Below are 143,249 nucleotides of genomic sequence, written 5' to 3' on the forward strand. Positions count from 1 at the left end.
TGTGGTTGCAGCACCTAAAGACAAATATACTTGAAAAAAACGAGGGTGAATGCTCTGTGGCTTAAGTGATTACGGATCTTTCATCAGTGTGACCTGAGACTAGATGAAAGACTTATAAGTTCTGTGCATGCTGTTCAAATTAGAAAAGTTAAAAAAGCTAGAATAAATATATATTAAATGAAAAACACGATCACAATGATAAATATATATATACATAATACTAAAGAGGAGAAAAACAGGGACTGTAAAAAACGCTTGAGCCCTATCTCCAGACAAAGCTGGGCATACTTTACTACTATGTACTATCCATTTTGAAGCAGGTACAGTAAAATCAAAAAAGGATTATGCAGATACAGAGAGTTACCACTCTGCTGAATCTGGCATATGCATCTCATCACATATTTTATACTTTCATATCTCAAACACTGGCACAAACAGATTTTTCTTCCTTTCTGAGAAATACCCTTCCTTTCTCTGCTCCTTGTCTGCCTATATGTCATTTCTGTAAAAAAGCACTAAGAATGTCAAAATTGCGGAATGGGTCAAAACTTGAGCAGTACCTGCAAACCTCATGGAAACTGGGAGAAAACAGCATTTGATTTTTATTCAGAGTCCAATAGCTGTGATTTCAGCCACTGTTTTGAGTCAGTCAAACCAGGTCAGTCACTCAATGAGCAAAACTGTTGTCAAGTTTTGCCATGTAGGTGGTGGGCTCTATGTCCAACGAGTTGAGCATGGGATTGGAAGTCACAAGCCCTACAAAATGCTTATTCTATTTCAGGCTCATCATATGACAATGACCCAAGTCATCCAACTTCCCCATCTCTTCATTCTTTAAAATGTCACGGTTAATATTTACCCATGTGAGGGCTTAAAGATCTCTGGATAAAAACATGCAAAAGTGAAAATCGTCACTTAGTGAAAATAATGAATGACAGCACTAGTAACACTAGTAACTGTAGAGAAGTCCTCAGTGCTATGCTTTGCAAGAGACTAAAGCTGCCATTGGCAGCTACATTGTGCGTAACCTTTCTGTATTTAAACTCTATATTCGCCCTCAGTGATTCATCTGTCTACACAAGTGATAAAACACCAAAGGCCAAAAGTCTTGTTTTCAATCCTCTGTCTCCCTGGACAGTACTTTGCTTAACCTCTCTATGCTTCAATTTCTTCACCTGGAACTTTATCTGCATTTCTAAAGAACTCCACTGTCAACAAAATACAAACTGCTTAGTAATGTTTCCTATATTGCAGCAGGCTGAGACGTGTTTGCAACATGCCAGAGTCCCGTGAGTTAATTTTTCTAATGAGCTATTAAAAATACATGGAGAAGGCTGATTCTCTTTCTCCTGTTTTTTTGGTTTTGGTGTTTTTTGTTTGGTTGGTTGGGGTTTTTTTTTCCCTGAAGAGAATATTCTACAGCATTATTCAACCTGTCTTGTGTGAAAGATCAATGCATGTTATTTAGCTAGGCAGAGCGGAGAGGTGGTGTGTTCATCTCACTGCAGGTACAGAGATTAGTGTCACGCTGAGTGTTACGTACCAGTAACACTGCATTTGCCAGTAATCCAATATGCTGGACCTGCTCTTCCCCATTCCGGTATGCAAATATTTTCTGAAAAAAAGTGCAGTGTTAAAAGGTTCTGATGGGAAGCATTACAGAAGTATCAGCAACTACTTGGAGCATGGCACCTTTTCAAGTCTGTATCCTATTTTTTACGAGGTTAAAACGACAATGCAGCCAATGCGTGTAAGATCAGTGGTATTAGGCTTACTGTTTGCCTTGCACACTGACTAAGCAGGCTGGGATACATATCTGCCTCCGGCTTCGACCCTGCCAGCTGAAGAGGCTGTTCCCAGGTGCTCATCACCTGGGTGACTCATGCCAGTTAGTGGGAGCTCCCACCTGGAGATCTGCCAGCTGATCCAAGGGTTGGTAACACCCACCATGTGGGTGCTGATGAGCAGCTGCAGGCGCACTGGGGCGAGGAAGCCCTTGCTGAAGGCTGGAAAGGTCCCATACTCACAGCCTGTGGCCTGTTGCGTGATTATGCACGGGTGGGTGTCTGTGCTTGTCAAAACCTCCCGATGCTTATCCTTGAAGTGGATGAAAATTTAGAGATAGTCAAGCTCGAGTTAAGAGGAAGAGACAAGAAACCTCAGAGGTAAAGTTGTTGGGCCTGATATACGTAGCAGCAAATGCAAGTCAGTGTTACGCAGACAGACAGGCTCAATGTTCAAGCAGCTCCTTTTGGTCATAAAGTCTAGTAAACCTATGGCCAGAACATTTGAGCTTGGCTGCCTGAAGTTAAGCTCCTCTTTGTGGAATCACATAAACCATTGACCAAAAAAAAAAAAAAAAGTAAAGGCAGCTTCTATCAAAGTAAATGAAACCCATATCAAAGGTTGCCAATTCACTTTAGGGCTTAAGATGTTTAAAAAAATTTAGACTAATTGGAATACTACAAAGAGATTCACAGTGCAGTGAAAGACTGAACAGGTTTGAAAATAGCATCTGGAAGTGAAAAAAAGAAATTAATACTGCAGATGTTCGTGGCTTTTTCTTTCTGTGTCTGCCTGTGAAACAGCTGTGGGACGTTTTTTTGTCTTACAGTAATATTCTTTGTGGTGATCGTGTGCTGTGGGAAAAGCACTTTCCTGACATTTCTGACATGTTGGATGGTGGCAGGTGATGCTACCCAGTTGCCAGTTCAATGGGCATACAGTTACACTTCCTTCCCTTTCCCACAAATCTGGATTCACGTCCTTTTTTGAATCACAAGAAAATCTCTTAGATGTCAGTGTTTCCAAGTCCCCCATTTTTCACTGTGATTGGTAGCTCCTGCTGGGAAAGGAACCAGGGCTATAGTAATATCAGCTACTTACGTAGGATTCCACCAAGGTACAGTAGATGCCTGCAGTGCTTGCTCTGGCTCTTGCCATCCTAAGTTGTCTGTTTACAATGCATGTAATTACATGAATGAGGTTGGCAGATATGGAATATATATTGCTGCACAGTAATCTTAATCTAGTTATTAGAATGGGTGAAAGTTAACTTTGCATTTAATTTTTGGTTCTGCCACAGACTTCCCTCGGATGAGACACATTGTCTACCCTGTGGTTTAATTCCCACTTTTATAAAATAAAACTAATACTTCATATCTCTCTGGGATGATATTGGGCACAGTGCAAGGCAAGATAACACCAAGTAATTTCAAGAAAGCTGGTACGTCTTGTCTATCCAGCGCAATACAGAACCATGCAGGGCTACTAGCTGGAAGCCAAGATGCACAATCCATCCTTGACGAGCACTATGGAACATTACATCTATGTTACAAGTCTTCTTCCTGGTCCATAGCTAGACTGGACTGAACCAAGCCAGGAATCTCTTTCCCTAAGATTTTGTCTTTTTATATAAATATATATCTATCAGGAAAATAATGACCAGCTCTCTCAGGGTATGTTGACAATATGATCCTCTAAAGTAATTCCACATGTTTTAAACGCGAAGCTTCAGAAATAAGAAAAAAATTACCTGCAATTCAAAAAAGCCTCTACCTATCTGTAGGTTTCAGGCCCAAATTCCTTCAACGAAACATTAGACACTGCCTGATTCAGGTGACAGATTCACTGAGTTACCTCCAGGGTGCTTATTTGTCTCTTCTGACCAAAGAGGGTACTTTTGGTGACTATATGTCTAACTCAAATGCCAAACTTAAGAAAGGTAAATATTGAAAGCAATGGACCCAGATAACTGTGGCAAATACGTCCTAAAATTATAGATCACTAGAGAGAGAGCTCTGTTTAGAGTGTATGCTGTGCATTCTTCTGCCCAAGAAGCCTCTTACACTTTCTGAAAGAAAATCTCCTAGAAATAACACGGAATATTAAAGCAGTCGACAAAATGGCAAGAGATGTGGTGGTGTCACCAAGAGGAAAAGCGTTAAGACCTGCGAGTGTGAGCCTCCCTTTAGCAGGCCTCTGTTTTGAGATCCAATTCCTCTCCGAGAATCCAAGTTGCTGTTTTGAGTTAGCAGCCAGCTGAACCTCTCTCGAGCAAAAATTCCTCTCTTTGACTAATTTGCTCACTATTTACAGTATTTGGTGCCTTAACTCCAAGATTGCTGGAGGGCTTACAGGCTTAAAGAGATCTTTCTTTTAAGATAATGAACTACAATGGTGATGATGGGGGTTTTGTATGCACATAAAAGGCATTGAGATATCATGGTAGCAAACACCTCGTGGAACACTAGATGAAGAGATAAGGGAATGACCTGATAACTAGGTTAGATCAGCTATCATTTGTATTTTAGCACATCTGTTCAAGCGAGAAGCACAGGGAAACTTGTTCACGTTGTATCCTTGATAAAAAATGCCTAAATCCATTTCTGCTATTATCCTTCAAAAGGTAAAGTTTTGGAAGGAAAATCTGAGCGCCAGAGACAGCAGACAGTGTCTGCTTACACTATTCATTCCACAGCACGTACTCGCTCCTCACATTAGGCTGCCTTGTGACCAAAGGAGACCAGCAGACCAAATTCATGGCATCACTAAGAATCTTTATTTTTCTCATGAGCCTTTTTTTACCACTTTTGCCTCTTGTGCTTTCACCTCCTTCACCATACTAACAGTATTCAGTTCTGAGAAGACCAAACTCTGTGCAGTCACAGCACATTATTTTGAGTTCATAACAACAATAATGAATTCAACCTAGTTTTATGAAGACTCTAAGCTAGAGTTGCAAGGACTTACACTAATGGGGAGGGACACACGCACTCAGAGGAAGGCATAAAATGTGCTGCTTCTGCTCTCTGACTGCTTCAAGCTGAAATACCTGCAACATTTGCTCATAAAGTGACAAGAAGTCCGTTTGACTCGAACCAGTGTGCTGGAATTATAATGGAAGTTCAGGGCATCATTTATCAGCTGTTTTAACTAGAGGTCAGTGCATCTAAAGGATGCTGTAATTTTCCACTGCTTTCTACAAGGACAGGAATTACTTTTTTCTCAGTGCAGCCCTGCATCACTCTGTGATCCTGTGAGCGTAATCCCTTGGCACTAAAGCCTCTTATTGACAATGCAGTAAACCTGCTCCGTAAGCATCAGAAAAGGGAAATAAAAGATGTTACAAATTTGTGTTTGGCAAAATATGACACTGAAATCAATTAGATGTTTCCAGATCAATAGGGGCTTCAGTCAATAAACCTCCTGTCAGAACAATGTCTAGCAGACCTGTTGACAACATTAGAAAGCTCCTGATTTAAAATCTCTGTTGGAGTTGTTATTAAAGCTGTTATTCAGTTCCTTATCTATTTGCTGCCACTTGTAGACATCATTTGTGGGGGCAGCCTGAAGGTCTTGACTGAAAGTTTTGGCTGTTGCACACAAAACTTAATTACAAGGTCAGAAACAAGAACTTGTTTGTTGGGGATTTAAAGGAGGAAAATAAAAGCTTTTTTTTGAGATTTTGCTTCAGAGGACAGATGCTGTTAGGAGTGCCATCGCCTTTTGCATTTGGGGGCTATGTCATTCCTGCAGTCCAAGGCTTGAATTCCATCTTTGTTTAATTAACCCAAAGACAAATACTGCTGAAAATATTTGCAGAATTTGTGGAAGCTTCCTTCCGGACTCAGCCAAGTAATTTTAGGAACAGTTCAACCTGCTGCATCCTAAGGTCTTGATTCAGCAAGATTCAGCAAGCAGGAATTCATCCATTCAGCGTTGAATTCATTGCCAAACCGAAGTTCAGAAGCTATCAGTGAATCTAATTCCTGAAGGATGGAGGCACTGAATTACATTCATAAATCATCCTCCGCAGAGGACAATGAGGACCAGGACAGAATCAGAGGAAGAGAGCTCACAAATTCCAGTTACCATGTGGGCTGCTGAAGCCTCTGACCTTCCTGAAGGGCAAGAGGGAAAAGTTTCTGTGTGCCTCATAAATAACCTTCAGGCAAGACTAACATCTATCTATCCACCGCAGATGAAGAAACCCTCCAAACAGCAAGACTCCTCTAGGGAGATGAATTTTCACTGTCCAGCTACTGCTGAAGGTGCTTTGAAGTGCATTGGCCAACACAGGCCAACAGCAGTGATGTGCGTGTCTTCATTCTTTAAGAAAAATGGAAAGACATCCCTCCTGGCTTTATGTTGGGCACGTCCCAGTCTCTGTGTCAGTAGGACCTTGGTGTTACCCATTTGGGTAAGCCAGCATGTCATGCCTGCTCTGCCCTTATGCCTAGGTTGCCCACTGTTCCAGCAGAGTCTGTGTCTTTCTGTATCTCTCGCAGCCCGGCAGCAAGGCCCTGGTTTGGATGCTGGCATGGTGAAGGACCATCTGTTTACCTAGTGCTACTTTTACATGGAATGCAGTTATTTGGCAGAGTCAAACGCTTTACATCAGGTTACAAATCAAATCAGTTCTCTTTCTTCTTGCCAGTAAGCTGCAGTTCCTGTGATTTTGTGAGTTGGTTAAACTCTGTGACCAAAAAGCGGTAGCATGCCACTCAGAAGTGCAATATAAGACTATCAGACTGAAGGTACGGGCCCAAGGTCCATGTAGGTCAGTCTGGGTTACCAGCACCAGCTAACAGTGCACTGGTAAGGCAGAGGGCAAGAACACGCAACCACTTGGTGATATGCCCCCAAAACAGCCCTGACTCACAGGATTTGGTGGTCCAGGAACATTCCAGGTCAGACACACCACCTTTGTGGTCAAATCTTTTTTTTCTTTTTCCTATTGATTTGCCCAGCCAGTCTTGAACCCACCCATACTTTTGGTGTGCACACAACCTGGGGCAAGGAGTTCTATAACTTTTAATATTCCTTGTGTAGAGTCTCCCTTTCCTTTGTATTTTCAATGCCCAACTTCGACTTTATTTTCATTCATTTTGCTTTGAAAAATTGTTAATTTAGAAGTTCAGGAAAATTTGCCAAAATTTTAGCCTGAGGGAGAAAAGTAACACGAGTGGGTTTTTTTATTCTTCTCTTGTATCTACTTTCTAGCTATGCACTCCTAACCCACTGACTATACAAATTATTGACGCAAACGCTTGCAATTGATTGAGATTTTCACAATATCAGATGCTTTTCTGTCAGAGTCAGCTTTCGAATACGGGGATCTTTGGGTACCTTTTCCTTGCTTGTGTTCTCTCGCCTGTTTCTAACTGCTAAGGTGTTCGCTGCTATCCTTGGAGAGGAAAGTTCTCAAACACAACCCAAGGACACTCAGGCTTTTAAGCCGAACCCCGGGCTTCTGAGAACCCAGTTCATGACTCTGAAGCGCCGCGTGAAGTATAAATAATAAAAATTCGTCCCTTGGGAGGAATTCCTCCCTTCCACATTAAAAACGTCCGTGCTGTCAAGCGCCCGCCGCCGGGCCGGAGGACGAGGACGGGGAGTGGGCGAGGGCCCTGCCGGACGCGGTAGCCGGCAGGTGGGTACCGGACGGAGGGACACCGGGTTCCCGCGGCGGGGCGCGGCCGGGGTTGCGCGGCGCCGGGCCGGGCCGGGCCGGGCCGGGCGGCGCGGAACGGAGCCGGGCGGGCGGGGGGGGGGCGCCGCCGGGGAGCTGCCGGCGGAAGGCGCTGGGTGCCAGCCCGGAGCGGGGCGCCGGTCCCGCCCCGGCGCTATCCGGCCGGCGGGGAAGCCCGGCCGGCAGCCGCAGCCCTCCGCCCCCCGCGGGCAGCCGCAGCCCCCCGCACCGCCTCTCCCCCTCCTGGCGCGGAGACCTTTTTTTGGAGGCGGGGGGGGGGGGGGGGGGAGGGGCGTGGGGGTACGGGACCCGCGCCGTGGCGTGGGGGGAGCGTGGGCAGCGCCTCCTTCCGTGGGGCAGGGTTAGCCGGTGCCGGCAGGTCAATTAGGGCCGGAGTGGCCCCCCCGCTCCTCCCCTCCCTTCCCCCCCCCCCCTCCCCGCCGCGGCCCGTGCGTGCGCGCGCTGATTACAGTAATTTTGAGGGCGATGTTGCAACGGGGCAGAGTGTGCGGGGCGGCCCGTGCTGAACTTTATAACGCTCCTGCATGTCAGCCGCCCTCGATATTGCGTCCATAAAGGGGTCAGCGGGAGCGGCGGCCGGCCTCGCCGCTCTCGCCGCCTCCCTCCTGCCTCCGGGCCGCCCGGCCAGGAAAGGGAGTTATTTGGGATTACGGCGGCGGCCGGGAGCCCAGTCACAGCCTCAGCGCTGCCGCGCCGCGCCCGGGGTCTCGGCGGGGAGCGAGATGAGGGGCAAAGAGGAGAAGTCGTCGCTGAAAGGTGGGTTCAACCTCTCTGCCGGCGGGACGCCCCTGCCCTGGCAGGAAAACCGCTCTCCACGGGGGGAATAACCTCGCCGAGCAGCGGGGCCACCGCGCGGCCGGGGCACCGGGGGATACAGGGGGGTGCGTGCGGGGTACAGCCGGGACAGCGTTTGGCACGGAAAGGGGCCAGGTGGCTTGGCAAAGAGCAGAGGAGCCCTTGCAAAAAGACCGATGCAAAGCGGGGGCTAGGGCAGTGGTGTAACCGACCGGAGGGGGGACAGCGGGGGGGGGGCGCGATGGGGCTGCGCCGTGGGCACTTGAGGGCGGCGTGGGGGGCCGCGGCGGAGCGGGGAGGAGGGAAGTGGGTCGCAGCCCCTGGCAGGTGTGCAGAAGAGCCGGCGGAGGCTGTGCCGGCGCCTGCCTGGGGGCTGGGAGCCGCTGGCCTCTGCGCACAGCTGGCGGGAGGGCGGCGGGGTGGTAGCGCCGCCGCCACGTCGTAGAGCCCGGAGGGAGATGCCGGGGGAGCAGCGAGCGGGGGACGGGAACGCCGGTGACCCTCAAAACTGCGGGTCTCGAGTAGTTTTTAGCAGCAGCCCTCTGAAAGCAGTCCAGAGGGGGCAGAGGAAACTGGCCGCTCCTGTGGCAATCTGTCAAGGTTTTGGCGTTTTCGGTTTATTTTTTTGTGGGTTTGGGGCTTTTTTTTTTTTTCGGTCTTCGCTTCCATCAATGAGAGTGGCAGTTTTTGCAACAGAGTGAGAGGAAAGCAACAAGTGGGAGAAACTAGAGCCCCGCCAGCCGCAGCCGGCTTTTCCTTGCTTCTCCCGTCGCCCCTTCCTTCCCTGGCGCCAGCTCCCTCGCACTCCCCCGCACCGCGGCGGCGGGGCCGGGTAAGGCTCCCCCCGCCCCCCCCGGTAAGGATACTGGCGGCCCGGTGCAGAGACCAGCGGAGCCGGCAAGCATCCCGCTTTGCGGAGGCCTTTGCAGAGCATTTTAAGACCTGTGCCCACCTCGGGGGGGTTATCTCTCTGCTCCATCCGTCTTGCTGCTCAGGCTGAGATGCAGCCTTTGACGGCTGCTGTGCCGAGGTGTTTGCCATCACACACACACACACACACACCCCCCCCCGAGGCAGGCGACGCCGACAGCTTCCAAGGGCTGCCGCCCAGCGGCCGGCTGTGGTTCGCGGGGGGAGGCGGCAGCAGCAGCGGGTGTAGGGAGAAAAAAAAAAAGAAGGGGGGGGGGGGGAAGGGCTCCGTGCCGGGGGAGGACGGGGGCAGGTTGCAGCTGGAGCCGCTGGCTGCAGCCCAGCGCCTTTCGCTCAGGCAGCGAGGCGAAATACGCGCATGAATTAACGTCCCGTCGGGTGGAAAGTTCCACCCGCCTGTAGCGCACAGGAGCCCGGCACCCCCCCGGCCGCGCCGGCCTCCTGCGAGGGCTGCAAGGGGGGGATGCGGCCGGGGGGAGGATGAGGGGGAGGGAGGCCGTGATACGCTTCGCTGTGCCTGCTTGAGCCCCCCTCCCCCCCCAGCCCCGGGCGGGGGTCCCCGGGGCAGCATCGCTGCGCCCTGTGCTTGGTGCATGCACCAGCGCTCCTTTCGCGCCCCGGTGCGCCCGCAAGGAAGCGAGTGAGCAATTAAGGCCCGGGTACACGGTGTTCCCAAATGACCGTGTACAGTGGAAACAAAAACTGCGGACCGGGGATGATTTTTTTTTTTTTTCCTTCCCTTGCTGCACTTGTCCAGTTCTCGGTCATCTCCCCGCCTTTTCTAGAAGCAGATCTTTGCGCTCTCCTCCCAGGTTCAGGGGACTGGGATTTATTTTTTCCTTATTTCCCTTTTTATTAAAAAAAAAATAATCTAGGGATTTGGGTGGGGTTTTTTTTGTGTGTTGGGTTTTTTTTCCCTTTTCCCTTTCAGTAGCGTCCCAGCCGGGATCAGGGCAGTGCAGAGAAGAGACGTTTTGTTTGTTTTATTGAAAACCGGGCAGGAAATCTTGTTCTCCTGAGTCACCGCGTCCCCTTATCGCCGCGCACCCGGGGCGGCGGGACGGCGGCGGGGTCCGGGAGCGGACACGGGCTGCGGCGTCGCGGGGGGGACACGACGGCGGGACACACTTTAGGAAAGAGCTGCTCGTCTAGGACAGAGCAAGATTTCGACTTGATATTAAAAGAAGGGCCTGGAAGAGAAGCGGGGGAGGGGGGAAGAGCAGAGAGAGAGACGGGGCCGCTGTGCCAAAAAAAAAAAGGGGATTTGATGCGTTTGGTCGTGGATGCTCTGCACAGTGGGGATGCTGGGGGGGGAGCTCCCCGGGGGGTGCGCCTATGGTAGGGCAGTGGCGGTGACGCCAGCGGCCGCCTCCGAGGACGTCGAGGGCGGGGGGGGGGTGACGACGGGACGAGCGTCGCCGCCCCGCCCTCCCCCCCCCCAGTCCCGCCCATCACCGTCGCCACTTAAGCGCTGTCGGTTGTCTCGCCGAGGCAGTGCGGTGCTGGGAGCCGGTGGTATCGTACGGTCGTTATTTATCGTTGCCCCCCCAATTCGCTCCAAAATGACCGTGAAAGCAGCCGAGGCGTCTGGTCCTACTTTGACTTACTCGAAGATGAGGGGGATGGTGGCCATCCTCATCGGTGAGCGGCGGGGGGCTTCTTCGAGGATGCTCAGGGGGAAGGCTGTGATTTTTTTCTGGCAGGATGGCTTAACGATTTTATTTTTCTTTTCCGTGTCCTTTTACTTCATAGCTTTCATGAAGCAGAGAAGAATGGGACTAAACGACTTCATTCAGAAGATAGCCACCAACTCCTATGCATGCAAGCAGTAAGTATCAGAAAATTAGATCGAATTTCAGTCACAAATATCACTACGTATTGCAACATCTAGTAAAAAAAAATACGTTTGTTTACTGTAATGCCTCTGGCATGACTGTTACGGAAGAGTTAATTGATCTTGAGGTGTTACTCACTTGGCAACAATCTTTGTGAGCTGGGTTTGGGAGAACTAAGTCGGATGGGATTTCTAGTGACCCGTCCATATTTTGAACTGTACTTACAGTATAAATGTATTTCTCTGTATGATGAAATTTACTTTCTCTAGATTAATTTTACTCCTTTAGTCGAGTAGATTGTTTCAGTTGCTTTCTGTAATAGCCCAAACCAAAACTCTTCTTACATGATACATGCATGCCCTCTGGCGGAAAGATCTGCCTGATGCTTCTGGTAACTCTTCTAATCGTGCATGCTCTTATCCTTGCAGCCCAGAAGTTCAATCTATCTTGAAAATCTCCCAGCCTCAAGAGCCTGAACTTATGAATGCTAATCCTTCTCCTCCGGTAAGTAGATTTTACTCAGTGAAGCATTTTTAGAACATCAAATCAGCCAGTAATAGAAGTGTAGCAAAATTAGCATCATGAGTATTTTTTTAGTTCAGCTCATAGCACGCTGATGTAATTGGGAAAAAGAGTAATTGAAACTTTGTCTTTTCCCAACATAGAGAATAAATTAAAAAAAAAAGAACTTGATTAGTTGTTACTTCATTATGGAATATGACTAAGACCTCAGCAAGAACTTTTAAGTAAGCTACGGCTATTTTACTTTTCTTTGGCAGTACCTAATAGCTTAAGGTATCTGGTAGAGGTTTAATTAAATTTTTAGTGGTAAGAAGAGTCCTAATCTTCATTTTCAAGGTCACTTCACTTGTATTTTTAAAAAGATATTGTGGAGACTGTCACTACCAAACTGTTTTAATAAATGTGGTTTCTGTCTGTCTGTTTTTCTAGCCCAGTCCTTCACAGCAGATCAATCTTGGTCCATCATCCAACCCACATGCCAAACCATCAGACTTTCATTTCTTAAAAGTGATTGGGAAAGGCAGTTTTGGGAAGGTAAGCTTAACTTTTTTTTTTTTTGGTTGTAATTTATTTACTCTTCAACTCTTGTGTGTAATGCCTAAGGATCAGGTTTGTACTGGCTTCGGTAAATGATGGCCATTTAAACCAGACCCCAAGCATGTTCTGCTGCCCAGTGCCTGGCGTCCTCTGTAGCTTCAGGGAGAAGGAGTAGGGTGCAGCACCTGAAAGAGCCGTGAAAGAGCCGTAAAAGAGCCAGGGAATGAGATGCACTGGTGCTGGGAAGAATATGTACTTGGCTTTTGGAAGGCAAAGAAAATAGATGCAAAAACTTTGGGCTAGATTAATATACCAGAGTGGTAATAGCGCTAGGCATTTCCAGCAAAGGGCTTGCACATTGAACCAGAGGGATGCAGCAGTGCTCAGCAGTTAACATAGGGGCTTGTTTCCAGTTGTGTTTTCAAGTTGTTCTGTATTTCAGTATTGCTCAGTTCTGGGATTTTATCCTCTTTCAGGTTCTCCTTGCACGGCATAAGGCAGAAGAGCAGTTCTACGCTGTTAAGGTCTTGCAGAAAAAAGCAATCCTGAAGAAGAAGGAGGTAAGCTGCTTCTTCATGATACCATTGTAATGTCCATCAAAGATATTTTTACTGCTATTACTAAGCAAGTGTACTAAACATGGATGATTTCTTATGTTTTCAGGAGAAGCACATTATGTCAGAGCGCAATGTCCTGCTGAAAAATGTGAAACACCCCTTCCTGGTCGGGCTTCACTTTTCCTTCCAAACTGCAGACAAATTGTATTTTGTCCTAGACTACATCAATGGTGGAGAGGTAAGCAGTAAGAACCTGAAATAGTATTTCCTATCATGTGCTCAGTGGTAGGGTAGACCTTTTTCACCCTTCCTTTTAAATAAAAAAGAGTTGCAAGGGGAAGAGTCATGGGGGAAAAGTTACGAGACTGAATGTTTCCAGCCTGCCAAGTTTTGAACTACCAAAGGATCGTTAGGCCATTTCCTGCTATTGTTCTCCCTCGCTATATATGTTGAGTCTAATTAAGTGCATTGTTAACAGGCTTTGGCGCCGTTTACACAACTTTGTTCTCTCTCTGTCTCCTGTAGTTGTTCTACCATCTCCAGAGGGAGCGTTGCTTCCTGGAGCCGAGAGCCCGATTTTACGCTGCTGAAATTGCCAGTGCACTGGGCTACCTGCACTCCCTGAACATTGTTTATCGGTAAGCAGCCTTCCTCGGTTTGTCAGACTGAAAAAAACCCACCTGCTTTGTTGAATAAGCATTGAAAAGTTGATCTCAATATGAGGTCAGAATTGCCTTTAATATTTTTTCGTGACTTAGTAAAGCTCTGTAAACAACTGCACCTGAAATATTCTCACTGTAGCTCCTCTAACAAACGCTTGTCCTTTTTCATCTCTTCCTACAGCGACTTGAAGCCGGAGAATATCCTGCTCGACTCACAGGGGCACATTGTCTTGACTGACTTTGGACTCTGCAAAGAAAACATCGAGCACAATGGCACGACCTCCACCTTCTGCGGCACACCAGAGGTACGGCCAGCCCTCAGCCCGCCACTCAGAGCGGCAGCAAGTGCTGTCCTTGTCACGGAAAACTGACATCTCCCATGTATATTTACAGCTGGTTAGACAAGCAGGGGGTATTACGGGTCTTGTATTACAGGCTGCCAGTGAGGACGTGTAGGACACGTAGAGCTTATTGAGCAGGAGAGAACAGCTCTCAGGCCGTCTCCCTGTTTATAAAGAGCTTGCAGCTTTCCGGTAGCTTAGGTATTGCTGGGATTCAGTAAGCTGCTTTCATTCAAGAATGGGGAGGCTTTCCTAATTATAGAGATCCCTGTGGCTAACGCAGCTCTCTTCCTTCTCTTACACAGTATCTTGCTCCTGAAGTTCTTCATAAGCAGCCCTATGACCGGACTGTGGACTGGTGGTGCCTTGGAGCAGTCCTGTATGAGATGCTTTATGGCCTGGTAAGCACGAATCCTTCGTGGCAGATCAAACCAGCTTACTCATCCTTTCCCTGCGAGAAACTGCATGCCCGCTTGTCAGCCTCATTAACCCGGGTCTCTCCTTTGCCATTTCCACAGCCACCCTTTTACAGCAGGAACACGGCAGAAATGTACGACAACATCTTGAACAAACCCTTGCAGCTGAAGCCAAATATTACCAACTCGGCTAGACATCTCCTGGAAGGCCTCTTGCAGAAGGATAGGACAAAGAGGCTTGGCGCCAAGGAGGACTTTGTAAGTGCAAAATGCCAGGTGCCTGTAGGCAGCGCAGGGGGATGACTAGGCCATACTGATTACATTAGCTTGGGTCTGAATTAATCTATTTTTCTCTCTGTAACAGATGGAGATTAAGAATCACATCTTCTTCTCCCCAATTAACTGGGATGATCTCATTAACAAGAAGATTACACCCCCTTTTAACCCAAATGTGGTACGTATCATTTCTAATTATAGAACGTACAGAGAGTGTCTTTTCCCCCCTTGTCTTTGTGGGGTGCCCAGGAGCCGGGGGGAATTGGCTGGATGGCTGTGCTTGGGGAGCACAGCTTTCCCTTCCCCTGGGGCTGTCCACGCAAGGTTAAAAATGGGAGGTAGCTGACTTTTTGCTGATAGACAATCTAAATTTAGCTTTTTTTTTTGGCCTCTCACATGCTTCATTTGCATGGCTATTTTAAAATAATCCCCAGCATCCCTGTTTTACCAAAGGGGGAAGGTAAGGTGTAGAAAGCAAGTCGCTTCCCAAGGGCAGAGTTATATTTGGCTTGTCAGATACTAACATCTAAAGAGAGGGATCTGGTTGTGGAGGTTGTTCTCTTTCTGAGCATTTTAGAAACTAAATTTAATAACTAGCCCAGAGATCAAAGTCTTCCCCTGGAAACGGCTGCATGGCAGAGTGGCGTGTTTGCGTTTGGCTTGTGTTGCATGAGCTTAGTTGGATGGTAGCATATTAAATTGAATCATCTTGGTTTTAGTGAGACAATGTGCAGCAAGATACAAAAAAAAGGTCAAACTAAAACTGGCAAAGGCTGTTAAACAGTGGGCCCGAGGGGATAACACTGTGAGTCTCCACTCAAGGATGCTTGTCCCCATTTTGAATTGCACTGTGCGCTCACAAAAACGTTTGGGTCTAAATGTTGCATCTTTCCTTTTCTGCCCTTTCCACAGAGTGGCCCCAGTGACCTGCGACACTTTGATCCGGAGTTTACAGATGAGCCAGTCCCCAACTCCATCGGCCAGTCCCCGGACAGCATCCTTATCACCGCCAGCGTCAAAGAAGCTGCTGAGGCTTTTTTGGGCTTCTCGTATGCCCCACCCGTGGACTCTTTCTTGTGAACATTTTTCTGTCTTTCTTTTTTAATAATAATAACTATTATTATTTTTATTTTTGTTTGGCCTTCTGGTGGAACTGCCAGTTGACCAGTCATCTTGAAAGAGAATTTGCACATTTCCACCATGGCAGCTTTGCAGCCTTAATTTCAACTACACTGTTTGCTGGAAGCTTTTTTTGAAGAGCACATCACTCTCTAAATGAGCTTTACAGGCTTTTCATTTCCATTCGTTCTTCCCCCAAAGTGGTGCTGTCTCCTTGGGAAAGAAAAACAAGAGTGACTGCTGCCATAGACTGCTCCGGCAGATCGTAGGAGTAAGAACAAGCTGTTTTGAAATCGTGCTCCGAAAAGCCTTGCCTGAAGATCTAGCTGAACGTGATAACGATTTTATGAAATGTGCCTTTTTCTGATGAGATCTTGTGAGCTCCAAAGCTTTCCCTGTTGCAGAGTGTGTTTCTCAGTTCATTTATGTGGGTTTACTATGTGAACAAATGGTATGCGTGTGGTCTGCGTACTACAGATGGACGTAGTTTAAAGCATCAGTGTGACACTTGCAGGATACCACAATGTGGGGCATTGTTTGTTTCTTCCATATTTGGAAGATAAATTAAGTGTAATTTTGAAATTTCTTTTGTAAATCTATACAGTCAACTAAAATTATTGAAATGGGCTCACAATTACTTGTATCCAAATGCTTGAAGAAAGCATTGCTGCTATGAAAAAAGATTTCTATTTTTAGAAAGGGTTTTTATGGACCAAAATGCCCCAGCTGCAGTCGGTCAAAGCTGTTGGTTTCTTTTTTTTTTTCTTTTTTCTTTTTTTTTTCTTTTTTAGTTTAAAAGATGTCATCTGTAAAATGGGCATTATTTATGGTTTTGGGGTTTGGGGGTTTTTCATTCCTGATTGTATGTATTGTAAAAAAGGTCTGTACATTCAGTTGTAACTCTAGATGTATATTTAAACTTACAGACTTACTTGTAATGTATACCATCATTGTAATGTAATATAATTAACATGGTTATATGTATCATATTTTTTTGTGACCAAACCCATTGGTTTGCAGTAAAATCCTGAAAAATAACTTCCATAAACTCTGTCATGTTTTATTTTAAAACAAAGGTTTTCTCTCTGAAAAAGTTTTAGTTTTTTTAAAAAATAAAGAACAAGTGGTGCTGGTGGACAAGAAGCTCAACGTGAGCAGGCAATGCACACTCGCAGCCCAGAAAGCCAGCCACATCCCGGGCTGCATCAAAAGCAGCGTGGCTGGCAGGGCAAGGGAGGGGATTCTGCCCCTCTACTCTGCTCTGGTGAGACCCACCCTGTAGAACTGCATCCAGCTCTGGAGTCCTCAGCACAAGAAGGACATGGACCTGTTGGAATGGGTCCAGCAGAGGGCCATGAAGATGATCAGAGGGATGGAGCACCTATCGATGAGGACAGGCTGAGAGAGTTGGGGTTGTTCAGCCTGGAGAAGAGAAGGCTCCGAGGAGACCTTATAGCGCCCTTCCAGTCCCTAAAGGGGGCTACAGGAAGGATGGGGAGGGACTCTTCATCAGGGAGTGTAATGATAGGACACGGGGTAACGGTTTCAAGCTGAAAGAGGGTGGATTTAGGTTGAATATCAGGAAGGAGTTCTTTAAGGGTGGTGAGGCACTGGAACAGGTTGCCCAGGGAAGCTGTCAATGCCCCATCCCTGGAAGTGTTCAAGGCCAGGCTGGATGGGGCTTTGAGCAGTCTGGTCTGGTGGGAGGTGTCCCTGCCCACGGCAGGGAGATGGAACTAGATGATCTCTAAGGTCCCTTCCAACCCAAACTATTCTATGATTCTATGATTAAGTCTGAGCTGCCACTCAGCTAAGAAACCTGTGTAATTTTGCTAAGGTGTGTAATGGTTATTCCGTCAAACTGTACCCACGCAAGTCTTATCATGGAGACACCTTAGCAAAATACTTGGTTTTCCAGCTGTGGGTGTTGGAGTGGGTGTGTGTCAATGTGGGTGCCCCTACGTGGTACAAATGTTCACACCTCCTCAAAATGAGTTTCTCTACCTCTGGCAAAGTGAAGGTACTGCTCTCTGCTGTGGACGAAGCATAACTGCACTTGAAGAATTAAGTCCTTAAGTCCGTTGTATAACAAAAGCCTTGAGCTGTTTATCACTATGCTGTAGACATATGCTAAAAGCAGATTGTAGTGAGGCTGATGGAAACTCTCTACGTGGGAGTCCATCCTGGAGCACTGAACATTGCTGCTATGAGGTAGGGCAGTGTAATGCACCCTCAGTTTGCCAGTGTGCCAAAATCTGTATCGGGGAGGCGGATTTCACCAACTGATCATATGCTCATCTGGATGGGGTAAAACTGACTGTTCGTCTAAAACTGAGCTGTTAAATACAGGTTTTTATTACTGAGTATTACTGTGTGGCCTGCAAGCGGGACTTTCAGCCAAGAATTATTAAGATAACCACTTCTGGGGTGATCATACTCAATTTCTTCTGCACGGTGATGGCTGACTTCTTTCTATGAGGGACTGAGTGTCTGCACCTTACTTACAGCTCCCATTATCCACTGGTTACTGCAGTTGGTGGTCTCAGCAATTCTGAGAATCAAAATGAGCCGTTGCTGAGAAAAACCTGGACAGAGTCAACTGTTGCTCAGGCCACTGCGGTAACAGCAGTGTGAGCAAAGCTCTCATGGGGGTGATAGTTGTATTCATCATATTTCCGAGATAAAAGCATGCAGTAACTTTCCATCTTTTGTTATCCATTGGATGTAGGAGCAAAAAAACCAAGCCTGTATGGTTTCAGCTGTAAAGTGTGTCTGGGAGACCACACTCAGAGATGAAAATGCTAATTTATAGCAGCCAAGAAACCTCTCTCCTTTCAGATCATGTCAGTATACGAAAGAGATGCTGCCACCTCCCCCTCCAACCCCAACAACCCCCAAATTCACGCATTCAATAACTCTTTGAATAGTGTACTGACAGGTTTTGCAAAGTCTTACGGTGCTATGAGGTGCCTGAAGTATCTTTTGTGTTGAGGACTTGTAGGCTAGAGATGTTAAAATATATAGTGCTAATTTGCCCCTACAGAAAATCGAACTGTGCTTTTCAAGTGATAAAGTTCTGCAGTACGCTTTATCTTTGCCTCACATTTCCCAGGCATTAGCAAGGTGCTACGTGCAGATACGCAGGGAGAGAACTGCAGCCCTACAGTACCCAAACATTTAGTAGTATCTATCGTTTTCAAGAAAAAAAGCACTGGAGTCATTAATAATGAAGAAGTATGGAACTTTGGTGACTCAGAGGTGTACCTTGTGTGCCTTTCATCTTTGCCAAGATGTAGGTATTATTTTAATGGGTTACTTTCAAAAAGCAATGTCTGATTGTCATTTTAACTGTTCTACCGTGCATAGGCTCATTATGCGGCTGTTGCTTTGTGCAAAAGTCTGCAACTGCTAGCAATGAATATTCAACACAGGCTGCCTCAATTCTTTAGTGTAGAAAAGGTGAAAAAATTATCCATGTTTTTAATCTCACTGAATTTGATGTATTACAGTCATGCCTGAGGGGAAGGAGTCTATGGCAGTCAGCTGTTTTGGGGGTTGGTTTGTTTGTTTTACAGAATGCCCTGTCTGTAAGGTCTATATTCCCTTTAGAGAAAAGTCTCTGGACTGAGAAGCAAAGGGCTAGGACTCCTGAGATCCCAGCGGACACAGATGTTATGTGTTATTTCGACTAAGAGCTGAATTTATGGTTTAATTTCACCCATTTATAAAATGGAAATAATAATTCAAATTTTCTGCTGGTGGCAGTGTTGTAACTGCCACCAGCTGGGGTGGCTCCACTTAGCAGAATGGTCAACCCAATGAACCTTAAAACACTCCTTATATTGCATTTTGCATAGCGAACGTGCCTGGGCTCTCATACACCCTTTGGATGGAGTGCATTGATGATACGGACATAAACATTTTAATATGTAAATGCAGAAGTTTCACGTGGTTTAGTCTGTATTACTTATCTCTGTGTGCCATGAGCCATGTACCGTTTCACGAGCCTTAGGAAGATAAGTGAAGCTTCTTAGTGTGACAGTATTTTTCTTGGGCTCCCTCTATACTTAACCAGCAGTTACTTCTGTAAGACAGTCTGCATGTTAAGCAAGTTAATCAGGAGATGCCTGTTTCTCCCCCAAAAGGTTTTTAAAAAGTAGTCTATGCCCATCTTCTGTACGCTTCTCATAAAGAGCCTGTAGAAATTAATGAAGAAAACCACGATTTTTGTATGGCCGTGCACCTCCAGTGAAACAGTTTTACAAATAGCTGAAAAAAATGAGGGATATTGCTCAGAAAAGAGCTTTGGGTGGTGGTCCTAATTGGGCATCTTACCTGGGGTACCTAAAGGGTAGACGAGATAAATCCTGGCCCATATGTACTCTTCTAAGAAGTGAAGTGAAATATTCTACAACATTACTCTCCTGTTTAACAGGGCTAGAGTTACCCCAGCAGAGGTAGTAAGGTGGTTTCTGACTCTCCCCACATTTACAGTTTCTGCTATCAAGACCAACATATAAAGATCGGGATAAAATTTTCCATGCTGGCAGGAACTGTCTATGGAAAGTTTCCACAAAAACGCTTCCAAAACTACTTTCCAAAAAATGAGGTTTAAAAAAAAAAAAAAAAGCATGCTGTCCAAAAAAGAAACTTTAAACAGTTAATACAAATACGTACTGCATATATGTTTTGAATCAGAGACAATTTGGCCAGCAGATTGCTTTAGTGTCAGGTAAGGCTCTAAATACAAGTTCTCTCCTTTGAGAGACTGAAATCCAGTAGTTTGTGGCTTTCCTGTACTAGTACTGGCATTAGAGTAACAGTATATAATCACTACACATTTCTGTTTGGTCACCTGCAGTTGTGTGAAGTGAGTTTTCCAACTTTGGATGTTTGCAACCCCGGAGAGAGCAGGGGCCTGTTGTTTATTCAGGAGTTTCCTCCTGCTCCATTTGTTGGAGTGAAAGAAAAGGGGAGACCTCAAGCCTGGAGAACCTTGACAGTGAGGTGCCTTCTGCTGCGCTGCCAAAGAGCCTTTGCCCCCATGTCCAAGGGCTGGAGAAAGGGGTCAACACCCCCGCACGGTCGGTCTCTGCTCTTTGTACGTGGTACCACTGACCCAGCGCCGGGGGGGAAGCACTGTCCTACCCGAGGACCCGCCGGGACGCGGTCAGGAACCCCCTTGAGCCGTTTCCCCAGCAGTGCCCGCATCTGACTGTGGGAGACCTCCAAGGACAGTTGCCCACCGAGGGACCGCTGCCACCCCCGGGGGCGGCCGCGGCGGTGGGTGCCAGTCTGGACCGAGGGTGACACCCTGTGGTAACCTCCCTGCAGCGCTCAGCTTCTGCCGGGGAGAGCAAGGCGTTGGAGCGGCCATAGAAACTCCGGAATACGAGGGCGTTGGAGCTCGTGCATCTGGAAAATGATGTCCCCCTTCCACACCTGGAATGGCGATTGGTTTAAGTGAGGGGCAGGAACGATCTCATCGCTCCGGTTCCTCTTCCACGCAGACGTCACCTCCCGGTGGCAGAGGTTTTTTCTTTCCCAAAGCTGTTTTCCTTAATCAGCCCTGACAAACCCACCCTTCTGTCAGGTGCAGTCTCCTCTGTAACATCCCTCTCTGGATCCACCTGCCTTTGAGATGCACCCAGCTAACACAAGAGTTTCCTCCACTTTTTCTTTTTTTTTAGTGCACAGATCGTTGAGTAGTACAAAAAACACTGTTTACTTGCCGTCTCCCTCCCTGTCCTCTAGCAGGTCGGGATAAGCAGCACCAGATGAGCAGCAACAGGCAAGAACAACATTGCACCATGTCCTTCAGTCGTTGTTTATTTGGGAAAATTGAGGCGTTTAGGAAAAGGTCCACAGCCTCAGCCTCTTTATTCGGTAAGGGTCTATTCACTGAGTCAGCTCTCCCCACCGTGCAGGAGGATGTGAGGAACCCGGTACTCCGTGAACGGTCCCTCACACATTGATGAAGAGAAAATATCCCGCAGTTGAGGCCATCTCTTATGAATGTAATATATGAAGCACACAAATAAGTGGTTTATAGGATAAGGCCTAAGCCTTCTTAGACTTTATCCTTCTTTCTCGGTACCCGTAAACATCCTTCCTTCTGCACTTTAGAGTCTACACTTACGAGTGTTCTCTGGTGGCTTGATACTGAGGTTTTGTGTACTGGTATAGAAAACATCTGTATCTTTCCTTTTGTAAAAATGTAATCTTCATTATAGGATACTGGAGAGTGGAGTAGAGATGTAACACAGAGTCCTGTATGGCTTCAAAAATATATTGTCAGTCAGTCAGTCAGTTACCATTTTTGCTCTTCTCAGGGAAATCAACTCATTATTTCAGATAAATGCACACACTATTCTTGAGATACCTGTGCAACTAATGTCTCCTGAGGTACAAAGTATATGCCATACAGAGAAGTTTCCTGCTGAGAACTGTGCTCTATCAATTCAGTTGTATATGCTAAAAATAGCCTTTGTGTGGATTTGAACAGAAGTAATTTGTGCCATACAATGGCAGTTACTGACTGATTGTGCTGAGGTACGTTGAAATAAGAAATAGAGATGATATGTGGATATGCAGCTTTTCAGAATGGTCAAAATAACCCATTTGCTTCTTTTAAGCGATGACCACGCAACAAGCTATGGGACATGCTTTACTGACTAACGATAAAGAGAGTCTCAGATATGATTTATGTTTCCAGATTTGGGTCTGAAGTTTCTCTGCGCTTCAGGATCACTCAGCTTCAGAGTTGGGATAACATGCATAGCCCTGGCTAGATGCCATCCTTAAACTCAAGAAATAGAGGCTGGTGGTGTAGGTACAAGCAATTCCAGCCATCGGGTTGGTTATAAGTTAAAATTTACTGACGTATTTTGAATTATGAATTTGCAGACTTGGGACTAAACCTTGTAAGAATCACTTCTGCTTATTAAGACATTATCCAAGTACTATTTTATTCAGCCCTGTATATGGAATATCATCTCACTGAGATACGTTGAGCCACACCAGTAAACAGTCTACGGCTAAGTTAATTCAATCATATTGCTTTATAAATATGGGGTCAGACTTGAGCCAGCCAACGAGTCTCCCTTCACCAGTGACTTTACAGTTTACAGACAGGAAAAGGTACCCAGGGAGAGCAACTGATCTCACCTGTCTTAAACAGAGGTGGTGGGCCCTCTGGAGAGGATGTTTTCTTTCCGTTGCCTACAAAGGGAGTTTTCACTAACTGGTAAATGCAGTCAGTTAAAAGAGACTCTCACATACACACACACACACACACACCCCCCGCAAGTGATCATTCAACATGTGCATATTTTGCTCAACATAGCTATATATTTACCAGATCACATTATAGGCACATGGGATTGATATCAAAAGGATGTAGAGCTAACTGGAAATCATGCAGCTCGCTAGGGACTTGAAGTATTTTACCTTTGCAGATGCTGATAAGCCCTGCTAGCAATTAAAAACATTTAGCAAAGAAAAACTGTATTTGTTTAAAACATCACTGCAAGCCAGTAGAAGGCTTATCAGATGTGATGATTAACACACTTCCGAAGCATGGGTTTTTAAATTATGGTTTACACATGACTAGTGATATACTGCTCCTTATTTTGTGGTCACTAAAAAAATATTTCAGCATCTGAGAACAAGGAGAGAAGAAGAACAAGCAGCCTACAAAATGAAAAGTGCTGGAGAACAAGGAATATGAAAAGCAAGAAGAAAAAAAAATTTGTTTTATTTTTTCTAAAGCACCTATCACTTTGGCTATCTGCCCTGAAATATACATGATATATTAACAATTATTAACATGACATTGCATCTCTTGGCATGTTGCCATAATGCAAAATATTGTGACAGGTAATGGCAGAGAGCTGGAAATAGATAAGATACTGGGATACTCCATTAGAAAATCATTTGCAGAAGAGCAGCTCTTGTGTGAAATAGTGCCAAAACCTACAGAGAGTTATACTAAATCACGTAAACCTGTAAACCATTTTTTCATACAAGATGAGAGCATCATTAGTGGAGACATTCAGCTAGCATGAATCAGCCCAAACATTTGGTGAGGGCCTGTCACCATCTGGGTCAAAAATAATTCACCAGCTGTTCATGCTAAAATACCGTGGTTAGTCACTCTGAGCCAGGTTATAGAGCCTTCCAACACACAAACACACGCAGCGTCTTCACTCCAGTTCTCCCTTTGGCTTCAGTGGGACTATTTATGTGAATAAAAGTTAACGCTGGTGAGTACCTGGCCTACCACTGCATGTACTCTAGCTCTTGCTGATGCATTCAGATGAGCATTTTTCCATGTGATTTACTGTTTGCCCTCCCTTCACTCCAACTGTGCAACTTCTGTGGCAATGGACAGGCCAGACGTACAATGTTGGTTTCCATGTCACCTTGATTGGAACAGCCTGGTAAGAAAGAGGGGTAACAGAGCTTGTGAGTTCCCTCGCCTTAATGAGCCATTGCCCATCAGCTGAGGTACCCTCTGTCCCTGCTGGAGGCTGCAAAGTAAAACCTACAGGGTTAAGCTACCTAAGGCCAATTTTACTCCACAGCTGGGTTAGGCTAACAGTGATGATGGGTTTGCACAGACTACAGAGCCAAAATAGCAGTTCATTGAACCAAATCAGGAGGGTCCCATAACCCTCCTCCTTTCTGTCCTGCCCTGGGGCTGGCACAGAATAAGGGTCCAGCACAGAGATGGGGAGCTGTGAGGGGGGGCAGGACCTTGCCATTTTGGCAAAAGTGAGACTTTAATGTGGCTCAGTACTCTCATGCAGATGTCAGAGCTGTTGATGGTCACTCAGCTGGGCTGTGGAAAATCCATCCCTTTGAGTCCTGTGATTGTAACTGGAGGTTACAGGTGGTGACTCGAGGCTGCAGGTGGGTTGTTAGTTGTGGCCAACAGGACCTTCATTGTTGTTTAGCCTGTGTAGAACCCCCACGTATCGGGGCCCAGGGCTATGGACCACAACAGCAATGTTCCAGCACGCACTTGTGATGTTCATGAACCATGCAACATTTTCAAAAGGTTCCTATGTTTGGACTATAGTGTTCACATGAAGGGTCTGAGAGAAGCAGTGTCATCTTCCAGATAAGCATAAACTGAATCCAGATAATCTTCTCTTAAGTATGTTCATGCAGCTGGGTTTGTCTTCCTATTACGTAGTCAAGTCTCCAGCCACTCTGGAAACCCAGAAATGCTCAACTTAAGTGTCTGAATGCAGTTCAGCATTTTAACTTGATAAATTTGATAAATATAGTTTTCTAAAATTATTTTGGAAAGATCACTGGTTGTGAAGTAAGAAAAAACAGAGTGACCTTGATTCTCACCTTTCTTTCTGTCAGGTTGATGCTGGCACAGCACCGTTGACTCTACTGAAATTAGTCTGAGCTTCTGCTGTGCAATTAAAAAAAAACAACTGGTCCCACAACTGTTTTAAAATTACACGCAAGTTTTTATAGCGAGAATAATTTTTGACAATGTATCCTTACCTTTTTCTGCTGGGAACAGCTTTATGTCACAATTCTAAATGAGACAAATCCCAAATATCTACAAAGTGTGGGCAATTGCAAACAGGTTATTTGCATCTATCCTCTGGAATTTTATGGGTGCACATGAACAAAGCAGTGGATATTTTTTGCATGTGTAGCCAAGTATATGGTCTCTATTCAGTGCCTCCATTTCAGGTCTTTCATCTGTTGCAGCAAATACACCTTTATATTATCATGTCATCCTATAAGGCCTCTTCAAGTAAAAAAAATAAAAATGCTGCATGGGTCCCAGAATTGCCTTTTTGAATAGACCATTTAAAAACAGAGATCAATACCCTTCCCTGGATGAGAATTCCAGAACTCAATTTTCAGTGCTCTTGTACTCTTGGCACGGTGCTCATTGCTGATGGATGACACTTAGGTATACTGTATTAGTCTTACAGGCACATGCAGTACCCAAATCCATTACATGTGGAGACAAAATACACACTGCTCACGGTTTAAAATCCAGCAGCTATCTATGTAACCACGTATCAAAACCAGGATCTATTATTATATCTCTCTACTTATCCATCACTGAGTAGCAAATTGTAATTGCAATTTGGTTTCACAAAGATGACAACTGAAAACCCATCACCCTGGTTGCCCCTGACCCTCTCTGTTTGTCTGCCCCTTGTCACATCCCTGTCTCTGTGTCCCTGTCAGATTCAGACAAGAGTATTTTCCCTGTCACCAGGCAATCTCACATCTTCTCTTTTCCCACCATAGATGGCCCTTAGTTTCCTATACAAGACACTGAACTGCATCCTCAACAGCTTCCTTTCTGAGTGTTTTGGTTCAGGTTCTGTCCTGATCATGGCATAGCAAGTCCCAAACAGTCTGACACTATTTTTTAAAAATTGTAGACAACATCTGTAACAATATGCTGGCAGATCTAAAAAGCAGGGACTCACACGTCTCTGTGGTCATGCCAGCTTTTCCTGCATCAATCATCTACTTTTAATTTAAAGGAAAGATTTTCTCCTACCTGAGATTTTGAATTCATAGACTCACAAGACACTTGGTGCAGAATCATTAGGTTCCACGTTAGTCCTGGAGGCTGTAAATTCAAACAGAAGTTTATTCCTATTTGAAAGACTGCAAACTTCATTGTCTCAGTCCTTTTTAAACAGGAGTTTTCAAAAAGGGTAGAATTTAAAATAATTTAAAAAAAGGGGGGGGGGAAACATCTGCTGTTATTTATGTCAACATAAGCTACAGTAAGGCGAAAGAGCTGTACGGGTTTTCATAATTAAACCTGAACCAAAATTTGTCCATGATGGTTATTACTACTAAATAGGCGAGTCCTGCTACAGAACTGAAGAGCCTGGCAGTAATCTGTTCCCACGATGCTATCCGGTTTCATTTTTAGCTTTAAGCACAATGCTTTCCATTACCCTTCCTAAATTTAGACCGCCTGTCTTTACAGGTTTAGATTCTCCTCTTACGTTCACCGTAAATCGGGGAGTCTTTTGCAACCGCCCTAAATAAGGTGATGCGCTAATGCTAAATTACTTGCTGGCTAAGGATAAAAATACACTGATTACACCATCAGGATATAAAAAGGATGTTAAGACGCTTGTGAGTTCAAATGTGGTATTTCCAGGAAGCTTAGTTCTCTATAAACGTGCCTTTTTTTTTTTTTTTTAATTATTATTGAAATCCACACTCCGAAAAGGCAGCTGGAAAAGCGCCATTACTGAAATGAAGAGTCACTTCAGAAGCTGATTACATCAAATGCAAAACCTGCTCCCCTTCCCTCCTTTGAATATAGCATCGGCTCGCCAATATATTCCAGAGCTAGGATTATAGATCTTTCATGCTATAAATTCTTCATCAGAAAAGGATTTTAATTTGTTTTAAATATTTTGTACTGATTTCCCCAAAACAAGCTAATTAATGACATCTCCTTAATGACTTGAATGACAAGCTAATTAGTTAATTTACGCTCCGAATATGACAAAAGAGAATTTGTAGGCACGCAAACCCAAACTCTGATAGCAGGTGCATCTTGAAATTTGCAGAGGTATACTCTGATATTTTCTCATTCTACGTACACTACTTCTATCTGCAGCCTTTTGACCTCAGCAGCACCAAGAGCATAACAGGATAGGTTTCCTACCCTGCAGGTAAGTGACATAAGAGGCTCTTCCCATTTGGATTAATCCAAAGGCACACGACAAAAGTACCAGTTTGCTGTGATTATGGGTTTAAGAGGAGGCATGGGATGGCATCCCAGAAGTAAGAAATCCCATTTCCCAAACCGTAGCTCGAACCTGCGCCTGGGAGGACACACACCCTGCGGCCAGGGTGTGCCTGCATCAATGCACAGGCATCCTTGAACTGGATTTAAGGTACCTGTAGGCTGCTGTCCCAAAGGAGCTGATGTGAACATCCCCAGCCCTGTGCGGGGGGCTGCTAGCAGGGACCTTGACTGGTCAAACATATTATGTGCTTCTTAGCTAGGTTTGACAATCTCCACTCAATTCTGCTGCAGGAGCACCGTTAGCTTGATCGATGCTTATCCTAGTTAACTCTGACAGCAATAGCAAGCAAGACGTGACAGCCGGGCTTTCAGTCTAGTCTCAACAGACCCAGAGGGGACATGCGGTGCTCACGTCAGCTGTGAGCCTGTGCAGAAACCACACGTGCAACGTTCTTCACTACCGCTTGTTTTCAAGTTTGCCAGATTAAGTTTTGACCAAGTGCATTTCCCTGTCCTGTCATCACACCTTCTGGTGGCAACAGGCTTCCCACCTTTCCTGATACGTAAGAGAAAAGTGTCAGGTGGTATGCCACAGGTCATCTCTTGCCTCACTCAGTTCCCACCGTGGGAGGACAGCAGTGGCGCTTGACTACTACCACGGGCTATCGCTTCTCCCAGATCTTTCTTCTGTCTTTCTTCTTGATGATTTAGAATTACTGTATTAAGAGGATGGCGAATGATCAATCCCTGTTCACTCTCTCAGTGTCACTTGTGATTTATAAGACAGTCAGCTAGAGGTGAGCAAAAGAAATTACCAAGGGGGTGATCATCCACAATTTAGTGAAAGGCCAATTTTATTCCATCCCAGAGTCTTACTTAAGATTGTCCTGAACAAGAAAGGGCAAAAGTGATGTTGGCAAGGACCGAGAAGTGAACTGGAGGAGCATCACACTCTTCCTATACTACACAGACTTCGTTGCAGTGATAATGCTGCTGAGAGGCACTAGCTGTCATGGATTAAAGGCAACTGATGCTTGTGAAGTGCCATGAGGAATAAAATTGTTCACGTATATGGTGGATTAGCTGTTCCTTCCAAAAACGTGGTACATAGCGGAGCACTGGAAAGAGTCTGCTTCAGTTCCTGCTCCAGCCATCCCAAATGTCAGTGGCCCAGCGAAGCAGGTAGAGGTTTTGCTCTCTCTGATACCTCTAAACCACTACTTGCTGCCAGAAACATTTGGACGTTTTTCAAACACCTTCTCTAGGTGTCTGCCATGCTCCCTTCACAGCTGGGTCTTGCAAGGAGTGACATTTGTTGCAGTTTGGCAAGCACTCAGATTGCCCAGTGACAGTATAGCCAACACATTTGGTGTCCTGTCATGAATTGCTCACTGCCTGGCACCTGTCCTCTAACAGCAAGCAGCTGAACTGCCCCATAGCTGATGGGGACTGCGGTGGCTCCAAGTTTCATGCAGGTGGAAGGGCCCTTTGTCTCCTGACCTCCTTTGGTGGAGCACAGCCAAGGTGATGCCCACAGAGGGGTGAGGTTAGGAAGGCGAGTAGACCCAAAAGAGGACTGAAGAGCAAGGAGATAACTGGGGAAAGGCTTTGCAAAGAGTTGGGGGCAGAACATGGAAAAGGAGAATATCTGCAAAGGTGCATATGAACTCACTAAATGGTTTACATAAACCATCGCTCATGGAGCTGCACGATGTTTGGCAGCTGCATTTGCCATTGATATCAGGTGATTCATGAGCAATGCACAGCTTTCTGGGAAGAGACTCTTTTTGTTTCCCGTTGCCTGGCCCCTGACCCGGTCCATCAGCAAAGGTGAAGTTCCCGGTGGTGTGCTAGGGGCTGTCCACCACAGCTCCGGGCTATTGTGTGCCCTTATCTCCTGGAGCAGCAGGATGTGTGATGGCCCTACTCCCCTCTGGAAAAGCACACGGAGGCCTGCAATTGCATTATTCATGGAAAAATACAACTTTCCAGCAACGAAACCAAGATACATAGCCTATGGCTCTCTTACACAACCTGTTCCTTTTATAGGATGAGGTGTCAAGGCGAGGCCATGTTAAGACCTTGGGATAACAGGTTAAGTAAGGCTTCGACCTGACACTGCTGCAGCCACACAGAGAGCGAGAACTGCATGGTGCAGCTCTGGGGGCAGAAAAGTGAGCTGCAACGTTGCCATGGGGAAACATGGGGGCAGCTGTGGGAGGCCTCAGACTGCTGCAGGGAAAAGGCATTTTCGGTGCTCCCTTCCTGTTGTTCCGTGTGTGAGAGGCACGGGGCCCATTTAGCGACTGCTGCTGCCATCCCTGGCCCTGATTATTTATATATTGCATAGCATATCACAACAAATTTGATACGAGCCAGCTGCAACACCACTCGCAATGGAGATGAGACAACCACTTGCTGAGCACGGCCTCCACGGAAGAGGCAGGGTAACCGAGGGCACGGCACTGCAGCAGAAGCGGTGCCTGACTGAGTGCGTCCCTAACGAGTTAAGTTGCTGCTGCCATCCCAGACCAGATCCCCGCATGGCTGCAGTGACGAGGCAGCAGAAGTGCCACAGGCAGGGGCATCTGCCAGCACACTGGCAGACTTTGGAGTAGCCACAGGGCTAGTCGCAAATCCGGGTTAATGTATCTTGCCTCAAAACCTCCTCTAAGGTCCTCATTTACTGAGCTAGCCACAGGAAAGAAGGAGCACAGAATCTAATTTCAAATCCTTATTTTAATTTGCCCTCTTATTAGTGAACATTCCACTCTTTAATTGTGGCCTAACCACTTCAAAATATTCTCTCAGTGCGCTTCTTTTGGTATGATATAACTTTTCTAAGCTATGGTGTTTTTTATGGTGTGCACGCTCTAGTACAGAATTAAAGTGATGTTGTTTTCAGAAAAATGCTCAGCTCGCAAAGCAGAAATCTGTGTGAGAAGTTTCTCCAAAGTAGTTTGATACAAACAGCTATTCCAGAATGATTCATCCCATAGTAGAGTCCCAAGTGAACTTCTTGAACTGAAATTTTCCTGTTCTTTCCTGTCACCTTTTTGTAAAAATATCGTGCTAGTGACCTCTAGTGGAATAAAAATAGACAAATTTTATTCTTTTAAATTAGGTCCAAAAAATCCCTGTTAAAAGCAGTGGATTTTTCTCCTCAAAAACTGTATTAATCTGAACCCCATAAAACAGGAGCTTATTTTGCTTGTCTATGCTCAAGAAACACAAATCAACAATACAAAACCTGCTTCTGTGGGGTCATGGTGTCCTGGGTTGAGCGACACAGGACTAATTTCTCTTCTAATGCTGGGGAAAACTCCACTTTTGGAAGACTTTAGTGTCTGAATTCATGAAAATATTCACTTTATAGCCAGCTGGCTGTGTAGGATTCAAGGTCTCAGTGTTTTCAAGCCCTGCCAGGTGCAGGGATGGGGAGGAGCGAGGCCTGGGCATTTGATCCAGGCTGACCAACAGGATTATTTCATACCATGAAAATCACATTCTATATAAATTAGAAAGTTTGCTGCGTAGTTTCTCTCTCCCTTGATGGCAGCGGTCCAGAGGAACTTCTTGCCCCGGTGCCAGGCCCCTGCTGCCGTCCCTTTCTCCCGAAGCCGTAGTACTCGCAGTGTCTGACATTTACTGTCCACAGCTGGGAGTGCACAGCTCCCTACTGATAGAATTGGCTGAGTATAATTTTTGTATGTCTTACATTAGTATCAGGATTAATACCGGGTCTTTAGTATTATTGTTAATTATTTAGTCTTATCCTATTAAATCTATTTATATTTCTGCCCTCATGTTTCCTTGCTTTCCCTGATTCCCCTTTCCAGGTGGGGAGGGGTCATTGGGTGGTAGAATAATTGTCTAAATGACAATAAATGTTTATGGGTTTTCTCAAACCCTAACACATCGTTCCCATGGATTTCTGTCATGGTGAAGATTATGATATCATTATTACAATAAAGGAAGTACATGACATCTGTGTAGCACATTTACCCGTGGAGTCCGAGGGAAGGGGAAGAGCCAGTAACGGGTAATTCCCTCCCCACCTCTTCTGAATCCCACCCCAGGTCCGCTGCTGTTCATCCCTGTCACCAGAGGGTGGAGAACGTGAGGGCAGTTGGTCTCTTCTGAGGGACATCCTCAATAGGCACCCGGTAAGTGGCACTAGGTATTTATAAATTTGCCCCCTGCTTTGGGCTAGGTACCCTGTTTCTGGGTGCTTGTCATCTTACTAAACTTCAGCAGCTTTGGTTGAAATTAAGGAAAAAAAAATAAATTAAAAGAAGAGCTGTCTTCTTTTAATGAAGTGTGTCATTAAATGTCAATAGCTGCTGCCAGTACCCACGCCATAGATGGCCACAGGCAGGGCTCCTGATGACTAAATACATACTAACCCACTTAATATACTTAACTGAAGAGTTAGGGGTTGCTTTTTTCCCTTTACTCATAAACGTATGAGGCAATTTCAGCAGTTGCCCATGGCTATGAAAAAACGCTACTTGGCTGTAACTTTTTGAGGCATTTTGAGTACCGACTAATTGCTGTCATCTTTCCTTCTAGCTGAGCACCCTGTCCTGGGCTCTCTGGTTGCCTGCCCAGCTCCTTTTCATGTTTCCTGGACAGAATGGCAGCCTGGTACAACAGCCGGCTTCTCCGGTCCCTTTGCCCCGGCTTTGAAAACCTCGCTCCGGCCACAGCCGTTGTGATCAGCAGGTTCACTGCATTTAAGATCTGCAGCAAAACTCAGTGCAAAGAGTGTTCTCTCCACAAGCAATGCTAGGAGTAAAATCTGCTTTTGCCAGTGCTCAAAAATATATTTACTTTCAAAAACATTACTCCCCCATTCTGCCTCGTCCCAATCACTTGAAATTTAGCAAGGGTAACCTTTGTGCCAAGTATGTATGCCTTCCTGTTCCTGCGAAGCCCTGTCCAGGTTTGGTTCAATCAGGAGTTAGGACATGTACAGGCATGCTAGAGCTTAAAAGCTGAAGTCTCTAAAGGTGCTGTCTTCAGTGAGCGTATCCTTCCTTCCCAGCTCCTGGTGCCCGAGAGGCTGCACCTTGCCCTTCTCTCTCCTTGGGAGAAGAGCTCCCCCCATCCCCTCACCCATCCCAAGCAACTCTGGACTGAATGGGGCCCAAGAAGTGCCCCATCCTGGAGCCAGATGAAAGCTGAGCTCCAACCCCAGCCTGTGACACAGAGTTGCTACCTGATGCTGGGGAAGTCACTTACACCAGACTTTCCACAGTAGTTTGTTCATTTGTAGATGCCTTGTTTCTTAAATGCTTGGAAAATAATTATGATGGGAACTTTACTTAATTGTTTCAGTGGTGCCCAGTGACAGGACAAGAGGTAATGGGCACAAACTTGAGCATAGGAAGCTCCACCTAAACACCAGGAGGAATGTCTTTACTTTGAGGGTGGCAGAGCACTGGAACAGGCTGCCCAGAGAGGTGGTGGAGTCTCTGTCTCTGGAGACATTCAAAACCCGCCTGGACGCGTTCCTGTGCAACCTGCTCTAGGGGACCCTGCTCTGGCAGGGGGGTTGGACTAGATGATCTCCAAAGGTCCCTTCCAACCCCTACCATTCTGTGATTCTGTAATTATTTACAAATCACAGTTAAAATGTAAGAAAATCCACCATTGTTTCCAAAGTGGTCTGCCCTGCTTCTGCTTCTCTTTTGTGCTTTCTGCTCCATCACTCGTGTCATTACATATGCGTGTATTAAATTTGTGTGGGAGACCACAAACAACACCAGGCACATGGGAGGGCAGAAGACTAACACATTAGTGTAGTGAGTTGAAAAAATGTAGGAAATAATTCAGTTAGGAGGACCACAAAGGTCTATATTTAAGTAAGAATAATTGATTACCTAAAATTACAAAATGTGACCTGGCAGAAAAGGAACTGGGACTGTAGTGTACCTCAAGTTATTCATGAGCAGTAACATTGACACTGTTGTGAAGAAATGTGAGGATTACATCTGGGACATACAGGCAGAAAAGTAACACATAGGAGGTACAGAGAAATTTTTCTGCCTTACTCAGCACCCTTGAGACCTCTGCTGGCGTTTCGTGTCCCATTCTGGGCAGTGCTCCCCAAAGAGAGGTGTGAGCCAGTGAGGGCTCCGGGGGCCAGCAGCAGATACTCAGCATCTTCAAAGAGCGGAGGAATACACAGTTCTTCATGTCCCCTCATGACAAAGCAAGGAAAGATGGACTAGTTGTAGTACAGAGGGTTTAGTCTAAACACCAGTCTAACAACGAGCATAATTAAGCACTGGAAAAGAGCTGCCTCAGAAGACAGTGAATTCTATGTTTTTAGGTATTTTTAAGAACAGGTCAGACAGGAACAATTTTGCAATAGGGATACCCAGGGAAGACTGATATAGCTAACCTTTTTTTAGGGCAGGAAGGTGGATTAGATGGCCTACAGAGGATGCTGTCAGACTTATTTTTTCTCTTTGTATGATCTGAGATCCTGAAGCTTTTTTTTCAGCTGTGTTCAAGACTCCCAAGTGCAAATAAAGTCAACAGTAACTGCCTTTATATGTATTAAGACTTGTTTAATACTAAATGACAAGGACAGATCCTAGGTTTCTCAGACTGGGCATCCAAAGTTAAGGGATGTTTTTGGACTTAAAATGATACATCCCAGTTCTACAACCCCAATGCAGAGGTAATGCTATCCACTCATCTTATTGGCATGTTGTGAAGATGTATGAATTCAGGTTTATGAAATTTTTATAGATTACCTTACCATCTAGCAATTTATAGGGAAACTGTTAACGGTATCTCCATGACGGATTATCTACATGTCCAAGGCTGGAACAAACCAAACCAAATAAAAATGCTGACTAGCACTGTAGGTTGTAAGGGCAGCAGCAATGGCTGTGGTTTCGCAGTTTGAGCTCTGATGTAACACAGACCTCCAAATGATTATTAGCTAAACATTATCTGCTTTGTGTACTGAGCAAGGTGAGGGCGTGTGAAAGAACCTGTATGCAATAAGGATATTAAACAATGTATTGTGCATATGCACAAAAGAGCTGAGTTACAGAGGCACAAATACTCTCTTGTTTCCGGGATTTCCCAACTTCCACATAACTGCCTTTTGTAGTAGTGTTTCTAGGTGCCCTTGTGCATAAAATAAACCCATGCGGTATTCAAACATGAAGAACAAGATTCATCGAGACAAACCTGTCTTATCATCAGGAGACTCAGCCTAAACAGGAGAAGCTGTTTGATTCCTTTCCCTGCTCAATTAAGGGGACTAAAATGGGGGGCACAACACAAGCTGTGGTTGAGACAGCTGTGAGTTGCTCCCAACCTTCCTCTTCCCCAGGGCGGTGCAGCCCAGGCAGGAACCACGTCTGGGGGGACTCAGGGTGGCCGGGCTGGCCAGAGGTCTCTCCTCTCTGAACTCACGGCAACCTGCAGCGATCAAACCTCAATTCGATCCACCAGACACGTGGAAACAAAGCCGGAGGGATGGAATGACGCCGGAGGTCTCCGAAAGCATCCATGCCAAATCTGAGAGTGAATCACCGCTGTGCTGCTGCAGGAGCTCAGCACGGGGGAACACCATTGCAGCTGCGTCCCCCAGCCCTCACTGCTCTGTTTGCCACCAGCAGGGGTGTCACTCAGCAGGGAGGATTTCAGATGAACAAAGCCTGTGCTCAGGCCGTCCCTTCTCACTGGCAAATTGAAACTGGACTGTCAGAGGAGTACTGTAAAGGTGCTGCACATCTGAGCACAGTCCCTGGGGTATGTGCCCACCACTGCCCCATCCATGTCAACGGTGCAAGGGCTGCACTCTTCCAACTATCCTGTGGTCATAAGCCTGAAGGATTAAATCTCTTCTATCCATAAAATCGCTTCTGCTCCTCAATTTTAATGTCAGGTATGTTCAAGCTGAGGATGAAATGTTAAACGCTTCATATGCCTTTTGGAAAATCAAAATCAAATGACCAGCTTAGAAAACATGGCTTTTAAAACTAAAAAATGCTGTTACTTGCATTCATATCCTCATTCTTGAGTTTCTATGAATGAAGCTCAACTAACTCAGTTTTTTACAACTGAGAGATGGATCGTGTAGATGTGATAATCATGACTCCAGGAATTAGGCACTTTAACATGTTGCCTCTCATTTCAGCGGCACGTGTCCAAAAGTTTGAGAGCTGTCCCGAGTGTATTTGCTTTTAGAGTTTGCAAGGGAGCCAAGCCCTCAATGATAAATACGGATATGTTTGTCCAAATATGTTGTTTGCCACAAAAAACACTAAACCACAGGGAGAGCCGTTTAAAAGTCCGATGTCTTGCAGCGAACTGGGACTTTCTTCAGAAGGGAACAGAAGGTCTGAGTTTCCCTCCTCGCTGCTGTAGCTGCTCTGCCCCCTTGGGTGGGCTGCGGGAGAGGAGAAGACATGGTCAGAGAACTGAGAGTGAGAAAGCATGAGTGAGTATGTGGTGGTGGGGGGTGAAGGCACGTTCACTGAGTACAACTGACATTTCCGAGGTGCCCAACAGGAGAGGGCAGACATCCACTGCAGAAAGTAAAGGTGCAATTCAGGAGAGTCACCGACAGGGAAGAGGAGACATTTCTTCGGGCACTGGACTGGGTATTGGTCACTACCTAGGAAAGGTTAATATTTATGAGGGAAATGTTCGAGGTTCCCTGTCTCGGGGGAGGGAAGTTGAAGGCAGTGCCAAGACTCCTCACCAGCTTCCCCGAAAGTCAACGAAATTGGTGTGATCTTTCTGTAATGAGGATGGAGAAGGAAAACGGGTCTTTCACTTCCCGGAGAAGACGCCAGGAAGAGACTAGCAAGTTCTTTTACTCTCGTAAAAGTAGCTGCAACTAAGCAGCCACCCTAGTGCTACTCCAGAGTTTCTGATTACTTTTTGTGGTATGAAAATAACCTTCAGATGAGTCAGTAACTCCTGCCTATTTACTCCACGTGTGCGAAAAGCTTTCTCGTGTGCTATGTCCACTGTAGGAAAGTCCTTACCAAGAGGTAAACTTTATGACAGCTAACTACAAAACCGTGCTTTGCCCATGCTTCTTTGACAAGACTTGCTGAAGTTAAAAGCTGTATCAGAAGGCTAAAGCATTGTGTGGACCCTGTTCGCTGTGAACCCAATCTTGGTCATCCCTTCCTAGGGGACATTCCTGCTCAGAGGCAGCACGGTGGCTCTTCAGGCCCCTGTGCATCTCCCGCGCAGCGCACGCTGTACCACTGACAGCCCATTGGCCTTTGCCAATGCCTATTTCATCAGCGTGAATGAAAACAACTAATGCTTCAGTGATTAGTCTGAAACAGAGAGGTTTAAGCCAAACCGAGCGGCACGGAGCCTGAATCTGAATGAGAAGGGAGGGAGAAGGGTGTCTGCTGAATGGAGTTGCTCATAGGCTGGCAGCCCAAGCCGTCGAGAAGCCAAATGAGCGCACCAGGACTTTTGTAATCTTCAGAGAGGTCCAAGTCCTGAGGCCGACGTCTCTTGTTTCACAGAAGTAACTCAGCCAAGCAGCCGCGCTGGGATGGCAGGGATCTTGGTGACGGGTGGCAGCTGCCTTCTCGCAAGGCTGTGTCCGCCCATGCCAGCAGCAGGGAGGGAGGTGGCGTCAGCCCCCAGGCTGCAGTCCTCAGTGGCTCGGGGAAGTCCTTCCTAAAAATCACGCTGTTAAACTACACAGAAAGTTACAGGAGAGGGTTTGCTTCTACCCTGGAGATCACTAAATCAGCTTTGCCAGAGGTGATGTGTACCTTGGGCTTTTAAAAAAGCAAATAAAACTGCAAATGACTGAAGAGCAAACACCAGCTCCTGAACTGCAGCGGGCTGCAACCAGCACCAAGTGCTTTCAGAAGGTGTGTGGCAGGGGTCCGCTTTGAGGCCATGGTCCCACCAAGGGTTTCCTCCCCAGGGAGGTCCTCGGGACTCCACAGGCGCGCGCCCAGCTGATCCACGTCGGATAACAGCGCTGCTACTGCCCACACAGGCACAATCTCTCTTCAGGAGCTACATCAGACGGTGTGAGGGGCTGGAGAGCTGGCGGTCAAATGGCCTTCGCTCCCTCCTCTTTTTTTTTTTTTTTTTTTTATTTTTTTTTATAGCGGGTAGCAAACAGTTTCCTCCCCAGCCTCTCTGGCAGCAGAGTGCATACCTCCCCCATGGGGCTGGTGCGGTGGGGGAAGGAAACCTTGCTGGCTCCTCCCCGTTGAAGTGCTGCCAGTGTATTATTTCCCCTACCTGCATTTCCAAATTTTGGCGAGTAGAGAGACTGGGGCACCGACAGCTTCTGGCAAGGTACCGTCAGGGAGCTGGGGAAGAGGAAACTTGCCTTTCTGTTCAAGGGGAGAGATGGAGGCAGACGAAGCCCTGCTGCCTGCCCACAGCATGGCACCTCCTCCTGTTCTTCTCCTCCTCCCACCTGCTCTGCAAAATCCCCGCTGGGCATCTGCCAGAGGTGGCTACTGACCTTGAGCTACTTTGAACGCCCAGCTTGAGATTGTAAAAGGGACCGAATTTCCCCTGGAGACCTCCAAACATATACTGTCCACTGAGGACCATCTTTGTTACCTGTTAACGAACCCAGATGAGAGGTGTTCTGGGGAACAGATGACTCAAAGCAGGATCGTACGCTGCTTATTTCTTTGTGTCCGCCGGGTGAACACAAAATGATCTGTGCACTGGAGGCTGGTTTTTGTTTCCTGCTTGCCTGCAACGATCTGAAAATTTTGGTGGACTTTGGAAAGCTTACCCAGACATTTGGTATTAATGACTGCATGTAAAACGGCTTTCAGGTTGCCAACTGCGGTCAAAAACCAGCAAGAAGTCGAAGCACAGCATTAATGACATTTAGTTGTTTATTTTTGCAACAACAGGATTTTCAGGAGAAAACAAAACACTTTCTCAGTGGAAATAATTAAAACCATGAAAATGACTGCATTTCCTGTGTGACTGACATATTCCATGCAGGAGAAAATGCTCCCCAGCAACAAAAAAAAATATATTTCTGCAGCTCACATTTTTCTTAACAATGTACATCCCTTTCCTTAATTGGAACAGGCAAAGGGAATTTTAACAACACTGTTAACGTTTTTAACAATTCATCACATTAGGAAAGAGCAAAACCCTTTTTCCACTGAACAGTGACCTAAAGGGCTTCCATTTTTGGCACCTTGTTTGGAAATTCCTGAAAACCGCCTGATTTTAGGCAGTGGGTGACATTACTAACGGGCTGCTCCAGGCCCAGCCCTTGCCGTGGGACTGCGCACCAGCAGCCGCTGCACCACGTAGGTGACAGGGCGCTTATGGTGGAAGCAAAGTGAGAAATCAGGGCCACGCGCTCACTGTTCACCCCCGTCCATCTTTCTAAGGCATTTTCTCCAAGTTCAGGCTCAAGTTCAGCCCCTGCCAGTGAAGTAGCTGGTTGAAATGACTCCAATCACACCAAGCAGTGTCCTGGATACACTAATAAAGACATCTGAAATGTAGCTCTGATATACCTCTTACTGGTTCCTACTGTTTTTTCCCCACTGATTCCAGAAAGTTATATCAAAAACATAAAGAAATCAAGCCCATAAAAAATTCAGTTTGAGTAGAAAAACTGGTTTGCCATTTCCCACAAGATAACGAACTGGATAAAATTTGAGGCACTTTTACTGAACCTTCTGGCTTTCATTTATCACTGCCTCCTGATTTTATTTCAAGTGGACAACTTTCAAATGTATGGGGCTGCTGTTTCTATGGTTTGGTAAAAAAAGGTACATGTGAAATATCTGAAGCAAACAGGAAAGAACAGTGTGTGATGGCAAACCACACACATATTATTATTCAGTTACTATTACAAGTGGCCCTTCAGGTCACCCAGAAGCTAAAAAATCTTTCCTTTTATTTGATGGAAAGGCTATACTGCCATGAAAGTAAAAATCTGAAGTAAAATTCAGTTTTTATTGCATTTTCTGAGATCAATTCTTTTTGTATTGTACTTTCCAACCTTCCGTTCTTAACTTCAGTTTGATTTTCAACACATAACTCTTAAAGTTGCTGACCCTGGCCACGTTGTGTTTTTAAAGGGTACTTTTAAAGAAGATGCTAACAGAAAAACAGCAGGAATAAATAGCTGTGCAGTGAGTCAGTAGGTGTTTTTCAGGCCCTAGAGGGAGTTGTGAAGAGCAATGAGCTCTGGACTGTATCTATTACTTGTTCTATCAAAAGAGGTCAAGAACTTTTCCAAAAGACTTTTGTAGAGTCAGATAAAAATACATTGGTATAAATCAGTGCCTCTCAAAGAGTAAGAACAAAATGCAAAGAGAATGACATAGTAAGAAACCACAGAACTCAGAATGAAGAAACTTGTGTTCTCGTTTCTGTCATGTACTTGCTAAGTGACATCAGGCTATATTATTTATTTACTTAGTATTACCCACTTATTGATGTATTTAGAGTTTATTCATTTGCAAAAATGACACAACTGGCATAGCCTAAATATTGCGTTTATTGAATTTATCTTACACTTATAAAAAGCATCCTTGCAAAGCTACTCCTAAATTGCAATTCATTTGCTGCACAACAGTAATAACAATTATCTCCTCTATTCACAGTTCCTCGAGGATGGATCAATTCACTTTCTTGAGATAGCTTTCTCTGCCTTTTTTGTCTAGTTTTCATTGCTCTGTGACTGGAATTTTGGCACATTTTCCCCCTTGTGTGTGGGTGTCAATGCATCAAGACTAATGGGAAAGGATACTTGTGCTTTTTTAGATTGGTACTTTTTTCTGGAATAAATGGTACATTTTTCTCGGGGTTTTTACTCTGTTGCTTTCTTTTCTCTCCGTGTCTTTTTCCTTCCCTCGTCCTCCCAGCCTCACGCACATTGTCCTGTGCTAGCTATCTTATGAGCCTCTTCTGGAAATGGTGAACTATTAGTTCTGAGAGCAAAGCTTGGCGACTACAGATGCAGACAACATAACTTCAGCTGGTATGTCAAGAAAATCCTCTCCACAGTTTTGCTGCAAAGCTTTATTTCCATATTTTAGAATAAATTAATTGGGAGAGTTCTACTCTCTTCTTTCTGAGTCATAAAATCTACAGGGAAATAAGATGACCTTCTTTACTCCAACTCTGGTAAAAGTGGCCTAAGAAAACTGATTCAGAAAGCTCTTCAGCTCTTGATTCATTCCTGTTGGCTTAAGGACAACTTTCCTGTCTCTCCGCAGCCCCAAACTCGAGTGATGAGATTGCTGGAAACGCAGACAAATACAAACTATAACCAGAGAATTTAGCAGAATTGCCCACGCCAGCCTCACAGATTTTTCAGGCAGATTATTCAGCAATTTAATGTGAACATCTTATCTTACCTTATCTTCTTTTCCCAGCCTAACTGTGCATCTAATTATAAACTGTTTGGTCAGTTTTCAAAGCAAGGAATTGAAAAAGTATCAGAAAAGATGATTTCTTGCCAACTGCACTTGGACAAAGCCGGCAGGGGAATCTCATGACAGTGTTACACTCATACCCCTGGCTGGTCTCCTCACCCTCTCCCGCTTTTGGCTTTTTTATCTTTTCCATTCTTCTGCCTCCTGAGGCGCGTGACCCTCTGCCCGGCCTCACAGGGCACAGCTGCGGAGCTGGGGATCGTCCTCTTCGCAGCGACCATGAGTTGTTTGCCTGCCCTGCTGTTTGGGATTTCTTGCTTTCTGGAACAACTCTCCCAACCCCCCTGGTTTCAGGGGAACTCCCTTCCCAGGCAGCAGGGAGAGGGGCAGAGCGGGTGCAATCCTTTCCCACCCTGCAAACCCTCCGGCAGCCCCCCTGCCCCTGCTCTGACCCACACCTCTCGCTCTCGGGCACACGGCGTGAGCCAAGACCTTGTTTTAACAGCATAGGCGGGCCAGGCAGGGACAGGAAAAGAACAGCGAACTGAAAAGTAGCAAAGCACATTCCCTTTTTTCCCTCCTTATCCCGTGCATGTCTTGTATCAGAGTTTTGCTTGTTTATTTCTGTTCTGCTGGGAAACAGATACAGGGCCCTGGGACCAGGACCCCCTGGCCACCAGCAAGTGTTTCACAGTCGCTGCATTTCATGAGATCCCTTTACGATCGCCTTGGCTGCAGAACCAGCACAGGCTGTTTGCTTTCCCTCCCTCGGTTTGCTTTCATTGGCTGGAACCGACCTTTTTCCCCATTTCTTCCTTTTCTGGGATGCCAGTTAATGCCAGTTAACACCAATAACAAGGATGCCTCAGCTTTTCACCTACAGTTGTAAAAAGAGATTCTCGCACCTGCTGAGCTGTGGCTTTTCACTATCAGCCGGCTACTGATGATGCTGCAAAACATCCCTCATACCAATGCCATGCCAGGCAGCAGATCTCAGGACAAAATATTTCACTTTTTTTTTTACTTATGGAGTAATTTTTCTCCAAGACCTTATGTAAAGAAATATTTATCACCCTGAAACAGTGTTTTTGGCACGGGGTGTAACTTAGGGAGCAGGTCGAAGCTCCCTAGTACCTCTGCAGACTCTCAGCTCAGCATGGCAAGGGTGTACTGCCCTCTGGGTAGCCCAAAGGCAAGGCCTCAGAATAACAACGTCTTACTTTATTTTCTGTCTGGCCATTATGGTTTGTGCTGTGTAGTGGCTGCCTTACCATCTGTGAAAGCTAGGTACCTCCTGAGGTCACCACAGGGGACAAAGCTAAGCCATTGCTGTGTTGCAGCTGGCATAGATACTGTGAAATAAAGGCAGAACTAGGGAGGAAAAATGGGTTGTTTGGCCTTTATTTTCAGGAGAAGATTGCCCTGCTGGATTTCTGGGTAAACAAGTAGGTAAACATTTAAAAATCGGTCTAGGCTCTGGCTTCTGAGGGGAATGTAGGTAGCACTGAACTCCAGGTTTAAACACAGTTTTAAAAGAAATCCCACTGTTTGTCTAAATTTTTTTTTTCCTATTAAAAAAAAAGAATTAAATTCACTGGTATTTTCGCTTAACATTCATCACTTAAAATCTGTTCATCACAAGATTTGGGAAGTCAATGAAAAGCAGCCTTATCTTTTTATTACTTACTCCTGGCAGGTAGTATGCTTCTTGTTCAGGGGAAGGTGCAGTTCCTGACAAGCTTTTAAGTTCTCCCAAAGTATATAGGTGCCAGCAGCTGTACATAATCAGTATATTTAGTTGAAGGACTACATTTACAGGGAAGGTTTTGAACAGAAAGGGCTGCAGTTGCATTACACCTCTCACTTCTGTCAAAATTAGAAATACCTTACAGCTGATGAGTCCAACCCAGCTGGCAGCTGAAGAAGGACACTCTACAAGTGCGACGGGAGTGGAGATGCCTGCCCAGGCTGTCTTCATAGAGATTTGCAGAATCAGTTTTGGGTGGAACTGGGATAATGAAGGGACAAAGACGGTCTGCAAAAGTTCTTCACAAATGCAAGAAGAAGCGATGGATACTCCCAGTCCCACCCATGCTGTGCTGCAAGCTTGTCTTGATAATTTCACACAGCCATCCTTATTTCAGCAAAGCAGACTCCGGTCAGCCGGATGGCAAAAGCCAGGAGTAAAATTAAGTAGTCAGTTCTTGCATACTCATTACCTGAGATTTTCTACGTGAAACCTTCTGTAAGTTCATATGTACAAACTTAAAAATTGAGAATATCTGAATAACCCTGATGCAAAGAGAGCGTGAGATGGGGGAAGCCCATCATCTGTTCAGGCTGTTCAGGACACTTCACTTCCCACTGGGCATTCCCCCTTTAAATCACCCCCCGCTTCTGCCAGACCTCACCGAGAGCCTGGAGAGCCCCTCATCAATTCTCTGTGAAGCTGAACCTGCCCTTTAACCAAATGCTGAACTGAACTGCGTTTTCCTCTGGGCTCCTCAGCAGGCAGCGGGGTCGCTGCCCTGGGGCCAGCCCTCCCCAGGCAGCAGCTCTGGGCAGGAAGAGTGAACCCCAGAGCATCCTCCAGACTCGCACGTCTGGGGACATGCGAATGTCCATCCCTTACTGGATGCGGGGGAGGAAAGTTGCAACCAAGGACGAGAAGAAGGCTGAGATACTTAATGCCTTCTTTGCCTCCGTCTTCAATAGTCAGATCAGCTATCCCCAGGGTGTTCAGCCTCCTGAGCTGGAAGATAAGGATGGAGAGCAGAACAACCCACCCATAATCCAGGAGGAACTAGTCAATGATCTGCTTCTGCACCTAGATGCACATAAGTCTATGGGGCTGGATGGGATTCACCCAAGAGTACTCAGGGAGCTGGCGGGAGAGCTCACCAAGCCTCTCTCCATCATTTATCAACAGTCTTGGTCAACAGGGCAGGTGCCAGATGACTGGAGGGTGGCTAATATGATGCCCATCTACAGGAAGGGTCGGAAGGAGGATCCAGGGAACTACAGGCCTGTCAGCCTGACCTTGGTGCCAGGAAAGATCATGGAGAGGATGATCTTGAGTGAGCTCTCACGGCAAGTGCAGGGCGGCCAAGGGATCGGGGCCAGCCAGCATGGGTTTAGGAAAAGGAGCTCCTGCTTAACCAACCTGATCTCCTTCTATGACCACGTGACCCGCCTTCTGGATGCGGGGAAGGCTGTGGACATTGTCTATCTGGACTTTGGTAAGGCCTTTGACAGCGTCCCCCACAGCGTTCTCCTGGAGAAGCTGGCGAATCATGGCATAGACAAGTGTACTCTTTGCTGGGTTAAAAACTGGCTGGATGGCCGTGCCCAGAGAGTTGTGATTAATGGGGTGAAATCCTCTTGGCGGCCGGTCACCAGTGGTGTCCCTCAGGGCTCAGTTTTGGGGCCAGTTTTGTTTAATATCTTTATCAATGATCTGGATGAGGGGTTTGAGAGCACCCTCAGTAAGTTTGCAGATGACACCAAACTAGGTGGGAGTGTTGATCTGCTTGAGGGTAGGAAAGCTCTACAGAGGGACCTGGACAGGCTGGATCGATGGGCCAAGGCCAACTGTAAGAGGTTTAATAAGGCCAAGTGCCGGGTCCTGCATTTTGGTCACAATAACCCCAAGCAACGCTACAGGCTTGGGGAAGAGTGGCTGGAAAGCTGCCCGGCAGAAAAGGACCTGGGGGTGCTGGTGGACGGCCAGCTTAACATGAGCCAGCAGTGTGCCCAGGTGGCCAAGAAGGCCAACAGCATTCTGGCTTGTATCAGGAATAGCGTGGCCAGCAGGAGCAGGGAAGTGATCGTGCCTCTGTACTCGGCACTGGTGAGGCCTCACCTCGAGTCCTGTGTTCAGTTCTGGGCCCCTCTGTACAAGAGGGACATTGAAGTGCTGGAGCGTGTCCAGAGGAGAGCTACCAGGCTGGTGAGGGGTCTGGAGACCAGGTCATAGGACGAGAGGCTGAGGGAGCTGGGCATGTTTAGCTTGGAGAAGAGGAGGCTGAGGGGAGACCTCATTGCCCTCTACAACTACCTGAAAGGAGGTTGGAGAGAGGTGGGGGTTGGCCTCTTCTCCCAGGTGAATAATGACAGGACCAGAGGAAATGGTCTGAAGCTGCGGCAGGGGAGGTGTAGATTAGATATTAGGAAGAATTACTTTACTGAAAGAGTGGTCAGGCACTGGAACAGCCTGCCCAGGGAGGTGGTTGAGTCACCATCCCTAGAGGTGTTTAAGAAACGTCTAGATGTGGCACTTCAGGGCATGCTCTAATGACAGAGATTGTAGGGGTTTTTTTTTTGTGTGTGTATGGTTGGACTCGATGATCTCAAAGGTCCTTTCCAACCATGAAGATTCTATGATTCTATGACATGGCTTTGCTCCCTGCCTGCTGAGCTGCCGCGGGTGTCTTGGCAGTTCTCTGACTTCTCCAGGACCATTACATATAAAGGCAATCGGGAAGTGGGAACATGTCTGTGGCTATGAAGTTAGCTGAGTTTCCAGAGGTGGGGGCTGTTAAAGGAGGTTGGTTACACACCATGTTATAACAGAGAAATCCTGTCACAGCTCAGTTTAATCTTTGAAAAGGCTTCCTCTCCTTCCCCAGACTAAACATCAGAATGATTTATTTAAAAGTTGACATTACTTTTTGCACGTATCCCATGAGGAAACAACACCTCTCTGGCTGTGGCAAGAAATTGTTAACAGCCCTGATAGCATCCCGTACAGCCTGACAGGTGGAGATTTTACATGGAAAATATGTTACACATGAGAGCAGAGCCAGGCTGACTCATTTAACTCCACACCAAAGGCACTACCAAAACCAAACTCCTGCGGGAACCGATGCCCCCGTGGCATCCCTGGCACTCCAGCTTCTGAAGCTGACAGTAATCAGCTGTCAGATGGGGCACTGACTGTGTCTTTTGTCAAATTTTCTTGTTAAACAAGCACCGATCAAGGGTGTATCATGCCTGCTCCACTTAAGGAAGAACTGTTTAGGGATTCTCCTTCCTGGAATGTTGTAAAAGCTACCAACTTTTCACCTCTGCCTTCCCTCTCATGCTATCTGCAGGCGTTAGTGTATTAAAACAAAAACAACCAAGACAAAACAGCAAGTAATGAAAGAGAGAAAGAGCACAAACAAGAAGCCTGCAGCACTGCCAAATTATACAATGGCGGGTCCCACTGGGGATAACCTGGACAACTTGCCTCACTGAGGCTAGCGCGTGTGCTGAGAGCACCCAGACCCTCCTGCACCAGGACCAGCACCAGGACCAGTATCAGGATGGGGCAGGCAGCCCCTGTAGGTAGCCCCGCTGCCGTCCAGCCCCTGACCACTGCTTCCACCAAAGCTAGTAGGGATGGAATGACTCCTAGCAGCCCTCAAAAGCAAGCCTTTGACTCAATGTAACTGAAACGGTCTCAATTTTCCCACAAATAATTGTCATGGGAGAGAGAGTGGCTTCCCTTTCGTTTGCTTGTAAAACAGCACCTGCGTCTATGCCATGAAAAATCCTGACTCCTACTGTCACTGACTGCAAAGGGCTGCCATGGCTTTTTTTCTTCTCTGCTATTTCTCACCACAACTTGCTCATAATTCACGAGAATGAAGCGGTGCTGTGTGTCTGTGCTGGGTTGCCCTAACTTCAGCTGCCACAACAAATGCTTCAAATCCTCCCCATCCGCGCGCCTTCTCTGTTAAAAACCTGTGTGTGTGAACACCAGAGAGAAGAAAGTGCAGGGAAGAGAGAGACCCTTTAAGCTAATGGGTAAGGAACGTGCATCGAGCTGTGCCTGGACGTCTGATGCCTCCAACAATTTGTTAAAAGGCAAAAGCAATACTTCCGACAGACGGCCCTCCCCTCGCCTGTAATAGGCTCCCAAGAATAGCAACAGCCTGTGTCACTGCAAAGGGCAAAGCCTTCTGAAATAGCAACAAAAGTTGTTCACAAGCCACTTTGTGGTTTGCGTTTGGTTTCAGCCAGCTTCAGCAAACTTGTTGCCATGAGGGAAATAACCTGCGCTCTCGCCGGCCGGGGAAGGACCGCTGCCCTCTGAAGCGCTCCCACCCCAAGGTGCACAGAAGGCGGCGATGGTACCTGGGCAGAGCACGGAGGAGCTCGGCCAGCTGAGCCAGCCGATGAGAGCAGGGGAGGATGAGGAGAGCAGCCGGGGCAGCCGCCGCCACCAGCTCCCCCAGCTCCCGGCTGCAGCAGGTAAAGAGCGGCAGAGGCGGAATTCCAGCTGTTGGGCAGCAGCTGCCTGCCTGCGGGAGCCCTGGCTCGGGGCTGGGGGGAAAACAGCCCCGGCAAAGCCAAGGGGCTCTCGGGGCACCCTGCCTCACTTCCTAAAAGTGCGAGAGGGGGAAAACGTGGATAAGGCAGGGAAACGCCAGCGTGAATCTTGAATGAAGGTTTATGCGATACTTTTCCCAAAAGGCCTCGGTCCAACTGTTCGTGCATGGGCTGCCTGTTGTGTAAATCCCTTCCCTTTGTGAAGATCAGTCACCTGAAATAATCGGAGAACCCACTGCCATCTAAGATAACAACGGTGCTCCCTCCTTGCGTGCTCGGGAGCAATTCAGCCCTTGTCACTGAAGCAGAGGGAGGCCAGGCAAGCACCGCACCTGCTCAAGCAGGGGAAAAGTACGGGGTGGGGGCACGGGCACTCCCTCCTGCCTTTTCTCCCCCAACATTTCATGAAGAAACAGGGTTTCTGTGCTGGCAACCTGAAAAACCAACTGTATAATTTCTTCTGCAAAGATATTTGCGAGCTGAAGCTAAATTTCATAGCTTCTACCCAGCTGTCCTGGGTGGGAGCTGTGTAGCTGTAGCTACCCAGCTGCATTGCTGTCCTACCCAGCCAGTTTTTCTAAGTTACAGCAGGGTTTTGCATCTTGAGCCTCTTTCACTGATCAAGGGGAAAATGACCCATAATGGTGACATTTCTCACCCACAAGACAGCTTTAAGCAAACAGCAGAAATGACTGTGTACCAAGCAGATTTTTTTTCACTTAAAAATGAATGAACTGACTAACCCGTGAATATTCAGATGCCACAGGCAGAAATGCTTTTTTGGAGTGTAACAGTGATCAGTCCAGCAACATCTACTGATACTGGAAAGCAGAGGAAGCAGGGATTAATAAAGAACAGAAAGCCAGTTGGTGTGCAGACGTATTTAACATTACCTTAGGGTGCGGGGGGAGCAATGCAGATGGCTATAGGACAGCATTACCAAAGGGAAGCACAGCAGTTACAAGAAACAGACAGCGAAGTTACTGCAGCACAAGGGCTACGGCGTCCAAATTACACGCTTGGCCTTACCCTCAGAACCTGAGGAATTTATAATTACCTAGGTAGGAATTAACCTGTTGATTCTTACTGGAAAACAACAAAACAAAACCCAAATCCCATTTAATGTAACGAAGGACCAGGCTGCCTGTTGACGTAATGAAAATACATGGCAGAGCACTAAGAGAGATGGAGAGATGGCCAGGGTGGGTCTGTCCAGGATCCGCTTTCCCTGTCTTTCCATCAGTGCCAGCGGGCTGTTGTTCATGAAATTCGAATATTCCTCACACAACGCATTCATCAGGCTTACGCTGTACAAAGTATACAGTGCTTCCCACCATGGCAGGGGTTTAGATCTGTGAAAATGTGTGATACATCAGCTTCCTTCTGCCTTCTTTTTTAGTTCAACTTACAAAATATTTGGTTTGGTTTTGCTTTTCACACTTGGGTGGGAGGAGTCACATATGTCAAATGGTTGTGACCCCACATAGCCCTGACACTATTTTTGGGCAAATTTAATATTTTCTGAGATTTTCCAGCTCTGCTTGCAACATAACTTTGTCCCAAAGCCACCATTTGTTCCATCCCATAGGGTCTTCTTGGGCAACCATTTTAGATCCCATGCCAGACTTCTAGATGGACAGTTAAATCAGATGTATCCTTGCTAATAGAAGAAATGCATGTCTTGAGCAGCTACTGGATGTAGAGAAACCTCAGGCACTAGAGCAGATCAACAGGGTAACATATATCTCTTTACACCAGATAATGGGATGAGACAGAGAAGATGACTGTGACAGTGCAGCAAAGATCATGATGGCATAAAAATGGGATAATCACCTTTTACGAGAAGCAAACCCATGATTTAATTATGCAGCAATTCCCAACACATGCCATTAAATATTTATCCTACAAAACCACGTGATACGCATGCTTTACACTTTAGCAAAAGGCTCCTCTAAAGACAATTTGGGGAAATTACAATATTTCCTTGTAAAGGCAAGCTTTTTCTATTTCAGACAGCACTCAGATGGAGAAGAAAGATGTTGTTGAAGATAGTTTAAAATTTTCAGACACAGATGCTGTAGTTTTAAGATTTCTCATGGGTAAAAGTAGATGCCTTTTTCCCCAAAAAGTGAGATTACGTGCTGTGAATTTGTATCCATGCAATGCACTCAGCTCATCATGATTTTCTAACCTGTGTTTATTAATCAAGGGTTGACAGAGCTTGATTTCACCTTCCAGATGCCTAAATAGATGAAAGAATCCCCAAGGATTTAAAGAACATATATTTGACCTTCCAGTAAAATACTTCCTTTCCCTCCCAAACTGAGACATTTCTCACCTCAGATTAAATCAAAGGCAACAGAAGAAAGCGCCATGTTGGAAGAGATTGCTAAATCCCCTCCTATCAAAATAGATGTATTTGCACAGGTCACATAAAGAAGTAATCTCCCCCCGATCCCATCCCACTAGTTCTCTGTAGGCACACTGCGCATTCTCTTGGGAGAACGGAAAGAAAAACTACATCACAAAAATCTCAGTGTCTGGACTAAGGCGGAGCGTGGTACTGCCCAGGGCAGCTGGCAGGGGCTCCCAGGCACCTTTCCCAGAGCTCTGCCGCACATGAAGCCAGGGAAGAGTGGCGTTTCCCAGCTTGGACTGCTTGCAGATCTTCCCTGGCACAGATTATTTATCCGTAATGCCAATAAAATACATGCACAGACCAAATGTTTTGCCTTCAGAAGGACTGTATTTTCCCAAATATGCGCTTGAAAATAAGTAAAGGGGCACACCCTTACTACTTGGCCCCATCCAGTCTCATCAGCGGTACACTGTGCTATACTACAACTGCGCTTGGTCTCCTTTTCAGGAACCAAGCATAAACATTTCCAGAAAACGTTCCTAAATACAAGTTTGTTTGCCAAGTAGTGCTGCTTTTGACCTGAGTAACAGTTGTGAGAAACCATTTTGTTTGCGCGGGGAAACTAGAGAATAGACTTTCCAATCACTTGTCACATACCAGCCGCACACTCGTTAGCCATGGTGTTTGTTGCAGGCAGAAGGAGAAATTTCTCTGGAAGCCATCATTAAAATATTTTATTCCCCTGGGCTGCACACTGCCATCTATTTTGCAAGCATCTCATAAAAATAAGAGGAATATATATTTCAAGAAGCTTTTTTTGAAAAAAAGAAATGCCTAAGAACTGCCAGCAACATCATTAAAAATGACACTTAAAAGGATTGTGAGTACAAGTACTGCTTTATCTGGAAATGTTAAAGGAAAACATATGCTGAAGTCAGAGGGAATTTTGTCTGGAGGAAGACCATGAAGGAAAACCAAGCAGAGATTTTGGGCTTTAACTCAGCAGGCAGTTCTGAACAAGCAAGTCTTAGGTACATCAGTTACAACAAAACTTCATAGTGATATAAGGATGTTTCTCGGCAGAATAGTGCCTGTGAGGGACAAGAAACACCAAGTTAACTGCTGAGTTTGCTGCTGCTAATGCAGAAAGATGATGTGTCTCCCTCTGCATCACATCAGAATCTGCTTTTCACTCAGGGGTCTGCTCTAATTACAGCCCTCCACTATGACTGCGGGCATGCGTCACCGAACACGTGAACAAGGATACCAGTTGACCCAGTAAAAACAAACCAAAGAAACATTAAGACATTTCTCAAGCTGGTGTACTTGGAGAAGCAAGAAATATATAGGTTTGAGTGCTTCCCTAGCAACTTCCCAGGTGTGCAAGCTCCCCACCCAGCTTGTACAGCCTCTCTGATTAAAAATAAATAATCACCTCAGTTGCTCTGACCTGAGGACCACAGGCTGAGGAGACCACAGTCTGGATTGTAAAGAGCAGTGCTGATGGTGGACTGCGTCAGGGTATTTGACTTGGCGCTGTCATTTTGAATCAGAAACTGGAACCATACAAAACTGACAGTCGCACACTTAAAGAATTAAAAGCTGTGCAGGACACAGACCTCAAAGTACCAATAGGAGACACTGCCCACGCTGCTGTGTTTCTGCTGCAGAGCCCTAAACTCAGTTTTTGTCCCTCTGTTATTTAACATCTTTTCTCAATTGCCTGGAAGAAGATAGTAACAGATTATTTGTGGGTGAGAAAGGTGACGGGTGATTAGTAAATGGTGTATGTCACTGGCTGAATGCAATTTGCATGGTTTGGCCTGCTGACTGCGAGTGAATGTGTTGTCTGGGGTTCCTCTCTGCTAACTTTAGACATCTGCATCTGAGCAAGCTGCACAGATTCCTTTTATAGGCAGTGGAGAGAAATAGGCATCTGACCTACTTCAGTCATCTAGAAGTGCCTATTTTTCGCAAGTGGTTACAGAAGAAAACTAGAGATGCTGTAGATCTCTCACAGTTAGGCAAGTTGAACCCATCCTATGTGTTTTAATACAGGCAAACGTAAAGTGAGTTGCATGCCTAGCTAGGATGCAGGAAGGCAGGCCACACTGAAAGGAAAGGCAGTGCCTTGGAAAGAACCCAGTCAGAAAAGTAATTTGTTGTCCAATTGCTGTCCAACCAGCAGAAGATGAGCTCCTGTACGCAGCTGTGGCAATCCTCAGACGAGTAGAAGGGGAAATGTCCACCAGGAATGGGACAATTACATCAGGTTTCTATCTGGCACTGTGCAACCACTGCAGGAGCACTGGGTCTGGCTCAGGATTTCTTGAAGAAGTTGATAATTTGGATAGAGTTCAGAGAACAGGGCTTTGAACACTTAAGGGACTGGTAAACTTGTAAAGCCTCACAAGCTAAGTAGCTTATCAAGAAAAGGTCTGTGGGATGACTCAATGACAGGGTATAATTTTGTACTTAGTGAACACAGCTAAGTGCAGGCAAATGGCGAATAGGATGCAATTGTTGGAAGCTAAAGTTGCAGAAATTAAGTCTAGAAATAATTTACAGATAATTTACAGTGAAAGCAATTAACCATTGGTACAACTTATGACTTAAAGTCATTGGTTTTCAACCACTAGCAATTTTTAAATCAAATCTGAATACTTTAAATGTCCTAGTTCAAAATAAAAAGGTCCTTTATAGGTGTTTGAAGGTTTATGTTGTGTTGCTCATGAGCGCCAGACTGGATGACCACAATGGTCTCTTTTCGCTTCATAATATAAAAATTAAAGCAAAATCTTAGGTTAAATCTACATGGCTAAATGACGTAAAATACAGATATCAGCACTGAGCAGTAGACTGGGTAGAGCACTGTGCTCAAATCAGCAGCGTAGCTTCTGATACCCAAGCTCATTCATTCAGCACAACACTGTGCTGTTACCAGCCCTGATTTCCAGCCAGATTCCTTGGAAGGGTATATTTTCCAGATCTAGTAATATACAGCGAGCAGGCAAGTCAAAAGTATAAAGGGGAGAGAGAAATTAGATTTTGCAATGATAAAATGTATGTTGCATGCATGCATTGGAGGATGGAGCACATGTAGCACAAAGCAGCTTAACTGGAGTCAGTAGTGCTTCCACTGAAGTGCTGTTTCGTGTGTGAAGGAAATACAGCAGGACCTTGCCCTAACCCATGCACTAACCTCTGTTTAAAATAAGTGCAGTGATCTCAGATACTGCAGACATAAAGGCAGAAAAAGCTTTAGACATAATACAGACATGGACAACAAAAATATTAAAAAAAAAAAAAAGATTGTTCCATCACCGGAGTATTTTGCAAATTTGCTTCTGACATTTCCCTCAAGCTGTCCCACCTCCATCGCAATAAATCTACCATCCACCCTAGCCATCTGAAAGACTGGTCACAATATTCCCATTTCCCCCATGCTATTATGTCCCATCGTTAACAAAACCACGTGGGTTTTGCCCATCTCTTATCTATCTCTGATTTGCCAGCCACACCCAGAGGCAGAGTGGGCTGAGGTGTGCTGGGTGCACTCAATAGAATCACAGAATCATAGAATCATAGAATCATAGAATGGTTTGGGTTGGAAAGGACCTTAAAGATCATCCAGTTCCAACCCCCCTGCCATGGACAGGGACACCTCCCACTAGACCAAGTTGCTCAAAGCCCCATCCAGCCTGGCCTTGAACACTTCCAGGGATGGGGCATCCACAGCTTCCCTGGGCAACCTGTTCCACTGCCTCACCACCCTCACAGGAAAGAATTTCTTCCTAATGTCTAATCTAAATCTACCCTCTTTCAGTTTAAAACCGGTACCCCTTGTCCTATCACTACACTCCCTGATAAAGAGTCCCTCCCCATCTCTCCTACAAGGCCCCCTTTAGGTACTGTAAGGCCGCTATAAGGTCTCCCTGGAGCCTTCTCTCCTCCAGGCTGATATAGCTGGGGGCTGCTGCTGCTTGACTTCTGCTTGCCTCAAAGGGACCAAACCCACAGCCAGGTAGGAGAGCTAATAGTTGATACTTACCTTAGTAGACTTAATGGGCTTACACATCTCCCCTGACCCTGGAGAAGCAGTTCATGTATTATATACATACATATATGTGTGTGTGTGTGTATATATATATGCACATAACAGTATTCTGCTACCCTACAAGATAACCGACCTCCTGTGGAGTGGCTGCAGGGCATGATAGTGGGCTCATGCTGAAAATTGTTAGGAGAACCCAAGGTGGTGTGGGGCACAACCGTGCCAGGGACCATGCCAGCAATTTAGTAGGATATGTGGCCACATGGCAGGGTCTGGGCCTGGGCTCCGGCACTGTTTATTTTAGGAGTGCAGATGTACCACTAGGGCTTCCCTCCTCCCCTCTTTTCACAATTTGCTTTAGAAATGTAATATCCTCTGTCAAATGGGACTGATCCTCGCCAATGTGCTCAAATGTGACTGGCATGAAACTCCAGGCAGTCAGCATGATCAAAGAGCCTTAATGCCTTAGAAAAATAAGCTAAAAATAAACAAAGTCTATGTATCATTTTCAATTAGACCATATACCACTTTCCAGCCAAGCTGGAAAGTACTTGTTCCAGGAGAATTAACTGAAATACAGACTCTGTTATGCTGCAAAAGCTACCTCTCCTCAGACACGTCCTCTCTCTCCAATTAACCAGAAAATCAGAAGTCAATTTACTCTTTTTCTAGTTGTGTCTCAGCCAACATCATGATGAGAGGAAAATCATGCTGGGAGAAAGAACAAGACCAACAATAACAAACTGATATATTCCTCAAGGTTTAGGGTGCAAAAGGCTTCACAGTTAGTGAATATGATCAGCTAAATCTATCTTGTAACAATAAACAATGAGTCGCAGTTGTATAAAATGAGTTTGCTTTAAGATGGATGTTCAAAGGCATATAATCTCCATTTGGTTTATGTTTTCACCATCTGTTTTTTATTCCTGACATTGTGGCTGTCATAAACTATGCAGAATATTTGATCCTGATATTCCAAAGAATCTGAGATTAGTGATGAGCAAAGCCTGGAAAGTTCACGAATTTGTACTTCAAAGATTGGTTTCCCTAGTATATCCCAGCTATCTGGATCAGCCTGGTGCTCAGTGGATAAGTTTCCATTTGGAAAAATAAAAACACTGGTAGCAGCAGCCTTCGTGGCATCCTCAGGTGAAGCAAAGGAATGAGTAAGTGGCAAGGGAAAACTTAACTCATTACTTATTCAAGTGAAGGTTGAATCAATTTGCCTGGGAAACTGCTGCTTTCCTTGTCCATGACACACTATTGGGTGGGCAAGATTTCCTCAATTCAGTACAGGAAAACCACTGAAAACGTCTCATGGCAAAAATTGCTTTCTCACTGAAAGGTTGTATTGTCAATGTTGCCTTTTGCAATAATGTTCTCAGGCAGAAGGTTTGATTATTTAGGGACTGATAGAAACCTTATTGACTTCTGATCAGGAAGATAAGGAACCCAAAAGCATTAAAATTAAAAAGGGTTTTGTTTTTTTTTTTTCATTTCAAAAATAGCCTTTTTTGTGACCACTTTGTATGCACCTAACTGCTTTGCCTAAAAGTTACAAAAAGATTTTTTGGACTGGTATATTAAATAAAGTTATTATTAGTTGTCAGAATGTTGTGGAAGTCACACTTTTAAGTTTTTGTGGTTTTTCTCTTGTTTCAGGCTGTGGAACATTTACTTTTCTATCTTCTGCCATTGCTGCCGTAAGTGGACTTCTGATGGGTTATGAGTTGGGCCTTATCTCTGGTGCTCTTCTTCAGATGAGCAGCATATTAGCACTGTCTTGCAAAGAGCAGGAAATTGTTGTAAGTTCCCTGCTTTTTGGGGCCTTATTTGCATCCCTTACTGGTGGATTCCTGATAGATCGCTTTGGAAGGAGACTCGCTATAATTATTGCATCTTCTTTACTTGTGCTGGGGAGTCTGATTTTACTGCCCTATGAATCGTATGGGATACTTATTGTGGGACGGATTGCCATAGGTATTTCCATATCATTATCATCAATTGCAACATGTGTGTATATTGCTGAGATCGCCCCACAGCACAGAAGAGGTCTCCTCGTATCATTAAACGAACTCATGATTGTGATAGGCATTCTCTTTGCCTATATTTCAAATTATGCATTTGCCAGCGTATCTCACGGCTGGAAGTACATGTTTGGCCTTGTGATTCCATTAGGTGCTTTGCAAGCTATTGCCATGTATTTTCTTCCTCCAAGTCCTCGGTTTCTTGTCATGAAAAATAATGATGAAGCTGCAAGAAAAGTACTGGAGAGGCTACGGGAAACATCGGATGCTACTAAAGAACTTACTGTGATCAAGTCTTCCCTGAAAGATGAACATCAGTACAGTTTCTTGGACCTGTTTCGTTCAAAAAACAACATGAGGGCCCGAATGTTGGTAGGACTCACTCTAGTCTTTTTTGTGCAAACAACTGGGCAACCCAACATTTTATTTTACGCATCAACTGTTTTGAAGGCAGTTGGGTTCCAGAGCAACGAAGCTGCCAGCTTGGCTTCTACTGGAGTTGGAGTGGTTAAAGTGGTCAGCACAGTCCCAGCCACGGTTTTTGTGGATCAAGTTGGAAGTAAAACTTTTCTGTGTATTGGCTCTTCTGTTATGGCAGTATCGTTGGTCACTATGGGCTTGGTGAACCGTAACATACATGTGAATTTCACCAACGTCTGTAGAAGCCAACCTCCAGAGGATTTCTTTTTCCAGAGACCAGGAAACGTCACGCATGTCTCCAATGGGAGTCTCAAGGACCTCTTTGCTAGCTTGGCTTCACCAGAAAGATTGTCATTTGATGCACAGAGAAGCCCAGATGTTGCCAGGACAGAAGAACTGAACAGGACTGCCCTGGCAGGAGGCAAAAGCACAACAAGGTCTCACATGGAAAGTGAGGAGGTTCCTGTTGTCCTGAAATGGCTCTCACTGGCCAGCCTGCTTGTTTACGTTGCTGCATTTTCCATAGGTCTTGGACCAAGTAAGTGTTTCATTTTTCTAACTCTTTCTAATGATTTACTTACAACTGGATTAAGTGCTGGGATGACATGTCCAGCTTGGCATCAGGCAGTTCCCAAATTGGGCAAAGCAGTGTTTTCTGCTAATATGTGCTGGTTTTGTCACAGATCATCCTGGTGGGCCTGGGGTATACTTTTTAGAAAGAGGTCCTGCCCATTTAGGTCAAAGGCCTAATCTCCCTTCAGTTCAGTGATATTAACAGCTCCTCTTCAGTGAAGTTAAGAACTGCTGTGAGCATTGTAAGGCAAAATTATGGGGGCCCTGGCTATCTTTCCTTTTCCTAGGCTATTATGCCCTTACATTGGAAAAATTAAGATGTAGGCATTTGCTGCTGCTAACTCATAAACCCAAGATAATGATAAGCTCTAGACTGCTGTATGGTATGACACCATCAAATCTATGAAATGCCAACATGCCTGAGTCCCACTGAGGATCCGGCCCCCTGACTATGTGATAGTCTTCAGATATAGGAGATACATTGAAGGTATCATAGTTCATGAGCAAACTGTGGTATCATCGCCACTACCTGTGCTGAACAGCACAACTGGAAGAACACAAAGGTGCATCGCTGTACAACCGAGGTACCGCTGCAGCCGCCACCACACTTGCACAGTTCCCACTCTCTCCAGAGGAGAAAGTCTGCCATTCCCAGAGATTAGCGATGAAATATCTCCATTTTGTTTTGTCTTGTTTTAATAGCACTGGCGTATTATTGTACTTTGAAGGGGTTGATTTTTTAAGCCACGCTGCAAAAACCGTACGCATGGAGTCCATTATTTATTAACAGACTTTATGTGCTTTTGTGCCCTGGCTCAAACTTGCCTTGCAAACACTCTGTACTCCTGCTGAACTATTATTATAAAAAGCTTGCCACAAGAATACAACTCAACAATTGCACTAACAGCAACTCCCCAGCAGTATTTATTTATTTTAAACATTACTCACTGGGAGAGCAGCGTGAGATAAGCACTCATTGCCAGGGCAGCGAGCTTGACTGTGTTATTGCAGCATTATTCTTTCCCTTGCAGACCACCTTGGGGCTGGATCCTGCTTTTAATGACATAGGTTCAAAACCAGGAGTGCAACCCTGAAAACAAAATGTTACTTGAGCTTTTACTTGGGTCTTTCAAAGGCAGGGGCATGTGTTCAGGCTCGTCCGCCTGTTGGAAGCTGCTTTCCTGTTGACCTGGTTGTAAATGCGTTCTTAGTTCCATGAATTGGCCCGATGTGACATTAATGATAACAATGTCTACTTCCTTGAGGGCTATAGAAACTGAGGTGTGTTTGCCAGGCTAATCTGAGAAGTCTTTGAGGCCCGCGCTTGTTTTCTGACCTCTTTCTTGACTAAGAGCACAAATGCTCTCAAACAGCAAATGGGAAAGAACAGGCACTGTCTCAGCTCCAGCATGTTGAAATCGTGTATGATAAAAAGTCGCAGTGAGGCAATTTAAACTACCAGATGTGTTTGCATAGCAAGTGAAGGCCAAGTCCGGGAGAGATACAGGTATTTCAAAACGCAGAGAAGTACTTTCAAGGCACTTCCATACCTTTAAAAATAATAAAATGTTCAGTTAAAATTGACAATGTATAGAAAATGCAAGAGTCAGAGAATCAAGAGGCTGTTGGAATCTGCAAAGGATCTATTGTGGTTAAATAGTCTGGCTTGGGACGTGAGGTTATGATTTGTGTTTCATGCGCAGCCTTCAACATCTGCTGCTTGGAGTACAAATCCTTTGCTGTATTTCAAAAGGCTAGCTTTATTATCCTTACACTAAGAAAGTGTGCCTTTCTTAGTGTAAAGAAAAAAAACAACGAGCCCTTCTGCTTATATAAAGTGAACAGTTTTAACATGTTTATGTTATTCATCTCTAAATCTGGTCTGTGATCTGGACCAGAGCATTAGCCGTTGTCTGCTCTGCAGCGGGAGGGAGGCATCGAGGCTGCGTTCGCCGGCTGCTGTGGCCAGGCGATGCCCGGGTGCCTGGGGACAGAATCACTGTAACCTCAGTTACATCTCATACTCCACCCAATATCTGCCCGTCCTGCTGGCTAAGGTGAAGGTAGTGCTGGGGATGTGTCTGTTTGTAACCTACAGATCAAATCAGCCTCTTCTGGACAAAGAGCAGAGAGGGTCTTCCTCTTTTCCCTCCACCCCACAAGGCCATTTCTGGAACAAATTCACCCACTTTATTTTCAGTCCATGCTCCTGATGTTCTGTGGGGATAAAAGAGAGTCTGTGTAGCACCATTAGGAAAATGGCACACGCTTCATAGGGCAGATCACGCAACCCGAGCTCTATTGTCTTTTTTTAAACTACTTTGTCCTTTTTTTTTCCCCTTCCTTTTTTGGGATTTTGGTCAAAGAGCTAGTTATAGCCCAGATTTGCATAGCAGACATTTATAAATGTTGTATTTTTCCATGATTTCTCTTTTGTCTCCAAATTACATGAAGTATATGGATTTTTTAATGAACTAAACATATGCTAAATATATTTATCGCCATTTATCAAAGCAGCCAGGCAGCGCAGCGATGAGCACTCAAAAATAGACAGTGAGAGATAAAAGCCATTTTTGCATTATAAAAGAATTCACAGACTAGCAAGCATCTGCTTACTCACTTTTTTGATTCTGGGGTGCTCTGTATTTATATCATTTATCTTAGGCAAGATAAAAGGAGTATTTCTGCTGCTCTGTTTCGGATTAATTACGTTTGATGAATTGCGATTCAACTGCTTGTTCACACTCAATTTCACACAATTATGAGGACGTTTTGTAGGGGCAACAAATCAGTGTTACATCACGTCGCAGAACAGCACATGCCGTCTCTCCACGGGTGTTTGCAGAGGTGTTTCAAGGTGGTTATTAGCTAAGGGGACTTACTTGACGCCCATCTTTCTTTGTCTTGAGTTACCTCTGTCTGTATATCAGAAAGGTCAAACGAGGATCAACCATTCTCAGCAGGAAAAGATGGCTGCAGAGCCCAAGAGAAACCTCTCTCTGGCTGCCACGTGAAGGGTAAAGAGTGCGAGAGGGCCTCTTCCCTGTTTTCTGCGCAGTTTGCATGGGGAGGCATTTGAACCTGCTGGATGTGGAGGGGGAAACAGGAGAAATCTGAGCCTCGCAGAAATGCTGCTATGCCTTGCACAGTGAGTTGCAGGCTAATGAGTGCAGTGGGGAGGCAGATCACTAAAAGCTCAACGTGACCCTGGAAATTAATTTAATACAAAGGACACAAAGAGAAATTCTAGTCAGGGGCCACAACCACGCATGACCATTTACTAAATGACACAGATTTAACTGAAATAGTTGCAAAGCACCTCATTTGCCAGATGCTCAAATGATGCCATTTGCTCAAATCCCTTGAGGGGCAAAAAACAGTGGTCTTTTCTTATAAAGAGCTGTCACCTCCTTCACTCATCACTGTTGTGTGGTACAACATGTTGAGATGCAGGAACCAGGAAAAACAAAGTCCTGGAATATCAAACTTATTTTCCAAAATAAGGCTGTAAAGATCTGCTTCTCCGCCCTGATCATCTTCTTTTGCACCATTTAGGATCAAAGACTAAATAGGAACAACTTCCCTCCATATTTTTCTATATATCTCCTGAGTGAGGAGGTCTCACTGGGTGATCTCACCAGTAAGTAGATGAGAGACAGTAGAGAGACCATACACATTGATACGGGGATGCAGTGTGGCCCAGAGGCAATTCTCTTTATCAAACAAAAATCAGAGGGGCTCCAGCAAGCCCTAGGCTGAGAAGCAAGTAGTGAAAACTCAGTCTGGACCCAACAGCACATCTGTTTTCCCAGTCTGAATTTGTTCTAGCAAATAAAAATCAAGTGAGCAAAACAAGACTTGGGCAGTACCTCATTACACGTATTGTGGGAGTGCAGTTCAAGGGGATCCATGCACATCACAGGGATTTTTTGCCGTGCAGTGGGGAACACTTTTATTGAGAGGGGGATGTCGAATGAGTGCATTTGGACTGCGTGTATGGCATTGGTGCCTTGCACAAAAGAGCTCTTCCTCCTCTGTTAGTCCTTTAAATATGTTTCTGTATAACTGCAAAGGCATTTAGGCAGTTGGCCAATGAACTTTGGGATAATCTGCTGGTGCAAATCACATCAGCTCCGCTGACGTCATGGAAGTTCATGCTGAGCGTGTGGATGCAAATCAACAAAAGCACCTACAAGTGGGACTGAGGGGAAGTTTCATGATGTGAATCATCCTCAAAACCATTTAGATGCATAAAGTCTGAAGGTATTTTTGTCTCTGCCAACCTAGGGCTGAAGATGTTCTATTACTTTATGTCCCGGAGCAGCCACCAGCTTTCTGCAGCTCTCCAAAGCCAAGGGCCAAACTCTCAGAGCTCTTCTCTTGAAGGCCATCACCGGCTCCGCTTCCAAGGGACTTCTCAGAGATGCAGGGATGCCCTGTCCCTAAGTGCTCAGAGCCCACTTGGCACACACACAGCTGTGGCCACAACACACCTGAGGCAGATCAGTGTCTGCAGCTGGAGAGATGTCTTCTGGGTTTCAGGGCTTGGCACAAAAAAATACCACATATACCCATTGACGTAGATATAAAAAAGTATTGTTAACATATTTGTGGTCAACAGATAAGTGCCTAACAGGGTCTTAGAGGAGGGATTTAGAACTTACTGCAAAACCTGCTTTTCCACATAGCTGTTACAGTCCCATCGAAGCACAGCTCCCGTGAGTGAGTAGGGCTGGCAGTACCTTGGTATTGATTAAAACCTGTGAAACAGAGGAATTAAATACCCATGGTAAGCCTTCTCAGACTGGGATATTATGCCCCTGTTGCCATCTGCTAGCCTCAGGCATTGGGTGAATATTTCTGATTGGAAAACTGGCAGTTGGACTAGATGATGGTTGTAGGTCCCTTCCAACTGAACTATCCTATCCTATCCTATCCTATCCTATCCTATCCTATCCTATCCTATCCTATCCTATCCTATCCTATCCTATCCCACCCCATCCCACCCCATCCCATTCCATTCCATTTGTAAATGTAAAACCCCACTTGTTTTGTCTACATCTTACTGTGAGTTGTTGAAGTCATTTAAATGCAGTTTTAAACCCACGTTGGGGACAGTGGAGGAGATGGAAGAAGGATCAGGTGAGAAGGATCAAGGAGGATGGAAGAAAGCTCAAGGGTTCACAAGAAAAGGGAAATCCATGGACATGAGGAAGGAACTAAGTCTCTCTTTCAATCCATCACTGTCCCTCTTATGCAATCTTATGTGGTCTGTGGCAGTCTTTCTTTATGTATTTTATTGGATTAAGCAAGCCAAAACCCAGAGCTGGAACATTCCCCTAAAGTCCAGAGAATTACACTGGAGACAAATTCAGTTCCCTTGACTTTGTTTCTGTGATTCTTAGATTAACCGGCTACCTGAGTTAAAGTGTGATGCATTAGCATGGTTAAATGCAGAACCTTTTCTGTGCCTTTCACCTCAGTCACTAAATGCATCTGTAACAAAACCCAGAACAGCTGGTTTCACATACGACACTGAACGGCCCAGAGACTCGATCACAGAGGTCGTCTCCCTTGCCACACTTACGAACCAGATTGCATAGGACTGCTTTTTCTCTTCCCCAAAGTGCTCTCGGACTTAATCTTGGCCAACAAATGCTCTACTAGAAACTGGAAAATCTTGTGGGAAAGAGAACTGTCAGTGTGGAAATTCTGACCCTCCATGGATTTAGTTGCTTGTTCCTGCGTTTTGAAATATTGTAAGCTTTATGGCCTTGCACTAGCTTGGAAAACACTGGTAAAATATAGGGGTGTCTAGAATTCACATCAATATCTTTGACATTAGAGTAATATTTCAGGCTTTTACAAAACATGTGGTTATCGTATTAATTTATAGAGCACATGAATTTGATGTTAACAGGCATTCATGCTCAGCATTGCCTTGCATGGCATTTGTTTGCAATGTTTTATTTTTGAACTTCCACATTTTGCAGAGCAGCTGTGGCCTAGCCTTAAATTTCACAGAAATGAGCAGCATCGATGTTATGTTGTTTTGTGGTTTACTCTGGAAAAGGAGACAGTGGTGGGGATTAAATCAAGTGATCAAAAATAAGCAAGTGCTTAAATGCTTTGCTGGATCTGAACCAGGATAATAAACCTTGGAAATGTGCATGTTTCACTGAGGATCAGTATAGAAAGTCTTATTTTATTTTAGTTAATTAAAAAATTATCTTGGATTCTTTTTTAAGACAAGATTCCTAGCACTGTTCGTTTGTACTGAATCAGCTTTTAACGCATGCATCCATGTGGCTTGAATATGACACTCCTAGTATTTATCTAGTTCATTATTCCTATGCTTTTCAAATAGTGCCTCATGTGGCCTTTATTTCACACTGTGTCTGTACTACCAAGCTGCAGCAGAATGGCAAGGCATGCCAAAATGAAAAATAAAGCAAGGATTGTGAATTGCCCGCTTCTCTCTATTTCCTTGCTTCAGACAAGGTTTATCTGAAGCCCCTTGTTAACCCACCAGCTAACCCAGGAACAGGTTTGCCTTTGCACAGGCTGATTGGTAGTGGTGAAGTTTAAGATATTTAAGATATTTAAGATATTTATTATTTAAGATATTTTTGGATAGTTGGATGCTGAATTACAGGATTTCAAATTGCAGGAGGTGTTCTCTAAAATACCAGCCAAGCAGGTTAATCTTGTTTAACTTGATAGAAACTACAATTTGGAGAGGCTTTTTTAAGTGTGAAAAAGGTCGTAATAAGGGAAAAAAATGCTTTTGCAGTAATGAGATATGGCAACGTCAGTGGGAGCTCCTTAATTATTTTAGAACTCCATATTGCAAAGAGCAGAATAGCCTTGTCCAACTCCAAGAGTGAACTTAAACTATATACCAAGGTCCACATCTGAAATCTGGGACATCCTTTTCACTGACATCTGTGTTTCTGTACATAACTTTACTTTTAAGTATGTGAATGAGGGAAAGTCTGGGCAGAGCAGGCCAGCGGCTTTCTCTCCTGAAAGACAGAGCCCTTGATTCTGTGAAAAGAAGGATTGAGAACACCATGGCCCAGCCAATATTCCTGTGTCTCTGCAACGGCGGTGGTTAAATCTGCTGTTGCTGAGCACAAAATTTGACCCTCCAAGAAAAGGTAGGGGACTACCTGTGGTTTGGTGCACTATGCTTCACTTAAACAGCGATTTCAGTCAATATTCTGATCTTGGTTCTCTGGCTTATATAAATATCTCTCTACTAATAGTTGTATGTTAATAAACCTATTGACACAAAGGCACTGCTTCAGAGGAATGGCTCCTGTGCATAAAATTAGGCATAGTTTTAAAGTTGGACTCAGGTTAGTTAGTAGCCACTGGCTAAAATGAAGCATTTCACTTCCAGACCCACTTTATAAAAAAATCTAGAGAATTAATATTGCTGTGATTCTAACTAATAATTGGGCCTAACAATCCTCTTTTGTTCCACAGGGACATTATCTTCTGTAAAGTGGTGCACTGTCAAGTGGGTCTAGCATAACATCTTGTGCAAGCTTTCACGATAGGCTGCCTGTGGTTATCCAAATTCGCCATTCTTTGTAGATCAAGCGTTGCATTTAAGCATTCAGTAAATATTAGTGGGCTTTGATAAACATATCAAAGACAATGAAAGATTTTACATTCGTTTCCTTGACCATGTTCTGGGAAAGAAAATCATTGTGACACTGAAATCTGTGAAAAAGTTTATAGGGCATATGTCAAGCTTCATAAAATCCAGTTTCCTTTGGGAGAGAGGGCTGGGAGGAATTTCCCAGGGGCAAGCTGATCTTGGGCCAGCTTTGTGCAAAAACTAGAACTGTCAGTAGGACTTCAAGTGCAAAGACAGTGTTTTGTTTAACTCGTAAAGATCACCAAACTAAACCATGTATTATAAAATATGAGAAAATAATTATGCCAGAAAGGTAAAAATGTGCAATCCCATAATTTCCTGGCACTGCTGAGGAAGGGGTAGACTGGCAGCCAAAATGCAGGGAGGATGGCCTGATGGTAAGCCAGTGCACGCATGAAGTCAGGAGAGCGTTTCTCCCCAGTGGCATCTGAGTTCCTGAGTCATATTGAGCTCTGGGAGGAAAGCCAGGGAAAGGGGACACAGGAGGGCCTTTGAAAATCAGCCCTATGTCACAAAACTGTTATGAATGAAGGAGAACTAAAAGACACTTTGTGGTGGATGGACCCAGAGCCTTCCCGCCTTCCTCCTTGCTGCTTCCCCCACCAAAGCATGAGCAGCAGCGACCAGTGAGGGACTTAAAAAAATGGATCATTGCGGGCCTCTCACCAAATAAGTCACTATTGTAAAAGGTTGCTTATCCTCTCCACTGGGAGTTTTCTGAAGTATACACACAAATCTCTGTTTTGCAAGAGCAAGGGCTTAAATTGCCCCCAACTGCTTTGTCCTAACAGCTCTTTTCTGTTGTGCACCCTCTTAAGGACCAACATTAGCCCTTGGATACTGGAAAAACAGGTTCATTTACCACACCCAGCTGGGTAATTTCTCCTCTCCATATTTTTTGGAAGTGAAATATGTGATAATCTGAACTAATTCATGCACAACTTCCTTGTGAATTAAAACCTCTGGCTTCTGCAGTCATTCCTCTGCAAATGCCTCAGAGGATTATCCTGGATTCAATATTCCGAACAAATAAACACCTACAAACAGAAATACACATTTCAGGATTTAATTAAAAGGCCTTTTTTTTTTTTTATGACAGTATGTGATTTATTATAATAAGCACATTCTCTCTTGAAGGCTTGTTTTCATTTTTACTTTTTCTCTCTCTTTTTCTTTCTCGTTGCCCAGCAAATTGTTCTGTCTTGATGCGACAGTATAAGGGTCTATATAATAAAAGATGAGAGAGTGAGACAGTGGTTGTGAAATCCAGTTGCAAACAAAATTATCACCTCATACGTCAGTTCAAATCAACTTCTATTAGGGGACCTGAAAAGAGGTACAGACTATTACATACCTGCCTACAGTAAAGCTATAATGCATCCTACTGATATATTTGCTGCTGAGTACCGTTATTGGGCAAGATGGGCCACAAATCACATTAACTAAGACAATTCTACAATTCCTAAATCCTTGTATATCCATCACTTCTTGCCCAGAAATCCTTTAGACAGAAATTGCTGTCTATAACAAAGTTCTTCTTGTTTGTGACTATTATTTCAAGCTGAAAATGGATGGTAATTGAAAATCACTGAAAATAGATTTAAGAATACATTGAACAGCTTGCATGAAACAGGAAAACTCATACCAGGCATCACATTTTTTCAAGTTCATGAAGATGAAAATTCCAATAGTAAAAAAAAAAGAAGTGTTAAAATGCAGGGTCACACTGGTGAGAAGGTTAGGGGGGGAAGAATGGCTCGGGGAAATCAGAGGTGAAGCACGTCTCAGTGCCCTCCTCAAGTGGCCCAGAAAACCGGGGAAGGAGGTAATGTGTTGGTCTCACAGATTCTTCCCCCACAACCCTCCTGCTGCTCTAACGTAAACTGGAGGAGGCGCGAGTGAAGGGTGATTTCCGTGGTCCCCTGCAAGGTTCCTTGAAAAAGCAGGTGCGAGTGTTCAGCCTGTCTAGTGATGTGCTAGCGATGCAAATAGTACAAACACCGGACAACAACTTTTATGTACTAAATCTCACTTGTCGTAAGATATGTTACTTTAAGGAGTCAGCCTAAAGGATTAACCATTAGAAACAGAAACGTAGCGTACCAGAAGAAAAGAAGAAGAATTTAAGTTTTGCCACACCACATCAGCTCCTTTCAGATCACCAGTGGTATCAGGTATCTTGCAGCCAGTAGTCACAAAGCTGCTCGGAGAGCTCCTCAGAAGCCATAGAATGAGGTACATAATGCCTTTGCCCGCAGACATCAGGATGCAGCCAGGGGCGTGAGATTAGCTGAGGCTTCTCTGACTCCCCTATCTCCCAGCAACAGAGCAATTCCACTCCTTTTCATGTGCGCACACAGCGTTTGACTTGACCCTTGGCAGGCTGGCATTCTGCTGGCAGCTCACATGCTCTCCAAAGCAATACAGCCGCTCATTTGCTCCAGAGCTGCCAGTTATTAATTTTGAGCAGCCAATTCAGTCTCATATTACGGGGCAGGGCCAGAGAGACAAATGGCCCTCATTAAGCAGAGTCATTGATTTTTAACGCCAGTCACGATCGTCTGCTTTGGCCTCTTACACAAAACCCCGTGCAGAGTTTCAATCCATTTCTCTTGCGTCCTATCTCTTTTACCTGCTATGGAAAAAGACAAACTCTCTCTCACCCTCTCTTTTTCCCAGTCTAAGCATCCCTCACTTTTGCCAGCCCCACAAATCTCCTTCACGGGAGCTGCTGCGAAAGCCTTTGCAGGGGTTGCATTGCGTGGGTTGTGCTGGTGCGTTACAGTATCAGGTCCCACTGTCCCCACGTCCCAGCTCTGCCCCAGTGCCACTCACCCTCACGGGTACGCACCTCATCACCATCCACACCGCGAAGGCTTGTGCCGTCCCCTGCAACAGGCCCTTTGAAATCAAGGCAAAGCAGCGCTGAAGCTGGCCTTTTGTGAGAAGCAGTTGGCCATCTGGCTATTTGTGTTAATACCCAGCAGAGCCAAAAAATAGGTAAATGAAAAGCCTGTGGGGTTTAATAAGCCTGGAAAAAAAATCTGGTCTTGGCAAAGCCAGTCATGAGCCATGTCCTTTGACTTCCTTCCTCTCATGGCAGCTTTGCAGTTGCTTGCTTGCATCCTTCCCCAACATTGATCACTTATTATACGTTCTTTGATGGTCTGCCTGCATTACTGGTGGGATAATCCCTTCCTTATCTTCCCTTGGATCTCGTGTTGCTAACAACCCAGTCCTCCCTTTCAAAGTCTTACATACTTCTGCCTACTTCCCTTCTAAGCTGTAAGTCCACTTAATCTCTTTCCAGAGTTTATATCCCAGAAACTTGAATTCCTTCAAGTATTGCAATGGCCACTTTCTAAATCTCACCATAAAGAACCTGATCTTACACAATACAGGTATAGGAAAGGAATAAATGCTAAGTAGCAAATGAATACCAAGGGAATCTAGTATTTCATTAATGAGAGCTGCTGAGCAGCTTCCAATTTGCTTCTGCCTCCTGGCAGGAATAAGGTCAAAACAAGGACATTTTTCATTCATGTACCTCACTTAAATGTTGAGTACCCTCAAGCTCACAGTATTTCTCAGATGTTCTTAGATGTTTCTGCTTCTCTGATGTACGTCTGTTATCTTTTTTAAATTAATTTTTATTTACTGCATAGCTGTAAAGTAAGGAAGAAATCACGTGAGGGCTTGAGACATCTCTTTCTTGTGGACGAAATATAAAGCTCATTGAGATGGCCATGTTGGCTCAAACAAAAGGGCCACTTGATCAATCTGTTACCCTGCTTCCAACAATAGCCATCAGCACATGCTGAGAGAAAATACATAAGGAAAAGCCCATGCAGCATGCGCAGTGTGACCTTCTGCCTACCTGTAGTTTAGGGAACTTCAAGAAAAATGTTGGCGATTTATTTTCGCTGTTGTGAACAATAGTTTTTGATGGATCTTTTTCCACACATACAGAGAAAAATTGTTTTAACACTCAGCATTTAATCCTTTTAACCCACTAATATTTTTTAGATCTGAAGTATCTTGTGAAAGTGAGTTCCACAGTTGAACTACCCAGTGTCTGAAAAAGCACCTCCTCCCACCTCATCTAACTGCTGTCCCTGATAATGTCACTTGGATTCTTTCGGCTTGTGTCTTTAAAAATATAATGAAAACTTCTCCTCTGTTCGCCTCCACTTCAACTCTGTTTCCCTCTGCTGTATGTCATCTAAGATGAAGAGCCCTCGTCTGTTTAATTGCTCTTTGCCCATTCCACACCTTTCTCCGTGGCTCATCTAGTTCTGAGTTGACCAAATCTGCGCGCAACATGACAAATACAGAGGGACAACAGGCACGCTCAGTGACACATTCAGTGTACCCTTCCTGATATTTGCCAAACCTCTCTTTGTATCCACAACCTGTGCCCTGGGGGAGCTGATGCTGTCCCTGAACTGCCCACAGAGGCTCCAGCACTTCTGCCCTGAGAAGTGGTGGCATGCTCCTGTGGGTACTGGTGGCTGGTTTTCTCCCTGCATGTTATTTTGCATGTGTTGGTAAGGAATTTTATGGGTCATTTTTTCAAAGTATCCTTTATCAAAGTATTTGGGATCCTTTTGCAATTCTTTATGATCCTTCTTCATTTTTATTACCCTGAATAATTTTGTACCATCAGTAAGTTTTGCACATGCATTCACCTGCCTTTCCTGAGAGACCTGGAAATACCCTGAGCAGATCTAGTAATCACCTTCCATTGTGAAAACCAGCCTGTCCTTTATTTCCTATTACAAACAGTTATTTATCTATAGGAATACCTTCTCTTCTATCCCATGACACTTCATCAAAGCTCTTCGAAACTGAAAAGCGCGGTGGCTCATTCGTTTTGATCCCCACGTTCCTTAGCTCTTTCAGAGAGACATGGCTTTCCTCAGCAAAAACTGGACAACTCTTCCTCAAGATACTGTAGGTATCCTCTTTTCCTTCTTACAGCTGATATCACTCTAGCTTTATCCTAGCTCCAGCCAGCGGATCCGTACAGAAGTCTATCAGGGTGACCCCTTCCTGCACCCCTATGGAACATTTTCTTCAGTGCTGGCATGTGTCGCCTCCTCCATCCCTGGCCTCTCCTCTCTCAGCCAGCAGACTCTCAAAATACTTGGCTGCCTGATGATGGCAAGGAACTGCCTGATATGGCAAGTAACTTTTCAGCAGTTATGCTGTGTTTTCTTTGTTTGGACACAGCGTACGCTCTTATGGAAGGCATATTTCTATTTCTAACAACTTTCTTTGTTCAGTTGTTTATCTGTGCTGAGCTATTTCTTTTTGTTTTATTTGGTTGTGGGAGTATTTTAAGCCTCTAATCAGGTAATTTAAACATTCTCCATAACAACGCTGAAGCATTTACCCTGGTTGTCCTTTTAATTTCTTTATAGAAATCAGGCTGCTTCTAATATTGTTCTCCTTTTGAAACAAAATGTGGTAGGCTTTTAGTTCTTCCATTTCTACAGCAATATTGAATTTGGAATGTTATAACTAATATAACAGAGCCTCTTTGTGAGAGTTACATCTCGAACTACCCCTGCTCAGCACTGAAGCAAGATTTGCTTCTTTTCTCTCATTAAGTATCAGGCAAAGCGCTAAAAGAAACCATCACCTATGGTATCTAAAATTTAATCCCAGCACTGTGCTCCATTATGCAATTTATTCAGCCTTAATGGGAGCAGATGAAATCTTCCATTATTATTCTGTTTTCTGCCTTTACAGCCCCAGTAACTTTGTTTAGAGTAAAATGTCACCATCCCAGTCAAGGGCTTGTTTGTATACCTGAATCCTCTGCTCTTCCTACTTGGGCAAGGAAGGGCAGGGCACCAAGTTCTGTGATACTTAATGAAACAGTTAAGCATTCTGATCCAATGAAATATTTTCTTCTGCATTTGCAGTGGGTGTTCTTTTCTCCAGATTGTATGATAATAAAAGACCATTCAACTTTAGAATTTTTCTTATCTGCTGTTAACATACAACGCACTGCAGATCAGCCAAGGTGAGTTATTACCTGCAGCTGCTGCATGAACAAATCCCGCAGTTGTTGAATCTAGCAGAGAGACTCATGCTGAGCCCTTAACCTCATCTCTTGCGCACATCTGACCCGGAGAGCACCAGCTCTTTTCCCATCTGTTCCAAACCACCAGCCCAGGGTGGCTGGAGCAGACACTGAAAACTACTGAGTGCGTGCAATGTGGTAACTATCGCAGCATCCTTTTGAACTAAGGTTAGATTCCACAGCGGAGGGAGAGGTGGTGGGGCTTATTTGGACCCTCTTTTCAAGGACAGGCTGATTTCCCCCGTAAAATGCCACTGCTTAGGCTGGTGAAGGCAGAGCACATCATTGACTTTGCTGTGACTTTGGGAACGCGCAGGTTAATTTTCTGCAGCGCTGTGTGCACACAAGCACACAAGGTAGCAGCAGTCATTATCAATGGGAGCCCAAAGCTAGTTACTGGCTCCCCAGGAGAAAGCCACATCCCCGCCGTGCCTACAGCAGCTGCTGCTTTTTGGCAAAGGCACAAATAGCAAAAACAATCCCAGAGAGGTGCTAAAAGCAAAGAATCGATCGTTATCGCTGCCTCAGCTTGGGGAAAGGGATAAACAGAATGTAATAAGTCTCAGATTTCTACAACGGCTCTTTCTCCGTGGGGAATAAGCCTACCCACTCCTCACCAGCTAAGCAGAGGTCAGGGCCATGCCAGAGGAGGCAGCTACCATTAGTAGACAAGAAGAGCAGATCTGGTATGTCGGTGGGATCCGTCTGAACTAAGTAACTGGTTGAAATAAGAGCAGCTAAGCACTACTGCGGCTGATGCAGATGCTCAAGTATTTTGGTTTCTTACTGGGAAAACAGTACGTTTCAAACCTCCAGGCAGAATGTAGTCAGCCTGAAAGGGCCAGTCTCTCCTTGGAAAAATGCATGGCACTGGAGTGCCATAGCGCCACACATTTCAGCTGTGGCATGAGCCGTCCCTCAGTGCCCATAACGCTGCTGAAGCTCATGAAGCTCAGGGCTCACCCCGCCTGGCGGGGCTGCCATGGCAGTGCGTGGGACTTGAGCCTCCTCAATCAGTGTCCCTCTGAGCAGCCACTGCAAGTTGCTTGACCGCAGGAAAATTCTTGAAGAAGCCAATATGGACCAAAGTACCCACCGAAAAAGTTTATTCCTGAAGGTTGGTTTATGCCCAGTAGAAAGCAGGTTTGAATTTTTTCAAACTTTATTTTAATCCTGTCGAACATGAATATGAATATCTTCTTTGCCAGTCTTGGTGTATAATCGTTTTTCCAGCCGAGCTTGGCACACACTGCTGAGAAGGGCTCCTTTCCATCTCGCTTACTTGCTGCTTTGCATTTCAGCTAGCACTCCCTGTCATAACGTGTTGTATTGGCTGTGACTAATGATATGTATGTCAACAGCCCTGGTGCTGAAGGGGGCCAAAATCCAATCATGAGATGCCCAGGGCTAGTTTTAAAGCTCAGGCACAGGGCTAGCTGGCCTGACAGGGAAAAACACCTGCTTGAGAAGCCACTTCTCTTCTTTTTTTGCTCCTCCTTCGTGTGTAAAACCCCCTAGAACATGCCCAGGGCATTTCTTTAGAGCAACACTTGTCTTGTCAGCGGCAAGTGTATTAAGCTTTGCTGTGATCCAAGTCAAGCAAAAAAAGAAAAGCCTCTCTAGGGCTGTTGTTAGACACCGTGTCTGTGTTATGACTGTGCGCCACTTGACTATGTGTAACGGTGTCAGGCGTTATGCAGTGCTGTCTTGATTCTCTGGAATAAAATCACCACTCTGCCAGGTCACTCCTACTGTGGGAGTGAAGCTCTTTACATTTTTCCTTAATAAAAAAAACAAACAAACGAAAACTAAAAAAACAATCAATCAGGGCCAGCTCCAGAAAACATTATTGAACTAAAATCTGTGGCATAAAGAAATCTAGAGTTGGCTCAGATCTGCTCTGTCGACTTAAGTCTCAGGGGGTTTTTTTCCCTTTTCAGTTGGTCCTTTCTAGTCTCCTTCCACAGCACTTTTTTCTTTTCTACCTTTACCAGTACTGTCACGCAGGAATGCTACAAGCATCCGAAGGGATATTGCAGGGTGACACACACTTGCACGTACAGAGGCTATTTTTAAAGCATAACTTTAAGACTGTCCAGGGCAAGTGTCCCGAGGAAACTCCCATCTGTCATTTTGCAGAAACAACATCACAGAGGAGGAACTTAAAATGGCCATGGCCAAGGGTCTGAAGACACAGTTCATCCATGTGGATGGATGAACTCTGCTCTTGTGCTGGTCATCTGCTAACCCACAACCTTTCCATGCAGCAACCTCTTGCTAATGCATTTTTCTTATGAACAAAAGGAGGGTGGAGGGGGTTTTTTGTTTGGTTTTTGGTTTTCTAATAACCAGGAATGCTGAAGAAATGTGGTGTCTTTTTTTCTTTTTTTTTTTTTCTTCTTTTTTTTTTTTTCTTTTGCTATCAAGGTGGTTACACAGCCAGCTCTTCATGTCTGAATTTGTTTTTGTGGGCTAGCAACACCAGCATTTAGATCAGCTGTGGCGTGGTGTGATGTGATATGAAGGAGTCAAAAATCAGGCCCTCTCTCTTCATTTATACCTCAGCAATCTCGTTTGTGTGGAGCGGAGAGCTGGAATAGCAAACCTGCTTCGGTGTGGCAGGTTGATTTATAAGGTGGCAGAAACACATAGTGCCGCTCCAAGGCTGAAGATTACTTTGGTTTGCTGCCCCGCTTCCATTAGCGTTACGTCAATGGAGAGTTATTTAGTCAGAGCTCCCTTTCCTACCCAGATGTACAGTCAGAGCTCTCTTCCCCGATGCCTTCCATGTTTCCCTGGTTCTGTGTCCTGCATGCTCACTCGTGGGGCGCCAGGCAGGGGTGATGCCCCCAGGTGACGCTGATGGCTGCGCACGCTGCTGGCAGAGCACAGGTGGTCCTCCAGGGCTTGGGCCCCCACAAACCCAACATCCCTGAAAATGACCTTATTCTTTCAGGGGGCTTCACCTGAATTCATGGACTACCTAAATTTACAGCAAGGAAAGCCATCCTTTTGAAGACAACAACTTTTGTTTGTTTTTTTCTTCTATTTCAGTGTCCTGGCTGGTCCTGAGTGAAATTTTCCCTGGTGGGATCAGAGGACGGGCCATGGCTTTGACATCCAGCATGAACTGGGGTATAAATCTCCTCATCTCCTTGACGTTTTTGACTGTAACTGGTAAGACTTCTCTGTGTCCTTCCAAGTTGATACTCTCCTAGTGGGCGAAATGAATCTCTGATACTCTCCTAGGGGAAAAAATGAATCTTCCCTATACAAACAGCATTGCCAAAATTGCAGCCACGATGTGCCAGGAGCCAAATTCAGATTGCTGTTTTTGTAATTTCACCGTTTCCACTACATCCTTCTAAATTTGTGCTAGCAATTACAGCCTCACAGTGCTGGCTATCAGAGCACCTTGCGCATCAGCTCCACAGGCTGTGAACCCCAGCTCTTAAAAACACCCTTTCCTTAATAGGTTGAAAGCCCATAATATTTAGGATTTAGTCCTGCACCTTCTGAAGTCAATGGAAGTTCTGCTCTAGATTAGACCACAGCTTTTCAGATCATTTTAAAAGACAATCTCCTTGAAATCACTCCTTTTCACAGGAACGTCCTGACTTCCAGAAAATTTTCTTTAGGAAAAGGTGTCTTTGTAAAGTTAAAATGTTTCATGTTTTAATGCAAGAAAGTAGATTACCATATATAGATGATAAACAAGGGAAAAGGTTAAATGCTGATGATGAAATTCATTGATTGGCAAATATTTTTTTCTGATTTTATTTTACAAGAAGTTCTGCAAATTTTAGTTTTCAATCTTAGTCTGAGGAAAACATGTGCTGAAAATCAAAATATGTAAGGGAACAGAAATTCCATGTTCCCTTTAACTCTACATTACTCTCCACCAGAGGCAGGCAATCAGCCCACAAAAAGTTGAGGTGGTTTTCATCCTGTTAGATGCATTTTGAGACACATTTGAAAATAAGTGTGATCTCTGACTATAACGGGTTTCACACTGGTGTTTTCTTTTCTTAAAAAAAAAAAAAGAGAGAGAGAGACAGAAAAAAACCCTGAGTACTTTCTTGATTACAACTAGGAAAAATATGCCACGTTGAAGTCATTGTGTCCAGACTAGCACTTTAGTTAGATCAAGGGTCCTCTTCAGAAGCAAATCATCCAGTTTCCCCCACTCACTGCACTTTGTTTTTGCATCGCAGAACTGAACTCCACAAGCTTTTGGACAAAATCAAACCAGAAAATGCAGAGTGAACGCACTCCAGCTGCCAACACTTTCTCAGTCCTTGGACCAGATTTAAGAGCTATTCCTAAGGCAATGTCCCCCAAAACAGATAGTGCAGAGCTCAGGTCCTCAGCATCATCTGCTTCACCTCCTGTCGTGCAGCATAACTTGTGAATGCACACCTAGCCCTTATTCTGTTCTCAGTTTCAATTAACGTAAAGCCGCAGTAACTTTATTGGCTTAGCTGGGTCTAATCTGGATTTATGAAAGTGTAACTACAGCAAATCTGCGTTCCCACTCTATGGCAGAAAGGCAGAACTGGAGATTCTGTCTTCAAATGAATACATGTGGAGGTCACACTGGCCAGCAGCACCTGCACTTAGGTATCTGATGCAGAAGATATCGGCTGGATTAACAGCTTCAGCTGCAATTTTTAGCTCATGACACAACTGACGAATGTCCCAACCATCTGGCTTAGTTTTAGCAGGGAAAAGGCTAAGGGGGCTGCAGCAGCCTGTTGGGTTTATATATGCTTTACTTTCCAGGGGCTGCAGAGTGCATCCCTCAGCCTGAGGACCTTCCTGCCCCTGGACTGTAGGCTCAGAAAACCACTAGTTCTTGGCTTGTCCCATTAGGGCTTCACTCTTGGGTCCCTTTCTGGCAAACTGACAGGGGAGGATTAGCTGGAGACAACTGCAACTGTGAAAAATGCTTGGGTTTGCTCCATGAAAGACAACAAAATCAGACACGGGTGGAAATTTGAGGCGCTTGTGACTCCTGGTGCCTTTACACAAACCAGTAACAATGCCTGCGCACTGGTTTTCATCCAGAATGACCACAAACAACACAAATCAATAGGTTTATGCTAAATGGGTCAATATGGGTCCTTCAGTTTTCTTTCATAAGGACTATTAGAAAAAGCAAAACCGCTCCTCTTTTTCAAATTATAGCCAGGCACAAATAGGTGAGCCAAGAATAACAGCCTAGCTTCTTTCTAACTTCTCCTGTGAATTAGGGACTGTATCCCTATAAAAACACAGCAACAGAAAAAATTATAATATCTGAAACTTAAAAAATATGTGTTTTCTTCCTTTGTAGAGCTCATTGGCTTATCCTGGGTGTGCTTCATTTACACAATAATGAGCCTAGCATCCCTGGCTTTTGTTATTGTGTTTATACCAGAGACGAAAGGATGCTCTTTGGAGCAAATATCCATGGAACTAGCTAAACAGTAAGTACCGCATCCCCTGGGTGCCAGAGGAACAAAGCCTTTCAATGCTGCATGCATTGCTGATACACATGCTATTTACTTACAGTCTCCAACTGCAGGTATCACTGACCATAAACTAGCTGGCAATTTTTACTATCAATTTGCAACTGCCCCCATTCTTTTCAGTTGTCTTTGGCCATAAAAAAATTCTAGAAAAAACTTAAGCAGCCCTGTTTTTTAAAACGCAGCTCTCTCCTGATCTGTTCAAAGAGCTGCTCTACAGCAGCTACTTGCTTTTTTGGGCTCATCTCAGAAGTTATCAGCATAATGAATAAAAGGATAAAGAAATGAGAGGGGAAACAATTTATCGGACAAAATTTTTGCAGGGCTGATGGCTTGGTGTGAGAGCCAGGCCTCACGGTAGCTGCTGGTGCGCTGCTGCAAGCCAGGGAGCATCCCCCAGTCACCCGCACAGCCAGGAGCGATGGGCCGAGTGATGGGGCAGACTCCTTCACTCTCTCCCCGCTGCCCTGTCCGTAAGACAAATGACACCCAAAGAGGCTTGAAGGCACTGGCAGAAATATTCAAACTGGAGATAAGACGCGTACTTTTTGACAGCGGAAGTAATTAACTTGTGACCAGCCTAGCGCATGGGTCATCCTGTATTTGGGTTTCTTAGATTACTAGAGAATTTCTTTTTTTCTAAAGGGCACGCTGCAACTCAGCCAGGCTTGAAGGAGTTCCCTAGTTTACGGGTTAGGAAAGAGCAGTTATCCCAGAGCAGAAAGCCCGGAGCTACTGTGCTGCCGGAGCCCCCGCGCTCCCCCTCCCAGCGCTGCACGGACAGAGAAACGGGCGCTTCTGGTCCGGCCTGCGCTGCCTCCGCCGGGCACCCCAGCCTCCCTCCGCGTCGGGGAAACACCGAAACCCACGGGGAACCGGAGGGGGTGGGAGCCCGAGCCGAAGCGGGGGGAGCCGGAGGAACCGGAGCTGGAGGGGGAGAAGCCGGAGCGGAGGGAGCCGGAGGCGGAGAGGGGAGCCGGGGGCGGGGGGAACCGGGGCCCGAGGTGGGGAGCCGGAGCCGAGGGGGGAACCGTAGCCGGCGGTGAGGGGACGCCGGAGCCGGAGCTGGGAGGGGGGAGTCTGGAGCTGAAGGGGGGGAAGCCGGAGCGGTGGGAGCCGGAGAGGGGGAGAACCGTAGCCGGAGGTGGGGGGCCGGAGAAGGAGGGGGAACCGTAGCCGGAGGGGGAGAATCGGTAGCCGGGGCTAGAGGGGGAGAACCCGGAGCGGAGGGAGCCGGAGGGTGAAGAATCGTAGCCGGGGGGTAGCTGGAGGGGAGGAAGCCGGAGCGGAGGGAGCCGGAGCTGGAGAGGGGGAGCTGGAACAGAAGGAGCCGGAGGGGGGAGAAGCGTAGCCGGAGGTGGGGAGCTGGAGGGGGGGAAGGGAGCCGGAGCCGGAGATGGAGGGGGGGAAGGGAGCCGGAGCCGGGGGCGGGGGGGAGTTGAGCCGGCGGCGGCGGCGGGATCGTGCGGCGGGGCCGCCCCCCCGCGGGCCGCCGGGGAAGCGCCGCGTCCGTCGGAGCATCCCGGGGCGCTGGGGTGCCGTGCTCAGCCGCGGCCCCCCCCAGTCCTCAGCCGCCGGCGTGTGCGGCGGGGAGAGCGCTCCGCCCGGGCAGACCTTGGTGGGGGGTGTTTTGCCTCTCCAGGAAATACGTGAAGAGCCCCTTGTGCTGGATGAGCCAGCGCAGAGAGAAACTGGTGCCGGTGGAACTTGCCAAGAGAGAGAAAAAGCAGCTCTACTAGACCCGGGGCAACCAACGCAGCCTTCAGCAAAAGACTAATATAAAGGAAAAAAATAAATGATTGCTCGGTGATGCTCACACTTTGATGGGACACGTGGTATCTTTATTATACACAAGATATTCTCTCTTTCATTTCTTAGTAGAGCTCCTTTCGGTGGCAGTTTACAGCCAACATTAAAGATTGCTGTAGTTTATAACTTGCTGGAACCCTGGGCTCCATCTGTTCCAAAACACCATCCCTCACCCCCCCTGAGGTTACTCACCTCTTACACATAGGAGGTGAATAGAAACTGGAATATTCTGCACTGTTCTAGCTATCCGTATTCAACAAGAGTTCAGCGTGGAAGGGGTGCAGAGAACGAGTGGGGTGCCAAGGAGGAGGAAGAGCCCATCTCTCAGAGGAGCCCACCCAAGACAGGTCTGTTTAGCCTAGAAAAATGGGGCTGAAAAGGGTTAACAACTCTCTGTCAGCACAGGAAGACAACACTATGGAGCAAAAATGGACAACTGGGGAGTGTAAAGGATGGTGTTAGTGCAGAACAACTGGGTAAGAACTGTTTACGAATTAATTTGAGGCCTCAGCTTAAGAAAACTTGAAAAAGGATTTTGTTTATCAGAACTTGATTATTTATAACACAGAGCATGCTGAGCTTGTAAGAGGAACTTTGCATAAAGTTCCCTGGGAAGGTCAGGATTCAGAGACCTAGAAGTATTCCTCAGAAAATATAGTCAAACTTTAACGGGGGGATATTTGCATAATTAGTTACTCTAGATTCAGGATTGCCTTACAGAAGAGGAGGCAGGATTTCTTTGGCTTCACAGTCCCAGGAAGGTTGGAAGCTGGAGGTACCAGAGTTGATGCCAAAATAATTTTATTTCTCAATACAGGGCACGCTAGACTTTGACTTTTGGATTCAGAAAGCGAGAATTGTGTGGTACAGGGCAGCACAAAGGCAATTCAGAAACCATAATCACTGCCAATCATAGATTACGTCAAATTCTTGGTTACTGCTTAGCAAGTGTATCCTGAAGTATTCAACAGGCCTCTACAAAGGGTTATCTATACGGCTCCCATAAGAGAGCGTATGCCTTTGTTTCTTAGAAGGTTAATAGATTCTGTTAGAATGATCAGTAGATAATATTTATTAACAGATAAATAAGTGGTTCTTTGTTTAAAGAAAAAAGCATGCTTTGAAAGCATCCTGGCTGTCTCGGCAGCCACACAGCAGCATTTCTTCCACCATTTAATTGAGGAAGGAAGACTGACACTGTCAGCTGGAGTGCAGATACTACTTTGAACTAAGCACATGATCCCACTTTATTTGCTGTCTCATAGCATTAAAACCACCTGACTGTGTCCAGCACTGAAGGAACCGTAGCTTACCGATCTAGGTAAAGTTTTACTTCTGAGCAGAGCGGATCAGTTCCGATCAGATTATCCTATTGTCACACTTCTAGATACTGACGTGGTAGATTTATAGGTGTATGTCTATTCAGACAGTGAGCACGTGTTCAAACCCTGAACTGAAAGAAACTGTTGAAGTCAAGGACGTGATTTGCCAGAAGTCACTGGAAATTTAGCTACCTTGGGATGCGACCCTACCAGCCAAATCTGTACCACAACTTTCCTGCATTGTAAGCTTTCAGGGAACCAGTTTAAAAACCCTGTTAGACTTTTGGTACAAAGGTCGGGTAAGTAGTTATCACAACGCAGGATTTTCAACTATGCAGATCCCATGTCATCTGAAACAAGCAAGACTCTGGAAGAAGCTCTTCCCCTGGCCACTGGCTAGCAGGTTGGCTTATGGCTGCCTTATTTTTTCTGTCCTGATGCTAGAGCCAGCAGTCCTCACGATAACCTCATGGGTGCCACGAGCCCAGGCTGCTTTTAAGAATGCTTATGATAGTATGCATAAGGCTCAGCAAGATACAGTTTTTTTGGCATACACAACGTACCAAATATTAAGTAAAATCTTCTGATAAGGGTACACGTGAGCCCTTTCAACATAGTCTGTAGGAAGCAACAAGAGAGCAAGCTCACCCAGGACACACGGACAGACAGCAGGGCCGTGTACCTGAGACGTAGGTGGCTCAGACCAAAGGCCCCATCAGAAGCAGTTGGCTCAAGAGCCCTTTGCTCTCATTCCCTGTGAGGAGTTTGTAGGTTCCCATCCCAAGCTAAAATTCCGCCCTGGATCTTGGGTGCTTCCACTTTTTCTACAGACATAGAAAACTTTGGTTTCTTTTACTTTGAATTTTCCAGTAAAAATCAAAGGCCTGCTTAGAAAATTTTGTTTGAGGTCTACAGTTCTGGTATTGACCAGAAGAGGCTAGAAGAAGACCTCCCTTTGCCCCTGCCTGGGAGAGAGCCCATAGCAAAGAGTCTCCTCCTGCTTCCCTGACCTCAGCAGTTAACAGTTTCACTCCACGCTGCAGCGGAAAGAATTGGCAAAGGTAAGAGAATTCCTGTAACTTCTGCAGGCAGTCAGAAAAAGGATATAAAATGCATTAGAGCTCAGCCACACACGTTTCACAGTGGTGTGAAACAGGGAGAGCTGGGTTTGGGGCCACGGATGAAGGCGGCACATGAATTGCAAGGAGTCAAAGATTGACTCTGGGGGTGGGAGGGAAGGGGCAGCTGAAGTTTTTAAACGTATGTTTCATGCATAGCAGATTGAATTTTTTACCTTAAATTTTCACACTTAACTTGGAGGTGTGAGGAATTCAAGAACCAGAACATGGCCCTACAAGATTTGGTGGGGTTTTTGTTGGTTTTGTCTGGTGGGTTTTTTGGGTTTTTTTGGTTGGTTGGTTGGTTGGGTTTTTTTTAATTTTTTATTTGGAATGCTCATTTCAGCATCCTGATTTTTGCACTTTTGGGATCAGCTCACATTGCGATACACAGCCTGAATTTAAGTTTTTTAACTATAGTATGCCCAAGCAAAGAATGGTTTTGAAGAACATCAATGCCTTCTTGATAGAGAAAACAACACATTCTATTACTGAAACAGAAATAATAATAAAATATGGGGTACATTGTTCGTGCCATGTATTGCCTAATTAGTATGGAAGCCTGGCAAGCATTTGTTGAAGAAAAGCAAAAGATGTAGAAGAACTTCTCAAGCGCCAGCAAAGGGCCACAGGCTTGACCTGCTAATACTGTAAAGCCTTTTTCTTAGATCAACGGTGACATTTTCTTTTTATAAACCCTACGAATTCCACTAGCAATTCTGAATGCTTACAAAATTATCTTGTCAAAAAACAGAGTCTGAACCCACCATTTTCTGGATTTCTGCATGTTAGTACCTTCCTCAGTTTTTTAGCATTGACGTCTACTGAAACCTCTCTGCCTGCTTCATGTTTAGGCTGGAGCGTGGTTATCAGTGTCATGCCTTCTACTACATCAGCTTCAGAACAAGACATAAATTTAAGGTGACTCTGGGTAGCCTTCCAAACGTGCCGTTGGTTTATCGACATCATTCTTACGCTAACGAGTGCCTGAGATTAGATCGAGTAATAGAATGTATTTTTAGTAAGACTATATTGCAGCAAATTCATCCATTTCCTGAGCTGTGGCTTCGCCGGGTAGTGGATTACTTGCACTTCCAATAGCATCCCCATTTGCTCTGGTTGGTAGTTTTCTGATAGTTGTCTCTATGCAATCCAAGCCCATGCTGGCTTACAAATTCTATTACATCACATTTAGTGAAAGGGGCTTCTGCAAAATCCTTCTTAGCATCACAGCTTCCCGAAAAAACCCAACCCTCTGCTGGGATGATAAATTTTGTGCGTGTTCTCACAAAAATAGATTTAACTCAGAAAATACCATAGAAATCGTCTCCACCCTTACACATGCTGGGTTCATTGTAAGCTCTTCTAAATTTTCCCCGTGCACAACTATTTAGTGCAGAAACAATAAGTAAAAATATCATCTTTCTGTAGAAGGCATCGTTTCAACACTGATTTAAATGCAGAGGCCCCAATAGCTTCAGATATCTCTGAAAGGTGATGATGGTGATATCATCATGGTTTTTATCACGAAGGTGATAAAAAGTCGAGGGCTTTTTAAATCATTATAGCTACAGTCTTAATTGTAGTCCTACAGACTGAGCCCTATGTATGTAGCCCTAATTGTACTGGTCTTTAATAACAAAGCCTGCACACCCGATGACACAGAACTGGCAGTCACAACATCATCGACTGTGAAATTACAAGGGGAAAAAGGGACACGTCTTATAAATCACATCCCTGTATCTCCGAAGCACTCCACAAAAAAAATTGTCCCCGATCTAAAATTGTTTACTACCTTCATTAATGGACTGGATTACAGAGCAGAATACGCTTATTAAATTTGCAGGCAATACTAAACCGGGAGAGACTGGGTTGGAATTCAGAGCTTTGCAAATCCGTGAGAAGGGTCTGAAAAAAAGGAGGATATAATTCTGAAAGCGCTAAGTGCAAATTTCTCTGGTAAGGCTAATTGCAAGTCAGAGAACGATAAAACGGAGCTAGAAACTGCAGGAAAAGATCTAGTGGCTATGACAACTCCCAAGCTAGCGATGAGTCAGAGTTATCGTTCTGCTGCAAAAAGGAGCCCTTAGTAGGTCATACAAATAGAACCAACTGTTCTCTGTAAGGAATGTGAAATAAACTTTTTATGGCGCTGCTGGTGCCACAGCTGAGCACCGCGCAGAGTTTTGCATGGGATCCACCTGGAGAATCCGGGGACAGATGGAACAGTGCTCTAGAAAACACGGCCACTGAGGAAGAGCTGACCGACGGAGAGGGAAATGTTTACTGTAAAGCAGCGCTCCCCACACTGGAGGCGAGAGGTAGGGTGCTGGGGCACGTTCTCTGCTGCGGGGTCCGTAGCAAGAGCCTCGGTGGAGGCAGCAAAGGAAGCAGAAACCAGCAGGTGACGATGGGGGCAGGTGTGTGTCTGTGATTAGCAGAAATTAGGAGCAGCAAGGCTTGTCCCAGACCCAGGTGGGGACCTACTGATTTAGAGCAGTGATGGGAGGGAAACACTGACATCCCTGAGCGTAAGCGTACACTGCCAAATGCCCTTCATCATCAGAGCGTTTAAAGCGTATCTGTCACAAACGGCATGAGGGGCCCCTGGAGCTAGGATAGGTGAGCACACATTTCAAGGAATCTTTTATTTGCTATTATTCTTTTTCTCAATACTACCCTGTATGTTTAGTAGCGTGCCTTTCCGCTCCCTTACGGACTGTTACGAAGGCCTGAAACCACTAGCGTGGATCTAAGCAGTACTTCAAAAGAAACAGTTCCCATTTTAATACATCGCAGCTTATTATTACCTTTCATTTTTGCTCTAACAGGCAGATTTCATACTACATGACACTGCTATCAAAAAAGCAAAATGTTCCTCTTTCTACACAGATAAATTTAGCAGACACACATGCTTGATAAAAGCTCCAGAATTTCACTGGTAGCACTCAAGTGCTTTGTAATTGGATCCAAAAGAAAAAGAGGCAAGCCTAATCTAAGACAGCTATTGTAGCTATAATGGCCAAATCCTCATTCATCAGTTTAAGACTACATTTTGTTCCCGGAAAACCCATTACAATTTTGTTCATTGTTCAAATAAAACCTTCTGGTTTTTCTTTTTAAAAACTGTAACAATAATACACTAGTGTTCCCTAATGGCGGTTTCTCTCTTGCTCTCTATGACTTTTCACAAAATCCTCATTAGTGTCGGGAGTGCTGAGGTCTGCATTATCTTCTGTACAAACTGGGAAGTTTCCATATAGCAAGCATCCCTTTCCCTGCTCTTTATCATGAGTTCTATGACTGTTGAACTCAGTTTAGTAATTTCATGGTTATAAGTCCTCTCTTTCCTACCTACACTGAGCTTAAAAGGGCTTTTATGAATATGTCGCTTTAAGGCTTGTGGCAGTGTTGCTTCTTTCTTTTTCTTCTGAAGGGTTTGGTTGAGGATTTCCCATACTATTCCTTCCTTTCCGTAATTTCTGCATGAAGTCACCATGGACAGCCCCAACATCTATACCATCCCCTCCGTCAGATTAAATACATTATGCTAGGCATCTGCTTCTTCAGGATGTTCTTCTACCTTTCTTTCCTAGCTGTGACTGCTGGTACAGCAACAGCTCGTGCTTTACTAATTTTAGCACCCTCTAAGACTGTACGTTACCTGCAGCACACGATAGTAGCATTACATTTCTCTTCAGTGACATAGGGAAAAAAGACATACATACATTTATACATATTTATTGTATCTTTTTAAAAGTAGCATTTGCAGTTACTTTTAAGCATTCACCTCTCTTCTGCTTCAAATGTGCACTTACTGAGAGAAACATCTACTGGCTTCCAAGTCCAAGATTAATACCAATAATAATACATGCCAGAATCAAGCTTCGTTGCTTGTTGGCAGCTCCTGTCATGAAAATATTATACAGTAAGAAGAGCGTAGAAAAGGTCTGTGTTAATCATTCAGCACTAGGCTGGGGCTGGATTAGCGTGACCGTATTATCTTCTCGAGTTGAAGCATAATAACACTTTCCTGAAAAAACGAAGCTCACATAGTAACTTCTTCCTTCCGCATCCAGTAGGTGGACAAGGCAGTTGGTTTTTCTACAGTAGCTTCTTTAGTTGATAAGATTTCCTCATCATCTATAGGAAAACACTTGCTGTAGACCTTTATATTTAGAAATGTCTTCTCTTCATGTAACAGCAAGAAAATACTTGAAATCTGGCATGTAGTTAAGAGAACTGGGAACAAACCAAATTTCATCCTCAGATAAACATACGTAACTACTATAGATTTCAATCTAACCCACGCACAAAGTTTTACACATACTACAAATAGAAACAGAAGGTATCAGCAAAAGACTATTCTTACATTGTTTCAAATTAATTTGCAACTATACAATTTTAACTGTAATAGAAAAAGAGAAAGGAATATAACAGAACAGGTATGAAGAGAAATATTTTCCAAACTTTTATTTGTGCACATTCATCAGGTGAAAAAGATAACTTTTACAGCTTCTTTGGTGCCCAATATTCAGCATACAAAAATGTAAAAGACTATTCACAAATAAAACACAAGCTCAAACTAAAAAAAAAAAAATGTTTTAAAGGTAGTGCACATCGTGACAGCTTTGCTTATGAATACACAGAAATTACTGCAAAAATAAATAGAATGTCTTTTTAAAAGCAGCAATTTCATATCTTGTAAACTTCCGTTTTTACAATACAGCACTGTTAAGAGTAAAATCCAAAAGAACTGGAGTTTATACTGTGGCCATGAGCAAGTAAAACAGTCTGTATTCCTCTGCTATGGTTGGTCCAGTTTTCCTTTTTGCTTTTAGTCCAATGTGCAGCAGTCTTTAAAGGTGCTTGGTTAGGGAACCTAACCATTAAGTGGTGAATTATAAAATTTATTTCCTGCTTTCAAACACGAATGGGTAGATCTGTTCCACAGCACTGGCAACAGCCTTTACGTTTGGCCCTGAGACATATTAAAAAAAAACAAAACCAACCAAACAAACCAAAAACAAATTAAAAAGAAACAGTAGGAAGAGAAAAATCAGGGAATCAGAAATTAAAACAACAACAGTACCTTTAAAATAACCTTAATATTTTTAGCTACCACAACTTCATACTGTAGACAAAAATCATTTCTCCCCCATTTTTTCCAACTTAAGAAGGTGTTCCTCTGATCACTTTTACTTACAAGAAAGGACTCTAGCACGGAACCTCTAAGATGTTCTACACTGGTCAATGGCTAGACTACAAATAAATAATACTGTCATTTAATTTCTTAACAACTTGGGTGCTTTTTGATTTACTGGCTTAAACAGTCAGCCCAGAGAAGAAGGCAGAGGCTGAGTGGCAGACATAAAAAAAAATACTTTTACTTACGCTAATCTTCTAGGAATTTGTATTACTCAAAACTTAGCCACTTTTATCTCTTCTTTTAAAAGCCTACCAACAAAACCTACTGCTAAATAATGCTGGATTTAAGCCAAGTATGTTTCAAGCAAGATTGTTTTATGTTTGAAAATTCAGACTATTACATTCTAGTCTGGATTTTGTAAATAGCTCTACCACTGATCTCGGGACAAAACCTGCAAGCCAGGGAATTGTTATTGTCTCAGGATGAATCACCTGAAGGTTATCTAACATGACCTATGAGCGTCTGGGGAAAGAAAAGGAAGAATGAACTATCGGTGGTTTCTAATGGTGCTAGACCATTTTATGCAATCAACAGTTAAGATTGCAAATAAACGAGCAGTAACATGCCAGAAAAAATTCACCCTGGATAGAAGTTTGGTGACGCAGATAAATGGCAACAGCAATTTTTAACGTGCTTTGATGCCTGTGAACTCAGGGTTTTTTTTAACTCACTTTAAACTTCAAAAGTTTCTTCCAACTACAGAGAACTATTCAAAATAGTTCCCAAGAATCATAAATAACTTAATAAATGACTTATTTAAATCTAGAAATATTGTTTTAATATACACATTCAGTCAGAAAGAAAATGGAATGGAATAGGATTCTTTCTGTATTTTCAAACTTGTCAAGTTGAGTTAAACACTCACCTAAAACAAGCCTGGTGAAAGATACCTGCCTTCTGGGCAGATATTGCACTTTCCTTCAATTTGTCTGCTATTACAGAAATGCAATTTCTAGAGAAAGCCTTCAGAAAGCAAAAATATGAGTAGGCAAATAATTCTTGTAAAAAACCTGCTACTCCCTAGAGGGCTGAAGAGATAAAATCTGGATCATCATTGCAGGGAGTATAAGAGAAGAAAAAAACCCAACAGAACAAACAAATAAAAAAACCCACCAACAACAAGAAAACCCCAAAACAACCACGTCATCACTCATTTTGGAGGAAGAAAAATTAATACTTCTTCCTATTAGGTATCAGTTCTTTTTATTTTCTTTTCTCAATGTAACTCTAAATCTTTTTATACTTGTCCCACTAAAATAAACTGCTAAAGTGATATAAAGTGATGGTTTTTAGTTCTGTACCATTTTAACACGTATCCTCTAAAAACCTGACTTCTCGTATCTGGAAACCTGCGGTGGACACCTCACAAGGAAACATAATGAAGAACAGAAAATTAAAATTAGGAAAAGAGAGGGAAAAACATGGCATGGCATCTCCAAGACCCAGGACAATCACATCTCTAGTTAAATGGGAAAAATCCCTGATGTCTACAATTCAGGTGACGGTTCTCTCTCAGTTGAGCTCTAACACAAGAGAGCACAAGTCTGAAGAACTACAAATATTGGTCAACTTCAGTTATGAAAAAATGCCACGCTATGCTATACGTTTCCACAAATCTCCAGTTTGGAAACATTTATTTATGAAAGGGATGTTAATGCTACATGCAGCATCGTTTACAGCACTATGAAGACCAAAAAAAGGAAGAAAATTCAAATGTTTAAATAAACAGTAGATACCTGCATTCTCAAGTCCTATCTCACTTTTGTATTTATAAAAGACAGACTATGTACATTCAATCAAAGTAGTTTTTGAACCTACCAATAACACTTCCTCTACAACTCTTCTAGCACTTTCACTCAAAAACAAACTAGGGGCTAACACTGGGAAACAAAATCCCTTCAACATATCTTTTGACTGTTTTGAACATCTTCCTTTCCTAAACCTACTGGCCCTAAAGTTAAATATTCCCAACAAGTTAAATATTTATTTTTGACATCAAAATACCTGTAACTGTGATACTGCCTGTGGAAAAAATCTGTAAGGTAGCTCTGAGAGTTTTTATTCTGTAACACACGGCAGGATGAAGTTCTGGTTCATAACTAGAAAACAAAATAAAAGGTAAAAAAGATAGATCTAGAACTGGAAAAGAAAAGCTTAAGAAATATAGCAAGACTGTAATTCTTTAAAATCCTACCATACCTCGCATGAGGTCTGTTATTCTTCGTAAATTCTGGCAATCTGATCTCAAAGGGCATGTTGCACACTGCTAAAACATTCACAACTTTAAAATCTGTGAAAATTACCTTTTCGAAGGAGAGGAAAAAAAAGACATTAGAAATTCAGTTTACAGTGAGGTAGAGGTATGGGTTGCAAAAAAATAATAATATTTTGATGAGATTTCAAAACTAAAACCTTGTTGTGACTGATGCATTTTTAATAGTATTCTAAACAGTATTTAAAGGACTCAAATCGCTTACTTTATCCTTCTATGATACAGTAACTATTGAACTAGATACTTCATAGATGTATTATGTGATTATAGTACAGTTAAAGAATGAGACACAGAAACAACTCATACTGCTGTTCTAAACACCTCCAAATTGAGAATAAACTAAATTAAATAGCTTATGAAACATCAAAATAAGCAGAGAAAAAGCTTAAATTTCATTCTTACAAGAACTTCACGCAATTTGAAAACTTCTTTCATGCCTTGTTGCTTGACACCATTTTTGTTAAAGCTAAGAATAAGAAAAATGGTGAAAATTGTTTTGTTTCAAATCTCCAGTGGCCAGTATGGCAAGCTTTTTTTCTACTTCTTTGCTTTCTGAAACCCAGCTCAAACTGCTGGCTTTCAGTTATTCTTTACCACATGCATTTTAGATGACAATAAAATAGCCAACAGACAATTCCTAAACAAACAAATGCACTGCTCAGAAGTCAGTGTTTGCAGTATCACTGAAGAAACTTTTGATCATTTTCTGAGATTGCCTAAACTTAAAATGACCGTTCCTCGGTCAAAACTTTTTAGAAGTATTCTACCAGTAGAAGCAACTTGTCCTTATAAAAGGTCAACTATCAATTTCATCTTCAAAATATATTCCATTTAAAGTGGTCACTTTTATAATACGACTTGGCGTCCACCCTGGAAGCACTGTTTACCTCACTGATTTAATGTTCCATTCCAACTTTAGGAGGCTGGGTCTAATGTATTCATTCGTAACAGTAAGAGTGTCGAACTTCTGCTTGGGTCTGATGCAGCATTACCAGGACAGCCTGTCACCACTGCCTTCATGTATTACAATCAAAGGGAGCCTCTCCCTTCCTGCCAAAGGACAGCCACTGTGTTTATTTAATTGTCTGTCCGTAAAGTGAAACTGGAGGTGAACGGCACAACTGACTACCATGAAGTTTTGCAGTATTAAAATGTGTCCTTTTAAGTCATTCACATTGCTGGTTTTCAACATTTAATATGAAATGCAAGTGATGTTTTTGACTGGTAATGTTAACCCAAACCCAGAAAAAAGAGGGGTTTCGTGTCCTAAGTATTTTCTTTGGCTCATTTCCTGCTGTGCAACCTGACAGAGCAGAAGCACTTTTTAAACTCAGTTAAAGAGGCTCAAACTTGCCCTTAACAAGATGGACATGTATCTGCTATTCCATCAGAAACGAGGGAAAATGGTGTTCAAATGATGCCTAGGTTTACACTCTTCAATACTTCTTCCAAATAAATCTTTCAAGATATTGTAAATTCTATCCAAGAAACATTTGTGGGTGGTTCATTTATTAAACAAATTTTGTTGTTCATTAAGCCAGTGAGGAAGCACTACTCCAAGCTGCCAAACGAAACTCAGATCCACAAAATAAAACAGCTTGTCTTTAAGCAGCATCTGGAAAATGTATGCTGACACAAAAGGGGCATCTCAGTGAAAACATGCTCACTGATAAATTGCTCCCTCCTTTTTGTTTCTTTCTAAAAAACGGATTACCAGCATCGCTTGAGTCATACAAGTCCTTTTTCATTAGAATTACCTGAAAACCTAGTTTCTGTAGACTACGAGCTAATCGTCTGGCACCAAATTTAGCTTCTTCTTCACTATAAAGGAGAAAGAAAAGAATCTAGCATTAACAGAAATAGAGTATGTATTTGTGTGCGCATATACCACAACAGCTGTTCAGACTACAAAATGAACTGTTAAATCATCTAACGCATGAACCATGATCACAGGGACAGCCTTCACTTTATCCTGATGCACGTATTACATTTTGACTATCTAGATATTCAAATGGGGTTCTTTATGCCCAAGAATAGCTTGGCACTTAGCTCCAGCTGAAGTGGGAGATATTTTGATCATACATGATACTAAATACTCTTAAGAGACAAATATGAGTAGTCTGGAGTCCTGAACAATCATCTTCCATTTTGAGAGGGAGATCATATACAGAAAGATCATATACAAAAATATACATATGCAAATTTACTATTGTACCTTATCCTTACTCCACGATGCAGGCAAATCTTAAAGGAACTCAGCTGTTAAGAGTTTGGCGAGCCTCGGTTGTATCTGAACTAAAAGTTTGCTTTTGCTTCTTTCCAGTCCCCCAACATTGCATAACATCGATAAAATTCAGGTGGGTTTTCATGAAATAGTAAGAGATATCCCTCAATAAAGGTCATCTCTTCTCAAGTTTCAAGTTCTGGTTAAAACCATAGAATTCTTAAAGAGTTCTGAAATGAAAGCTCTAGGATTTTCTTCATAAAGTATTTTTCGCTGCTGCTCTCCCACAAGACTGAACTGATGATGCTTAAGATTTCAACTCAGTCTGAGGCAGACACTCCACATAGAAAACTTCCTCCCAAATACATAGCTTGGCAAGGATCTACGTGTGATACAGTGTGAGTGAATCTTAACAGTGGTAAGTACTGACTCTTGCCATCTTCTTCATTTACAACATTGTATTTTGAAATACACAAGAATTTACAGCTAGAGAAAGAATCGTTGTGAACTTACCTTGTGGCTCCTGTGCAAATAACTTTTCCTGAGGACCAAATGGTGGCCGTAATCCTAGGTTTCCTAAGCTTCATTAATACTTTCTAAAAAGAAAAATAAAAGTGTAAGAATTGGACATTAGCGGTAGTTCAATTTCATACAGGAAAAAAAAATTAAAAAAGCAATTGTTAGACAAATCAACTGTTACACTAATAATACTTCCTTTATTTTTGATAGCCTTGAACTGTTCCTTCATCTCTTTCAGTAATTAAAAAAACCAGCTCCTGAGAAGAACAAAATAAGCGTGGAGTATCTCAGCCAGTGATTCAGTGTTCACAAAACAGATTAAATGACAGTATTTTCCTGTGAATAAAATCTGGAGGTATGTTGAATCTCTTACCCCAACATCTCGCTTGTATATAACATTTGCTCCCTCTAATGCGATCTTCCTCAAGTTCAAATGACATCTTGTTCTAAAAACACACACTACGTTTGTGATTAAAATGTCCAATGCAACATCACTGTCCGCATCCATTGGGGTGATTTACAACTCAGCTTTCCCACCAGCTCACCATGAAGTTCACATCCTGAGAAGGGAAAATGATAAAATTAAACATACCAGTAGAAAATTGCCTACTAACGCCATTGTACACATCCATCCCTTAAATGCGACAAGAAGCAGAAGTGACTACACTCTGACTCATTTAAGTTAACTGTGTGTGGGGAGGCGGGGTGTCTGCATCCTCTATGCTAGAAAATAGGAGGTTACTTGTTTGAAGACACAGTTGCCAGACTTAACAGAAATAAAGTGTGTATACATACATACGTATATATATATATATGTGTATAAAAAAATATTTAAAATTGTCCGTTACGTATGTTACAACTCTTACCAGCTATATTAGGACACAGTAAAGATTACTGAAATTTGTTCCATAGCTCCAGTGGATAATCTTTCCTCAGCTCATTTGAGGATGTCATTAAACACCTCAGGAAAAGGCAGTTCTCTGACTGCTGAAGTTGATAATTCTGAACAGCCTGACGTTTGTGCTGCAATGGATGAGCCTGCTGAATAACTCTGAACTAACACAGGCTACACACACCACAACCTGCAGACAGCCTGCTACCACAGCTTTGCCATCTTCATCCAGCACTCTTGGCCTATCTCCCCCAGTATAAAAGCATAATGCACACTATACAAAACGTCCTAGTGGCAGCAATGGCCTGGGCTGAGCCTCAGTGGCCTCTCACCCTCTTCTGCGCTGCCCACAGGAACCGCATAGAATGAACGCATTGTACACGCACAGCAAAATTGTTTCTGAGGAAAAAAGGCTGGATGAGGCTTTGAGCAGCCTGGTCTCGTGGGAGGTGTCCCTGCCCATGGCAGGGGGTTGGAACTAGATGACCTTAAAGGTTCCTTCCAACCCAAACCATTCTATGAAAAGCATGAGTAACTGTGAAGGCAGGGGATGGCCGCCCCCTGCACGCACAGCAAGTCTGAGGCTGGCAGGGAGCATCCAGCCTGTCCACGCATGCTGAAGGTGACACTCCTCACACACACCTCAACTGGGCAAGAGGATCATGAGATGGGGAGTTGGGATACCACTCAGCCCAGCCCGAGACCGCCTGGCATCTCCTCTATAAGCCTACCAAAGCCAAGATGGCGGACATCTCAAATAAATCTCAGGTGAAGTATTTGGGGAAAGGAAAGGGGAAAAGAGCAGGAACATTGGTATATAGCGAAAAGGACTTCTATCAAAATACTGTAGTTTGTTAAGGAATTTTACTTTGTAGAAAAATGTAAAAATCTGAGTTTTACTCCAAGAGAATTAGCTTAAGTAGAGCATACCCTAAGAGACAGAGGTAACATTGTCTTGATCCATTCATATACAATTTCATCCAAAATGAACACAACAGAAAGCAAAGAGCAAAATCAAATAAAAATAGTCAGATATATTAAATGCTCTACATGGTCATTGCCATGGAAGAAGCCGGAGACTATGCCTCAAGAATAACAGTATACATAATGGACTGTAATGCATTTGTATCACTTTAAGAGTTTTGGCCTTACATTCTATATCAGAAATCAATGTTATTATCAGTATTTTCATCTGACTATGACTTCCCAAACATCATGCCATAGTCTCTAATCGAGAATTCGCGCAAGGTGTGTCTTTGACTACAACTCACTGACAACGCAGAGGTAATAAACTACAAGGCAGGTGTGCATAATCTACTGGGTCAACTGCTGGGTGTGATGGTTGCTGCTTCTACTGTGCAGCTTGTTCCCGGCTGAAAGAATTATTCTGTAATTGTTGGCTTGTCTACCGTAAGAAAAGGCAAGATGCGTGATAACACAGAAAAGAGATGAAGGAACAGCAAGAGAAAACCAGAAAAAACAAAGGCTATGTGTGGGGGCTGGGAGGAAAGCAGGCAAAGGAGAAGAGAACAAACAGTATCTAATTAGTATTCCCAGATAATTTTTTTTTTTTAAAACAAAAAAATTACATGAATCCTCAAAGTTAGAAATTATTTATCCCATCTGGTTTTGATGGACTACTACAGATTGGGTTAGCAATTTATGGCACCGGCTCCAAAGATAGCACATGTACAGATTTTGAATGGCATGCAGGCAGGGCCAGCACAGAGCAGGGAGCTGGAACCCATGGCATCTTCAGAGAGGCACTTGTTTTCCACCCTGGCTCCAACTCCTGGCTCCCACTGAGTTCACTTACTGGAACCCAGGAACCACCACTGTATAAGAAAACAGGACACCTCCAATCAGCAGCATGTCCCAATTATCAGCAAGTTTCTACTGGCATCCTCAGTCTCTACATTCTGGAAGAGTAACACTGTCATGAGTAACATCCCTGAAAGGTTATTAACCTCTAAGCAAACCATAATACTGTATGATGACATCCCCATAAAACTCTGATGGTTTGTCTTAAACAGATCCGGGGAGAAAAGACACGTGCTCACTCAGGACAAAGGAAAAAATGTTTGAAAGAGAGGAAAATTACAATTTCAAAGGAAAAGGTATATCATTAAAGAGGGATCTAGAGGAAAAAACACACATTAATATGCTGTGGAGCTGTCAGGATATTTTCAAAAACTATGGTGTATCTTGGTTAGAAGTACAATCTACTTACATAAATTTTAATGGGAGAAAAATTAACCAACATTACAGCAATGTGCCCCCATTTTCATAAGACAAGGTCTGAAAGTTTAAGACAACAGATATTTACGGAGGAGCTTTTTAATTTGAAATTTAATTTGAGCTGTAGTTAATATTCTAGACAACATGTTGTGACATTCAGTTAGGAAGGGACGTAACTGTTATAGAAGCAGTACTTGAATACAGCATAAAAATACTGAAAAATGCCTTTATTCTACTTTAATGTTACTTGATCTAACAGAAGCATTTCAGTGTTCAACTTTTCACTCAAATATTGAACATTTCAAATATTAATTACCAAGTTTTTTCATTTGTATTGAGAAAACTCTTTATTTGCTGCTGCTAAATACTACGCATGTTCTCTGAGAACCTGATAAGTATCAACAATTTTGAATACACCCATTCCCATTTAGTATACAAATACAATGTCAGCCTCTTCCAAGGCACAGTTTAGAAATATTGGGTAATCCAAAACATTTCTAGACTCAGGTACTTCTGTCCAGTGAGCGAGCATAATCTATTACAACCTCTGCCTTAAGCATTGATTTTAACGTCTCGCACTACACTGACAACAAAGAAAAAAATCTAGAGAAAAAACGTCCTGCTACCTTTCTTTGGGAAGTCTCAGAGATCTGTATTCATAGGAATCACGTGAATGAAGCAAGCTAAACATTTTTTAAAAAATAATAATACATGCACTACATAAAAAAATAGATCTGAAGAACATGTTTATGAAAAAAGTGTAACAAGTTTTCAGAAAGAAAGATAGATAGATGGATGCTGTTCTTATTTATATGTGTCTCCGATAACGTAACTAGCTGGAACACAGGAATCCTAAACACCACCTTGATACTCCTCTTTCCCAGTTTTCCCTTGTCTTCTGTGCTACTGATACACACTTCTGTATCCCCACTGCATAGCCCTGACCCACTACGTTATTTCCCAAAACTTGAATTTCTGCATTTCTGTTTCCTATTTGCAAAATAGGGAAAATACCGTTCCCATGCTTTTACAAAGACATTTTGAGATCAAGCAACAGCCTTACATATAGGCCTGTTACTGTTCCATATTTATGCAGTTACACTTGCAGAACAGAGGGACTGAGTAGAAACCAAACATCTGGTTCTTTCCCGTTATGGATTTGCAAATGCCTAACTTGATTTTATTGAGCTCAGCTTAGGTTTTGTTGATTAATTTTGCCCAAAGGTTCTCTCATCTGAACCTTAGAATTTTGGCAGCTTAAATATCATTTCTAAAATTATAATTTGCCAGTTAGTGCTAATTTAATAATAGGCTCAAATTGAAAATAAAATCATTAACTTGTCTATCTATTTGTATTATTTTATTTTATCAGGGACACTTTAAAAGTTTGTTCTTTATTTTCAACACAGATTTCAGGGATAACTCTGAAATATTACCCTAAGAAGAAAAAAAGAGGAAGGAAAAAAAGATAGATAGGTAAAGCATGATAAGGAACATAAAAAATAAAAAAAAAAACCACAACAACAAAAGCTAATTCAAGGATATTTGGCACTGCAAAGTAACGTATCCTACACTGAAACTAGAGAAACTTCCCAGAATAAGAAATATTTCAGAGGAAGGAATAAGCACTCAAGTTCTTAAACAAAGCATTACCTATACATCCCCAGTTAGGACCACGGCCATACTATTTTAGATACTATATAAACACACACGAAGACAAACACCCTGCACTGAAATCTTACAATCTAAAAAAAGCCAGCGCTCTCTGACTTTGAAAAATTCCAAACCAAACCAACCACACCATCATCATCAAAGAGAGAGGAAAGGCACGTGGGATGGGGTATATAAACAAAGTATTATTTTAAGCTTTTGGCTACCTTTGATCTGAGAAACTCAGAGCTATAAAGGTAGATGGGGGCTATCTAACAATGGTTATGTTATGTCAGAACAGTTTAATAAACACCTTTTTGACCAGGAGTGTAAATATAAGCAACTTCTACTGGTTATTTTTAACCTTGCTCCAAAGCAGTTCACCAAGTGACCGACCCTGCAAACAGTCCCAACAGCCCTGCTGAAGGTATAGCTGTCACTGCTGTGCCAGTAGGCATGCATCAAACTATCACTTGAAAAGAATTTGTTAAGTTAACAGGAATTTCCATATGAGGTTCCCATACGAGAACAGAGAATGCACAAAATAAAGCCCATCAGGAATAGGGAGAGAGCTGATTACATCCTTCCACTGAAGGTGCATTTTTTAAGACTTGTGTTCAGCCCCTCAGGGAACAGGTGCATATGAAACACTGGAGGTGACAGACCGCTGAAATCTGCTTGAATTCTTAGATATGATACAGTCACAGTGGTAGGTGGATGACTCCTCAGAACCGAGAACAACATAGCTACTACTGTCAGTATAGAAAACCCTCTCATCCAAACACTAGCCACTGAGCTAGAGAGGTATGGTTTTATTTTCTGTTGTCTCCAGGGGAAAGTTAAATTGCCCCTAAAGCAAAAGGCCATATTGCAGCTAATATTCTCAACCTTTTGAGATTTGCACAGTCATGACTATTTCCTACAGAACTGAAACAAATATATTTTGGAGAAGGAGAAAATTTCCAAATATGCATAAAACCAGCGTCAAAGGAGGGATTTGTCCAATTAGACCAATGAAGAGAAAGATGATACCAGCCATACCATAAGCAAGTAGGACACAAATTCCCAATCCTGCTGTCAAATCTCCTGGATAAGCCTACTGCATCCCCATGGACCTAGGGTCTTCCAACAAAATCCAGCTGCAGGAATAAAGCCAAACAGCTTATAGAACAAGACCAGGAAGCGTATTTTTAAATAATTCATAACAGGCCATTTTCCTCAAATCTTTCTCATCAAAAAGATCTGTCGATATTCAAAGCAAGAAATCACTTGCACACAATTTTGTGCCATCTTTCCCTTGTAACATTCATCAATAGTCGAATGCAAGGCATTAAGAACAATCCTCTAGGTCTTTATGATATGTGAAAGTACAATAAAAATCAGAACCAGGAGGTTAGGTGGCTACCGCAACTCGATAAAACACTGAAGAAAAACAAAAATCTGTCTTGCTGTTACAAAATATTTTAAGACAACAGGTAAGCCTGTCACACACACACACAGCCAAACATCTACCATTTGCGCGTCTCGATGGAGGAAACAGAAGTACCCTTCCCGTTCACTAGCTGGGAAGCTCGCTCACTTAAAGCCCTGCGCGTGCCCGTATCACAAATAATTACTATTTTTTCTTTCCCCGCTCCCCTTCAGCCCCACAAGAAAACTTCTGGGGCCAGCCCAGGACAGACAAAGCGCAGGCAGGAGGCGGCCCGGCCACGCCGGTCCCAGCCGCTCGGAGCGGCGCCGGCCGCCCCGGGGGAGGGTGTGCTGCGGCTCTTACAAAGCCCCCGAGGGCCAGGGACGCTACGTGGGGGACCCGAACGCGGGGCAGCCGGTGCCCCTCGGGGAAGCCTCAACGGTTGCCGAGGAACGGGCCGTTCCCCTCACGGGATGCTCTGCCCCCGTCCCCGCCCCGACACCGCCGGCCCCAGGGAGGGGAACGGGCACCGCGGCGGGAGGAGCCGGCCGGGCCGCGGCCAGGAGCGGGGGGAGGCCCCTCACCTCAGCCGGGGGGAGCGGGAGAGGGGTGGGGGGGGCAGGGCTCGCCGGGCCGCGGCCCCCCGAGGGGGCGGCGAGGAGGAGCTCGGCCCGTCGGAGGGCGGCAGGCGTTACCGTGCGGGCGGTCGGGCGGGCGGGCGGCGGTCGGGGCGGCGGGTAGCGGGGTGCCGGTGTCTAGGCGCCCCGCCGCTGGTGCCCGGCGGCGGTGCGGGTGCTGGGCCGACTCCCCGCGACAATAAACATCCCCCAGCGCCGCGGGCATAGACGCGGCGCCGGCTAGAGCGGCCGCCGGAAGTCACGGTCGGCGGGAGGGGACGAAGGGAAGGGGGGGGCCGCGCTAGCCGCGCACTTCCGCTTTCGTCTGCCGCCCCCTGAGGCGCGGCGGGACCTTGGTGGGGGTGGTTGGCGGTGGCGACACCGCCTGGGCGGCACTAGGCTGCCCCACTGCGGCTTGGTCGGGCAGTCACCGCCCCGGGCCTCGTTCCACGGGGCTGGCGCCCGGTAGTGCTCGCCGCCCGGTAGTGCTCGCCGCCCCTGTGGTAGTGTTGGTGCTGGCCCAGCTCCCCGGGCTGGGCGCGGTGAGGCCTGGCCCTCAGCTGAAAGGCCCCTGAGTGGCCGCCTCGCTTCAGAGCTGCCGCAGGAGCTGTCGAAGCTGCGCAGCGGACGTGGAGCTTTTCTGGTGATTTTTTTTTCTGCTTGTGGGCCACCCTGGCAGCCCCTGCCAGTGGCCGGTGGGCCCGTGGTAGGTGGCTTTTGGCCAACTGTTACGGGCTTGATCCCAACCATGTCATGTGAGGTAGCCCTTTTGCCAGCAAACCGGCTGGAGATCTGATCCAGTTTGCAGATGAGATGGTCATGGCACATACCTGGTGTTCCTGTTAGGGTACTCTCCCTCAGACCTCTAGCTTGCTATGTATGCTTGCCTGCTTCATGCATACTCTGACCAAACCAAGTGGTAAGCGCTAGTCTTGACACAATCCATCAGTAGTTATTTAGGACGCACAGCAACAACATGGTGCAACGATTGCTGCTGTATATGTGCATGTTGCATTGCAGCAGGATTCTGGTCACTGCGTCTTGTCTTACCAATGCTTTAAAGATTTTTAAATTTAAAACAACATTGTTTGGTACTGAAGGAATAGTTCACAGCAGTAAGCGGTGGTACCTTGGTGTGCGAGTAGACTACTGACCCCAAGTGAAACAAAGAAGTAGGTGACTGAGAAGCCTCAAATATTCCCAAGTCCCCTGAGGACTGTGTGGCCCTCAATTTTTTTTTGTGGTTTTAATATTTAAATGACTAAGACAGCTGCTTTGCATTCTTCCAATATGCACCTTGTTTAATCATTGCAAAGTGGGTACCTCGATACACGCTTTGAGGAGAGAGAGAAGGGGACCTGAGGACACAGTGGGGGTGGCTGGGATGGCACTGGTTCTCTCTGTCCAGGACAGTCCTCCAAATTTGGCACTATCCCACCTATGGTGTCTGTAGGGAGTAGAGCCTGTGATGAACTGTCTTTCAGCTATACTACATTTTCTCTTGGAAGAGCTGTTTGTTGCGTTTCACTTGGGAATGCAGGAACAAATGAATGTGGCTGCAGTGTGGCCAATTAAGGACACACCACCCTGACTGAAGAATGAAATAAAGTTACCAAGTCAACTAGGTTTATAAAGACACATCAGTCTTTACGTGAAAAATATGTATACGTATATTTATATGTGTGTAGTGCAAAGTATCTACTGGATGGACAATTTTTCTGAAATTGAGGTTCTGTAATTACGTGTGTGTAATTTCCATGTGTGAAGTGATAGCAGAATAGCTTTAATTAGGATAGAGGAAACAGTATGAAATTTAAATTTTGAAGTCTTCAGAGTTGGGATGTTTTCCTCTGCTAGATCAAATTTAATCCTTGAAATGCATTTCTAGGTTCACTTGTCAAGAATAATTATTTCAGATTCTTACTTCAAATCAGCTGCGAGTACATTAGTGACTGTACGGCTTGTTAATGCCGATTTTGTTTCCCTGTTGGCAGACTGGCTTCATACCAGTGTGCGGCAGCGCTGCCACCCTGCGGCTTCTTGCAGAAATGGATCCACGGATTAAGTGAAGACGGTCAAGCGACGCGAGCTTTTGGAAACAGGAATGCTGAATTTAGAGCAGCTGTTACCACAGTTCAGTAAGTCTGCACTGGATCTCCAGCATTTTTATGGAGTGCCTTAAGGCTGTTTTAATTCTTTATGGGCTTCATCCTAAAGGCTCCGAGTCATTACAGTTAACACTGCCGATGTGGGGTAGATTGTTATGATTCTTCTCCCTGAGAAGATGAGTTCTTCTTGGTTCTTTCGAGCTTCTATATAGCTGTATCACAACAGGTGCTGATTTTTTTTCTAAATAGCTGATTGCATAGGCAAGTTATGAAGAAAAGCTTTATAATCGCTGATTTTGCTTGAATTCTGAGTGAGCTTCTGTTTTTTTTAGCATACTCATATAGGTCTACATAAATTTGACACAAAATGTCTTCTATCAAATACACATTCATTGTCTATTTCCACATGCTTGCCCTTTTCAGGATATAACTTTTTCTAGCAGGTGTTCCACAGAAATGTGCAGTCATTGCTGGACATTAAGAAATTTTTTTTTACTTATAAAGAGATGAACCCTTACCATTTCAAAGTTTTGGCTGCTTTGTCAGCCAGAGATTTTCCTGTTTAGACTAGGACATGTTCTGAAGATTGCCTCTTTAAATATATATTTGGAAAATGTGCAAATGTATGCAAGTAGTTATGATGACATTAACATGGAATGCAAATAAGGTGATTGGGCGCCTACCTAATTTGACATCTAAGTTTATCAGTTGTGCCTGCAGTTTTATTCCACATGTAGATAGTTACAAAACTGGTTATTCTGTCCTTATGTTCTCTGTCCTTCCGTGCAATTCTAACTTGGCTCCGTGGCTTCCTCCACTAGTATGACTGAGAAGCTAAGGATTTCCCACCTGCAGGAACTGTGTCCTCATCTGCCTCTTGCTATTGCTTGTTCTAACTTACCAGATGCTGTACTGACATAAAACAGGGAAGGCACAAAGGCCATTTCTGACACTATCGCTTCCTTACTATGTGAGTTCATTTTCCTATGCCTTTGTTTCTCTGTCCTTTGTTTGTGAAGTAAAGAGGAGAGAGAGGTGCAGGGAGGCTGTTTCCTGTGCTTGGACATTCTGCAGCATGGAATTGTGGGCTGCTTGGGACCATCAGTACTAGCACAGTAAAAATAAGGATAACCAAATTTTAGGACACTGCGCATATTTTTGTTCTGTAATTACAGCAGTGAAAGTGAATGAAGATGCAATTTTTTTTATGTTGCTACTCAGCTGTAACTGCAGGTTTCTGTAAAAAAATCACTCATCAAACTGAAGCAAATGCTTGGTTATCTGGATTTTTCTATTTTTACAGGATTAATTTTCAATCAGGTAAGATCCAGTGCTAGGCAGACTGTGGGAAAGTGTCGGGGGGAGAGTGGAAAGCTGGATGGCCCCTTGAGTCAGCCCACAATGAAGGCTAGAAGAGTTTTATACAGCTACGTCTTAAGTACTGTGGGCTCTGTGCAGAAGATTATATTGAAGTATTTATGTTTGAAGAGGAGGTACCTAGGAGCAACCCGTATCTCGCACACTCCATAGAAATGACATTGTGGGGAGTGGTTGTCATGTACATGCATATGATACTGCAGGTTAATTGTAAGACATCTCCCAAGCTGGCAGCCAGCAGGGAATGAGCTTAAACCTGTGGCAGGAGATCAGTCAGGAAGGGAATCCTTTGTTCCAAGGCTTAGTTTATCAGGTGAAACTGTAAACTCAACTGTGCCTTCTCACACTTCTCTGATGATGTACAGTATGATAACTGATGCCAGCACTGTTAAACCGTTACCTCCCTGCCATAAGTGGCACTTAAATAGGCCCCACAACATCCAGTCTGTTTAATTTTATAATATAGATATTATTTTATATATTTGAATTTATAGGTAGTATATATTATGTAAATATTTATCCCATATTTTTATACAGTGTATATATATGACATAGTGTATGCATATATATATTGTGTAATACACGTAGCTAGATACACTATTTAATATAATCTAAACATAAGAAGAAAATGTCAGTGAAGTACCCCAGAATCAAAGTCAAATGATCAGGATGAGGTTTTTCTTTAGTAAACTCTATAATGTAGTTTCAGCCTCTACAACTGAATGGTATTTACAGACTATGCATACCGACTTTTGTGGGCAGTAAGGGAGAAACATGATGAAAATAGTAGAATCAGAAAACTGAGCGTGAGGGAAATCAGGGAGAAAAGTTTACAGGAAGATAGTAGTGTTGGCTCCTCAGCAGTTCTCCCTGCTGCGCTACATGTAGCTGTAGCGGAGCAATCTGGGGGTGCTGGCCGCAGCTCACCCTGCCAGCTTGCTTCCTGCTCCAGCAGAAGGACACTAAGCAATGCACAGACAGCACCTACTGACTGTCTGAAGCCTTCCCGTGGACTTCAGTAGGGGAATATCTCAATGCCGGATCTTGGCATGAGGTTAACACGATGCTGTTTGGCAATGGCAAGAAAGAGATACTCTGAGGGCATATGTCAAATTTAGGCATTAGGGAACTCACAACTCTGGTAGAAAAGGTACTGCAGAGCTTAGTAGAGTTGGGCAACAAATGAACAGAAGTATTCAGTGTCATAATTTAGGTTATAATGTTGTTTAAATCTTGTGTTATGTTTGTTCTTGAACTTGGCCTCTTGCTTCTGGTGACCTCTAGTCTTAGTTACGAGATAAAAATAGCACAGAGGCTCCCCACTAAGAAGTTTTGGCCCATAAAAGAACATAGCAGGTTGGTCTAGAAAACAAATGAGAATAGCATGAGGTTGGCGTGACACAAAGGCATCAAGTACCTTTTTCACACTAGCTTCTGAGGCTGCAGTGGCACTGATAAATAAAGCAGGGCCAAGGCTTATTTTTCAGAGTGCTTGGTTGCTAGCAGGGTCCTTGGCATGCCTTTGGCCTGTCTGACTAACTTCCTCCCGGGTTAAAGTGAGGTGAGGTGCCAGTGGTATAGAAGTCCCTATGTAAGAATGAAACATGTTACCAGTGAGGAAGAACTGTTCCTATTCTGGTCAGCTCAGCCATCAAACAGCATCACAAGAAACAGGATGCTGTAGCAAGAGGCTGCACTGACACTTGGATTGCTTGTCGCACACGATGGTCTTTGCCTCATCCCTGATGGGGGAGGGAAGTGCTGCTGCAGCAGCCTGGGAAGACATCCAGTGGGACAGTTATCTGTGTGAGCGCATCCCTGGGAACGTTCGCTGCCTGTGCCTGCTCCTCCTCCCCTGCTGCTGCCGCCCAGGATTTTGCAGATGTTCCTCCCAGAGAAGGCAGCTGCAGCTCTCAGCCTCCCAGTTTCCATCTTCCTGGTGGTCTGGCTCCACCCAGCTGTGATGGAGCTGCTGATAGTTCCTCCCTTCTCCAGCCCATCTTTTCACAAAGATTAAGCAGTAGTAGTCAGAGGAAGGGGAATTATTCTATGCCTTTTTCTCCCTTTCTGCTTGTCTTCTGTCTGTGTAGCTGTACCCTTCCCTTTTTTCCCTCATATTTCTGATCCCTGTTTCTTCAACAGTGTGTAAACAACTGAGAGAAAACTTTAATGTGTAGATAATCCATATTTACAGTCGGATATGGTCTTACAGTTTACACAGCAGCCTGAGATGTAAATAAGGGTTAGGGTTTTTCTCCTCGCTTAAGAAAAATGGCTTCTTAGAATTTAAAGTGAAGGGAGGATTTGTATTGGTTTTATCCTCCTGCTTTTGTTATCATGGTTTTTTTCCCTTGGAAGGAGGTTTGGATCTCTCCACTCCCCATGCAAGGGCTGTATGCACGCATGCGCATCGGCTTGAAAATGCATTTCATGTGTTTACAAGTTTCAGTTTAAGGGCAAAACCCTAAGGCAAGAAAATGCGTCATCTCAGGACTGTTGTGACCCTAGGGTATGTCCACGCTGCAGTTGGGAAATGCGATGCCTGCATGCCTAGGCCTACTCAAAGTCGTTTTTATAGAGCTAGCTCAGATACACCAGCGTCTGAAGTAAACTGAAGAAAAATGAGTTACTTGCAGAACTGTGCTGGGTTTGGAGTCTGCTGACAGCAATCCTCACAAAAGTAACACATTTTTTTCCCATCCCTCCTGGAGCATAAGTTTTAGGTCAGATCTCTTATATCGTCTCAGGGTTGCAGAATTTCACCAAGATGTAACACACCAGTAGCTTTGCAGCACTAGAGACAAAAAAAGCCATTATTACAGGTTGTGCCACTTCCCATCCATTAAGCATGCTGGGCTGAAGAACACGAAGCAGTCCACGGCTGAATAGTGAGCACAAAGTTGTGTTTACCTTGTGGGTCTGCATTTAGCAGCACAGCCTTAATACGGGAATAGTCAGTGCTACACAGCTAGCAATGAATAGGGACAGTTGAATCGCTGTCTGGTGCGAGAAATTCTGTATGGAGAGTTTTCTAGGTGTGTGTATATACATGGAAATTACAGAGTGCTCTGTTGTTTGCCACCACAAATTTAAATTTCATTGAAAATGAATTTAATTTCAATGTCACTGAAATTTCTTTTGAAAACTTTTCCCTTTTGTGAGACTATGGGTGATAATCTACATTCAGATATCCAACAATAAATTAGAAATACCCTGCACTTTTATTAGATTATACCCTCCAGATTGTGCACCAGATATATGTGAGTTTTGTTCTCTTATAGGCAGCTTATTACCTGCAATTAGGTAACATCTTTTGCATATTTTTTTTTTTTACTACAAATAATAATGAATGTTAATGACAATGGGGTTTTGGGAAGGATTACCTTTTGAAAAATAGAGGCAATTAATTTACAGGGAAGCATGTTTTTTCCAGGCAGACACAACTGTGGGGTTACCAATAGAAATGCTTCAAACAAACCTGTGCTTGGGATCCTGTCATTGTATCCGGGATTCAAACCAGCTTCCCTACAGAAGAAACCACACAGATTTTCTGTGGCTTTTCATGTCTGAGGTGAGCTGGGGATGTCGACCTCGAAGGCACTTTAAGGGATAAGCTATCTAGCATATGTTCTTCTTGTGCACCTTGCAGCTTGGGGGCACAACCATGACTGTCGCCTCGCTGTCCCAGTCAGTGCCCAGGACAGCAAGGCATTGTGTAGGTGTCTGCAAAGTGGCTTTCTTGCTATGCTGATGTTTCAGGCTGGCAGATTTCTATCCCAGCAGGAGGATAAGATAAGCCTGAAATGTATTTTCTGTAAGGGATGGACAAATGCTTGCTCCTGAAGACTTTGTGGACTGTGAAAATTGCTGCTAAGCAGTACAACGTGAGCACCAAAACCAAGAGCTTGAGCACTGAGTGCAGCTCTGCAAATAAAGGATTTTTCTAGTCTATAGCTGAACTGAAAAATGGTCGTGACGTAGTTGGGTGGAACTGGGTTTCCTTCCAAAAAAAAAAAAAGAATAATAGTATTGAAATCAGATGGGACTAAACTGTTTTTAGAGAGTTCTTATCTTAAAACACATAGGTCCATAAGCTTGTATCCTGTGATTGAAGCAGCATTTGAAGCTTCATCTACCGTTAGCACTCTGCTCTGAATGCTCTGGTATCTGATAAGGGCTGAGTTCATGTTGAAACCTTTCCTTTAGTTGCAGAATTTAAAGATTTTTTTTCTTTTCTCTATTCAGCTGCCTGTTTTCACCAAAAAAAAAAAAGTAGCAATTTAGTTATCTTTGAGACCTCTGTCAAATCCAGCTGAAATCAGGCAATGAGTTCAGACATTATTAGGAGGGAATGTATACAGACACTCACGCAGCTGCATCTACATCCATGTAGATAGGGAAAGATAAATCGTCAGCTTTGTTTCCACATGGGGAAGGGATATATTTTGGTAAATATTAAAATGCATCACTTTGTACAGAAAAGCAAGAAAGCAGACAAAATATTTTCTTTAAAATCATTGACATCAATATTTAAAACAGTTCCCTGTTTTCCCGTAGCACATTATCAAATTCCTTTCAAAATCAATTGCTTCAGTCAGACTAAAACATACATTTTCTGTTTGCAAATATTTTTCTGTAAAATTGTGCTCAGCAGTGGGGAAGAATAATTTCACTCATTGTTCTCCTGAGATACGTGGTAGGACTCATAATTCATCTGAGAAACTTGTGTCGTTGAAGCCAGCTGCTAATACTGTCAGGGCTGTGCCGTTACAGAAGAAGTCAGTGGACCAAGGGTTCCCAGGCACATAAATACCTGTGGAAATTAGGTTCGTTGTCTTCAAAATGAAGATAAAGCCACTAATTGTTTTACAGTCAGAGTAAAGCCTTTATTTACCTTTCTGCATACTGCTGGTTTCTTTTCTTTATTGCTTGTTGCTTTTTGCCTGTTGCTGAACTGTTGCTCAGAGGTGAAGACTGAGAAAGGTGGAGGATGCTTGAGGAATAGTGTAGTCCTTAAGAGGCTTGCAATCTCAACGGCTAGATAAAGCGAATAGCAGCACGAGAAATAACGGTGTCTACAGCCTCCTCTTACTGTTCCGCTTACAGTACAGCTTTTGGCACATGGTTACAGCTGTGTCCCTCACATTTCATGGGGGACTACTGCATTTCTCCTTTCTCTTTCTCCATGTTGTGTTTCAGGTGACAAATGAACACTGAACACAGCTAACTCAAAAGGGTGGGAAAGATACCGAGTACAGTTAGTAACCACTGCAAAGCAGGGTGGCAAAGAAGCACGTGTGAGAATATTCAGAATTTAACTCTTAATTTTATGCATATCTCAGACGCCTGTCAATTTCTGCTTTCTAGAAGGAAAACAACAATTTGCTATCAGTCTCCAGCAGGCATTAGTTAGTATGGATTTAAGTCGAGATTTTGAGTAGTTAAATCCAACAGTTAATTTCAATTCAGTGGGTAAATTAAGTGGTAAAAATGGTATTTGTGCATTTGCTGTATCAGTGGTTTGCACTTAGCTTAAGTTCAGAGGGCTTTATTCTGTCTCCCTTTACGAGAACAGCAGTTCCCACTGAATTTCACAGTGCCTGTGGCAGAGATCAGTCCTTTCAACTGTGCCTACCAGAGCTGCTCATCTCTTCAGCGTGAGCTGTGGCTGTTAAAGGTGGTGTGTTTGGCAGTAAAGTCAGTCAAGCCCCTGTGTGTAACTGCGTGTCTCAAGTGGTGCAGGCCCGCTTACGACAGTGAAGTTGCACATGGTTACGGCAGGCGAGGAGGTCAGCTTTTAATTGCACAGGATGGAGATAAAGCTGTGAAAAAGTGCAATTAAACAGCTCTCCCCTTCCTAAACCATTAGGAGGATAGAGCAGGCCCTGGCCCTTTCCATAATGAGGGCTGAGATGTTTGCACAGCCCGTGCCTCACAGCGAGCTGCTTTAATTAAACCTAGCCCACGCAGGAACCCGACTGGTGAATGTGGGTCGCCTGGAGGCCGCGCTTCCTCACCCAGTTATCTCGGGGGGAAGGGGAGTATGAGAAGAAACATCACCCAGCCTCTGCACGGCTGCCGGGGTGGCTCCGCGCCCGCCCGCGGGGTTGCCCGGGGGGAGGCGGCTCCCGGGAGAGTCCGTGGCCCCCGCGCTGCCCGTCACCGCGCCACGGCCCCCCCACCCCGCAGCCCGGCCGGGACGGAGGGCTTGGCTGGGGGGCAGCCGCCATGCCTTCCCGGTCCCGGGGCGGCTCTGCAGCCCCCGCTGCCTCTCTCCGGCTTTGGGCCAGACAGTACCCAGGTATCAAACGGAACCGGGGGACAGTATTGAAAGAGCAAGTGAAGCGGAAATTTAAAGCCTCTCTGCTAATAATAACAGTATAAATAACCGAAGACGTCTTGTAAACAGTGCGGTCATAACCCTGAAACATTAAACAGCGCGGTGGGATCTGGCGCATCAGCTGCCGGCGGCCGCTGCCGGTGCCGGGGGAGCGCCCCGCACTCCTGTTTATCTCAGCCCCATCTCCCACGGGCGCGCTGATCGATAGAGGGGAAATGTTTAAGTTAAAAATTCCCGGCTTCGAGGACCGGGGCCAGAGGGGCATCCTCCGTCCGACTGTGCTTCATCAATAGCTAAACGGCTTCCGTCCCGGCGGTGCGGGGAGGTGCGGGGCGGCGGAGGCGGCTGCCGCAGCTCCCGGGAGCCGGGGCTGCGAGGCCGTGCCGAGCTCCCGCGGCGAGCTGGGCTGCGGACCCAGCCACCCCTTTCCCTAGGGATTTGCTCTGTATGTGTAGCTCCGGGGAAGCAGCCCTCCCGGGGGCCGGGGCGGAGAGACGGACTCCGGGCAGGGCGCTGGGCGAGCGCGGCCGGAGGCCAGCGGAGGAGGCGCGGGTCCTTTCCCCGCCGAGCCCGGGAGTCGGAAACGAAGATTACACCGCTCTGTGTTCAGTGGAAAGGAAGGTTTATTCACAGAAATAGAGCAGAACCTGCTTGAAGAAAATATATCTATATATCTTTAAGGTGAATTACTTCATAGAGATGACTGTCAAAGTCAGTTTTTCTAGGCATCTACATATTTCACAGGTCTCAGACAAAAGATACACGCGTGGTAGGTTTTGTTTGATCTCTGTCTTTTCTCTAGTAGCGCTTGGACCAGCAAGGCTCTTGTTGCAGGACACTCGACTGTACACGCACTTAATAAAGTTAAATAGAGTCGGGATCTCTCGGGGTGGAGTCTTTGCTAGGGCACATTTGGTCTCCTCTGCGCCGGGAGAACGGCTCTCCCCGTCGCTCAGTCCGGGGCCCGGGGCAGCGGCGGGGCCGCGGCGTGTCCCCTGCCCGCCCCGCCGCCCGCTGCCCGGCCGCGCCGGGAGGCTGCTGGCCCGGCCGCCGGGGCTCAGGATGCCGTCGGGCCGCACAAGCGGTTTGTGTTCACCACTTCTTTCAGGTCACTCTCGGGTTTGCCGGCTACCATAAAAGGCCAAGTCTGTAGCCAGGAAAAGACACGGGTGGGAAGGGGGTTACATAGGGAAAAATGCACATTGCAACGCTTATTTCGCCAGCGGGTCCGGCTCCTGAGCGCCCCGGGGGATCGAGCCAGCCATCCGCCGCCTGACCCCGCTTCTGGCCGCGCACAGCGGGGCTCGGGCCGGGGAAGCCGCCGCTGGCTTCGGCGAAGACCCTTTTGCCTTTCGCCGCCGGCTGATGCCGCTTCGCTTCCCAGCCGCGGCGGGCTCCCCCCGAGCGTCCCCGGGACGGCGGAGCCCGCCTGATCCGCGGCTGGAGGGAGGGAGGGAGGAGGGAGCCCCGGTACATCCGCGGCCCCCTGCACGGCCGCCGCGGGCATCCCGCCGAAGCCACGCCGCCCCCCGCGTTTGGTCGTGACCGGCGTGGGGGCTCTTCCCCGCGGGAGCCGTCCCACTCCCCGACGCGGGTCCGCCGCCGCCGCCCGGCGGCCCCGGCAGCCCCTGACCCCCCCCTCCCCCCGGCCTCCCGTGGCTCGGGGGACAAGTTTTGGTGTGCCTGTGTGTGGGGTGGGGAGTTATACGTGTATTGGGGGCTGGTTTTGTTTTACTTTATTTTTTCCCATGTTGTTGTGCTGAGGAATTTGTTTTTAGCCAAAAAAATAGCATCCAGGCCCTTATCAGCTGACACAGCGGATAATGTACTTTCCCCCAGAGTCCAGAGCTCAAAAGGCAGAGGTGGACCCCAGTGAAACATCGCCAGATCCCCTCTGCCATCCCTTTATCCAGCAGGGTCTGTATGTGTGGGCAACGTAAAGGCTGTATGTCTAAAAACAGCCCATGCAGATCTTGCCCACCCCTGGTTTGCATCAGTTGCACATATTTTTAGAGCTGGAAATGGGACATTTCTGGTGGCTGGGTAGGGCGGGGAGACCTTATGCTGCTCGGGAAAACTTTCTGTGAGTGGTGGGAGCAGCAGGAGGGACACCGTGCAGCCCAGGGAGGCTTTGTGGAGTGTGCCTAGGGCAGACACCCCCCTTGGGGTGTCTGCACTGGTATTTATTTCTCATTTGCCAGTTTAGATGGGTAGGAGAAACGTCCTGGACCTAGCAAATCCGAGCGGCTGAGTGCAGAGCCCCGAGAGCTCTGTCTTTAAAAAGCTAGGGTTTGAGGATTATTGTGGCAGGAAATGTTGGGATAGAGAAGAGGGATTAGAATAAATCCTGTGTCCTTGGCTTGGGTCCTTCCTAAAACATACCTTTCTCTACCCAAATTCCTATAACCGCCTGCTTTCAGGTAGAAAGCTGCCATCAGCCTGCTGACATTTCTCAGGCATTTCTGGAGCAGTAAAGCCTGTCCCTGCCTATCTGTGGCCAGTGTGGCCCCTGCCTGTCCCCAGGAGGGGACTGCCAGGAGCAGCGGATAGGGCATGGGAGGCTCAGCTTTCGGGGCACAGGGCAGTAGGGCAGCTGGGAGCATGTCCCCTCACACAGTACCCCTTGCTACCCCACTGGCACCAGACTCTATGAGAAGCACAGCAAAGGTTTCTCCCCGCAAATGCCCCATACCGGCTCCTCGCCCACCTCTCCCCATGCACACCCACATAGAGTGCCTGGCCCCCGTGGGCTGTGACTTACCAGGTTGACTGGGTGGATGTAGCCATTTTCGTACTTGTCATTGGCCAGGATCTGCCTCAGGTGAGCGATGTAGCTGGAGGCCAACCTCAAGGTGTCCAGTTTGGAAAGCTTGGTGTCTGGGGGCACCCAGGGCAGGGTAGTCTTAAGCCTGGAGAAGGCTTTGCTAAGGACCCTCATCCTTGCCCTCTCCCTGGCGTTGGCAGCGTTTCTCTGGACCTGCTTTCCCTCCTGGCTCACTCCATTTAAAGGGCTCTTCTTGGGGGGAGCTTTTTTCCTCTTGCCCGAGGCCCCTCTCCCCTTCTGAGGGGAGCCATTCTCGCCATTGGATCCCTCCTCGTTGCTCTCGTTGGACGCCCCAAACTCTTTGTTAGTATCCATTTTCAGGCCATCGCACTCCAGCATCTCCACCTCCTGCAGATCTTCCACATCACTGAGGGACCCAGTGGACATGGTCTGGAAGATGCCAAAGGACCAGCGGGAAAGGGGGAGGGGGGGAGGAAGAAGGGGAGCTCTTCAAATCTACTTCAAGGCGGTGGAGGAGAGAAGGGGCACCAGTATTTTTCTCCCCTTCCCTCCCCCCCCCAGCACTACGGCGCAATACCAGTCCAGAGAGGATCCCCGCCCTCCCGCCCCCCAACCCTGCTTTGCCCGTGTTTGAGGGAGGGAGTGAGCGCGTGTGAGAGAGGGAGAGAGAGGGAGAGAGAGAGAAAGCCGAGGAATTTAGTGAGGACACTAGTAATTTATCTGGGGGATAAGAGAGGCGGATCCAGCCCAGGGGAGGGGCCCTGCCCGCTGAGCACACCACATCCCCAATCACAGACCTTTGCACAGGACAGGGAATGAGGTATCCCGGCAAGCCTTTGCCGAGAGCTCGGAACTGGGATTCAAATCCTCACAACTGGAGCAAAGCAACTTGCTCGCTCTCTCCCCCGGCTCTGTCTTTCTATCCTCCCCCTTCCTCCTCCTCCTCTTCTCCTTCCCCACTTCCCTTTCCAGCCCAGGGTTGCTCTCCCCCTCCCTGCCTCCTAGATGACCCAGGCAGCTGGTGTCATGATTCTTGAAGAAAGCCAAAATGGGTCATGAGCGGAGCGAGCAGCAGATCCACCAGCCAAGGCTTCCACGGAGCTTTGTAATGCGTGCCGTCAAAACGCTGTCCTGTAACCTAATCTGGGGGAGATTTGTGAATGATTATATTTGCAAACGCATCCTGTCCAGCTACTAGTGTATTCCAGGAAGAGAGCACTCTGCTGCCCGGCCGGCAGCGTGGACCTCACTGTCACAGCCCAGGGGCTGGAGGCAGGAGAATCTGACTTCTTCCAGCCTTCCTGGGTGACCTCGGACAAGTCCCGATCCCCTCTCACTCTTTGAGTGCCCCCAGCCGTAAGTGTCCTGGAGGCTGCCCAGTCCGCAGGTGTGCTGGGGGGCTGAGATCCTGGCTGTGGGCAGAGCCCCATCGAGCCGAGGGAGAGCACCGTGCCACCGAGGAGGGTCAGCGTGGCTGCGGATGGGGTGGCAGGGGTGTAGGTTGAAGTGAAGGAGAAGGGAGGGGGGGTATTGGATGGTAGAGATCGCACAGAAAAAAAAAAACTTTTCTCAGCGTGTTGTTGCAGAGCAGATGTCAGCATTTCATTTTGCTACACCCATGTAGCTGATTTGTGCATGCTCAGAAGTCAGGGAGTTTTGCCTGAATAACAAGGCAAGATAAGGCCCCTTCTGTGGGAGCGGTGGGAGTGAGGGCATCAGGCTGTACTCTGCAACCACTGAAGCCAAACCTCCCTGGCTGTTTTACCACTAGTGTGAATGAGCAGGTTGCTGCGTAGTTTGAATGAGCAGACGTGTTCTGCAGTTACGATCTTTATGTATTCAGTCTCTGCAGTGCAGGCTTTTAAAGGCAGTAAACCTTGGCCTAGCTCTTCTTCCTCTCTGCATAAAATCTCGAACCCCCCTGTGGAGCCCAAAGAGGCCAGTGAAGCATGAACTTGCTCCTGTGGCTCCTTCCCTCCCCGCACGCTTCCTGAAACCTCACGGGTCCACCAACAGCCTGGGTTTTGAATACAGGGGACTAAAGGACTGGTCACTATCTGCGCACGGGACCTTTCTGGACACAGTGACAGATCTGATTGCAGGAGCCATTTATTCAGCTGCTTACCTGAGGATTCAAGTAGCTCTGGGCAAAAATGCACAGCCTGAGATATCACTGTGGCATGGCAGTGGGTTCAGAGTTAATCCAAGGTCAATGGAGCCACAGGAAAATTTCTTACTGATTTGTGTGAGCATCACATCGGGTTTTCCGCATGACGCTAAACAAAAAAGAAACAAAAATTGTGGAGGGCCAAGCTGATATCTTTGCCAAGTACTGTGTACTGTCTGCAGATTAAAGTTTCAGTAGGAGGTAGAGTGTCATTTTTGATAACTAGCAAGGAAGTCTTTCCTATCTCTTGATCCATCTTTGTTCCTTGGCTCACGTAAGCCAGAAGAAAAAAACGCAGATCTGAACTTTAAACCTGCTCTTTACCGTTTGGCTGGAAGATAACACCTTCCCACTCACAATAGGATAAGTACATTAAGATATCATATCTCCAAGCCCTGGGCTCTTGGGGATTCACTAACTTCTAAAGTCATGTTATGTTAACTGTGCCCTGTTTGTGTTTTCTCTGTGTATAAACTAAACAGATTGTCAGCATATCAGTCCTAATTACTGAATTAGCTTTGCTTTTTTTTCTTTTTTTTTCTTCATAACATCCTCATTGCAGATCCAAAATATTACTAATCAACAGCGTGGAGATTTATGAGCCTCCTTATTTTCTAGGCCTGATTGTTGTTTGTGCAGGTGGAGATTTAAATGGCCATATCCATTGCAGAGATTTATAGTCCAAGTGATTGATGTTAGAAAGACAAGACTCTTACTGGAGTAAGGATGACAGAAAACCAAGTTGAAGTTGCATGTGTCTCTAAGCACAAATGACCAGGGAGCACAAAATCCCATCAAAATTTCAGCATCAGAAGCTCCCAGAAGAACAAAACAACAAAAAAAGTATATACTCACAACCTTTTTATCACTTATTTTTAACTTTACTTTAGTAATTTCTAAAAATTTGTTGTAAAAAGCAGAAGGAATGATCTAGCTTCTTAAAAATTCCTTTAGTATGCTGTTAAATGTGCATTCTGAAAGTCAAGCTTGCATACATGTGTTTTATGAGTCTTTAGAATTGCCACACATTTCTATCTTTTACCAACTTACATACGTTTTTGAGTTCTCAAGTCCTCAGAGCCAGTAAAATCGATCTAATACAGACTATACACAGGACGCATTTTGGTACTAATTCTGTGGATATTATTTTGTGTGTTATATATATACACACATACACGTAGTATAATGTACTTTGAATCCTTTATGCATACAGACTCTTACACACTTTTTTAACAACATAATCGTCCCTTTTTTCCTCTCAAAGGGGTCAGCATGGGCAGACCTAACAAGCTGTATCCTCTCATCTCTGGGTTCCTTATTAGTTTGTTACATGAGTTGAACCTCTCCTTTTCCAACCTTCCTGCTCTCTTATATCTTCCTGTCAAGCCCAGGGTTTGTACCCCTAATCTGGCTCCCAGTTTCAGTCCCTCTCCCCTCACCTGAATTGCCTTGCCCAGTCCTCCTGACTCTCATTCTGAATTGCAACACTGGTTTGGGATAGAGACTGATGGGTTGGAGACCAATCCAATCCTGTGGGAAGAGTAAAGCTGGGATGGCTGCAGCCACCGTGGGGATGGTGTGGCTACTTACTTCTCCAGTTAAATAACTGGGACCACAGACCAGCCACAGGGTTAATAACTGGCTGGGAAAGACAGATGGAGCTAAAGTCCTTTTGGCCTTTCCAGTACATTCACTTCCTCATTCATATTTTAAAAAGGAAGTTGAAATAGTGGCATGGGGAACATCAGTACAAATCTGTGGATGACTTTCTCCTCTGTGTTGCTCTGGCTACACAGGAAAGTGCATCTCTCTTTTGCTTCTAATTGAGACCCACTAAACCATAAGGTCATTTAGGACATACCAGGGGTGCTGAGGGCAGAGGTTCGGGTGCCTGGTCTGAAGGGTGTCAGACAGGGGACATGTCACACATAGGCTTATGCTGGTCTATGGTAGGTTACAGATTTCCCCCTGGAAAAAAAGCCCCACTTTTTATGCCTCCAGCCCTCCCTCCCCTGGGCTGGAATAACACAGTAATTTGAGAACAGCTTTAGAACTTGAGGCCAAGATTTCTGCAAGTGTCTCATGATTTTGCGTGGCATGGCTTGGTTTTTTCTTGGTTGTTTTTTTTTGTTTTTTTGATGTTCTTTGTCATTTATCAAGGCACCATATTTTCACTGTGCATTGAACAGTCACCCAAGAAAAACCTCAGATCACCCACAACTGAGGAAAACATAATCAGTAGCTGGTTTTAAAACTCTTCACCCAAGTATAATACAGGTGTTTTCCGATATTTGGAGAATAACCAAGGAAGTCACTCATGGGCAGCTAGCTGATCATGGATCATGTTCAGTCAGGTTTGAGAATAATCAGGAATAAAAGTACAACCAGATTAATGTTTTCAAGTTGCAATTAAAAGAAAAAAATTGGGTGCACTGAGATTTCTCCTGCTCACCCTTTGTCTCACCTGGAAACTGAGTAAAATGGTGGAAGGACTTCAGAAGCATACTTTTACATACCTTAAATGAAATAATACTAATAATAAACTATTATATATGAATAATACTAACTAATAGTAATAATATAATACTAATATAATAATCCTGTGATATTTTTGTGATTGGATTCTGTCTTGTCCATTGTAGAGGATGGACAGTGCTGGGGAAATGGATCAAAATTGTTTGTAACAGTGGGGTAGATTTTTGGAAGGGCCAGGGCACTGAAACCCTCCCACGACTCCATTCCAGCGCTGTGTGTCTGTTTCTGGTCACCGTTTTGGTTTGAAAGGTAAAAGACATTGTGATAAATAACATAAAACAATACACAAAGAGAAAAAATAATGTCCCTGCCAAGACAGTAAAAAGGCTGTCCTGGAGAACTGGCCCAAGAGGCACATATTTGTATGTGATACCAGTGTGATACCCCTCCCCAAGAAATCCCAATGTATTGCTTCAAAGCCCTGAGAAATCAGAACTTTTTGAGAAACTGTTTTCTGTAATAGTTTATTGTCAGGGAAAAAACCCAACAATATTTCCTTCTGTTTTCATTTAGAAAGATCTGAAAATTTTGCTGATACCTAGAATGGAAAAATTTCAGTCCTACTGATTACAGGCTAGAACATTTAAAAGGAAATAAACTGCTGTTTGCAGACAATTTATATAAAAAGTTATGCAGCAGCCATAATTCCATTTCATGTGACTTTTTAAACCTTGAAATGTCACAAACCCCAAAACATTGAAACTCTGGGGAATGGAGATCCAAAAAAAATTTCTTTAGTGGATATGGAAAAAATATTTCATGAAATCCAAAATATTTAATTCCAGATTTTATATTTTAATCCTTTTTGTCACATTGATGACAAAATCTGTCACACATATAAGTAGTGCTCTCATCTACTGCAAGGAGTACCTGTACCTGTAATAACTGGATGATTTCTACCACCCTGACTTGCGCCATCTGGTACCTTTTCCTTTGAGTAGCTTCATAAAAATCATCCAGGCTGCTCACAGAGTAAAACAGACTGTATGAACAAGAATGGAAAAAGCTGCCTCTGCCTCTGGAGAAACGAAGTCATGGTTAAATATCCTAATGCCTAAGAGAGATGCTAACAACAAGGGCAGTGTCCTAAACATGAAGGATGCATCAAATCCTGGTGTGACTCACTTCCACCTCCTATGCAGGTCTCTGGTGAGGGTTTCTGGTACTGCTCCTGTGTTAAGCAATGTCTTGCAAAGAATCTGTCATCTAGAAGCTGAGTACACCAGAAACAAGAAGTCTGTAAGCTCTAGAAATTGTCGAAGCAGAAATAAGACAGCTAATCCTCGACACGAGCACTGAGCCCAAGCTTTCAATTAACTGTACAGAGACACGCCAGTGAATCTCCTTTTGCTGGATGCTTGTAGGAAGCAAACCTAAGTGGCTGAGTCATGTTTATTTTATAATGCACATTTATTCCTGGATAAAAGGAGACTCATGGACAATGAGGAGAGGTATCTTCTTCCATCTCTAGTGCAGGGCCTGTTACTATCCACTGCTTCCAGGATGCATCTCTGAAATATTACTAGATAGTTGACATTGTAAACTGCAGAGTCTTTTATGAAGTGGTCAAAAGGGAAATATGCAAAAAAGCCAATATATCTTATGCAAAATTATCACTGAAGGATTAAATTGCAGACATAACTGTTTTGTTTTGAGTATCTCTTTCCGTGATGTTTCTTTGTTGGCTAATCTTTTGCATTTTTGTGGCTTTAAGACACGATGAAATTTGTCGATAAGAAATAAGTTCTCTTTTGCTTTCCAATAATTAGCACATTGGATAAAGTTTTGAAAAATAAAAGATTTTTGCTTCACAAAGAAATTTGGAAAAGAAGAACACTTCACAGGGGAGTGGCAGGAAGAATGTCAACTATTCGGGTGAGCTTTTATTACTTCTACGGTTTATGGCATGATATGCGTGCATGTAGATGAAGATTTTCTGAAATTCCTATTCAAGTGCTCACAGCTTCTGAAAGTCTGGTTCCCACAGCATCCATCATTAAATGCAGTAGGTCGGCCTATGTCCTCTGTTCCTATCCAAATGAAATGTCACGTGCTGGGACCCAGAGTCTTTGTGGGCTCCTTTACGCTATTACAGATTGAGTTGTCCACAGTTTGTGCTGTTGGACTCCCTGCACTCCATTTGTCATGGGGGCTTTGCATTTTACCAGCTCTGATAGGTGACCACATTAAACCTTTAAATGCATATGCCTAACTGTAGTGATATCAACAGAAGTGACCATACATAGCTGGAAAAATATTTGGGCCCAAACTACGGATATAATAAAACATCAAACTGGTAATATTCAGCTATCCACATATGAGATTGCACATAGGGATTCACCCAACCCAGTAGTTAGCTGAAGATAGTACGTGTTGCGGATGAGTCTTAAATGGGAATGTTAGCTGGCAAAGCAAAGGAGAAAGCAGATTACACATCCTACTCAAGTGACACAGAAAGACCACAGTCACCGTGCATTTCTTTTGACTCTGACAGGCCTTATACATGCCTCACAAACTGTGGCTCTCAGAGCTCTTGGAACATCCCCAAAGTGGGGTCATGGCACTTTGCCACAGTGCAGTCCTCTGGTTTTATGGTGCGTATCGTAGTTCATAATACGTATAGAAAATGGTGTTGTTTTAGAAAGTGGTATTGCAAAAGCACATAATAAAAGTCTATTTAAGTAATTTGGAGGAAATAAATAGCTTTAAAAATGAACCAGGGGATAGCATTAGAAGAAGACCATAAATGTAGGTTGCAGTCCTATGAGGCTGAGAAAGTACCAAAGAACTGAAACTACAGAAGCAAGGGGAGAAAAAGCCCCAAGCGTGGACTGTGAAGACAGTCTTGCTCTCTTTTCCGTCCTTACTCCTCTCTTCTCCTTTGAGTGTACAGATCCAGGGTGATGCTCACACTGCCTAGTATTTGATTCTTAACTGGGGGTGTGGCTAACCCAGAAGGAAAGCTGGTTAAAGGAGGAAAACAAAGAGACGAGCCATCAGACCTTCTATGAGCCAGGACTAGTAGGCCCTGCATGCTTGTGCAGTTCAATGAGGGGAAATAGAAAACAACGCCTAATAGCTGCTCCGAGTCCTTCCAAAGCAGAAAGGCCAAGTTTTAAAAACTGCTGGCAAGATAAGACCAACCATTAAAGCAGCCTTTTTTTTTTAGAAATAATGCTATGGGGCTCAGATATGTATCTGCATATGGTTTAAGATTAGATGTGATGATGGCTGTGAAGAGAGATATGTTATCCAGAACCTCCTGATTTGAAACAGTAACAAAGTATTTTGTGGCTAGCTGAAAGATTTTCATTTTGATGCCTTATTTCAATCTCCGTATCATTTCAGCTTGTTCTACCCTGCACATAGATCTCTTATTAGCCAAATTTTGAACCAAAATAAGGAAAGTCTTTCTTTGTCATGCAGGCCATTTGGATTACATAGCAAATTTACCAGACATCATATACCATGCCATTTACTATATACCAAAATTTGGTGGCAAAAATATCTTGATCTCTACTCTGTAAGGACTTAACAAAGATGTATGTGTGATCACTATGAGCTGTATTGACTGAAATTTCCATGGAGTGGAAGAGATGACATATATATGTGAGACAGCATCCACAAGTTTTCTCTCAACATTGTGGATGAATTCCTCAGAAAGGCTTTCCATATATGCAAAACCCTCACTGAGGAGCTGCTTAGCCAATCTGTTCGAGCACAGGGGCTTCAAGGGGATTCAAGATACAAACATCCATTGGGTGCCAGTGCACACCAGACTGGGGCTAGCTTGGGCTTCCCAGGATGAGAGCCGTGTTCTGTCCTGAAGAACAAGCCATTCCAAGTAAAGCCTCTGTGAACTGCCTGATGCAGCACCCATAGCAATACACCACGTAGTCTTTTTATTTCTCCTCTCTCCATGTCCTGGCTCACCTTTTTGGAATGCAAGCCCTAGGTTGTTCCTGTGTTTCTAAGTGTTGGTGGAATTAGTCTTGCAGCTAGTGGCTCAGTGATATGTGTAACGCAGCCATGCTTCTACGATTTATGGTGGAAATGAATGAAGTGCAAACTGGGCTAATTTAAAAGAGACAGACTCTTCTTTCAGTAAGGTGCTAGCCAGAACCCCGGGGTATGTGGATTGATTTTCTGCTAAGTCATGGGCTTTCTAGGTGAACACAAAGCAGGGATCCCTTCTGCTCCAGTTCTTCAGTGGTAAAAAAGGCAGAACGCTTCCCTGCCCTACAGAAACATTATGAGGGCCTTAGGCCCTATGGTAATGGATACCAAGGGTAGCTAAGATAAATAACCTGATAGTTAGTTGCAAGAAAATGATTGATGTTAGAATACTACAAATATGTTGAAAGCCTAAAATATCTTTGTGATGTCTCCCCATTTCTTGAAATGCCAATTAACATTTTTCACTCAGATACCTGATGTTTACATTGGCGCATTTTTACGCTCACGTGTCTTACAAAATGGATACTTGCCTGACTTTGATTTTAGATGAAAGCACTTGTCCCTCAACCTCATAGTAATTCTGAAAGACAGAAAAGTTGCTTTTATAGGAAGAAAAACAATGAGTTTTGATCATGTTAGTGATGAGTGACAAGACGAAAGTTTAATAAACAGACTACAAGTACCATCCACTATAGCACAAGTAGCAAATCACCATTGACTAAATTACTCCGAAGTCCCCAAGCTCTCTGTGAAGAAAAATAAAGTGTTACTTTGGTTTCCTGTAATCCTTCCTCAGTAAAAACACGATTCCCTTAGGAGAATTAAAATCCATTACTAGGCTTCTTTATGCCTTTTTGTAACTAATTGTCTCTTCAATGAAGGGTCTCACTTCCTTGAATCAAGAGCCAATGCAGACTCTCAGGGTGAGACGGGTCTGCAGAGAAGTCAGCTTTTATGCCCGTCTTCTTTTGGTGTCTTCTTTTTGAGTTCCCTCCCTCAACCTTGCTGGTTTCTGAGACTCCCTCGGTACTTACCTGTGCGGTAGCTGTGTGCAAGAGAACGTACTCTGAAGCATCTCTTTGTATGGGTGCTGGAAGCAGTCAGGCAGGCTCAGCACCCGAAGTGGAGTGCTTTGTACCACAAGCAGCACGTACCTGGATTTGTTAGCTTCATTTCCTTCCCTGATAGCAGAGCATGCATTCATCTCATCAGAGCGAGCCTAGCTATTTCTTCTCACCTGAGGTACTTCTTTTTCCTACTGCCATATATCCTGACTACTTTTGTTTCCCATCCTTGTATGCCACCCTTCCCCTTTTCAGTCTGCTTGTCTCACAGCAGATTTGTAATTTTTGCAGTTTGTTGTTTCATGTGAGGTTGTTTCTCAACGATTTAAATAACTGATTTAACTCGAGCTGTTAAATGAACTTCTCAAATAATATTCTTCACTTTCCACAACTGAATGGTAAAAGCACACATTTGTAAGTCCATAAGCTGCATCTGAGCTGAGTTTGAGCTCCTCAGTATACAAAAATGAATGCATTTTTTTTTATGAATTGGTAAACGTATTTATGAGCACAATTGCAGAGACAGGGCTGAAAAAGGAGGTCCTTTGATACTAAAGTTACTTTAGCATGGGGCATGTGATGATACGTATGTTGAATATAGCAACTGCAATAATAGCCAAGTAATTTCTTTATTGGTGTGCCCCTTCCATTTCTGAACTATTTTTATTACAGGAAAGTTGTAAAATACATATCTTGCTACTTGAAATTCTTTGTTTTCCTTTTAAGAAATGGATGAAGAAAGCTAAACAGCTCCAGGATATACAACCCTATACAAGGTGTTGGAGAGGGGGGAGGGTGGCTCGGTGATGAATGACCAGTCGTTCAATTGTTTTCTTTCTTGCAGAAATCAGAGACAGAGTACAGTTTATCTTACCCTGACTTTTAGCAAGACAGATTGCCAGGCAAAACCCCCGGGTTGAAGTCATCCAACCACCAAGCAGAGTAAAGAGACCATTGCTGTTACCTTTCCAGGACTCACCCCCACCCTCAGTGCCTTTTAAAAGGCTATGGTCTTTCTTTCTGAGGTTGTAACATGAACTTTAGCTTCTTTCACCCCGTTTTTACACTGAATGCAATCTGGAATGATTCATTCGGGGCCTGAATCCTCTGCTGTTAGACAGGCTGAGACCAGCTCATCCCTGTTCATCCCTTGCAAACGACAGTCGCTGCTGCAGAATTCCCCCTTGCGCTGTGTTTTATCCCCCCCCCCCCCCCCGCAACTTTCAGATGCCACTGAACTTGGTTTCCTCTAGTTTGAACATTTCAGGCCTGCACTACTATAATGGCATCAGTCAAACATCTCTTCCACCCCACGGGTGTGAACAGGGAGGAGACCTGTATGCCAAGAGGATAAAATCCCTAAGTAACGGCAAGCCAACTCCAAGGCGGGCTGTTATTCTCCCAGGTTTTTCCTGCACTTCCCTTTAGTTGTATTTTTCTTATCACCTCCATTCCAGTCATTTGGAACAATACTTCTGGCATGGCATCCTGAATTTATTCCATCTACATGTGAGAGGCAATGCAGATCTTAAGGGGCCTTAATCATGACCCAAAGGTGCTTATTTCCCTGTGACAACTATAAATGGATCAGTAGCTTAAGTCAGCTCTGAATAAAAGTGCACATTATTGAACTGTTTGATAAAATGCAGAGGAGCACAAAAGGCAGGACAGACAGAAAGAGTTAAAAGGGAAAGATGAATGCAGTTGCAGTATCTATTACTTGCAAGTGACCGTAATGTGTTTATACAACTCTCAGGCAGGCTAGCGGATAATTAAAGGGAAGAACTGACACTAGACACTACACCACCTTATACACTACGGCATGGGGAAAGTCACACAAGTGGGATCATAAGAAAACAGCAGCAGATTCCCTCCTCCGCTTTTTGCCATGCTCAATCTCTTCTCTTTTGCAGTTAGAAGGATGCCTGACTAGTGCGCATTACTGGGAGGGAGTTAATTATGCTGATAAAGTTGGGGTCTAAATTGATCCAACTGCATTACAGTCAAATATGTTGTAAGTTCTGACTGCAGCAGGACAAACGCTTTTGCCAGGCACCAGTTCAGCAGGACTTACCCTCATCAGCATAAATCCATCTCATGAGCTCTTCATTACCTGCCCATTCCTATAGCTAGAGACTATACTTTTAATCTCAAACTTGCCTTTCGGTCAGATCAGGCATAGATTTGAGTCCTTGTCTAAGCCATGGATGACCAGCTCCTGGGTGGGTAGAAAAGTCTTGGCAATGATGTGATTTCTGTGCGTGTTTGTGATCGGAGGAGTGATTACCTGTTCTCTGGCCATGTGAGGGGTCAGAGAAGACCATCCTCCCTCTGGACTGCCCAGACCACTTGGCCAATTTGTCAAGAATCCCATAGGATAAATAGCTGTCTCCAGAGACCTTTATAGTGACAAATCCAAATAAATCAGAGTCACTTTTACTGAGCACTTCAGCAGACAGCTCAGATTTAATGAATCAGCCTTCAGACCCCCAAGGAAGATTTTCTTACCCAAGCCCAAGGGGAACAAATAAGTGCCAAAATTTGCTTTCAGAGTAAAACTCTATCAATCCAGCCTGTAATATGTTGTGATTGCAGTTACCAAAACCTCTAACAGTGTTTTAAAAAGCACTGGGAATACAGCAAAGAGCTCTCAGGATGTGTATGATCAGTGTGCTCAGTGCAGAGAAAAGGAGGCTGCTATGGATCAGATCATTTTCCTCATCAGTGACTGGGGATGGACTTTGCATTCCTTCACTAGTGCCCTTCTGCACTTTTGGCTGGAACTCTCCACCAACACAAAAAAATAAAAAAAAAGAAAAGAAAAGAAAAGAAAAAAAAATCAACCCTAAACCCCATCACCACCAAAACTCATCACACAGATAAAACCTTGCAGGGTAATCATTGTGGGTTATTCAAACAGTCTTAAGGCTTAACATCTTGATCCCCTCTAAAAACTTCCTTCTCCATTTCCTTCCCCCCTTTGGGATCCATCCAGATGCCTACTCAAATACCTGCTGGCGCCAGAGGAAATTCTCCTGTAACAGATACCCTGCGATGTAAAACCAATATTTTGTTTCCAGGGTCATCCCTTTCACACCCCCACAGATCCTCTTGCTTTACCAACCTGCCTCTTGGTCAAGCCAAAACACGAGAAATTGTGAATCCGAAGGGTGGGATTGCAGAGCAGTTTAATAGGCTTGGTGATTGCTAACCCACACATTTCCTCAGCTTCCTCCTCCCGTTGTGGTAGCCTTGTCTGATAATTTGTGTCAGGTTAACGGGCTGCTGGGCAGGTACCTCTGCTCACAGATCAGCAAAGAGAAAGAGAGCAATTTAACATGACCTAGAGTGTTCGTGATGATCAGACTGGTTACACCCTTTCAGATAGGCTAATAGCTAATACGAAAAGGCCTAGTAAAGTTAAGAAGCATCTTTCAGTGGTAGTGCCTGAGTGAGTGCATCAGGAACCATTCCCAGGTAAAACAATTAATTGAAAAGCACTGTCTGATATAATTTATGTGCAAACAGAAAGGCCGAAGTGTTTAATCTGTGATGGTTCCTCATTTGTTTAGGGAGTCGTGTTGGCAATAAAAAGTGGATCAGTGTTTGGAATTTGGTCAGGAAATTCTTGGTTTGACAGTTTATCTTCTGGTTTTTATTTGTGCTCTCTGGCTGTTCATACACTTTACATGATAACCAACAAATTGCTTTATATTATTGTATTGCAATATAATGAGCTTTGTTAATTGTCATATGGGATACATGAGAAGGAGTTCTTCAGAAAGGACCAAAAGTAAGCACTCTTTTAAAGTGACATTTTAGATGTTCTTTTCCTCATTTAGCCTTGTAACATATAATATAGGCAATACCTCCAGGATGATAATTGGAGAAAACAATTAAGATTATTTACTTATATAAAATAGGTAATCCTACCTTTTATGTAAGTTTAATGAAGCTAAGTGCAAGGATAAAATAACAAGGATTTATTTCTCTAATATATTATCTCTATAATTGCATTGGAACTGAATTTCACTTAAGAAACTTTGTCTTTTTAAATTGTCCTCATGAAGGAAACAAATAGATTAGCTGACTTTTTTCTTCTTTCAATCTTTTAAATAAAAAATAATAAACGAATAAGGTCAGGAAACAAATATTCTTTTGTCCATGACTGAAAAAAAGAACCCATAAAAGATTTTTTTACAAAATGGCTGCATGTAAGATTTTGCTATAGAGTGGGCAATTTGTCATCCAAAATCCTGCAGAATATGCCAAAACGCTTGTTCACATCTTAAAAAAGTCTCTTCCATTCCGACATAATATATTGCATAAAGAGCAGGAGAACAAGAGTAAAAATGTGTTTTTTTAATGATTAAGGACTGATCTTGTTCCAATTGAGTCAATGGCAAAACTCCATGGAATTGAGCTGAATATATGAGTATAGATAAGATGTTGTTTACTGTGCTCTTGCATTTTCTGAGAGCAAAATGTAAATGAAATATATTCCTTGCACAAATTAGATTATCCCAAGTCATCTGCTGACTCCTACTTAAAACAGAGCACAGGGATCTCTCCATGTTCTCCAGGAGCTGCAAGCCCTTAATACCCATGCAGCCTTAAGGACACTCTTGCCTGTGCGAATTGGCTGTTGCACCAAAGAAGGAATTAACAGAGTCACGGAACAAGAGCTCATGAGATTTTGCTTGTATATTTAAATGAATGTAACATTAGTAACTTCTCCCAGCCCTTTTTCATCAGCAGTTACTTTTTTTTTGAAAAGCAACACATATATTTGTGCAGAGTCTTGCCTGATTTTAGCACAGCCATGAGCAGGCGGAGAGCAAGGTTTTCCTCCACATGCCACGTTCAAACTGGGAAGTGAGCATCGTTTGTGCTGCAGCTCACCCCTCAACAACTTGGGGGGCACTGATCAGGAAAAAAAAAAAAAGAGAAGTAAACAGCCTTGAGTTAGGTTCTGTCAGCATCAGTCAGGTAACACACGTGGTAGAGATGGACTGAGGTTGTGCCAGTGGTGGAAATTATTCCTTCCAAGGAGGAAATCAGGAGCAGAGAAAGCACCATGTCTCTGCAAGCCCTTGATTTTCCCACAGCACCTCTTTGGGAGGTAAAACTCCCTGTTTGCACGTCTTAGAGTTGAGACTTAACCAGTCCCTTGTAAGATGAAAAAGAGGGCTCTCATTTTTGTTAAGAAAACCTTTGGAAGACAAACAAATGATCTGACAAACTCCACCTAATTGCTTCAGTGGCACAAAACGTTAATCAGCTTGTATAATGCCTTACCAGCAGAGACGGAACCGCATGAAAAAAATAATTACCTCTGAAAGAGGAGGTAGGAAACTGTGCTGCAACTGCTATAGAGTGATGTTATTAGGAAGCGTGAAGGAGTAGAAGGGAGTTGTTTACGATAACCTGACCAAATGATTCCTAAGTTGTTGGCTGTACAATTCATCAGCCCGTCAGGTAAAATGTGCAAGGCAAAGTCAATCAATATGGTCTTCCCCTTCCCTCTCTGCCCCGTCCTGGTGGGTGACAGAGCATAACAGTGTTGGTTTTGACATTATTAGGTTATCCTGAAAATAAATCACTTTCAAAAAGGTGAATAATTGGACAGAGCTTAGTGCTGACAAGCAAAAGGTTGGAGGCAGGGGGGATGGCGGTCAGGGGGAGAGGGAAGGGGGGCTCTGGTGTCGGAGATGCAAACCCATTCCAGGAGGAGACCAGCATGTGAGGAGCTATAAGTCTCATTCTGGTTTCTGCTTTGGCAAATGAGTGCAGTTTTTTGTCTGATAAGTATCAAACTGTATTTATAGTTTCTGAAACTATTTTTGATCCAGCAGAGAAATGAGACATACCTTTTCATGTAATCTAAACTGTGAAAGGTATAGCCCTGCCCAATAAAATTAAAAGGTAGTAAATTTTGTCCCTATAAAAGGAAATCCCTGCTTTTCTCAGCATTTAGCTCATCTGTGGAGTTCACTGCCGTAAGTGGTCATCAAGATAATATATTGTGGCTGGACTCTTAAAAGAGCTAGATAATTTTATGACCATCAGCAACATCTGTAACTATGCAAACGGAGATCATAGTAATGGTAATCCAACCTCATATTTTACAGCATAGAATAAACCCCCTTTGGGACACAGGAAAGACTGGATAATTGACTGGTTATCTGATAGGTGGTTTTAATCCTTCTTCTGACACCTAAGAGACAGGGCACCATTAGACACAGGGTACTAGACTAATTGCATGTACCTACTCCCACCAAAGACCATGGCAATATTTCAAGGGTTGATGTGAACTCAAACTTCATGTGGACATGTCTGAAGGTTTGGTGCCAATAGTGGGTTGTAATTCGTGATTTTTGCGATTAAAATGTAATGAGGTCAATCTACCATTCCTGGAAAATTTCCTGAGTGTAAGTGCTGTGGTTCTGGCACTGTGTTGGCATTTAAGGAATATAGGTTCAAATCTTAATGCCTAGACATTTGCGATATTATCACGAGTAAATCACGCATAGCTGCATTACACATTATCTTCCCCTCTCAAAATAAGTGTAACAATAAGTTTTCTTTTTATCCAGTGTCTTTCTGTCCCATTTATTCCATCTTAGCTTGTCTAATGAGGACTCCCGTAGTAATTTTATACAATATCTGACACAAAGACACAATGGCATCCTGAATTTCTTTGGAGTTTACTCATGCAAAACTCTCCATTGCAATCAATGGATTTCATTTTGATCTTTAAAAGACTTTCAGATTGGTGCCTGCTTATGGCACCAATCTACTAAAAGTCTTCACTGCTCAAGGGAGATACTACGTTTGGGGAGGAAATAGTGAAAAGGATCCTGAAAATGCAGTTCCAAGTAGTGTAAAATTCCATCTCCTCTTCCTTCTCCCTTTTATCTGCTAGCAAGTACTTAAGGAACATTCAGAAATCTGTCTTCCAAGAGTTCTCCTCCCAAACGCCCCCATAAACATCACAGTTCCTCAGGCATGTCAGGGAGCTGGGTGAAACATCCCCGTCTTCTCCTGCCCTTTTTAACATTTCTGAGCAAGTCCTTCTCATTCAGAAAATGCACGATGGGGAATTTATGACAGGAAAACACCAACAAATGAAACGGGCCATGAGCCATCAGACTTTAAGGCTCCACAAAAGTCTAAAATGAGCCTTCCTCCAAGGGAACCCTTATAAAGCAGTGCATTTTGCAACCCTGGACATGGTTCTTCCGCATGCCAAACCCTGTGGTGGTGGACCCACTTGAAGACATCCTCATCACCCTCTTTGCCTTGCAGCTCCTTCCCATCCTCCTCCCTGCAGTGCCAGAGTTCACGGTCTGCTCCACTGTGATGAGTCAACTGTTTGGGTGGCTGTGCTCCCAACCAGATTTGTCATAATGCCTGCTTTCAAAACAACAGAGAAAGATTTCCCTTTTCTTGCTTTTTTAAAAAAATCAGACCATTCCCCAGGTCTGGTTTGGAGTTAAGCCACCCCAGCCATTGAATTGTCATGATCGAGGGGAGGTAACCCCTGTCAAGCAAGGAAGGAATCCCTTAACACTTCTCTGCTTTTAAAGAATTTGTGCCCTGGAAAAACACTCTCCTGTTAGATAAGGGGCAACCCAGAAAAGCCACCATCCATGAAAAGGGGAGGGATACTTCAGGCCACACTGCTGTTCTAATAGAGCTATTCAAATTCATTATCACTGCATGATACAATCAGCCCTATATAGTTATCAGGATTTGGGGCTGTTTTCTTTTTCTGCCACTGACAAATAGGCCAAAGTAAACCAGATCACTGATAAGAGAGACCCCTGGGAAGATGTTCTGCCACACTTGATGCATGGATAGGGCTTTTTGTTCATCACTCAGATGATTTCGTCTTGCAGCGTCTGTTTATTTTCCCTCTTCTTTCATTGCCCAAGTTTGAAAGCAGCCTGAAATAGAATAGGATTTATGCTATGATCTGCAAACCCTGAACTTTTTATTTAGGAGACTCAAAGACTATAAGGAGGAGAGAGGCCTTTGGTATCCTCTTGTCTGACCTCTGCTACAACCCTGGCCATTAGCTTTCTCTGACTTATTCTTGTTTGGTCTATCTACTGGAAAAACATCCAGTCCTGATTTAAGAATTGTGAGTGGTGGAGAGAATTCATCACAGCTCTCCATGAACTGTTCTTATGGTCAGTTACCCCATCTGTTAGAAAATTTCCATTGTACTTCAGTTTAGGTTTGCTGAACTTCAATTCCCAGCCTTTGGCTCTCGTCCTTGCTGTGCCTTTGTAGCCTTAGATTTCCATCAAGAGTCAGCTCAGAGAATGGGGTGGTAATTAGGCACATATATATTACTTAGAGGTATTTTCAGTCAGCTTGCCTCCTGAGCAGAAATGGGGTCTGAACAGAGTCATGTAAAGTTTTTCTGAGAAATAGATTATAATTTGTTATCATTCCAAATATTGTTTACATTTGCTGTCATTTGAATTACAGGCATATGATTTTCCAATACCTGTGGAAACATAACTCCCACTAGATGCTTTTAAGGATCACGGGCTAAATTTTTAAATGAGAAATGGCTGTTACCCAAAATTGCAGGGGACCCACATTTGACATTGTTGTCAACTGAATTAAACCAAAATATTTTACTTGCAAAGAGAATTCAGCAAGTGTGAGACCAAAGTGAATTCAGATATACTGCTGGTGTTACGAATGTATGAATTACAGTTGATAAAGGGACTTGAGATCTGTTTCAGAAAGGTGCTTTCATGCTATTAGAAGATGTTTCTCTGATGTGATGACCACTTTCCTGAGGATGCTCTGTCAAGCACTCTTCAGACCCAGGAAAGCATGAAAAGATGGCAGAGCTAGACTGGGATGATAAGGCACAGACAAGTACCCACAAATTGCCTTTTTGGTTGTTCTCTGACAGTATTATGTAACATTACCCTTTCTAGGGGAACATCCACCAGCACTGAACCACATTTACTTCAGATGATGCTTTCTGATCTGATTACATATAATATTTTAATGTTCTGGTTACATATAATATTTTTGTTGCCTAGTTATTGTTATGCTCCCTGGCCTCTGTTCCTGAGCTATGGATTTGGGTACTGCCAGCATCTTGTACACCAATAACTTCTCTCCTGAGCCTTGTCCCCTTTGATCACAAATACTGTGCCTTTTTTTTTCTGTAATCTGGGAAATCTGGGATTTATCTAGCACTCCATGGCTTGGTGACTGAGCTGGCTAATCTCTTCTCTGGGAAGGCTTCTTTCCTTCTGTCCTCAGCTGGGTTGAAGGGAAGACCAGAAAATTTGAGCCTGCAGTCTGTCATTCTTGTAACAGAAACTGAATTGGCAGTGAGAAGAGTTTCCCCAGTATTTCTTGAGACTTAATTCTTTAAGAGCCTTTGGATGGGAAGATCTTGACGAATCTGAAAAAAAGAGGGAATCTAAATTGAAGACCAGGAGAAAGAACAAAGCATGATCCCTGAACTGATTTCTGCTATAGACACTGGTGCACCTTCCACTGGGAGAGGCGGGTCTGGAAATCGAAGACAGGTTTTCAAAAGACTGTGGAAGAGAAGCAGCAGTGATAGTATTTAAATGGTGAAGCATAACTCTGTAACCCTTTATGGCACTGCTTCTTCTGGTCTATTTTCCTAATTCAAAAAGCTACGGTCTCGTGAGGGCTAGAGTGGGGACAAAAGAGCTGTCAGGGATCAGTTGCCTTGCCCTGGTTGCTAGACCTCTGGGGACCTGGCATGCAGGATAGATTGGAATTTTTGTAACAGATGCAGGAGCAGGCATTCAGACCTCTTTACTCCCACGCGTAGTTGTCCCCAGGCTTGAAGAGCTGCTTTCCGCCTTGCTCTCTTGTGTTGCTTAGTCCTGCTAGCTCATGAGGCCAGGACAGGCTGTGAGTTGGATCAGGGAAATTTTCCCCAGTGGATTGTGCCACAAGCACGCGAAGAATTGGCAAGGCATGAGAAAATGCCCCATGCCATGTGTCTTCTCCCACGCAAAGCAAGGAGAGTAGCTGGCTGAGGAGGGAGCTGTGCTGGGTTGATGCCAACTGGAAGTTTTCCTTTGCAGATGATGAATTCTCGGTAACTATTTAAGATCAGCCCAGATGGGGGGCGGAAAGGGGAGAACCTGGCCCATAGGAGGATCATGCTGACACTTCCACGAAGATCAACTGGCTACAGCAGAGCCAATCCACCAGCATAACTGAGCAGAAAGACTGGTGAAAAGGACTAAATCCACATCCAAGTGAAGACAGCGGTAAAAAGTCTATTGTCACCTTTGAGGCTCAAATAGAGTCCTATCACTTTAACCTAGCACAGTGTTTTTCATTCAGTGCCACTTGACAACAGATTGGTGATGGGGATGGAGAACATTTAAATAACAGGCAAATTTAAATTTAGCTAATTTGCAATGAAACCCTCTAGATATTCCAACTAATGATGCTAGAGCATTTGTTGAGAAATGCTGTGTTGCTATCCATGTGATGGGATGCAAAGACAACTTACTTTTTGAAGTTAAAACGGGATGGTTTGGTTTTTTTTGTGTCAGTCAAGTTGATGCAGTAGGAATTAATAGTACATGTGAATGAACAATAATAATTATTATGCTCTGCAGTTAGAAGTTCCAGTGTTTTTTGTTTATTTAATAATTTGCTGGAATAGTTCACAGACGTTGGCTCCCATTGTCCAAATATTTCATTTAGATTCAACTTTATAGCTGTACTGAAATGTAACTGGTCATCTGGCCGAAACCAGAAGGCAGCCAATTAAATTCACAGGAAAACATTAATCTGAGCTGAAGAATTCACAGCACATGTGTGCAATCATTCCTCCTTTTACGTATGCTTTCTGTTCTTCCCCTGCTCCTGCTCCCCCAGCTCCCACCCCCTGCTTCTTGTTTCACCGGTCGAAGGAGAACGTGCCAACTCTAACAGCACTGTCCGAGGGAAAGGAAAATTAACACCAGCTTTGCTTTTGTGCATTCAGGACCTGGTCCAAAAAGGCCACTAGAGTGAACGCGAGTTTTTCTCCTGCTTTTACCAGGCTTGGGATCTGGCCCAAGCATTGGATTGCTAACACATATCAGTGCAGGGTGTGAGGATGGAGAAGGCAGGAGCCAGGGCGTGGGTGGCAATGAATGAGATGCAGGCTGAAAGGGAGGAACAAAAAGGAGAAGGAGGGCTTGCAGGAACTGGGGAGGAGGAGAGGGGAAGTTGGGCAAGCTGTGAGCAGGAGCAGAGGTCTGGGACCATGAGGACATCCTCTCTCTCGGGCTGGGAGCTGAGGCTGGTCTACTTACTCTTCTGCTGTCAGTAAACATCTGTGAACAACTGCTGGAGATGTGTGTTTCTCATCTCCTTCTCCCTTCTGTTTCATTCTGCAAAAAGTGTCCCGACTTCACTGCAAACTTCAGCCAGGGAGAGGTATGCTGTGGCTGCAAGGGGGTCCCGCCTTTCCAGCGAGCCAAGCTGGGGTCACCCTGCTTCTACCTCCTGGCATTTCAGGACAAAAAGGGAGGTGTTGCTTTTCCAAGGAAGGGATTGCATCAAAACCCAAACAGACTTATGTCAAAAGGGCATACAGGTGACAAAGTTAAGCATTTACCAACTGGGACATAATGGAAAGGATGGTACTTGCGCTCTCACATTGAAAGATGTGCAGCACAGGAGGGGGTAGTCTACATGACTGCTGCCTTATGTGTAGCAGAAGTGATAAATGGGTGGTAAATTAGGTGGAGGAAGATTGGGGTTAAAGTGCCTTATTAATGTTCATGACAAAAATGATTCCACCCATTGCCTTTGCCACAATGCTCCTAAGTAAAGCTGGGTCCTAGATTTCCAAAATCAAGAATCTAGCAGTTACGTAGATAATTGTGTATTTCCCCATTTGCTGGGGTGCCACACATGGTTCCTTGGCTGGACTTGCACAAGTGCACAGGTCTCAGCAGGCATTATTTGAGCTTAGGAGGCATTATAAAAATGTTCCGTGCATCTAATTGGTTGTGATTGTTGGGAGGCCTGCCACTCTCTGGGCATGTGGTTTCTTATCTTTAGCTGTGAACAGTTGCAGACTTGTGTGTGACAGGTTTCACAGTGTGACATTTTAGTCTCTCTCAGGGTTAGAAGCACATGCATAGAAAGCTGTTTGAGTGTAATATAGGACGCAGATTTAGATGTACGTATATATGTGTATATATATGCATATGTCATATACAATATTCATGAACACAGGATGAGAAAAGTTATATTATCTCATCCATAAGGGTCTGTGTGAAATAAAGGACTCTGCAAGAATAACACCGGGGTTACATTTGGTACTTTTTAAGAACCTTATTGATCGACAGAAAGAAATTAGATTGAATGGGGAAATACATTATCTTCTCAACACCAGAGGGAGCCCATCGGGGATATCATCCACTTACTGGCAAAGGGAGTGTGCTTTATTCTGAATATATCCTCCAAGTATTTCTATTTTACTCAGTCTTTCATTTGTGTGTGTGTGCACACACACATGCACACACACACCCCCTTCGAGGTTACATCAATCACCGCAGATCCACACCACTTACACACATGTGTGTATGTGTGTGTATAACCAAAGTTGTGCGATGTAGTGTACTTTATGCTTTTTGTTTTGATTTTGTTATTTAATTCATAATTCAGTTGAGATCTGAGATACAAATGCTAAGTAGTTTTTTGGCTTGATGTCATACAAAGTTTTAACACAATGCTTTTGCTTATGGCCTCCGGCCAATGTGTATGCCTTGCACGTCATTTGTGGATGCTCTCAGGAAAGAATGTGCAGAATTGCATTTATTTTTTGGCATTATGGGTTGTATGAAAGCTACTTTAATGCTTATTCTAGGCCAGCAATTCAAAAAAATGTAATACTACTTGAATTTTATAAACAAGAGTTTAAACAGGGCTGGTTTATGTTATTGTTACTTACATTTTACAATGAAGAGGCAATACAGTGACCATCAGAAGTCAAACTCAGCTTTTGCTTACAAACAAATGTACAAGTTACAGGTATGTTGAAAGCTTTTTTTTACTGTTGAGCCCAATTGTTTCTGACAGAAAGCACACAACAAGTTATGAACAGTATGCAACTCTCATCTAGTTAAAAGTTTTGGTGGTAGTTTCAAAGGAAGAGGAAATATTTGAAGGACTATTCATAGGGTAAAACCTACCAAGACTGTAAGTAAGCATTTTGCGGACATGGGCTTCATTTTCACTCTATACATGTGAAACGCCTGTCAGTAGAAGCTTTCCGACTGGTGCTCTCTGCAGTGTCACTTGAAAAATATCATTTTAGCAACTGCTCTTTTTACATACAACACTGACTGTTCCAGAAGGTCAAAAGGGAGACGGCTGGGGTGTATATGCCTTGTCTGCCTGGAGTGTAAAACAAAGTTGATCCATGTTAAAGACCTGACAACTAGCGTTTAGGAGCTGAGATGTGGACCTCAGTCTGGACGTGCCTTCTCCATTTCAGAAGCTTTCCCCAAACTGCTTAGCAGCTGCTGACCTGTTCCTGCAGTCCTAGTTTCTGTCACAACTGGTGGCATCATGAGTACAATCATTTCTGAGAAACGTCACAGCAAATGCTAGAAATGGAGTGAATTTTGGGGTGAAAGGTGTAAGTGTTTGACCAGTTGACCCTCATAGCTTTGTCCTGGCAATCTCTTGTCTAGAAAGAAGGGAGAAAAAAAATTGCCCAGGATCTTTGGGTTAAAGCTCTGTGATGCCCCTCTACTCACAACCCAAAGTGAGCAGCACCTTCTCGTCTTCAGGTTTTGGCTTGCTCAAAGGAACATTGCTGTAAAATATAACAGACAGAGGCTGCTCTAATTTACAGCTGTCTGCAGGCTTCTTAGCAACCAGCAGGCAGGATTGGTAGCTTTCCCATACGTGCTGCTTCCTCCTTCCAGTGCAGCCCTTGGCAGAATCTAAGGCTTAAAGGAAAGAAAGGGAATAGCTTGAGGTGATCCTAATCAGAGTTATTTTGTTCCCCCTCAAGCAGCCTAGAGAGCCCACAGCAGAAAGGAAGGCTAATAACACTACCAGCTTGGTCTGGTGACATTGATATGACAAATACCTGCAAAACTGCAATAAAAACTGGGAGCCGAGAAATCCAGTGAGTGATGTATGAAATGGAAAGTCCTTTGAACACAGGGAGTGATGAAAAGCACTGGAGTAGTGTGGACTATTTGGTTTGGAGAGGAACAGATCATGTTCTAAAATATCTATTAAACATAAGTTCTAGAAACACCTTTAAAATGCCATCTATTAAATTGATTTTGAAGTGACTTTCAAGTGTGAATATAATCAGTTCTGTAAGAAGAGAAAATGAGGTGAGCAAACATTTTGGGGCTGACTGTGGGGCTGGATAGCTGTGCTAACTCAAAGTTATTGATTTAGAAACAAATACTGACTTCTTTAGATTTTCCTGTGAACAGGTGAAAAAATCAGCTAGAATCACATCATGTATATGTTAAGTCAAAGCACAATATGTTTGGTTATACCAGCTGAAGAAATGATTGGAATATTTTTGCATAGTATGAAAAGAACCAAGAACTCATTTTTTACCTTAAAGTTCCTGAATCCAGGAACTTTAGTTTTGATTAATTCAGGTGAAATATTTTTTAATAGAGTTGAATGTGAAGATTGCTAAAAGAAATCTTATGTGAATGCTTGTCATTGTCTGATCATCTAAATACTTTTAATGAAAGAGGTTCTGAGTCAAATGAACAGCTAGACATTTGGGTGCTTCCTCTGAATTTACAGGCTGAGTATGCCTGACATTTTGTCGAAAGGTATTATGTTGATTTTTTTCAGTGTCTCACGGTTTTACAGTTTCCTAGCTTCCTGTCATAGAATCATCGAATGTGTTGGGTTGGAAGGGACCTTTAAAGGTCATCTAGTCCAACCCCCCTGCAGTAAGCAGGGACATCTTCAACCAGATCAGGTTGCTCAGAGCCTCATCAGGCCTGGCCTTGAATGTCTCCAGGGATGGGGCCTCCAGCACCTCTCTGGGTAACCTGTTCCAGTGTTTCACCACCCTCATTGTAAAGAACTTCATCCTAATGTCTAATCTAAACCTGCCCTGCTCTAGTTTAAAACCATTGCCCCTCGTCCTATCACTACATGCCCTTGCAAACAGCCCCTCCCCAGCTTTCTTGTAGGCCCCCTTTAGGTACTGGAAGGCCGCTACAAGGTCTCCCCAGTGCCTTCTCTTCTCCAGGCTGAACAACCCCAACTCTCTCAGCCTGTCTTCATAGGAGAGGTGCTCCAGCCCTTGGATCATCTTCATGGCCCTGTCCTCCAGACTTCTTTTCTAAGCGGCTATTGCTGTTTTCTGTCTACCTGCACACTGGCTTCTTTGACCAAACAGCTTAAAATCTTTCTATTGACTGCAACGCTAAGCACTTTGCAGTCTATTTCGATAAAAGGAGAGACTTCTGTCAAAAGAAGACTGGAAGATCCTCATCAGTGATGGTTTTTAAGGACCCGTTGAACAAACAAGTGTCTGGAATGAAACAGGTGTAATTGAACCTGTATTTAGGCAGGGGAGCATTGCAGATCATCCCTGGAGAACCCTTTGGTTCTTGAAATACTTTCTATCATTCTAAAATATAAATAAAGAGTTAAATTCCATAAATATATATATATTTAAGTATCATAATTGCTAGAGTTTGGTAGCATAGCTAAAAATCTGTTTGGAGACGCATTATTCTGCTACATTGCATAGGGTTTTTTTTCTTTTTTTGGAATAGCTGCTGAAGAAAATTTTTTACTTGATGTCTTTCTATAATGATGTTGTTACCACCTTCATTAAATCCTCTGGCACTTTGCCAAAGAATAACCTTTGGTAATCAAAAACAAAACAGCAGAGGTCTTGCTCTCACTCAGGCTTTACTGCTCCTTACCAGGTGCTTGCAACATGGGCAGCATGGCAACACAGTCTGAGAAGGTCTGAAAGCCTCTCCATTCTGGGTACAGAAGCAGTACTAAAACATGACTTTAGAGATTTTGATATGCCATCCTAGCAGTCAAGCAGATAAACAGCCTTCAAGTCTTGTTTGCTTGAGAGTTAAAGTCATATCAAATCAGAGCAGGCCAGTGAGAGAGGATGCACTGGCCATTAGCAAAAGGGAGTTAACAAGTGATGAAGTCAGGAATGTGCTGATGTCTTTAAGCTGAATGAGGGGGATAAAGTGTGGGAAGTCACAGCTTCATAGAGGTGAAGCCACTGTTGGGTTAATTAATTGGGGTGGGATTCTGCACATTGAGGGGAGGAAAGGAGCTTCGTTTGGTACGTCTAAGTTTCGAGCAGCAGTTACAAAGGATTGTGGAGCTAGGGGAAGGACCGAAGAAGTGTTGGGTACAACTCAAACTGGCGAGGAGCCAAAGAAACTTGTCAGATATTTGTGAAAATAGGCTACAGCTGCTAGGGCTAGAAGTGCCTCACTGTGTAAGCAGCATGCTGGGCCTGAGTGAGACCCCACAGTGACTGTCCCCACAATTTCTGACAAGGCTGTGTCTGCCACAGGTCAGATTTCACACGTGCGGCCTGGTTTTGGTAACATGAAATGCCACACAGCACTTTTCCCACAGCGGAGCATCTCCCCCCGGCCTGACAATGCCAGGTGAAGGGACTCAGTGAGATTTCTTTTGAGGACAAGCCCTACGTGCCTCTTCGTCCATGCTCCCTGATTCCCTCCATCTCTTCTCCCTGATTTTTGGCTCTACAGCAACATCCAAGTAAGCTGTTACCCATTAATGGGAAAGGAAAGGAGTTAATTTCACCAAAAGCCATGTGCTGTGATATCAAGAAAGAGTAGAAATGACTGCTTTGTTTGACCAAGAAGCAGTGGCCGTTCACCTTATACTTGAGCAATTTTAAAGGGCTTGGTTGCCTATTTTTCTTTCAGTCCCATACTCTTTCTCCTTCCCCCTCTTCCCTTTTTGCTTTGTAAACCTTTGTAAACTTTACACTGATAAACTTTATCCCAGAGCTTTATTTTCCTGATAATTTTGGGAGAAGAAAAGAGGGTATTTTCAAACCAATTTATCTGAAAATCTGACTGCCTAAATACATATTTCAAAATTAACCTGTCCACAGGTCCACCATTCTAAATATATTACGTATCATCCACCTCTGGAAAGTATAACCTAACATTTCTGGGAAAGGGATGATTTTGTGAGACAAGACAAAAAGTCACCAAGATTTGGAGAGTTTTTTGTGTTCAGCTTGCATAATAATATCTGGAAAGCAAAAGACTTACAGATGGCATGACTTTGACTTTTAACAATTTTATATTGTACTACTTATAACTCTTAATGTCCAATCTTTTGTATTTTTAGGTGTTTTAAGATGAAAATATTATTCTGGGGACGTTTCAACGTGTTGTCCTGGCCTCAGGTAAACACCACTTAAGCACAAGTTTTATCCTTCTTCCTCTCAAAAATGTCTGTTGGTTTTCAAGAGGAAGAAGGAAAGGAAGAGCGATGGGTTGTTTTTGTTATTTTACCCCCTAGTTTAGTCCACAATATTAAGATAAAGCAGCATCAAGGCTTATAAAATCTTTGGTATCTGTATGCAACATTCATATTGTGCAAGGCTGGGGATAGCAAATGTTCAGAATGGATGGCCATACCCATCCTAAGGGTTTCCATTGCCTCCATGAGCAGTTTGGTAGCTACTGTAGAGAAAGAGCAAAGTGTGTTGAAGGTGAAGGAAAGGATCCCTTTTTCCTTTTTTAAAACACAAAGCAAGCACAAAATAAATAAAAAAGAGGACTACATTTCATTGTTATTCGGTGCTCACATATTGCAGCTACCTATAAACATTTTGTAATATCCTAAATATAAGTCAGGAACTGCACAGACTGTGAAGATGAGTCCTGGCACTGGAGCCTCAGCTGGCATATATCAGGATACCTGATTTACAGCAGCTGAAGGTCCCTAATTTTGGATGAGGCTCAGATGTTTCACCTCAACCCTATGTCTGGCCCTGAGAGCTACTTTGTACATTTATAAACTTATCTAAACATGACTAATGACATTTCCACATGCCCATCATTGAACGTGTGCCTTCTCTTTTTCAAACCTACTCAAGTTGGAGGAGGGAAAATCCAGGAGAAGGGCTCCCTGCCTTTTTAGTCTAGCCTGCCAAGGGGCACAGTCAGGAGAAAGTGGCTGGAGCTCGTCTGCCCAGCTTTGGAATGGAAGATAAAGGGGGATCTGGATGCAGAAGCATAAGGAGGGGAAAGACTTCTCCTTTTTTCTTTTTTCTTCTTTTTTCTTAATTTTTTTCTTTTTTTTTCTTTTTTCTTTTTTCTTTTTTCTTTTTTCTTTTTTCTTTTTTCTTTTTTCTTTTTTCTTTTTTCTTTTTTCTTTTCTTTTTTTCTTTCTTCTAGTCTCCTTGAACTGAAGGATTGACGTTTTTATCTCCATTTTTCCTTCCACTCCATCATGCAAAGAGTTATTCCAAAGTCACTTGGCAGTCGCAAGACAAGCTATTTCCTAACCCTCAAAATAACTCTTGTTTTGAATAGTTCCCAACTTCTTAAAAATGTATCCACATGTATGTGTGTTTTGCATGAGAAAGAAAACTTATAGTAGAAATAAATGCTCATGGTAAATCACTATTAAAATCCTGTTATAATCATTACTAATTTTGGACTGGTTCTGTGCGTAGAGTCCTAGGCATTAATCAATATGTATTTGTGATATAAACTGTGCAAGCACTAAGGAAATGGGCAATCCTAATCCCAAATTTTTGCCATCTAGACAGAAAGGGTGAGTCTGTTAGACCTCCAAGTTCAAGCAGGGAACTGCTTGCTACAGTCTAAAAAGGCCTTTTAAACAGTTTTGGCTGGCAGCCACGTAAACAGAAACAGCAAGGCTGACCTACACAATACAAAATAAAATCATGGGGGTGCAGTGTGCCCAGTTTTGCGTGACTGGGTTAGTGCCTGTTGTTGAGCACTTCGTTACGTTTCATCTGCTCATGGACTTCTTGAGCACGGATTTCCTGGGAGGTTTCTTCCTAGCATTGGTCAGTAGTAGTCTTGGTAACTTCATAGTTTTACCTCCTCCCTGCCTCTTCCATGAAAATGGAGACAACTTTGGTATTCGTCTCTGAAAACTCACCAGAGGCATTACAGCGGAAGAAACAATACCAGTAAAGTAGACTTTGGAAAAGACATCTATACTTAGTGAAAACCAGACATTAGCAAATAAGGCTCACTTTTTTGCCTTTTCCAAAGAACAAAAGTTACGGATAACCCTACCAGCACTTCTGTAGTAGAAAATGTCTCCCCTCATCAGGGCAATAACTGGAGAGATTAATTGCTAGAGAATGATGGCATGATAAAAACATTCTGAAATTGCACATTTCTCAACCAGTTATCTACTTCTTAAGCTAACTCTTTCTGCTTGAAGACAGCATGGGGATTTCCAGCCTTTCCTCCCCTTCAAACTGGAGCTGTGGAAAGCTCTTGTTGCTGTTCTTCATCTGGGCTTGTTACTGCCTGAGTCCTCTTCCCCTTTATGAATCCTGAAGAATTTGAAGAACACACTGCTCAAGAAGAGAGAGGCTTCCACATTTCTTGGGGTCCCCTTCACAAGCACATTTAAAAAATAGCCTTATTGCTGATTTCAGCATGTCTCCAGCCTATAGATTGTTTGTTTCTAATTAGCTGCTTCTGATTCACTGATAAATAAAATGTACTCACGTTATGTAAATGCTAATGACTTGCTAAGGCCAGTTCAAATTAAAAAGCGATATAAGGTAGAGTTACCTAAGTAAAATAAATGGCTAGGAAAAGCAGTAAGTGATAAGCAAGTATTCAACTGTGATGCATCACTGGACTGGAAAACTTGAACCAGTTGACCTCTGGAGGTCTGTTCCAACCTGAGTTATCCCATGATCCTAAAAATATTTGGCTTTCTCATCCTGCAGGATTTTAATGTCTTCTTCTTCCTCTGGTTCTCAGAAGACAGCACCTCTGCTTGCTCTTTCCTTGTCTTGCTTTCCAGCACTGCAAGTACAGCAGTAAAACCATTCCCCCCTCTGCACATAACTTGGGCAAGGATTGGATATTTAAGGAAGATAACAGATTTGATGAAGAAATTCAGAAACACAAAACTGACAAATGAAATAAACAAGTTTATCGCATTTCCTGCATGGAAAGGAAAGTTTCAAAGGAAACAACTTTCAAGCAACAGAACATGTAAGAACATGTGATTTAAATGAGTTTACAAAGTACGATTTAAATATAGGCTTTTAAGTATGCTGGATGATATCTACTCAGTTCTTTAAAGGTTCTGGACCGTTTTGTTCAATGTCAGAAATGATTTAACTTTATTAATAACTTTAATATGTTAGTTAAACAAACTGAAATATAACAAAATAGATAAAAAGAACAAAAAGAAAACCCCAACAACTTAAATCCATCAACACCCAGCAAAGAAGCATCAGACTATCACTCAGTCTGGGCCATTAAAACTAACATCAAAATAAACTAGGAATTAAGCAATGTAGCCATCAAATCAAGGCGAGGCAAATTATCAGTCTCCCTTCTTTGAACTCTTTTCTGGTTATGATGATTTTGCCCCCTGGAACTGCATCAAGCAGTGGTATTACACAACAGACACCAGGAGAGCACTCTCTATGAGCAGAATTTGGTAACTTTTCTTTCCCAGAAGCTGTCTTTTCATAACTCCATGGACTATGAACACAAGCCGTAAAACAGGTCCTATTTCAGTCCTTCTTTAACTTGTGAAGTATATTTTACAGAGAGAGGACCAAGGAGCTCAAAAGCAGCATGATGAGGCATGAGAAGGCAACAGCATGTTCTGAGCGAGGGGCTGACTGAGCTGTCTCTGGTGGATGCTTAGGATGGTTTCAAATGGAGGGACAATTTGGCTGGGAACATAAGTCCTTTCCAGTTCCATCTAAGTTAAGGGAGATGGGATGTGCCCTTGCTGTCCCCCAGCGCTTCATCACCATTCTTCTTCTAGAACATATGTCTCTTTTAGGTCTTCTGTTGCTCATCCCCTGTGAGCACTTCCCATGAAATTGGCAAATGAAGTTAGCAATGACATATATGTGAAACTACCATTTTTATTTTGGCTATCCTAAGTAGTTCAGGGTGAGGAGAGTTCACTGGACAGCCTGCCACCTCTTGTGTAGGAATGAGCACTGGTAGCAGTGGGGTGATGGCAAGGACTTGGGACTAGGTTGGAGCTGTCATCTTGGTAGGGAACAGCTGAAGCTGTTCTGAGGCAGAAGGAGGAGTGTCTGCAGTATTATCTGTTGTGGTGGGGACTTTGACTGACCCTCATATAGACCTGCAACAATTCCACAACAAAAATCTAAGCATTTAAAAAGACTGGGAGATTTCCCAGCTAGAGATAAATCAACAGCTAAAAAGAAATCCAGAAGACAAAACAAAAAGCAAGGAAAAATATGCAGTTCATGAACTCTAGCTTTCACAGCAGTTGATATTTTCTTAGAATATATCTTGGAGATCTGTTCAAAAAAGAGACAATGCTGGCAAGTTCCTTCTACTAGCGGACCCACCACGAGTGAAGAAAGATTGGGCAGCTGTTGGCACAGTCTCTTTAGTGACATCTTGAACTTCTCCCCAGGAAGCCCGTGAGAGATTGAGAGACAGCAGCGTTCCTCAGCTAAGGGGCTTCTTTGCCTTGCTCTGTCCTCTTATAAACAGCTCTCAGCGTACTTGGTCAGATCTTCCCCCAGACCTATGGACAAATCAGTTCCAACGGGACAATGCAGAAGCTATTGCAACTTTATCAAGTTGGGTTCAAATGTGGTTTCCTTGGTTATTGCCTATTTTGGGAAAATTCCTACTGAACCAAAACTTTGGAAGATTTTCTCTCGTTATATCAGAGCGTATATGTCTGTGATCTTCCCCTCCAAATAGCAAAAATGTAGACACTGAACACCCGCATTCCTAAAGGAGCCAAGATGGTTTTATCTGAGTGACAAGGTCCAGGGATGATAGTGCGTTGCCAGGTTATGTAAGGTCCAGTTCACATATCCAATTAAAAAGAGGGCTTTTGTCAACAACTGGCCACTTAACATTCATTTATCAGCAAAGATAAAAGTTTGCAAACCAGAGAGCTGACAATCATCTTTCCATTTGGAAGGCAGCATTGCATCAGACAGATGATCTTCTGGAGTCTCTCTCAGTACAGAAATGCTACTTTAAAATTGCTAAGATGAAATGCAGTTAAGAAGTAAATTTATCTCACCCTGGTGTATTATTGCTCTCACCATGCGTAATGTTCATTTCCTCTCCTGGAATCCTGATGTGCAGCAGCAGGTTACACAGTTCTGGCTTCTGTGAAGCCATTGGCTTCGCTTAGGATACACATCTTCATTTTCAACAATGTTGTCATGTTCCTTCCTAATCCAGGCCACTGTGTCTGCTTATTAACTAATAGGAGGTATTTCCTCAGGACAGTTCTTGTCTTCATTAGTATGTTTGCTGGTTTATCTCAGACCTGCCAAAATAAAGAATGCATAACAAATTTCAGAATAAAAGCCCTGGACTTTTTAAAACTTCATCCTTATAATGAAGGAGTAATGCCTATGTTTTTGACCTTTTATGTTCTCTTTTGGAGGCGCAGTTCAAACATGCCAAGAACTGGAACCAAAGCAGTCATTAACTAATTAAGATTTAGTAACTTCAGACCACGAATGAGCTCAAAATATTACTTGCCCCTTTGCCCCTCTTGTGCCTGTCTTCCCTCCAGGTGCCACGCTTCTGTTGTGAGCCCAACAACTGAATGGGTCAGGCCAAAACTTAGCCCTTAGTAGTTGCAATCTCAGTAAAGGGTCCAGTGCAAAGACCCATGTGGATAACACGATAGACAGCATTTAATCTTCCAAATGCTAAAGCTGCTACAGTCACACCATGTAATAAAAAAGCACTGCTAAAATAAACTAAAAACTGTCAATGGGAAAACTGAGAGTGACTGGGACATACGGGGTTTTAAGGAGAAAATTTTAAAATAAGCTGTGGCAGCTCAGTCCTGTAGTCCTTTTCGAGAAGGCACTCATCTCATAGCCAACGGAAACGTTACCTGATGGAGGACTGTGCACTCCAGTATGACATCAGCAGCGTTCTTGATATTTATAGTCCTGTAAATTATGGATACGCAGCCATTTATCTTTCCTGGAGCAGATTCAAACCTGGCGTAAGCTCGCTAGGCTTGCAGCTGGGTAGACTTGGCCCTTTTTCTCTTACACAGATCCTACTCCAGAAAAGCACTTAACTCTTAAGGACGAGAATAATCTGATTACTTTTGCTGGAACCTGCGCATTTGAATTTAGGCAAGTATTAGACTTAAAGGGCCCTCGACAGGGGTGTGATCGTTCAGTTTACTCTTACTGATAAGTAAATTTATAATTATTCTTAATTTCATCTGAAACTTCCAGCTTTGAATGCAAGCATTTTCTTTCTGCTTCACACTGATACTAGCACACAAGAGCAGCTAGATGTCTCACTAGAACAAACTCTGAAAAACTTTTCCTTTCCCAACTAGAGATCAGTTAGAGACTCTTTGTTACTCATTATATTTTCCCCCAGTTCACAGCTTCAAGCTTCAGAACATCAAAAAGAAAAGTCACAGAGTGAGCTTGTTGGATAGGGTCAAAAATAAGTGGTGCTGCCCCACTTCAATGTAGATTATTCTGAAAAAAAACACATAGGGAAAAATCACCTATTGTCATTTGGATCGTTTACTGCCTCAGTTGATTTTGTACAGCATGTAACACAAGGAGGTGAAAATCTCTCTGAAAACAGAGCAGTTACTATTTTATGTGAAGTTTCATGCAATCATGATGATTGTTCTCGGAATATCTTCTCCAAAAGAGGACTGGAGCTTTCCATCTTTC

At 44.1% G+C, this 143,249-nt stretch overlaps 4 protein-coding genes across 7 annotated transcripts; 2 read left to right on the plus strand and 2 right to left on the minus strand.

Annotated features, from left to right (window-relative positions):
- The first annotated feature begins 7,935 nt into the window (after positions 1 to 7,935).
- LOC134513217 (serine/threonine-protein kinase Sgk1) lies at positions 7,936 to 16,533 on the plus strand. Of its 2 annotated transcripts, none has more exons than XM_063329549.1 (12): positions 7,936 to 8,251; positions 10,973 to 11,048; positions 11,484 to 11,559; positions 12,007 to 12,111; positions 12,591 to 12,674; positions 12,778 to 12,909; positions 13,197 to 13,309; positions 13,515 to 13,638; positions 13,980 to 14,075; positions 14,193 to 14,348; positions 14,455 to 14,544; positions 15,279 to 16,533. In XM_063329549.1, exons 1-12 carry the CDS (start codon positions 8,020 to 8,022, stop codon positions 15,444 to 15,446), a joined length of 1,452 nt encoding a protein of 483 aa, XP_063185619.1. In that variant the 5' UTR covers positions 7,936 to 8,019; the 3' UTR covers positions 15,447 to 16,533. The 2 variants fall into 2 exon arrangements, with proteins under 2 accessions (XP_063185619.1, XP_063185617.1); XM_063329547.1 differs by lacking the exon at positions 7,936 to 8,251 and adding an exon at positions 10,677 to 10,861.
- Positions 16,534 to 46,590: 30,057 nt separating this feature from the next.
- Positions 46,591 to 77,485, plus strand: SLC2A12 (solute carrier family 2 member 12). The gene is made up of 5 exons (XM_063329550.1): positions 46,591 to 46,886; positions 55,040 to 56,362; positions 73,212 to 73,334; positions 75,493 to 75,625; positions 77,310 to 77,485. The coding sequence occupies exons 1-5, from the start codon at positions 46,763 to 46,765 to the stop codon at positions 77,404 to 77,406; spliced, it is 1,800 nt and encodes a 599-aa protein (XP_063185620.1). The 5' UTR covers positions 46,591 to 46,762; the 3' UTR covers positions 77,407 to 77,485.
- A 6,184-nt stretch (positions 77,486 to 83,669) lies between these two features.
- TBPL1 (TATA-box binding protein like 1) lies at positions 83,670 to 97,212 on the minus strand. Of its 3 annotated transcripts, none has more exons than XM_063329551.1 (7): positions 97,027 to 97,212; positions 90,514 to 90,700; positions 90,135 to 90,217; positions 89,155 to 89,218; positions 87,325 to 87,428; positions 87,130 to 87,224; positions 83,670 to 84,897 (listed from the first exon to the last, which is right to left on the minus strand). In XM_063329551.1, the coding sequence occupies exons 2-7, from the start codon at positions 90,646 to 90,648 to the stop codon at positions 84,827 to 84,829; spliced, it is 552 nt and encodes a 183-aa protein (XP_063185621.1). In that variant the 5' UTR covers positions 90,649 to 90,700; positions 97,027 to 97,212; the 3' UTR covers positions 83,670 to 84,826. The 3 variants fall into 3 exon arrangements, with proteins under 3 accessions (XP_063185621.1, XP_063185622.1, XP_063185623.1); XM_063329552.1 differs by having other exon boundaries at positions 96,916 to 97,047; XM_063329553.1 differs by lacking the exon at positions 97,027 to 97,212 and adding an exon at positions 95,962 to 96,059.
- Positions 97,213 to 107,378: 10,166 nt separating this feature from the next.
- Positions 107,379 to 110,234, minus strand: TCF21 (transcription factor 21). Its single transcript, XM_063331062.1, has 2 exons — positions 109,535 to 110,234; positions 107,379 to 107,920 (listed from the first exon to the last, which is right to left on the minus strand). The coding sequence occupies exons 1-2, from the start codon at positions 109,982 to 109,984 to the stop codon at positions 107,831 to 107,833; spliced, it is 540 nt and encodes a 179-aa protein (XP_063187132.1). The 5' UTR covers positions 109,985 to 110,234; the 3' UTR covers positions 107,379 to 107,830.
- Between the last annotated feature and the right edge of the window lie 33,015 nt (positions 110,235 to 143,249).

Source organism: Chroicocephalus ridibundus, chromosome 3 (assembly GCF_963924245.1).
Source record: "Chroicocephalus ridibundus chromosome 3, bChrRid1.1, whole genome shotgun sequence".
Lineage (NCBI taxonomy): Eukaryota > Metazoa > Chordata > Aves > Charadriiformes > Laridae > Chroicocephalus > Chroicocephalus ridibundus.

Coding starts and splice junctions, on each gene's coding strand:
- TCF21 (XM_063331062.1), bottom strand. CDS start 109,984: ATGTCCACTGGGTCCCTCAGTGATGTGGAAGATCTGCAGGAGGTGGAG. Junction 107,921..109,534: donor ACATCCACCCAGTCAACCTG/GTAAGTCACAGC, acceptor TCCTGGCTACAG/ACTTGGCCTTTTATGGTAGC.
- LOC134513217 (XM_063329549.1), top strand. CDS start 8,020: ATGTCAGCCGCCCTCGATATTGCGTCCATAAAGGGGTCAGCGGGAGCG. Junction 12,675..12,777: donor CAATCCTGAAGAAGAAGGAG/GTAAGCTGCTTC, acceptor TTATGTTTTCAG/GAGAAGCACATTATGTCAGA. Junction 13,310..13,514: donor TCCCTGAACATTGTTTATCG/GTAAGCAGCCTT, acceptor CTCTTCCTACAG/CGACTTGAAGCCGGAGAATA.
- TBPL1 (XM_063329551.1), bottom strand. CDS start 90,648: ATGGATGCGGACAGTGATGTTGCATTGGACATTTTAATCACAAACGTA. Junction 90,218..90,513: donor TATACAAGCGAGATGTTGGG/GTAAGAGATTCA, acceptor TTTTCTTTTTAG/AAAGTATTAATGAAGCTTAG. Junction 89,219..90,134: donor ATTTGCACAGGAGCCACAAG/GTAAGTTCACAA, acceptor TCTCCTTTATAG/TGAAGAAGAAGCTAAATTTG.
- SLC2A12 (XM_063329550.1), top strand. CDS start 46,763: ATGGTACCTGGGCAGAGCACGGAGGAGCTCGGCCAGCTGAGCCAGCCG. Junction 46,887..55,039: donor CCAGCTCCCGGCTGCAGCAG/GTAAAGAGCGGC, acceptor CTCTTGTTTCAG/GCTGTGGAACATTTACTTTT. Junction 73,335..75,492: donor GACGTTTTTGACTGTAACTG/GTAAGACTTCTC, acceptor CTTCCTTTGTAG/AGCTCATTGGCTTATCCTGG.